The sequence below is a fragment of the Misgurnus anguillicaudatus genome, chromosome 8, assembly GCF_027580225.2.
Source record: "Misgurnus anguillicaudatus chromosome 8, ASM2758022v2, whole genome shotgun sequence".
Classification (NCBI taxonomy): Eukaryota; Metazoa; Chordata; class Actinopteri; order Cypriniformes; family Cobitidae; genus Misgurnus; species Misgurnus anguillicaudatus.
The window spans coordinates 40,813,156-40,957,334 of NC_073344.2; the positions used below are offsets into that span (position 1 = coordinate 40,813,156).

Genomic DNA, 144,179 nt, shown 5'->3' on the forward strand with positions numbered 1-144,179 from the left:
ACATGTTTGCTCGAGACAGCGCAAGCTAGCAGTAAGCTAAAGCTTATATTTTACATGATAGCGATGACACTGATGACGATTCTCTCAGACCAATCAGTGATCTACAGTGTTTTCGCGTCACGTTTGGTATCAGCTCGGGTCGCTTGGAACCCCAACCGAGGTGGTACGAAAAAAAGTATTGGGTACTACGCACTGCTCCCAAAAGTAAGCTGACCCGACCCAAACTAAACCAAACCGTGGGTTACTGTGCAATGGAAAAGCGATATGTGTGTTGTTTATCCTCGTACTTCCTAGCGAGTAAAAGTAGGCTACTTCACTTATCTCCCCACTTCACAGGGCTTGAGTTAGATGGGAGCCAGTGGGAGCTGAGCTCCCAAAAGGGGATCGCACACTGGCCGTGCCACCCAGCTGTGACTCAGGAAGTTGCTCAAATCCCTGTCGCGCCACACAGCGCCACTCACATAGTTTAACGTTAAATAACATCATATTTGTCCCAAATCATTAACGTTTAACATTGGCTGCTAACGTATATTTTGCATTTTGAAGTAGATGCTATCTGACGAAGCTCGCGCTATTTAATGTGCACTTCCGGTTTACAATACCTCCGAGGTGTCCAAGACGCGATGCGACACTGAGCTGCGCGGCCGGTGTGCGACCCCCTAAAGAGAGAGGTCTGACTCACATGAAAGCAGAAAAATCAAATACCTGTGGGGGTCTCTGAAAGTACAGCAGCATATAATAAAGCCTGATATAGCCTAACAAGCAGGTTGTGACCGAGGTTTAGGCAATGCATAGTCTACATTGATGGCAATAACTCTCATGTGACCCAAACTGTCAGCAGTCTCGGAATTCGCGCACGCACAGATAGCATAGGCCTACACCAGGGCTATTCAAATCTTAACATGGAGGGCCGAGCACTGCATAGTTTAGCTCCAACCCTAATCAAACACACCTGAGCAAGCTAATCAAGGTCTTCATGATCACTAGACAATCACAGGTAGTTAAGGTTGATTAGGGTTGCAGCTAAACTATGCGGTGCTCCGGGCCTCCAGGGTAAGATTTGAATAGCCCTGGCCAACACTGTAAAAATGTGCTGTAGTTATGCAGCTGTTTGCCAGTAACTTACTGTAGATTTAAATTTATGCTATTTACTGGCAACAGTTTGTTCAAAGTTAGATGAACATTAACCATTAACAAGTTTTTTTTCTTTACAGAATAAAACTATAAAATAACAACCTAATGCAAAGCATTCTGGGAACCAGAAACCAACAACCTGTTTTTTTCCTTCAGATTTTGGTTCCCAGAATGCTTTGCATGAGGCTGTTATTTTAGTTTTATTCTGTAAAAATAAAGACTTGTTAATGTTTAATGTTCATTTAACTTTGAATAAACTGTTGCCAGTAAATAACATCAATATAAATCTACAGTAAGTTACTGGCAAGCAGCTGCCAGTAATACTGTAATTTCTACATTTTTTTACAGTGTATATTATACAGGACATGGTTTGAATTGCGATAGTACCCAGTCTCCTTAGTTCTGGCCAGGGAACTGCTAGTTCACTCAAAATCAAAGTCTGCTTATGATGGTCAGTAAAATAAGCGCATTTATGCTGCCCTCTTAAAGGTATCTGGCCTTATTGTCAATATCATTAAGGGACTGTTCGTTATTTATTTAAGGGGCCACCGGAGGAGTTTTGGGATCGTTTGCCAAAAAAAGACATGACTTGACATGTGTCGTTGGTGCAGAGTGGTAATATAAAGTTTGAGTGAATGTGAGTTTCTCAATGAAGTGTTCTATACAACAGTATACGTGGTTGACTTTAAAGCGACACTATGTAGTTTTTTTACCTTTAAATAATGTCTCTAAAATTATTTCAGTGATAGAACAACTTTTAACTGGACAAATTGTACTGTTGCTGCAACCTGAGCAGCCTCCTAGCTGCTACAAGCACACTCTGAAAGTGGCGGTGGAGGGTAGAGCACACAGCCAAGCCCCTCCCCCTGCCTGCAGAAGAGTGTCTGATACCAGGCACTGTTGCGCTTTTCAACCACATGGGGGAGCTGTAAGTCATTTTTACATGGAAACTACATAGTGTTGCTTTAATTGCAGCTGGCTGGGCAATGAACTGGGCTTAATGGAATGTATGACCTTTATAACTGGTGGTGGTTAGTCATTGAACATGGGCTTCATAAATTGGCTTTAAGTTTTTTTCTTTTTGAGCACGTCTGAATCCCAGGACATAATGCACTGGATCTCATAATAGGCTCCATGGAGAGATTGTAGAGGGTATGCACATGACATCACCATCGGCGAGAGGGACTGCGGTTGCACCCACTGAGTGGCAAAAGACAGAGCGGCAGCATTTTAGTACAGCGTGACATCAGCGAAAACACGTTGAAAACGCATCGAAATGGGAAAAAGGTGTTGTGCGATAGACTGTACTAACAGATTAACAAGAATTCGGAGCTATCGTTTTACAGACTGCCAAAAAAACACAGAAAGGAGAAGTAAATAGATTGTTCATGCCAACGTCTACAGACCACAGGTGGGTTGATAAGTTGCTAGGGTCACTATCAAGCAGAGGTTTTACTTTCTACTTATTTACTTGGATTTTATCTGTGTTTTTCTTTGGAAAACCTACATTCCAAAGCATTATATCATAATTTTTATTCTATTACATTTCATAAATAATACATTTTGTTTTACATTTAATATTTAAGTACATTAACATACTTTTACTCAAGTATAAGTACACAATTTTAATGTAATTAGGTATTAAATACATTTTTATATGCAATATTAAATAATATACAGTATGATTTTATGCTTTAGTACTGAGCCCGTCTCATGACATGGTAAAACTTTTTTTTTTTAAATCGTGGCCACGAATTAGCAATTAAAATCATCGGAATAGTGACGCTTATCGCAGCTCAATGCATTAATACATTGCTATTAAGTATAAAATTCATACACCTTATGGCTCGTGTATATATACAGTTTTATTAACTCCTTCCCAGAATTTCATAAAAAACATTGGGACATAACGTGTTGATACAGTGCTATATAAGAATCAAATTCATACATATTGGGTCTTAATCCTGCCCGGAATAATAACAAAAAAAAAACGTCGGGACATTAACATGATGCTTTACAGTTTTATTAATTCCTGTGCAGAATAAAAAAAAACTTAACACAACCTTAGGGACATTAACATGACGCGTAATGCATGCTAATGCATTAAATACAGTGCTATTAAGATCAAAATCACTTTATTAATAAGTCACATATTCCGTTTTATTTATTCCTGCCCAGAACTAAAAACATATTGGGACATTAACGTGAGCTGGCTCATGATACAGTGCTATATAAGGATCTGCAAAAAAAAAAATTCATAATAATAATAAAATCATTAAATCATGAATAATTTTCCTAAATGAGTAACTATACAAAATTATACCTGTTTGAAAGACGGAGTTGCACACCTGTCAATCAGCTATTACATAACAGAGCGAGACCAGAGATGAACATGTTCATAAACGGGAGTAATATGGAATAATGTGTGCATCTTTGAATAACTGTAAGAATTTTTCCTTTAAATATAATTTTTGTCATATAAAGTTTGGATAGATAATAATGTTTTTTCCACTGTTATTGCTCATTTATTTTAACGTGTTTGGCACATATACCTCAGAGTTTATTTCAGTTATTTTGCTGTTTTTCCAGTAATAATAATACAATTTACATGCCAATCCTGCTTCCTTGTCTTTTTATTAATTTCATTATGCTGTTATTTTAAGTTATGTGGATATTTATAAGACGTTCATTGCCGTTATATACTGTTGACTAATATTCAAATCATATGCGGAATAATGTGTGCATCTTTGAATAACTGTAAGAATACAGTTCCTTTGAAAATAATTTTTGTCAATGTTTTGAGAAATAATAATGTTGTGAGGATATTTATTGCCATATTGCAGTTGAATACACTCGTTTATAATATGAAAATCACATAGTAGGAAATATATAATGTGATACTGCAAAGTTACCCTTTATTTATTATATAGCCATATGGAGACAAACCTTTGCAAATGTGCTGATTTTATTCATTCATGTACTGACCACCAAGCTAGAGATTTTAAACATCCTTAATCCACACTTACTATCAAATAGTCTATCTGCTTGATGGATCAATCCGACCGCATATGTACTGCAATAAACAAGCATTCAGCGGCGCAGCTTTTTACATCAAAGGCCGACAGGCTATGCCATTTGGGAGGGGCCGTTCAATGATCCCCCTATATTTTTAAAATCCTAAACATGGTTGGACTTGCCGAACAGGTTGAGCACTTTTATGTTAAGCAAAGAGGCTGCACAGTTTGACCAGCGGGAAGCGGCCGCACATCACGCTGCCAGACGGGGTTGCTATATAACTCACAATGTATAACTATTATCAGACCGGCCCACCGGGAAATGTCCCGACTCTCCCGATGGCCACTCCGACCGCCACTGAATACATTGCTATTTAAAGATCAAGTTTACTATATACCTTATTAATGAGTCATACTACAAATAGCCTAGTTTTATTCATTCTTGCCCAGAATTAAAAAAATATAGCTTAATGTATGCGAATACATAAAATACAGTGCTATTAAAAGATCAAGTTTACTATATACCTTATTAAAGCTCACGTAACACACGCTGTTTCTGCATTTCTGATATCAATCTGGAGTACCTATAGAGTAGTATGACATCCTTTATATCTCTGAAGAGTCTTTAGTTTAATCAGATTTATAAAAGAAATATTAGCTTTAACGAATCTTTCCGATAACGTACGAAAAAATGAAGAGGGAGGAGTTATAACACGGGAGGAGCGAGTACGAGTCATGCAACACTATACAACACGTATAACGTATGATTCACTACATGTTCGTGTCATTTATATAATATACACGCGCCTATTTCCAACATAAGACAGAAGTCTTACTTACCACGTGTAACTCGTCATGACCCGGTTCTGAAAATCCACCGCATCAAACACACGCGCAAAACTCCGCTGCTAATCCGGATAATAAACTATATCCATTGTTTCCATGAGGCTGGATGTCTTCTCCTTACATCCAAAAACACACTTCTTGTTGTGCCATTGTTGACTTTTGAAATTAAACAAAGCTGAGTGGCGTGATAAGCTGTTAGCAAGCTCTAGCGTCTCCCGCTGACTGACGGCTGGGCGGGGTTTTCCGGGGGAAGTTTTCCGGCGGAAGCCCATATAAAGAAGTGATACGTATCGAAAACCATTGAAACGTCAGTTAGAACCGTAATCGAAAAAAATTAGCCGAAACTTGTACGAACCCTGGCGAAGTGCATTCGGCACAGAAATACTCTGAAACACGCCCAACTGCATTTTTGACACTTTGCCTACGTTTAGCATGAGGAAACAACTCTATAACTGTGTTAATAAGTCAGAATGCTTGAAATACCATTAAACCCCCCCTTTAATGAGTCATACTACAAATAGCCTAGTTTTATTAATTCTTGCCCAGAATTTAAAAAATATAGCTTAATGTATGCGAATACATAAAAAAATACAGTGCTATTAAAAGATCAAGTTTACTATATACCTTATTAATGAGTCATACTTCATATACAGTTTTATTAATTCCTGTGCAGAATAAAAAAAACCTTAACACAACCTTAGGGACATTAACATGACGCTTAATGCATGCTAATGCATTAAATACAGTAAAAAAATCAAAATCACTATATACCTTATTAATAAGTCATATAGATATTCCGTTTTGTTTATTCCTGCCCAGAATTAAAAAAAAAACATATTGGGACATTAACGCGACGCAGTAATTAATTAAACTAAATAATTCAGTGGCTTTAATATCACTAAAATTAAATAACAAATCTCTTTATGTCACTTGGGTGATTTTTTTAGTTGGACAAACCAAAATAAATGACAAAATTAATTACTGCATCACGTAATGTCCCAATATGTTTTTTAATTCTGTGCAGGAATAAATAAAACGGAATATGTATATGACTTATTAATAAAGTGATCTTTATTAATGAAGATCTTAATAGCACTGTATTTAATGCATTAGCATGCATTGAGCGTCATGTTAATGTCCCTAAGGTTGTGTTAAGGTTTTTTTTATTCAGCACAGGAATTAATAAAACTGTATATGAAGTATGACTCATAAATAAGGTATATAGTAATCTTGATCTTTAAATATCACTGTATTTATGCGTTAAGCATCATGTTAATGTCCCGATGGTTTTCTTTATTATTCCGGGCAGGAATGAATAAAACGGTTTAAGACCCAAGATGTATGAATTTGATCCTTATATAGCACTGTATCAATGCGTTAGCTACGTTATGTCCCAATGTTTTTTATGAAATTCTGGGAAGGAGTTAATAAATCTGTATATATACACGAGCCATAAGGTGTATGAATTGTATACTTAATAGCAATGTATTAATGCATTGAGCTGCGATAAGCGTCACTATTCCGATGATTTTAATGAAATTCTTGGCAGGAATTTATAAAACTGCATTTAGTATGCGTCATTATTAATGTCAATAGTGAATTTAATCTTTTAATAGATGTGTTACTTAGCATTGTGTTAATGTCCCGATGGTTTAAATGAAATTCTGGGCACTAATTAATAAAACATGGCCACGATTTAACTTAATCGAGGGAACGAGTTAATAAAACGTGGGCACGATTTAGCTTAAACGAGTGAACGAATTACTAAAACGTGGGCACGATTTAGCTTAAACGAGGGAACGAATTACTAAAACGTGGGCACGATTTAGCTTAAACGAGGGAACGAATTACTAAAACGTGGCCACGATTTAGCTTAAACGAGGGAACGAATTACTAAAACGTGGCCACGATTTAATAATTCGTGGGAACGAATTGCTAATTCATGGCCACGATTTAAAAAAAAAGTTTTACCATGTCATGAGACCGGCTCCGTACTTTAGAATGTAGTGAAGTAATGTTTTTCCCAATACAAACATCCTAATAAAGCACAGATGCTTGGAAAATGTAAGTAATGTAACTAAGTATTGTCCATCTCTGCTATCAAGTCCAAATAAATTCAATTTAAGCTGATAATAGTCAGTTTTACTGGCATGTTTGCAGCAGCCGCTATGAAAACCAGCCATTTTTGTTGGACGTTTGCCACTCAACAGGGCGAGCTCTCACGTGGTCACATGGAAAAGTGACGTCAATGCATACCCTCTATAGTGGGCTCACCTTTCTATTGAAAAAGACGTTAGGCTACCTGCAAGCTATGATTTCATTGCTGAGTTTGCAGCAAAGTAAGCAATAAAATGTTTTTTTTTTTTAGTCAGGATATGGCAAGGGAATGTCTTTTTCAATTCATAGAAGGGCGAGTCCACTATAGTCTCTCCATGGAGGTGCGCAAATCGTTTTTAATAGCCTATTCAACTTCGAAAAGCTTCGTTCACCCGATGCGAGTCACTAATTGCAATTTCAATCTTTTTAAGTTTTAAGTGCTGTAGCCAAGCCTATCTGTCCCCTTTGGAATTATATCTCGAGCCTATTATGAGTGCGTTATGTCCTGGGATTCTGACGTGCTCTAAAAGAAAAGGACGTAAAGCCAATCCATGAAACGCAGTTCAATGATTAACCAGCACCAGTTAAAAAGGTCATACAGGTCATTTAAAAAAAAGTTTTGTCAATGCATTAAGCCCAGTTCGATGCCCAGCCATCTCCTATTAAAGTAATATACATATACTGTAATAGAACATCTCATTGAGAAACTCGCATTCACTCAAACTTTATACTACTGCTCTGCACCAGCGACACATGTCAAGTAAATGCATTCAAGTCACGTCAGTCATCATAACCAGCGACACATATCATGTCATTGCATACAAGTCACTTTAGTCATCATTATTCGGCAAGAAGCTCTTATGCTGCGTTTACACCAACCGCGGTAGAGGCAGGGTTTAAATTGGGCCGGGGCCGTCCGGGGCTAAGCTCCGGCACATAGGCTGAAGGTCTCGTTCTGCTCGTGCCAGTGTCCGCGCTGCGCTGGTGCGTGTGCACTGACGCGAAGGGAATAATGTGTTTCCATTCATTATGGGGCATACTCACCAACGCAAGTTCAACGATTTGCGCGAGTAGATTACATACAAAGTCAATGCAAAGACGCAATCAGACGCGTCCCCGCACGGGGCGATGCAAATGACGCGAATTGGGCGGCGCAATTGCCGCAGAAACACGCGCTTTTCTTTTTAAACGCGTCTTTGCGCAAGTTATGCAACTTGAGCGAAAAAACTCAGGAACTTCAAGAACGCGCTTTCACACAGGATCATTTGATATTGTAGAGACAAGAGAGAGAGAGAGAGAGCGTGAGAGAGAGCGAGAGAGCACGAGAGAGAGAGAGAGAGAGAGAGAGAGAGAGAGAGGCCCACGTCGAGGAAATTTAATAGAAGACTAGAAACGTGTTAAGGACTAAAGTATGTATGTCACTCATCTAATTACAGTATGTTAACTGGATAACACTGCATATAACTCACTGTATAGTTTAATACATTTATGTATTTTGATTACACAAATCAAACCTTTAGATTGTTTTAGCTGCTGACCAGCATACAGGGAATCTCTATTGCTAATTTATTAGACATGTTGATGATACAGTACTGTGTGTTGTACCTTTTCTTGTTAATTTAATCTTTTTGGGTAGCCTATCTTATGCATATAGAATTATTCAAGGAGGTTGATTCCTTTTACTTCATTTAAAGTTTGATAAATTGTGCATAATGACATGTGCAACAAATGGATATAGGGTGTCAAACTCATAGATTTGCGTAATTTAAAATTCAGACACTCTTTATAAAATATTTGTGGTCAATCTCTGGCACAGATTTAAAGTTGAAACTTATCAAATCCTATCAGAGGTCCAGAATGTCATTAAAACACACCAGTGGCTTTGCTGCCATCAGTATTAAACATGTTACCCCTTAAAGTACCCTCCCCGCAGAGCCTCATTCGCGCGTCTAGTTCACGGGAAAGGCGCGAATTGAGCGTTGTGCGCAGTACGCATGAATGGTGCTTTTTGTGCATTTTGCGGTTTACGCGAATTTGCGGCTGATGCCCGAGTTGAACAATTTGAACTTTGGCGGAATTTCACGCTGCGTTAACCAATCAGGAGCCTGCTTGCTGCTATGGTGGCAGCCCCGCCCGGAGTCACTCATTCAACCAACGCTTGATATTGTCGGTAAGCAGTCACCCGGAGCTATACAACACAAGTTCTTATTTCTATAGAGGAGACAGGAATAAAAAGGATCTCGCTCGGAAGAGTGTCAGTGAGGACATTGGGCAACCTGGTAAGTTGTAATACACATTTCACTTTTGAGTCACGTGACGTTTATCGACCCGCGCCTTTATTTTCCTCCTACAGTAAGGTTACCAAATACAAACTGGTAACTCTTGATAAATGCACAATCAACATCAGCCATTTTGCAAACAGACAACCGCATAGCACTTGCCCTTCCCACAAGAAGCGGAGTTTGCCTCTGATGCGCGTCAAATGCTTGCTTTTTCTGCGCGTCTACTTCGCTCTACAAGCGCGAATGCATTCAAACTGTTCAAGCGGGAAACTAGGCGAGGTAGACGCGATTTTGACGCCTGAAACATGGATGGTGTAAACGCAGCATTAATCGTCATGCCACGATCGTTAGAGTAGAACGGGTTCTGTATGATATTTAAAGCCGACCTAACCATGAGTCTCTACCCAACGGTGTGTTGCAATGCATTACAGATGAACCATAACGTTAGTTGACCGCTGTGAATCTTGTGTGAAACGCTGTTGCTGGAAGAAAGCGCTGAATGCAACAGGATACACCAGAGAATGTCTAGTAGACAGGCTCTTGTTATTTGAACAAATTTGAAGACTTCGTAAACGAACCCTTTCAGTTTGATGGATGTCCATATCTTTTCGAGCCGAAATATACAGATGATATATATATATATATATATATATATATATATATATATATATATATATATATATATATATATACAGTACAGGCCAAAAGTTTGGACACACTTTCTCATTCAATGCGTTTCCTGTATGTTCATGACTATTTGCATTGTAGATTCTCACTGGCTACTTTGAAGAAACTAGAATATAAGACATGTTTTCAGTTATTTCACTCTTTTTGTGTACATAATTCCATATGTGTTCATTAATAGCTTTGATGCCTTCAGTGAGAATCTACAATGTAAATAGTCATGAAAATAAAGAAAACGCATTGAATGAGATGTGTCCAAACTTTTGGCCTGTACTGTATATACTATATACCATGGATGCAATTAGTACAATAGTAATATCAGTATTTAATTCCTATATGCTTTGTTCTTTGGTTATTTAAGGAGATGTGTAAAAGGTGCATTTCTAGATATAGAAAGTCCCCCCTGAATCCCCATGATGCTGCATCTTTGATACAGTATCATGTATTTCAATTTACTTTGAGGAATCTGTAACCAGATCTTTCATCATTTGCCAGGTATGCAATATTCTCATTTGATTATATTTGTTTCTTCGTGTTTTAATTGGATTGTAAATTGGCTTCTGAATTATGTTTTTCTACCTGGTTAATAACTTGTTACGTTTGCATTCATTCTAATTTGCTCTGTATTATTGACTCTTCTAAGTTACTATAAAGTATTACGATATCCTTTGTTACCACATATCTTTGATCAGGGTCAGAGTATGTGAGCGGAGTGGAGTGGAAAGAATTTGCGCTCCGCGCTCAAAGCATTTCATAATTACTCCGCTCAAGCTCCGCTCAGGGTATACAATTTTCCGCTCCTCGCTCACTCCCCGCGCCGTCCTTACTTACGTATCGCTCCGTTTTCGCTCTATGGCAAATTTTTATTTAAAAAAAAAAACGAATATGCAGTACTAAGAGAAGAACATCATATACTTTATTGGAATTTACAAAAAAACAGTAGCTAATATTAGCCCAAATTAGGCTATCATTTAGCTCACATTTAAACAAAGCAAAACAAAAAATGTGTTGAAATTAAATAAATTATTAAATGAAAAACCTCATATAAAATAAATGATCAAACGAAAACCATTACATTAAATCAAAGAAAGAAACCACAAACTAAAATATTAATTTAAACAAATCCAAACGAAAAAATAAAGGGCAACTGCCTTCACTTTATGCCAACTTTTATAGGCTATTTATTATAGAACTATTCTGAACAAAACAAATGCTGGCTGGTTGAATATATTTTTTATTTTATACGCAGTTATTAAGTGAAGAACATCACATACTTAAATAGTAGCTAATATTAGCCCAAATAAGCTATCATTTAGCTAGGTAGGCATGTGACAAAATGACGTAATACGCACGAGCGCTTTGTTCCCACGGCTGTGTTCCCAGCAGGTATTCAGCGCCAGACGCGTTGGTGACTTAGGAAATCTGTCATATCTTTGCTTTGTGAATACCTGTAAAGCCCATATACTCGTGACATAAATTACTTCCCCACGTTGATTCTCACGTTCGAATTTCCAAGATCGCTGTCGTAACAAGAAAGTTATAAGCGAAGCAAAATTTCTCTCATGTTTGGCATTGAAATCCTCTATGAAGGCGAGTATTTTTTTGTTTCAAACCAAATACTTTTGATAGAATATACATTTAACTTGAATAAGGTGACGTTTGGGATTGATTGTAACATTCGCATGTGATTTTTTAAGATCCGCAAGTGACGTTGTTGTCAAAAGCAGAATCGCCCATTCAATCATATTGGCTTCCAAAACTTCTCCGTTTTCATCAATCCGTGCATTATTTTTCAAAGTAATCATACAGAACGAAGGATTAGAATCTCTAGATTACATTATTGGCATAATTTTGTCAAACATATAAATAAATACATGCATGAAACATGCATGCATTTATTGAATTATTAATGATAAATAACATAATCATCAATTAACGTATTAATAATATCTGACCATTTAAATTGCTCGCCAGCATTATTATTCAATTAAGAAATATTAAAGAAACAATTAAATCTTGTTGGGCTTTTAATTACATACACTGTGGTGTTTGAACTATGCAAATACACCAAGAAATGAGAAAGTTATGATATTTTAAAGTGTTTGGTCAAGCGGAAGAGGTCACAGTTTTTCATAGTTTTATCGTTTTAATTGGGTACAAAAATGCCCCCTAATTTTCGAGTTAAAAAATTCCATAACTTTCTTAATAATTATCCGATTTTAATAATTTAAAAACCATGTTAAAGTTCTTTTTATTGTCTATCATATGGTTATAATTATATATGAATTTTCTAGTATTTAAGCAAAACAAAAAATGTCTTGAAATATGAAAAACCTCATATAAAATAAATTATCAAACGAAAAACATTACATTAAATAAAAGAAATAAATCACAAACTAAAATATTAATTTAGACAAATAGCCAAACGAAAAAATATAGATACTGCCTGCACTTTAAGACAACTTTTATATTAATACTAGAAATATTCTGAATCTGAACAAAACAAATGCTGGCTGGTTGAACATATTTTTTCAGAGTGTCAGGTGCCAAGCACATGCGCTGAATTTCTCTCTACTCTTGCCCTGAGAGGGTGCACGCAATTTATATCTCTTCAATCACTTCCATGAAATTGTTCTATATTTCCCGAAGTGTGTATGCGCTCAGACTGGGTGCTCTTGTGCATTCGCAAATCCATCAGCTCTCGCGCGCTCTCTGGAAGGTGGCGCATTTGGTCCGCAACGCTCCGCTGATCGCGCGCGCGTCAAACGGTCTCTGTGCGTTGCGCTTGGTGCAGAGTGGTGGGGAGTTGTAGTTCCCCAGTGTCGCAGTATTGCGTATTGTTTATCATTTCGCATAACTTTTAAGAAAACTACAATTAAAAAATTATATTCAACCTGCCAAAGTGGCTAGTGGGATTGGCTGTCTTACCCGCCACAGCCGAAATCTACCCGCATATAAGCCCTGTATATAAATGTTTGTGAAAGTACTAGTAAGACAACAATACAAATGCAAACGAATGCTAAATAATTGAAAAGAAACATTTTAAGTCCCCCTCCGTTTTTTCACAGTGGTTTGGTCCGTCTTCTGACGAGTCGTGACTTGTAATTAAGCGATAGTGGAGCGTTTTCAGAGCGAGAGAAAATCACAACGCTCCGACATTTAAAAAAACGCTCCTCGCTCCTGGCAAAATTACGCCACTCCACTCCTCGCTCCGCTCCCACTCCGCACCGCTCACATACTCTGATCAGGGTTAATTCATGTTAATTAAGTTCTACCTCTAACTATATGGGGACTTTTAGCAAGAGATCGCGAGAGCGGCATTGTTAAATTGTGTTAGTCATAACTTCTAGTACGGTCAAATATGTGTTCGGAATCTGCATAGTGGCCGATGTGGACCGATACGACATGGGTAATCAAATGAATGAGTTAAATATTATTTTGAGTCAAACAGAATGATCAAACGTTTATACAAATTCTACAATTACATCAATTTGATTCATATTACAATATGTCTTTATCTTTTGGTGTCAGATGAAGCTACCCGAGTTGTGTTACGTTAAATCGTCATTGATAAGCGCCAGAAAAGACAGAACGCGCGACAATCCTTCTGCCATGATGTTTGGTTTCCGCCGTTGGGCCAAACGGATGGATATACATTTTATTTTTCCCCTTACACGCGTCTGAACTGGACACATTCAACCACATGTGCTCTGTGCGTACAGAAAGCTGCTCACTTTAGCGCCTTTTTGCGGTTAAATACATCCACACAGCAGACATGTTGCTTCAGACAAGCACATGCAGGTCGCGCACAGTTTCTTTTTGCGTCATCACAACACTTCAGCCGTATTGATTTGGTGATAAAAGTCTTTCGTCCGAAAACGCTCTTTTGGACCATTTTCGGCCCATCCCTACTATATATGCATTAGTTTAACAATCAGTTTTTACTGCTAAACTCTTTCCCAGGAGTAATCTGGGACTTTTGAGTGAATAAATACTAATTCACTAAGGGCATTTGAAGCAATAGCCTACTTACGGCTGAGGAGGGTCCGTGATGCCATCCTGTGGAAGGCCCTCTTCTTGTTCACACCCTTCCAATTAATTGTTCGGGAAAGGGGGCAAGAAAACAGGTATGACAGAATGTTCCATGTCACCCTCTTCAAATCTACACCCCCAACAGCAGACAGGGTATACACCTAGGGGCAAGAAGATGGTTGGATCACCGTTGCACAAGTTTTTAAATAGGTAAGCCACTTTTTTGACAGTTTTTTTCAGAATTAAGACATGTGGGCAACTGGATGATGCTTTTATCCATAACATTCAAGTTACATCATTATAAAGAGCTTAGTATAGCAATAAATATTAGTTTAGATTAATTAGATTACAGTTACATCTTCATAAAGAGCTTAGTCTACTGTAGCAATAAATATTAATTTAGATTAATTAGATTTAGTGTAAGATGAAACAAGTGTCTTAAATACAATGAGAACATATTGGGGGAATATGCTTACAAGGGCATGTTTCTGCCTATCATTGGCAGGGTCCACCAGCCAGGCCTCAAAGCGGTCCAGCTCTGCATCTGATTCCAGGGGGAATTGAAATTCTCCGGACCACTCGAAGGCTGCTGGTTGGAGGCCATTATTGACCTTGGCCATGAGCAGGTTCACGGTGGTGGCGAGTTGGGCAACTTGCTGCTTTAGGTTTTCCAAAAGCAATAGGCCATGTAGCTGAGCCGCTGAAACATTGTGAAAGTTGAAAAAAAAGTGTTAAACTGGAGGAAAGACTCAGGTTATTTTAAACAGTAAGGAAATAATACACACAATAATGGTCAATAAAATCAACCCACAGCTGCACACTACACTGTGTGTATACAGTATAGGCCAAAAGTTTGGACACAACTTTTCCTTCAATGCATTTCCTTTATTTTCATGACTATTTGCATTGTAGATTCTCACTGGCTACTTTGAAGAAACTAGAATATAAGAAATGTTTTCAGTTATTTCACTCTTTTTGTGTACATAATTCCACATGTGTTCATTAATAGCTTTGATGCCTTCAGTGAGAATCTACATAAATAGTCATGAAAATAAAGAAAATGCATTGAATGAGATGTGTCCAAACTTTTGGCCTGTACTATGTGTATATCCATATATATACACATATAAACATATACACACATATACACACACACACACACACACACACACACACACACACACACACACATATACGTACGTACCTACGTACACACACACACACACACACACACACATTTGTACATATATACACATATACATACACACATATAATATGTGTGTATGTAATATATGTGTAAACATTGTTAACACTTGTTTTATTTCTTACGTGTGCAAGGAATTGGTCCTGTTTCATGGCCAACTCTGAAGGTTGGCTTGAAGAGGAGGTGACCTCCAGGCTCTCCACCAACGCTAGCTAATTGAGGAAAGGTATGTAAATGTTAAAATCAGAAAACAAGAAAAAAATATAGTATATAAGTTAGTGATGCAACAATACACTTAGTTCATGGTTCAATACAATTTTCAGTTCTTGTCCACGGTTTTCGGTTTGGTTTCGGCTCTGATGCCTTGGCCTATTAAAGTGTTTTTTTAATTATTCTATGCTTAGGTAACAGGAACAGTGAGATGTTAAGAATCAAAAATACTGCTTTTAAGTGCAGTTCCCTTTCAGTCGGTCACTACGACGTCACGTCGTGACCGACGAATTGGGAACCGCTTCGCGGGTGACCTATCTGCTTCGAGAAACCTTTAAAACGCCAATGAACTTGGCATGCAGATAATTGCATCTGCCGGCGCCGCCCCGCCGCACAGCTATTTAATGAGCGGCAGGTGCAGTTATCAAATCAGCTTTTTAGCTTCGAAAGCTGGCAGACTGACTGCTCACGAGAAGCTACTCTCTGCTCTTTGGAGAACTCTGCGTGTTCGATTTGGTTGGGCAAAGGCATTTCAGCGGAGGCTCGCGGGTGTTCCACCTCTCTTTTTAATTTTTTGACTTTTTTCTCACTCTTAGTTGAGTGTGTGCGTAGCCGTTCCCCTGTGTGCTTCATCAACATCAGCACATTAAAAGAGTATTTCCTCTAAAAGAGTATTGCGGTGTTCTGCGTCTTTTTAAAGACAGCATTTCACTTGCACTGAGACGGGAGCGTCTTTTTAAAGATGTCTTTCCGTCCGTGTTTCTGGATGCGGCAAATGTATGGGTCCCCGGGTGGCCACGATCATTTTCTCTCGTGCGCAAGAGTGCATGCTGAGGCTGCGATCGTGGAGGGTTCATACTCCTAAGAGAGCATGAACCTCTTGGATGGCGGAGACGGGTTTCGTACCTCCGGGAACGTTACCCCTGTTTTTTCCGTTGCGGAGCCCCGTTCAAGGTGCGGTGGCAAAACTCCGGAAATCTTATCTCCGTATAAACGGTGCTGAATCGGTTAGCTGGTTCGTCCAGTGACTCTCAGCACCCCCATCCACAGCCAGAGGTGCCGTAAGAGACGGGTGGCGCGTGTTCTACGCGCTCTCGTCCTCTTTCAGTCCTCACGAGGATTCTATGTCTGTCACAGCATCGGAGAGGGGGTCGTCTATTCGGTCGCCGACTCGGACCCACTCCTGCCTTCGGGTTGGGTAGGGGCTTCCGTGCTCGACCCCGAGTGGCGGCCATGTACGCTCGGGAGCGCGGAGACGGTCTGCGTGGAGCGGAGAGCTCCTCCCCCACCGCACCGTCCCGCCTAGATGATTGGCACTTCGGGACTGCAAGAACAGCCCCGACCTTCTGTGCCTTTCTTCCCGGGGTGCATGTTGGTTGACACGGTCGTGGAAAACTCGTTTTTCTCCCGGAACCGATCGTTCAGCCATCACCTCTCACCTCTCCTGACGGCGGGGCCGCTAAGGTTGCTGCTCCAAGAGACCAGCCTCCCTCCCCTCACAGACCCACGGGCTTGTGAGAGGCGGCCTCTGCCGTGCGCGCCATGGCGTGATGCAGGTCCGCCAGGCTAAGGCACTGAAGGATCTGCACAGGTGAGGTCACGGTCCGGCAACTAAAAAAAAAAAAAAAAAAAAAAAATCCTGTGTGGCTCTGACCTTGCGCTACGTGCGACTGGGTTCACCCCACAGGCCGCCGGACGTGCTATGCCCACCCCCGGTGGTCCAGGTACGCCATCTCTGGTTGTGTCTTGCGGGCATTAAGTAGGTCGTTAATAATCGTCCTAAATGTTCAATTTTAGACCAGCCATTTCGGCGACGCGGCTGAGAGTGTCCAACAATGATCGGCCGCTTTAGAGCAGACTGAGGCATCATGCTACGTCGGAGCCTAGCTGCCCCCTCCGTTACGTCAGTATATTGGTCTGCTTTTCGCCGAGGGCGTCCTGCTACGGCTTTTTTTGTTCCTTCATCCCGGCAGCTCTGAGGAACCTGTCGTAAGCAGTACACCCGCCCACTCAGCCCGCTACAGAGGTGGAAAATGAAACTTAGCGGCTCTGAGTCGGGCGATCTGAAGATGGAGAGGATCGCTCTTCAGGAGATGGTGAAAGCATCATTCTCCCCCCCACCCCGGAGGAGGGCCGGGTGGGGAATCCTTGGTTTCGTTTTGTGTTCCGCCGACTTCAATCGGCACCCACTAACCTCAAAGAGCGAATTCCTCTTCTTTCTCCAGATCACCGGAAGCATATAGGAGTTTCGGACGGGCTCAAAACCCTGAGTTCTCCTCTTCCTCTTTCGCCAGCGGATGTATCGAGCGGGACATCTACAAAGGAGCCTTTGCTCAGCATCCATCAGCGGTTTCGGGTGAGTGTTTCATTACACACAACATCTCACAATGCGGCCAAAGAGCACGCGTCGTTGAGCTCCCCGTCTCCGCTCGCCACGGGTTCACACATCGTGCCGGTAATTTCCTCTCGCTCGGTATCTGGGGGCCTGGGAAGAGCTTCCCAGCCCGTCGCGTTGGCTTTTACGCACGATCCGTCTCGGTTACGCATTCAATTTGCCCGGCTACCTTACAAATATTCAGGCATTCGCTTCACCACGGTGAAGGCTGTCGATGCGCACGTACTGCGTGCGGAGATTGCTGTCCTATTGGCGAAAGGACGCGATCCAGCCGGTCCCTCCAGCCGAGATAAATTCGGGGCATTACAGCCCTTCATTGTACCCAAGAAGAGTGGCGGGTTGCGTCCGATCCTAGATCTGCGCGTACTGAATCGAGAATTCACAGAATTCACATTCACAGAATGCTGTTCAAAATGTTTACGCAGAGGAGCATATTTTAATGCATCCGCCCATAGGATTGGTTCGCAGCCTTCAACCTGAAGGACGCGTACTTTCATGTCTCCATACTCCCCCAACACAGGCCGTTTCTCCGCTTTGTGTTCGAGGGGAGGGCATATCAGTACAAAGTCTCACCGTTCGGGCTTTCTCTCTCTCTCTCCCTCTGTCTTCATGAAAGTTGCGGATGGCGCACTGCAGCCCCTGAGAGAGAGAGAGTGGTGTTTGCGTTTTGGCGTATTGGCTCATAATAGCTCAGTTTCGTCAGATGCTGTGCACACACATAGATCGTGTACTTAAACACCTCGCTCGTCTCGGTCTTCAGGCCAACTGGGGAAAGAGTAAACTTTGCCCCGTGCAGAGAATCTCTTTTCTCGGAAAGTAACGGGATTTGGTCGATTTAACAACACGTCTCATAGAAGCGCGTGTTCAGTCAATTCTGGCTTGCCTCAACATTTAAAGGCAGGGTTGCGGTTCCACTGAAATAAGTTTAGAAACTTCTGGGGCATATGACAGCAGCCGCGGCCGTGACACCGCTCGGGCTGCTCCATATGAGACCGCTTCACAATTGGCTTTATGACCGAGTCCCGAGGAGAGCGTGGCTCACCGGCTTTCACAGTATTATAATTACATCGAGATGCCGTCACACTTTCACCCCGTGGTCAGACCCAGCGTTTCTCAGGGTGCGGGTGCCACTGAGAGGTCTCCAGGCATGCTATTGTTGGCAAAGATGCCTCTACCACGGGGTGGGCAGCCACGTACGGCGGGCTCGTCGCTTCGGGGGTCTGTTCGACATTCCAGCGACATTAGCATAAATTGCCTCGAGCTGTGCACTGTATATCTTGCGCTCGTCCGTTTCGTCAACGTGATTTGATGCTTAAGATGTAGTGCGCACCGACAACACTGCGGCTGTAGCGTATATCTATCGCCAAGGCGGTCTGCGCTCTCGTCACCTGTCGCATCTCGCCCGTCTCTCCTCCTCTGGAGTCAGAAGTATCTGAGGTCTCTTCGTGCCATTCACATGTCGGGGTCGCTGAACACAGCGGCAGTCGCGCTCTCACGAGCAGCGCGCTCCGGCGAGTGGCGACTCCACCCCCGGTCGGTTCAGCTGATTTGGAAATGTTTCGGCAGAGCGCAGTTAGATCTGTTTGCTTCTTCAGAAACAACCCATTGTCGCCTGTTTTATTCATTATCCGAAGGAACACTCGGCGTGGATGCACTGGCACACAGCTGGCCGCGGGGTTTTCCCCAGTAAGCTTTATTGCGCAGACACTGTGCAAAGTCAGGGAGGACGAGGAGCGCATTCTATTAGTTGCGCTGTACCGGACAACTAGGAATTGGTTTTACAGAGTTCACTCTCCTCGCGACAGTCCCTCCCTGGCTGACTCCTTGGCACATTATGGCACCCTCGCCCCGATCTGTGGAACCCCCATGTGTGGTCTTTGGACGGGGCGCGGAGGTTTTAGGTGGTTTACCCCAGGCGGTATCTAACACCATCGCTGCAGCGCGAGCACCGTCTATGAGACAGGCGTATACGCTGAAATGGAACCTGGTTGTTGTTTGGTGTACCTCTCAGCGAGAGGACCCCCGAGAATGCTCGATCAGTATTGTGCTTTCATATCTCCAGCACCGCTTGGAGAAGAGGCTGTCACCATCTACTATTAAAGTAGATATCGCGGCAATATCCGCGCATCACGCACCTATAGACGGTAGATCTGTGGGTCAGCACGATCTGGTCATTAGGGTTTTTAACAGGGGCACGGAGGCTGAATCCTTCGCGCCTCCCTCTATTCCTCCTTGGGACTTGTCCATGGTGCTGAAAGTTCAGCACTGCCCTTTCGAGCCTCTGCTGACGGTGAGCGTCAAGTTTCTCACTATGAAAACTTTGACGCTCCTCGCATTGGCTTCTATTAAAAGGATAGGGGATTTTCATGCATTTTCGGTCAACGATTCGTGCCTTCAGTTCGGGCCGGCTGAATCCAGCGTTAAACTGAGACCCCGGCCGGGCTACGTGCCTAAAGTTCCCACCACTCCCCTTAGAGATCGGGTGGGGGACTTTTCAAGCGCTGCCTTCGAAGGCAGACCCAGCTATGGCTTTGTTATGTTCTGTATGTGCACTACGTGTGTATGTGGATCGCACTCAAAGCTTTCGGACCTCAGAACAGCTCTTTGTCTGTTATGGTGGTCAGCAGAAAGGGAAAGCTGTCACTAAACAGAGGATGTCTCATTGGATTGTTGACACAATCGCCCTGAAATATGAGAAACAGGGCATTCCTTGCCCTTTTGGTTTGAGAGCCCATTCAACCAGAAGCGTGGCTTCATCTTGGGCTTTGGCTCGTGGTTCCTCGCTTTCAGATATTTGTAGAGCTGCTGGCTGGGTGACGCCTAATACGTTCACTAGATTCTACAGTGTTCGTGTTGAGCCGGTATCCTCTCGAGTTCTCTCGTCAGATCAGTGAGAACATCGAGGAACGGCTCCTGTGTCGGCTTGGAGCCTTTCTTTTTGGCTGCGCAGAAACCGCACCATTATGGAAGGCCATTAAGGCAAAAACGTTACAAAAAATGTTTTTTGTTTTTTCCACCGCTTGGTGACCGATGTTGCGGAGCATCGGCTGCCAGCCTCTCACTAGATGTATTCTTGACTATCTGGGTGAGGCTAGCGCCCACATTGCGCCCCCTAGTGGTTTCTTTGTGAGTATTTCCGTGGAAAGTTTATGATTTACCACGTTTCCCTTAGCGGAGTTCATTCCGCGCCTCTCTAGTGTTGCTAAGAGTGTATTTTTATAGACCTCGTGTCTTTTTATCCATCACCTTAGTGGTAGACCCCTAGAGGGTTTTTCTTCCGCAGCGATCTTAGTCCCGCCTGACGAGTTCGCTTCCCAGTTCGCCTAGTCACTATCGTGGGTTAAGGAACAAGTAGTGACCGGCCTCTGCTTCAACCCCATTTCCGTTCCCTTAAAGAGGAGAGTCGGAGGGTTTATGCAGGCACTGGAAGGGTCAGCTTCAGTGGCGCTTTGGTAGGGATTCCCAATTCGTCGGTCACGACGTGACGTCGTAGTGACCGACTGAAAGGGAACGTCTCGGTTACATATGTAACCCTCGTTCCCTGAAGGAAGGGAACGGAGACGTCACGTCCCGTCGCCACAGTTTGCTGTTCCACTGCTGATATCGGCCGGACCCTTTCCTTCTGTCCAGCTTTCTCAGCAAAAAATAGCTGATTTGATAACTGCACCTGCCGCTCATTAAATAGCTGTGCGGCGGGGCGGCGCCGGCAGATGCAATTATCTGCATGCCAAGTTCATTGGCGTTTTAAAGGTTTCTCGAAGCAGATAGGTCACCCGCGAAGCGGTTCCCAATTCGTCGGTCACGACGTGACGTCTCCGTTCCCTTCCTTCAGGGAACGAGGGTTACATATGTAACCGAGACGTTCTCTTTATTTTATGTAAATGCAAAAATCATCTTACACATTTCTAGTGTATTGATACAATAACATAAGATAATTAAATAAAGATGATATCCTATTCATTACATTACATAAATTGGCCATTTAATATACCTGTACTTAGTAAATTAAACTTTATTGTAAATGAAGGCTATACCTTACTGCACTACTGTTAAATCCAACATCATGCTGTCTGGGTAGAAACCAAAAATGCGTTCCTCAATCAAGATTACTGGTGGGATTTATTTTAGCATCATGCGCACTCTCTTCTTGAGTTGAACTTTTTAAACTTGCGTGGAAGACGTGTTTGAGGCAAATAACGCGCATCTGCATCAATAACAAGCCCAATTTGCGTCATTCACACTGCCCCACGCAAATTTGCATCTTTACATTTATGCTGTATGTAATCTAAAATAATTAATCCACACCTCAGATTTAAAAGACAGTCGTGCTGCTACTTTTTGTTGTCGTACTTCTGTTGGGTGTGTGTGTGCGCGAATGAAATCTGACACCAGCATTGCAAGCAGAGTTCAAGCAGAGTTAACGCAGGTAGCGCACAGTGACTGGATATCAACTCGCTGTGGCATTTAAGCGTACAGATCACACGGGCGTGCACATTAACAAAAGTGCAGGGAATATAAAACTGACAGATTTGGATAGATAAACCGAGAAAAAAAAAAAAAAACGCAATTCACATGCGCATATTGGACCGTGGGGGTTGAACCGAACGGTTCATTATTATATTGAGAATTGTGGCATCCCTAATATAAGTATATATACAGGATATTTATTGTACACATGTACTTGTAAATTTGTATGGAAAAAGTCACCATGTAAATAGGCGAAGTCCATATTAATGTCAAACACTGGACTCAAGTGTTGAGGTGGTAGTGGTGTTGACTGGTGCGCTGAGCTATTGATTACTAGATGACCATTGAGGGAAAATAACAACAAGAGAGGCAGGTTGTCAGACAAATAGAAAAATGAACAGGACAGAACATCACCTTTGTACTTTCATTTGTATTGTAATTTTGCTACAGAGCGCGATTCCTACCATTTAAGTGGTCTGACTCCCTCCTCACATTCCAGCTTATGTCTGTATAGGTTCCCTGTCCTGTGTTGTCCAGAGACTTCTGACCCATGTCCACTGCGATGTCCACTTTTGGATAAAGGGATAACCGTGAATCAACATATTGCAGTGGTACAAATCACTGGACTGTACATTGTTGCAGTTGGCAATCAAATCAAAACTTACAGAGGGGGGCTGGAGGGAGACTAGGAAGGGTATTGCTAATAGGGAGAGGCTGAGGCCGAGACTCAGGTCTTCTTTTTGGAGTCTGCTCAGGTTCAGAGTCAGTACTTCCGTTTTCAAATCCTGGGTAACTAGTGAAGACAGAGGTCAAATTGTAATGACAAGGCAATAGCATCACTCAATGGGCAGGCATGAACAAAGGCTTTTTTGTACCCTAAACCCATCCTCAGCCATAGCTTTTGCAGTAATACAACAATTATCTATAATGTACTTACCGTGTCGCTTTTCTTCTCCTTTTTGTCATTGAGCCCTCATCCTCTGACTGGAGGACTGCCGTTCCATTTCTGTTGTAGTCCTTCAGCTTTTGCCTTGCCTTACTGAAGTCATCTACTATTATAAAAAAAAAAATAAAATAAAGAAAGACAGATATGGAGATAATTAAGGACAAAGGAAGTAAGGCATAACTGTTGTCATGAAAAGATATAGAATTAACCTGTTTGCTTGTTTATTTACCTTTTTCAAAGAGTGTTCTTATTCTGAAGATTTTCCAGCCAGGGCCTGGCATTTCATGTCTCTTTATGGCCTTTTGGGTTTTTTCCTCAGAAATGAATGTTGGCCAAAAACATTCATCACCTTTAACCCATGACCCCGGCACAACTTCTGTAGTGTCCTCGTCGAGGAAAATTACTCCACAAAATGTCTTTTAAAAATCATTGTGTAAAAAATAAGATGATTAAAAAAAATACATAACTGAACTGAACAATGATTTTCAAAAATAAAGTCTAGTCTTTCATATGAAACAACGGTATAACCACCATTGCCTCCTTGAAAGGGACAGCCATGCATTTTTGTGTGAAAGATGACAGTTCTGAGAATTTTATTTCATGGCCTAGGTCAGCTGCCCATATGAAAAATAACTATATGGTTCATATACAACAAACATATATCTTTCTCCCTTAAAACGGTCAGAGGAACCTTCATTGTTTCATGTAAGTACAATATGTGTCATATACAAAATCAGACCGATTATGGCCACCTTCATACTAAAAAGCACACATAAAACTTGTAAGGGACTTTTGGGTCATATATAAATATTGTAAGAAATCTTATATGAGTTCTATATGATAACAGTATGCAATGGTGTATGTTATAAGTAGAAAATATAGGAAATAACTGATATTCATATACAAATCATTTAAAGATCTTATATTGAATCACATGCTAGTCAAATTAAAGTCATACAGGATTCATTCACATTTTGTTTAATTTGTTTACATGTTTTTTATAAACATTTTATAGGTTTTGATTACGAAAATGTATGTGCCTGCTCTTCGAGCTTTATAAGTTTTCACCTAATTCCTCATATTACAGCACTAATATTACTATATATCTACATATAAGCATTACAGATGATTTCAGTCAGTTTTACAATATACTGATGATATATGATTTTAGTCAATGACTTGGAACAAATTTGCGATGGAAATACTTTTTTATTTTTAACACAAATAAAGTGACACAATCAAATTATACTCCACATAAGTAATTTTATATGACAACTTATGAACTGAACTCCTTGCTCAGGAAAAACAGAACAAACATTTAACAACAGAACACCCCAAACACACTGTCATGGCCATTAGTCATCATAGAGCATTACGGTTTCAGAATCTTTTTTAGTTTTCTTTTTCCCTCTAATTTCAGTAAGTTTGGCATTGATGGCTGCACCAATGCTGGAGGGCACCACATGAGGCCACTTTTGCAACGTTGCTCCTGTGAGACAAATAAATAAAAGGCAGAAAGCATTTAGAAAAATCAACAGAAACATGTAATTATACCTCATAGGTAAGCAACAAGGTACGAGAGGCTGTGCTGTATCGTGAATAAGTAACGGCTGAAGGGCGTTGTTAGGCACGACGCGAAGCAGAGTGCCTGCAACCCCTTCAGCCGTTACTTATTCACGATACAGCACTTGCCTCGAGTACCTTATTGCTTTTATAAAACGGTTACCACACATTATTAAAGTAAAAAAATATTAGTGCAACTTTCATGAAGTTAAATTAATAAAAGCATTCCTTCCGCTAGAAAAAATAGTCCCTGACTGCGAAAAACAACATGAAAGTTCAAATAAAAACAACAAACTGTTCTCAGACTTTGTCTCATTATATGTTTATGTGTTGCTAAGGGCGCAGTGATATTAATTAGAACCGTTGGGTGAAGCGGTCATAGCAGTGTTTTATTGCGAATAAAGCACACCTATTGACCAATCAGAATCAAGGATTGGAACTAACCGTTTTATAATGCAGCAATATAATTTGGATAAAGATACTTGCTCTACATAACTACAACACTGGCGGCCAGTGACTTATTTTTCAAGGGCACACAATGTGAAGCTCATGACAACATGTACTGTATGTACCCCATCAAGTGTGTGGCTCTTCATGTCAATTATGTGTTTGGTGTGTCATGTAAACTTATGTGAATCACACGTGATGTCAAAATAAACCCCTTCAAAGCATCTGCAGCAGGCATGTATGACAAAAGAGACGCTCACGTTTGCCAGATAGTCGCTAAATCTTGTGTATAATTAAAGTTTAGTGTTAATTTAATGTCTTGCAAGTATTTTTTTGTGAACATGTCTCTTTTATCATAAACCCTCTTGACGGCTGTGAAGCAGGCACGTATTTTGACAATAAGCATGATGCACATAGGTTCACATGACGCACCAAACACACATTTTATATTTGCGGCCCTCAGAAGGGAAGTCACCGGCCGCCACTGAACTACAATTCTCTTAACTGATTTGAAACTTACTGTAGATGGCATCCACTTTTATTTTGTCAAGAGCCTGGCGTTGTGGCCCAGAATCCCTAGATGTTCCTCAAAGATTGCTGACAAGGAGCACATCAATTGGAAACACAGCTGTCAGGAGTGTTCTTACAAAACTGGAGGCAGAGTTTGCATTCTGAGCCACAGCCCAAGCCAGTCTGTCAACAAATACATTCGATCCAGGAGAAATTTCCACCTATTTTAAGGAAGAGTACGAAAAAATGTATTATGTAATGTTGCCAAGAGCTGCAATAGTTTTATATACATTACAGGGACAAAAGTTTTGAGAAGCCCACTTCTTATCAACATGTTTGACCACTTCTGTCATTAGAAATATGAAAGGGGTAGTTCACCCAAAAATTAAAAATCTGATGAACACGAAGATAGATATTTTGACAAACCATTCATGAGAACCATTTACTTTCTTAAGCACTATTCGGACGGGATTAGTTTTCCAAACGACGTTTGAGTTTCAACGTGTCCCCCAGGACGTCTGTGATTTTATGTACCGATTCGGGCGGGATTAAAATGATGCAGGCTATTCCAGAGATGGGAGTTCAATTCAATTTAATTTTATTTATATAGCGCTTTTCACAAGTGTTAATTGTTGCAAAGCAGCTTTACATGAGAAGATGTAGAGGAGAACACAGAAAATCAATAGAAAATATAAGAAGTAGAGATAGCGGTTAAACCGTACAAGCGAGCATATTAATAATGTAACTTATACAGTAAAGTGCTAAGTTAAGCCAAAGTTGGCTGACTCTCCCTGGGACGAAAAAAACCCCTAAGAAAAAACCCAATGGGAAAAACTCCTAGAAGGACAAAAACCCTTGGGAGGAGTGTCTGTTTTATGCATTTGGGCGTTGCAGTACCACGTGCTCTGGATACGCGTGTATGTAATATTTAATATTTTGCTTTAAATGTAAAATTATGACAGAACATGTAATTGATTCATTTAATTTTAACAAATCAAAATAAAATATACAAATCCTACTAAAGTAACGTTAGCCTACGTGTTTTATATAACCGTCTGCTTATAATAAACACAAAGAAGTAATGATTAATCAAATTTAATATCTTTATTAATTAACATTACCATTCCGGAGCTGAACAACTTTGAACGGAGTTTCTTATAACGTTAATGATATTACAGTGGCCAGTCTTAACAGTGTTTGATATTCAGTATGTCTTGATTTAATTATTTTATTTTGCCGAATGGGAAAAAACATCCATATCTGAATGAATGGGACTCAGGAAATACAATATACGCACATTAGTAAGACCTTACGGCAGATCACGTTGGCCAAAACACGAAATGAACCGCGTTTTCTAAAGATATTGCGGGCAAACACAGACATTTGCATTCGGACGGGATTACATTTCTCAGAGGACCTCTGAGTTCGGCGAAAAACAGTAGGTAAATTGCTCTGGAATTGTTACGGAGGTCGTCAGAGAAAAACACAGACTGTTACCTACTGTTTTTCGCCTACTGTTTTCCACCTTCCAAGTCAGAGCTGGCTGACGACGTTGATGGACACTGAGACTTTAGGGCCATCTTCACTTCAGTGATCAGATTTGGAAGCTCTAGCAACAAACAAAAAAGACATGATAAAGCAATCTCTAATACCTTTTAACCTACTTCACTGCCTAAGTGTAATATGATCATGTAAGCTGATGAAGTCAATGTTGTGTTTCGCAAAGTCATGCCAAATGTTACAGAGGTTGAATAAGTTTTAGGTATCTTGTAATATATTTGATAGTAATCCAATTACCAATAATTATTGTTTTCAGAATTTGTCATACCACAGAAAATGTGTTATTAACCACCCAGCCAAATCTAAATGATGGGAAAAAGTAAATAAAACATCAAAATCCAGTGCATCAGCCACCATTTTAGTGACACCTAAAAAAACTGAACTCAGAAATGGTGAAAAACTGTTCTAACTCTCAATCTAACTCTGCAATTCAGTACATAGTTTACAGTTTGTGGCATGTTTCAGCAATACATTTCTAACAATTATAATGTGTTTAGAATTTGTTTTTTATTGAATTTACAGGGACTTTAAAAGTGTAAAGTGCAAATGCAATGAAACCACCACATGTTGTTAGCTGACTGCTGATTTAGCACACCAGTAAAATAATTGTAATACATGCCTCTGATGAGCATTGTTCTTAATCTTTCATTGTCATTTCTCAATTTTTGGTTTTCTTCCTCCATTTCTTTTAGCCTCTTCTGAGTTTCTGTCAAGGTTGGGGCTTGATACTCATCAATAACCATTTGGGAAACATTTCTCTGTGATTTGGGAATCACTGTCTTCTTCTTTTGTGTCTGTCAAAGAACAACAAAAAAGAGAGTGAGATTAAATGTATTTGTCGTCTTAGAAAGATATTTGTCTTTATCTCTATAAATATAAACAGATTGACTTAAAATGATTGTATATTATAGGATACTAGTGATAGAATCTGAAGTGGAAAAGAAGGAAGGCCAATCTCAAAAGGAGATCCTTATACAAATTATGAGCATAGGCAGGTGCAGAAACAATAAAGTTGATTTGTTGTACTGACTTGTATACTTACCTGGCATTTTGCTTTTTTGTTACGGCTTGTTCTTAATAACAATATGACTTGGGTTTGAAAATACAAATATTTTAAGGCCTGGTTTCACAGACAAGTCTTAAAGGGGCAGTTCAACCAAACATTAAAATTCTGTCATCATTTACTCACCCTCATGTTGTTCTAAACTAGGGATGTTAACAATTAATCGATCTTCGATTAATTGTCGATAAGAATTAAATCGATAAAAATTAACGATTGTCGACAAAGCAAGCAGGTGTGTCTGGCGCCTGCGCAAAGCACATACACAGCTGGTGAAAAAATTAAACAAGTGCGAAGAAGTTAAACTAGCCATGATCACAACGATGCTTGATGCCAAACACTCACTTGGGCTTTATAACCTCATTGGAGACGAGGCTGGCTGCTAACGCAACGAAATGGCATCCGCAGTGGATCTGAGAGGTTCCGATGCCGAAAATCTAAACACAGTTAGGATACTGAAAGCAAAGACCCTCTTCAGGGAAACCTGCAAGATTAGCATAGCAACGCTGCTTTACACAGGGAAGGAGACCAGAAGCCGTTTTTAATAAACAGATTAAAATGTAAAACTTACATTCTGGCAAGAAACTGTTAAATGTAAACTGTAACTGACTGTCGTTACACTCTGAACGCCCACAACATATATCATTGATCATCATCATTACTGGCTGAGGCGCTACACGCTAAACGGATTTTCTAATGGAAGGTTGAAGTCTTCATAATAAGCATCTTTGCTGAAAGTACGCCGCAGGTCTAAAGCTGAGGTGACGACGGGAAAAATGCCCTTTGTGTGCTTCTTGGATATAATTACAACAAGTGATGTACCAACGACTCAGAAAGCAAGGTGAACACTAGAAAAATAACACTTGATGATAATGAAAACTTATTTTGTCATGGACACACGGACTTTCATCCGACTGTGCGGAGTGCCCATTATGAGGCGGAGTTTACTGTGTCTATTAGTCATTATATTTCATTATGAGATTCAATTGATGATTTTTATCAAAACACCAACTACATTGACTCATTTTACAATCCCACTAGCATGTTATTTAGACAAAATAAAAACGTTTAATTCGCGTGAGGAAGCTGGCATTTTTACGCACACTTTTATGTCATAGGCTATATGTCACTGCTGTAATGGCTTATTGCACTATTACTGTTAACGATTATTCGATTGATTGATCGTTAATTTAAATGATCATCGAATGTGGGAAATTGCATATTTTGACATCCCTATTCTAAACCTATATAAATATCTTTGTTATGGTGAACAAAAAAGAATATAATTTGAAAAATGTTTGTAAATAAGCAGATCTGGGGCACCATTGACTTGACTAGTAGGAAAATGTAACCCTATGGAAGTCAGTGGTGCCCCAGATTGGTTACCAATATTTATTAAAATATCTTTATTTGTGTTCAGCATAACAAAGATATTTATACAGGTTTAGAACAACATAAGCGTAAGGACGGTTTCACATTTGGTGCGATTGCCTGGTCCGAACCCAAGTTCGATTGCTCCCCCCTCTCCATGCCCCCCATGGACTGTGTTCACACATTATTTTTGCATCCGAACCGCGGTACGCTTGCATCATCAAGCTGCAGCCGGCGCGTTCTCATGTTGCTTGGCAACCGCTGTAAACAAGAAGACGACAAGCGTGACTGACGAACTGCAAGCAGAGAGATGATTTCTGAATGCCTCCGCAAAAATTGACGTCGGCAGACAGACCGTTGTCATCGAAACGACTTTAGTATGTTTGCGGCAGACAGACGAAAGTGCGTTTCTGTATTCTTTCTTTGAATAATAAAGAAATAAGAAAAATAAGAAAAAAACTCAAGCAACCATTCTATGCATTTTGTTGTCAAGGTAAGTGCACGCACACAAACGTCTGTTTTGGTGGGACATTCCATATAATACGTAATTAACACTCTGGGGTCGGCTGCGGCGCGGGCGCCGCCAACTCTTTATTTTTCAATCACTCCGTAAAGAGACTTAAATAACTCTGCTGATTTTGGACATACAGATATGATTTATACATCATTTAAAATGTTAAAGTGTCTAGTTTTTTTTCTGTCCACTCCCAATAAAAACAGAATGTTGTGCTTTTCGCAAAATTAAGAAAATAAACATGATGCGCGTTTTGTTCTCTCTCCCTCAGTGAAGCCATTTCAGAAACGCGTCAGAAAATTAACTGTAACTTCAAGAATACATGTCTTATAAACAAAAGATAAATGTCTACATAATGCTTGGAATGTCAGCTTTTAAATGATGTAAGTGAGATCGAAAACATATATTGTCATTCGGTGTAAACTGTATGAGAAGTAGGAGAGGGACCGTCTTTCTAATGTTACCCGATTATCTGTAATGAGAAGAGATCGCCACGCCCCCGCGCCATTGAAGTGAATGAGCAGAGACATCCATATGCATAACTTGTGCCTCCTGCAGTCAATGGATACACAATCCAGTCCACAACCCAGTCTCTACATTCCTTGTTGTTTCATCCGATTGCACCAAAACATGACATATAAATCCAATCCTTATTTACTTGCGTATGTGTGTCAGTATCTCCAGACGCGAGTGTTTTCATTGTTCTACCGTCAAACATATCACCCGAGGGAAACACAAATAAACAAACACACCATTCAAGAAACTCGACGCGGTTTTTGGTATTCTTATAAAATACGCGATTGAAAACAGTACAATCCTCATTTACTTGCGTATGTGTGTCACTATCTCCAGACGCGAGTGTTTTCTTTGTCTTCCGTCAAACAGTTCACGCGATGGGAAACGCATGCACAAACACGCGAGTCAGGAAATCGACGCGGTTTTTGGTATTCTTATAAAATACGCGACTGCAAACAGTACAATCTTTATTTAGTTGCGTCTAAGCATATACCTCCGCACAGCACGTTTATTAAACACAGGATCACTCGCATGTGCACACATAAGTTAATAGGCTTGTTCGACTTAATGCGGCGCCACAAGAACCGGCAGCCGAATGACGTCAGAGTTTCGCGAGAGCGATTTAAAAGCAAACTCTTCCATATGATTTCGCGGATCACTCTCGCGGTAGTTTGACGTCACCCGGCTGTCGATCTTTGCAGCGCCGCATGAAGTCGAACAAGCCGACTGCTTTCATGAGCAACACGTGAGGTAATGGCGGCGGCTGTAAACAAACATTGAGCAAGTTTATCGTGCAAGTTTATCATGCTTGTCCCTTGTTGTGTTTCTACTATAATGATATAATGAATACAAAAACACAACTAAGTCCAAACAACGATAGGCAGTTGTTCTTTTGAGCTTTTTGCTGCACACAAACCCTGTGTTCACTTTGATTAGGCTACTATGGTTTTTTAAAGGTAACTTATAGCCTACATGTGAAATTATTAATGTAATATATATATATATATAGTGGGTGTATTTACATTTAAATTGAAAAGTAAACCATCATGGTTTTACTACAGAGAAAGTTACATTCCTGTTGAACATCCCCATAAGGCTCATGTGGCTCATTATGCAACCCTTTTGTCTCTCAGCTGTCAATCACTGATTATTCAGGAGCATTCCCGCCTCCACGCATACAGCCTTTCCCAAGCAAAAGTGTCTTAGAAATTGTAAATCAATATCTTGCTTTATGTGAACGAGTAGGCCGAATGATTTTCACATCATTTTGAAGAAAAAACTCTAGACTACTAGATCCTGTTTTGAAAAGTCTTGGGAAAACATGTTTAGAATTAGTTTTGTGGACTTATATCAGTGACTTAAAATTTTTGCTTTTTCAAAAACCACGCATAAACATTTTTCTCTCAAAAATACAAGCATGTACATACATGTTGATAATATGATATTGTAGCCCAGTTTGTTCTGAACGCAGTGTTATGAGACTTTTGCCATTATTATGTTTTAAAGCAACTGAAAAAAGCACAAATGTCAGTGCATGTCAAAACTTCCCCAGGGCCCTAAAAACCCCTTAGACCCCAGAGGGTTAACAGTGGTTCACTTCCGCGTTTTGGTACGATTGCGCTCACATTAGCAGCGAACCGATCTGGAGTTCACATGAAACGAACCCCAGACCACCCTTTTTAAGCAGACTCGAGTATGTTTCGCGGGTGCGCACCCGAGTTCCGAAGACAGCGTTCACATCATCCAAATGTACCGAACTCTGATGTCAATCGAACCCGGGTGCGCACCAAAAGTGCTAATGTGAAAACGCCCTTAGTCTAGTCCCAGACTAAAATGTATGTGTTCACCTAAAATATCTTGCACTGACATGTCAAATCTATCAGTGTAATTGTTTTGTTGCAAGTTGCAAACCAGTAAAGTTTTTGTATGGCACATTTCTAAAAAAAAAAAAAAACAATTTAGATAGTCAAATATAACTAAGGCCTAGTCCTGACTTAAAGGCGCTCTATGCATTTTCGGTGTTTTTGTCAAACAGCGACCGCTAGGGTCGCTGGAGAATACTTGCAACTGTTGTAATTTCCCACTCTAGTACACCTCCGAAGATAATGACCAGGTAATGTTTAACAATTTCATATAAATATTACGCTACTGCATAGTCTACTAAACTACAGATGATGGTAATAGGATAATAAGAAGTTTATTCCAAGTGTAGAGTGCATATAATAATAAAGTACCGCGTTTGCTAGCTTATAATGTTTTTACATGATTGCAGCTAAATGACAAGTAAACAGTCTATAGTCTATGTCTACTGTATCATTTCATTTGTGTTCTTGTAAACATTACAAAACGCCATGACAAAGTTAATTGTGCAGGTTGCATTATTTCATAACATTGGCCGTTATAATGTCACTATACATGATTATTGCTATTTATCATAACCGTTTGCAAATTGTGCATGTTTACACTATTTACAACCTCTAGGCTTATTTATGTCCTGATAATTATGTAAGATATTGACTGTTGTCATGATAATCGCATGACATACTACAAGCAAGCGCAACAACATACAACATAGACCGCAAACAAGTTTACAAATAAGAGATTTACTTACTAGTCCATCAACAAGATCGCCAGATCAGCATCCCTGTTGCATCCAGTGCTGTCTTTTAACTCATGCCAACGAGTAAAAACCTGACGGTTCCTAACGCGGTCAGATTCTCTTTTCCTACTCTCTTCCGAACGCGCTTTCTTAAAGGACCGGTGAATCAAATACTCAATTTTAACTTGATAATTTGTTATATAAGAGGTCATCATACTTAAATGAACATCCTGCAAGTTTCAGAACTAAAAACATCTGTGCTACTGAAATATAACAATTTTTGGCACCATGCTAGTATTACAAGGGAGTGTGGAATTTGGAAAAGTATGACGTCAAAGTAGAATTGAAGCACCTCCCATAGCCAAATACAACCACCACTTTTGTAGCCCCGCCCACAGCTTCGCGTGACACACGTGTGTCTCAACAAGTAAACATGTCTTTAAAGATTGACAAATGTAACCAAAATGACATTTAAATAAAAAAAATTCTGAGAGACTTTTATTTTGACGCGGTGATCTGTTATGATAGACAAACCATGGAAACGCATTTTCGGTTGTGGAAGAACCACGTGGGAACAACACAGAAGCTAAATACTTTAATTCGGAGGCTTGGAACATAACATTAGAAATGCATGGATACAGTTTGCTTTTGAAGAAGTTCCAGCTCGTGTTGGGAGTGTTTGTTAACTTTGTGTACACGGATTCATTTGTAAAGAAGTTGATGCTGGATTTGCAGAGAGACTGTGATTAAAAGCACCACTTATATTGGATCTGACAACAATGACACAGCTGCAGTATACACAGTAAGACATTTTACTTTATTTAAGTTACTGCATTTCACTATTGCTTTGTTAGAAGAGATTGCTTGATATGTCCTGTTGTAACATCCGTGTCTAAACACGTTTGTTTGACTGTTTTAATTTACTAAAAACATTAATCGATTAATAAAGGTGCAACACTTAACAATACGACTGTAATTTAAAAGGTAGAAATATACAAAGTTAGTTATAAGGAAGGATTTATCAGCCGCAGTTTAGATTCTGATGCCCGTTTACTGTGTTGTATACGGTAATTTAGGCGAGTTGCGTTTGAAAGGTCAAACACTCAACAAAGCTTTTTTTATATTAAATCTGTGGTATGTAACATTAAGTGAATGTAAAAGCAACATCACAAGCACAATAGAAATATAAAGTTATTGATAAGGATTTATTAGCCGCAGTTTAGATTCTGATGCGCGCTTACTGTGTTGTATACGGTAATTTAGTCACGTCGAGTTTTGTTTCTACTTTAATATACTTATTGTCATTTATGTGTATCATCTTTAGCACCCAGAATCTTTTGTGGCTCAAACATATTTGTGTTCGGCTGCTATTTTTATCACATTAATGTTTTTATGTTTTAAAACATTTCCCCACGTGTAATGAAGCTATCCAATCATAGCAGTGGGCGTTTACGTTCAGGTCTTCAGTGCAGCCCGCCCCTTCAAACGAACCATTTCTCCAGAGAGCCACTAATCCATGTTACAAAATAGCCTATTACTTATTGCTTTTGATGTTTTTGAATGTAAAAACCACGCGAACATCATAAGTAGACATCAGACAACAGTATAAAACAATAAAATCGACAAATTCACCGCCCCTTTAACTTTTAAATCTTTTAGCCTCACGTCTCAAATTCACACGTGCAGTTGTTGTTATAGGCTTGATCGACTTCATGCGGCGCTGCAAGAACCAACAACCGGATGACGTCAAAGTGCCGCCTTGAATCATTCTTGCGGTACTTTGACGTCAGCTGGCGGTCGGTTCTTGCAGTGCCACATGAAGTCGATCAAGCCTAACGTGTGTGACGTCGTTGCCGTAAAGCAAGTCGTGATTCTCGAAAGATTTTTCAGGGGCGGTTATCTCAAGCTTGCATTGCTGGTTTTGCTAGCGGTGTCCTCCCCGAGCTTCAACAGGAGGATGATTCGCCCTACTGTGACTTTGTTTACCACCGAAATAACTTTGAAGCTGTTATATTAAGGTAAAATAACTGCATAGTGTGTCTTTAATCTAAGTCCTGTTTGTGAAACCAGGCCCAGACGTACTATATCTTATTTTATCTTACCAGTGTGTTCTCAGCATCAGTTTCATCTGAATCTGTATATCTTGATGGTGGGACTGTGGTCCTTTTCTTAGGCAGTGGCCTGTCCATTTCATCAGAGTCCAACCGCAAGAATTCCTTAATCTTTGCATTAGTTTGAAATCGATTGTCTGAAAAATAGTTAAAAGTTGATGAGAGATCAGATTAAGGCACTTTACAGCCAAACCTATTTGAAACTGAGGTTACTTAGTTACTATTGTAAATATTATTTGTTAATGGTATATAGTTATACATCACAACAGCTTAACATTATTGTTATTTGACCTGACACTGTAAAAACAAAATCCATTAGAGGTTTACTTACTGCTCACAAACTTGATAGAGGCAGCGTACACTGGCCAGCCATGTTTTGGCTTTTTCCCCTTCTGCCATTCCACAGCAACTGAATAGTCAGTTTGTGGGTATCCATCCTCATCCATCTTGATGTCATCATATTTGCGTATGGCATCGGTTTTCACCTCGCTATACATCCCAGCATCCTCCCCACTGACCCACTGGACCACTGCAAACTTTCTCATCGCCTTGGTAATTGCAAAGATTGTGGTTTTCAGTCCATTTAGATTACAGCAATACGCTGTTTCATTAGATTCCACATGAAAATGTCACATTTGTTGTCTTGTGAGTCTGACTGCAACACGTGATTTTTGCTTTGTAATTAACAGTTAATATAGACACAACACGTTAATCTGATTAATTAGTTATGAAAAATAACGCGATTAAAATATTTTAACGGTTCACTAAGATACGTTACTTGACACCGCTCTACCCAGCTAACAAAAAAAGGTCCCCTGGACGTCCCCTAAATGTCCTCTGCGAACGTCCCCTGGACGTTATCGTGTAGGGTCCCCTGTTACGTCAAGCGGACGTCCGCGAGGACATCCTCCGGATTTTCACAAGGACGTTCGCAGGACGGTCAGCTGACTTTCGGGACTTTTAGGGGACATTCGCCTAAAGTCCTCAGCACGTCGTTTTATTTAATTACAACCAATGAAATCAGACATGTGAAACATTGTTTACCACAAAGTTCATTTATTTTAATTGAAGAGTTGTTATCCTGTGCTCCGTGTTTGTTTGAGCTCCCGTGCGCGTGCCTGATCTCCCGTACACGTCAGTCAAACGCGCTTCAGCTCCCGTGCGCGTGCCTGATCTCCCGTACACGTCAGTCAAACGCGCTTCAGCTCCGTGTGTGTGTGTCTCTGGCTGTCTGCTGGACTCCGATGTCAAATATTTCCGTTGTCTTCTAACCTAAAACAACGAAATGAACACATTTTCCCAGACAAGGATTAGCTTAAACCAGGACTATGCCTAAGTTTAATCATGAAATATAACTAGTTTTAACAAACATGCCTTACTAAAAACATTACTTGTGTGCATTATGATGTTAAACAAAGGGCACTGATGTATTTTAAGATTTCCCTGTCTGGGAAACCTACCCGATATGTTTAAAATGTCTTGCAAAATATCTGTTGCAAACATTTAAAAGATAAGGGAGAGAATTCTGTGCTAAAACTAGGAAGCATGCACAACTCACTTTTACCTAGTATTTCATGCGTATGGCATTATTGTTGCTGTTACAGTTCACTCAAAGTAAAGGTGGGTAAATGTGGACATACAGTACTGTGCAAAAGTCTTAGGCCAGCATGCTACCATTAGATTAGTTGTTTTTGCAATTGTGTAGTGATCATATATAATTATTTCTCAGTGTCTTTATTAGAATACATTTTATGTGTAAATGCAAATCGATATGAATATGAATACTCCCAGTATGATTTCGGCTGGTGTAGCAGGATTGTTTTAGAGGGGTTTTGGCCTTTTGTAGCTGGTCAGGCTGGAAGACCAGCTGACCCACCAGCATATACCAGCTTGGCTAAGTTGGTTGGCTGTCTTAGCTGGTTTAGGCTGGTCCTCCAACCTGGCAAAACTGGTACGTCAGCTGGTCTTCTACCCTGACCAGCTACAAAATGAACATACACATCTCAGAGAGAGCAAAGGTCACACAGAGTATAAAAATAGTTTACTATGACATAAAATAATGTAAGTTGTCTTATACATTGATTTTTGATATTATTGTAGGTGTTTGTGTTAAAGGCATCTTGAAGTATACTATGTAGAGTATATCATATTATATGTATCCAAAGCATCAAACATTATTTTTGTTTTAAAAAAAAGACTATTAATTGCTATTTATGTTTATGTGCTATTAACATTTACAATGTACATTCTTATTTACAACATTATAATTTACATACAATATATACACAAAAATAATTTTGAGATGTTTGGTATTCACAAAGACTCACTATAATTCATTGTTAGTTGCAAGTGTGAAACTGAGCTGCTGAAATTCGCCCTGTGTAACTGTAGCATCCTCCTATTTCCCATCTCCCAAACTGCCTCCCCTTCGAAGAAACAGATAACGAATCTACAAACAAAAATAATCCGTAATAAACATGGGTAAAACGTCAGCAGTGACTAGTAATGTTGCAGGTGATATGGCACATACCATCTTTTGAAAGTCAGCTTGGCTTGCTCATTGTCTGCTGCATTTTTCCAACCACTGCTGTGGTGTTGTCCTGGATTTGGTCTACTTTCAGAATGATTCTCCACTCCAGGATTTCTTTCAAGAATGAGTTTTGAAACATTAATAACATTACTAACTGCACCATTAAAATAAATGAACAATAAGTCTGTCTGGAAGAAAATGCCTATCAATATCAATAATTTAAGATAAAAAATAACAAAATACTGTACCTTGATTCATTATTGGAAGAAATTGACTGATGTGCTGCATTTGTGATAAAAAACAATTAATTAGATTTAAAAATTGATTATGTAAGTATTGTAGTAACTGTTGTAAAATGTTGAATGCTCTATCATTTGTAAGTCACTCAAGGCATATGCTAAATTAATAAATATAAATCAAGTAATCATCATTATACTACAAATACTGTACACTGAGATTAAGTATATTGTTTCTTAATTCCACACAAGTATAACAATTTAAATGGCTAATAGCATTAAAATGTACTCACAATAAGGTGCCTCAGGCAACATCAAAACATCTTTTTGCTTTTTCTTACTGGTTGCTCCTCATCTATAAAAGAAGGATAATATGAAAGTAAATCATAGTGCCCTAATAGTTTCACCTGGCTTCTCAGCTGAAAAACTACTAATTGCTGTTAATAATGATTCATTTTCTTCACTTTCAAACTGGAAATCTTATCCTCAGGTCTAGAAACAACAAGACAAAAAAGTAGTATTTGATATTATTAAGAAACTTACACAACGAATCCCACTGTTTAAAATCATGTAACAATGAATGCAGTGACAATGATATCACCTTCAATAATGATTTCACTTTCAGATAATTTACTGTCCTACTGAACTGTGAATAAATGTGCATTTAAAGAAAATAATAGACGACATGCATTTTTTTTATCATTACAACTCTTGGTCAATATACATTACTGTGCAAAAGTCTTGGGAAACCATCACCAGCTTTGTTGTTTTAGCAAAGTTTTAATGTCCATCCATATTTATTTTTCACTCTTTTTATTAAGATACAAACAGAAAATACAGGTAAAATGTACACAAAATTAAAAACAAAACCATTTTCAGAACTAAATGTCTTCTTCAGACATCAGTCAGTATTTAGTGTGAACTCTCTAGGCACTAAACACATCTTGAGCTTTTTTGAGGAGACTAAAGTCCTGAAGTCATTCGATTAGAATTAGAAATTAGGATTTAATTTAATTTAGGTTTAAGAGATCCTGCAGTTGCCTGCTATTGCTCAAGTGGAAGGAGTTTACCCTAAACACTTGACACTTCAGCTTATACGTTTATATTGTTTTTAATACTACATACACATTTCCTGTATTTTCTGGTTGTGTTCTAATAAGGAGACTGATAAGTGGTTGTATATGATCACTATACAGTTGCAGGGATAACGGGTCTAGTGATGGCATGGTGGCCTAGGACTTTTGCACAGTACCTCACATAAACATTGTATATTTGGCTTGCCAGTATTTGTTAAGGTTAAAAAGAAGTTTGGTATTACTTTGCATACTTTACCTGTGTGAGAAAATAGGCTACTCTGACTGCATATTGTCCACAGCTGTTTGTCCAGAATGGCACATTATTTATTTTGGTCTCAATACCCTTCAGATAGAAACAAGCATGTTTGATTATTTTTTATATGTAGCTGACCTTCATGTTATAATTTGTATAGTTTGTAAGAACAAAATCTTACCACATTCTTTCACTATAACCACAAGGATGGTGCTACCTCAGCACTTATTTTGTTCTGTAAAATGGAGCAAAACAGCACAGGAAACCTGTAAGTAAAGTCCATATAAATCTGTAAGTTCAGTTTTCAGTACACAAAGACAATGTACACAGTTAGCCATCTCAAACCTTAGGCTGAAATTGTTTTCCAATGTTTTTCCCCTTTTCCTGGAAACATGTACGTTGTTTAATCTTAGTTTTTCTCCAACCAGTATCAATATTACAGAATAAGATAAGCTGATCTGCTGAACTTACCTTTTTGGAGGACATGTTTAGATGTTTAAAGGCTGAGAAAACAAAATAAAGAAAGTTAATATATATACACATCAAAATATATTAAATGTTAAAATGTTACCCAGATGTACCCCCAACCCTTCCAGAGCTTTTATGTATTATTATCAGAGATTTGATTCAATTTAAGATTTTTATTCAATGGGCTTTGTTCCCGGCTGCACTGCTTCCTGGGCTTCGGCCAGCTGTTTGTTTCCTGTCTGCCATTGTTGGGCGGACGGATTGATCCAGGTGTGTCTGATTATTGTTGTTGTGACTACTGAGGTCAGGCACACCTGGATTAATCAGTTTGTCCAATAATGGCAGACAGGAAACAAGGAGCTGGCTGAAGTTCAGGAAGTGGTGCAGCTATGGGCATAAAGCCTATTGCTACCATTAAAAATGTTTAACCATATTCCACCAAATAAAGGTTTAAAAATAAAGTCTAAATGATATATTTATAGGCTACATACATTCTGGCTGGTCCATTATGCTGCACACTTATTAAAATAATTAAACCACATCTACAAACTTATTTTGGTGATTTAGCCCACAAGTTACTTAAACTGGCATGTCCATTGTTTTTACAATGAATTAAAAGGCTTTTTTTACTGCGTTTGCCACAGTATTCAATCCTACACGTTATTTTACTACAGTACAGTAGGCGGCGGTATACTGTAGTGTGCAGTTCGTGTCCGCATCGTCATACGCTGGAAGACTGCAGGAACAGAAACCCCTGGAAAGGTAAGTTAGGAGTTTTAATTTAAACCTTAAAATGTGGGAAGAATCAATTCGGACAGAATCTCGCGCACGCTCACACTTGTAGGCCGTTTCTCAAACGGAAGGCTGCATCCTCCGAAGGTCGAATATGCAGGCAGCATACGTCATCAAGCCTGGTTTATTTCAGTTAAATGAACATTAAATTCGCAAGTCATAAGCATATTACAACAATTTACGATTAACTGAGAATAATAGTTAACTTTATAATTGTGAATATTCTTAAATATGACAGTCTTGATGACGTAAAAGTTATACAGCCAAATGCTACCTCCAGTGGTTAGCCTTCGGATTGAGGCGCAGCAACTTATTAATACTGAATCAAAGTAAGCGAGTAACTTAAATATGGCTACAAACCTCGAATGAGTTATCAAACTGCGCTCTTGAACCAATAATACTGTAAGTTATATGGCAACGATGATAACGAAATCTTACCCTGTGACGAAAACTTGACGAAATTACTAACTTATCTAACAATTAACTACAAAATAAACGGGAGGTGTATAAAAAATGACGAGATTTAAAGGTCGTTTTTGCTTATTACCTCCACCGAGACCGTGGTGTCAGTTGAAGTTTGACGTGTGAGGGCTCGTGCCAGATAATTCAAATGTTCTCGCACGCAGTCAGGAGGCTTGTTTGACTTAATGCGGCGCCGCAAGAACCGACAGTCGGATGACGTCAAAGTACCGCGAGAATGATTCAAGAAATCATATTTCGTCTCGCTCTCGCGATACTTTGATTACTTTGACGTCATCCGGCTGTCGCAGGCCACCATATTGAGATGTGAGTCAAAATATATACTTTTATAACCATATATGACATTTCAATGTTGTGACATTTAAGTTCCCTTTCAGTCGGTCACTACGACGTCACGTCGTGACCGACGAATTGGGAACTCGCTTAGAGAGACCAATCTGCTTCGTATACTACTAAAACGCCAATGAACTTGGCATTGAGATATTTGCATAATGCTGGCGCCGCTCCGCCAGGTGCGTATATAAGGCGCACGTGCAAATAGGGAAATCAGCTTTTTCGCTTCGAAAGCCGGCTTTATCTGACTGAGAAGCTACTATCTGCTCTTCTGGGAACGGTTGCTGAAGTTGATTGACAAGCAGTACTAACACAGCGGACGCTCGCAGTATTCCACTGCTCTGCATATTTTTTGTTTTGAGTTTAGTGTGTGCGTTGCCTTTCCCTGTGCGCATCATCAGCTGAGCACCTAAAGAGTGATTTCCCTAAAAGAGTGATACGTGAGAGCTCTGTGTCTTTTTAAAGACAGCCACTCTCTCGTATATTCGGAGATCGGCGTCCTTTTCAGGATTGCTTTTCGTCCGTGCGATCTTGGATGTGAGAGGTATAAGGGTTCCAGTTACGGTCACGAGCGCTGTCTTCATGCTTGGGCATCAAGCACTCTGAGGCTGCGCTCGTGGAGAGTTTTTGTTCTCTCTGTGAGAGCATAACCCTCTTGGATTGCGGAGACGACTGACGTTTCTACGGGAATGCTGTCCGCGTCTTTGCAGTGCTGACACCGCCATGGTGCGACTGTCAAGCGCTCGCATGACGCTCTTCGCATCACTACGCTGAGGAGGACGGAGGATGCGTCCTCCACCTACCGACCTTTCATCCTCAGCCGGTTGAGGTTCCGGTGGAGACGGCAGAGTCGTGTTCTACGATGTCTGCCCAATCCATTGGACCTCCTTCTGGTCCCGTTCACTTCTGCAGCATCAGAGGGGTGCCCAATTTCCTCCGAAGTGGAGTCGTTCCGGAGATGGCGGCCGTGCCCGCTCGAGCGGCGGTAACGGTAGAGTTGGAGAGGTTAACCCCTCTCCGCCCGAACCGTACCGCCCACGTGATTGGTATTTCGGAGCTGCTCGGGCCTCTCGGTCCTCTGTTCCTGTGCCTTTCTTCCCGACGGCACGAAGAGCTGACGTGGTTTGCGGCCATCCGGCCGTTCAGCTTCAGCTTTCACCCCTCACCTCCCTCACCAATGGAGCCGCTAAGGGCAGGGACCCTTCAGTGGAGCGGGGGGTTGCGATGCAGCTGCGTTCCTGGAGGGACCACCCAACCCTTCCCTCCCGTGTTTGTAGACAGTCGTCCGGTTACGGGCGCTGTCCGTCAGGCATGCGGAGAGGCGGCTTCAGCCCTGCACGCAATAACGTTGCTACGGGTTCACCAAGGATTTACGAGGGAGGCCGCGACCTTCAGTCGTGCGATGTTCACGACAGTGGTTCAAGATCGCCACCTTTGGCTGTGTCTGGCTGACGGACGCAGGCGAGAACAACTTCTTGAATGCTCCTGTCTCACAGACCGGCCTCTTTGGCGAGGCCGTGGAGTCGTATAGCTCCGCTGCGCAGACTGAGGCGATCTCTGAGGTCATGCCCGGCGAAGGAGAGCTGCCCTTGGTAAAAACCACCACGCCGGCTCCTCAGTCTGCCTCTCGCCGTCGGCGTCCTGCGGCGACCACCTCCATTCCCCTCCTCGGACCCCATCTCGGCAGCGCGGGGGAACCGGTCGTCAGCAGCTCGCCCCGCCCGCTTAGCCGCTTCCCGTGAAATCGGGAGTTTAAGTGGCCAGTAAGCGGGCGACCTGGATTGGCAGAGGATCACTCTTCAGGAGACGGTAATTCGCTCCTTTCCCCGATAGAGGGTCGGGTGGAAAATTCTTGGTTTGCATATGTTCCACCGGCTGTTTAGCCGGTACCCACTAACCACACACAGAGTGCATTCCTCTTCCCTCTCCAGGTCTCCAGAGGATCGAGAGAGCCGTGAGCGGGCACACACCAGCTCACCCTACCTCTCCTCTATCGCCAGCGGGTGTTCTGAGGAGTCCGAGCCCTCCACTCAGGAGACCGGACCACCAGCAACCCCTTCGGAGTCTGCGTCCTCAGCTGAGGAGACCGGACGACCGTTTCCCTCAGCGGGCTCAGGTCAGTGTCACACACACACATACTGTAGATGCTTATGCTGTCACGGCAGACGCACCGGCAGTCCCGCCTGTCCCGCCTCGCTGCCCCGCCGCGGGTACACCGGTAGTGTCGTTAATTCTCCTCGTACGGTGCCTGGGTGCTTGGCTTCAGTTCCCAGCCCGTTTCGTTGGGTTTTACGCACGATCCGCCTCGGTTACGAAATACAATTACCGGCACAACCCCAAAATTCTCGGGCTTTCGTTTCACTATAGTGAAAGTGTCCGATGCACATGTACTGCGTGCATAAGTCAATGTCCTGCTGGCGAAGGATTATCGAGCCGGTCCCTCTTACCGAGATGATGATATGATGATAGGGTTTTCCAGCCTTTATCTCATAGTACCCAAAATACGCGGTGGGTTACGATCGATTTGATTTACGCCCGGCTCTACAGAGGTGGTCTTTTTTTGGATGATAACGCAGAGGCTCGTATTTCAATATTCAGATCGGTTGCAGCCTTAGACCTGTAAGACGTGTACTTTTGTGTCCATCTCCCCTCGCCTTAGACCGTTTTTTCGCTCTGCGTCGTGGGGTGGGCATATTAATATTAAGTACACCATTCGAGCTGTCTCTCTCTCTCCGTGTCTCCATGAAAGGGCTAGTCACGGCATTAAAATATCAGAGAGAGAGCGTTGTTCGCATTCTGCTTTTATTTACGTTGACTTATAATAGCCCGTTCTTGGCAGACGTGCGCGAACACAGAGAGTTAATGCTTCGGCATCTCGCTCGTTTAAGTCATCAGGTCGACTGGGAAAGGGCAACTTTGCCCCGTGCAGAGGATCCTTTTTCTCAGTATGGAATTAGACTCGATCAACTAATTGGCGTGTTTTACAAGAGCGCGCAACTAGTCAGTTCTGACTTGCCTCGGTTTAATTCGAGGGAAGTACGCGGTCCCTCTGATACAATTTCAGAAGCTCCTGGACATATGACAGCATGCTGCAGCCGTGACACTGCTCGAGCTGCGCCATATGAGACCGCTTCAGCGTTGGCTTTACGATCGAGTCTCGAGGAGAGCGTGGCGCACCGGCATACATTGTGTAAACACTACACCTGCGTGTCATTTAAATTTCCCCGTAGTAGACCCAGCATTTCTGATAGCAAGATATGCCTCTGAGGGGTCTCCTGGCATTCTGTAGCATGTGATGCCCTAAGCACGGGATGTTCAGCCACGTATGACGGGCCTGCAGTCTGGGGTGTGCATAGCACCCCAACTGCCGCGAGCGGTGCGCTGTATATCTGGGACTTGTACGCTCCGCTATGGAGATGCGAGGGAAGGATGTATTTGTCGACACCGATAACTTTGCGACTGTTGCGTTATTTACCGTTAAGGCGGTTTTGCGCTCTCGTCACCTGTCGCATCTCGCTCGTCATCTCCTCCTTTGGAGTCAGAAGCATCTGAGGTCCCTTCGTGCCATTTACATCCCGGGATCGCTCAATACAGCGGTACGCGCTTCCGAGCTGCGCCCCCGGCGAATGGCGACTCCACCCCCAGACGGTCCAGCTAATTTGGAAGAAGTTCGGTTGTGCGTAGATAGATCTGTTTGCGTCGCCGGACGATACCCACTGTCGCCTATTTTATTCACTAACCGAGGGCAGCCTCGGCGTGGATGCGTTGGCACACAGCTGGCCGCGGGGGGTGCGTAAATACGCATTCCTTCCAGTGAGCTTTATTGCGCAGACACTGTGCAAAGTCAGGCAGGACGAGGAGAGCCTTTTATTAATCGTCCGTACTGGACGACCAAGAATTGGTTTTCATAGTTAATGCTCCTCGCGACAGCCCTCCCTGGCGGATTCCCCTGAGGAAGGGCTTTCTTTCTTAAGAAGGGGCACATTTGGCACTCGCGCCCCGACCTGTCCATGTATGGTCGTTGAGCGCGCGCAAGGTTTAGGTGATTTATCGCAAGCGGTATCTAACACCATCGACGCGGTTCGAGCACCGTCCACAGGACGGGCTTACGCGCTTAATGAAACCTTTTCGTCACCCGGTGCTCTTTGCAACGCGAGGACCCAGAGAATGCCTTTAACATTATGCTTTTATATCTTTAACATGGGTTAGATGGTAGGCTGTCCCTCCGCCATTCTTGGCCTGAGCTGTCGACACGACAGATCTCGTCACAGTTATATTTGTTGGTGCGTCCTAGAATGTGAATAAAGGCCAATCCTTGACGCACATGACTGGCCACAGATGTCACACACAAACTGGGTAGATGTTGTTCTAGGTTTTCTAGATGTTAAGGCTTTGTCCTTTCTGCGTCTTCGTTTGTCTACTGCAGTATCAATGCGGCTGCGCTCAAAGAAGTGTATGGCAGTTTGGCACTGTGCTCGCCATGATGCCCTGTCTGCAGCGATCTCCTCAAAGTCATTTGGGTCCATGTTGCAGCGTTTCAAATTGGCTTTGAGGCCGTCCTTGTAGCGTTTTAATTGCCCTCCTTGAGTGCGAATGCCGCTCTGGAGTTGTCCATAGAATGCCTGTTTCGGCAGGCGTGAATCTGCCATGCGCACAACATGTCCAGACCAGCGAAACTGCGCAGCAAGCAGGAAGGCCTCAATACCAGTGATGCCACAGGTCTGGAGAACCTCAGTATTTGAGACCTTGTCTTGCCATTTAACATGTGCAATACGACGGAGACAACGCATATGGAACTGATCAAGTTTGGCGATCTGGTGGCGATAAATAGTCCAGGACTCAGATCCATACAACAGCACTGTGAGGATGGCTGCCCTGTAAACTGCCACCTTTGTGTCCAGCCGGATGCCGTGCTCATCCCATACTCTCTTGGACAGTCGACCGAAGGCGAAGCTAGCTCTTGCGATGCGGGCACTGATGTCGGAGTCCGCTGTCGTATCAGCTGCAAGAATACTCCCGAGGTAGCAGAATTTGTCAACGGCTGTCAGCACTGTTTCACCTGCGGTAATTACTGGTGGATTGGAATTTGACATGTTCACAGCTTGAAGCATGACTTCTGTCTTCTTTAGACTGATTGTCAGCCCAAACCTAGAGGCTGCAGTTCTAAAACAATCAAATAGGGACTGAGCTTCGGTAAGGGTGTGCGCCATCAGTGCGCAGTCATCTGCATATAGAAGGTCACGCAGAATTGCTGAATGTGTCTTTGTACGAGCCTGAAGCCTGCGTAGATTGAAGACGCTGCCATCTGTACGGAACTGAATTGGAATACCCATGTCACAATCCTTAAAAGCCACAGACAGCATCATGGAAAAAAAGATGCTGAATAACAGTGGAGCAAGCACACAGCCCTGTTTGGTGCCAGTGGAGATGCCAAAAGTGCAAGACAGTTTTCCATCATCCAGAACCTGACCAAGCATGCCATCATGGAATGAACGAACGATATTGATGAATTTCTCTGGGCATCCAATCTTATGCAGAATATGCCAGAGCCCGGTGCGGGGAACTGAGTCGAAGGCTTTCGTGAGGTCAATAAAGATCATGTAGAGATCACGGTGTTGTTCTCTGCACTTCTCCTGAATCTGCCTAGCAGTGAACACCATGTCCATAGTACTGCGGCCTGCACGAAATCCACACTGACCTTCCGGGATGATGTCGCTGTCATCAATGTGTTGTTGGAGGTGGTTCAGCAGAACTCTTGCCAAGACTTTGCCTGCAATAGAGAGCAATGAGATGCCACGATGATTGTCACAGCAGGCTCTGTCTCCCTTGCGCTTGTAGATGTGAACAATCAATGCGTCTTTGAAGTCTTGAGGCACAGCTTCCTCGCTCCATATTTTACAGAATAATGCATTGAGTGCGGTGAGAACAGAGAGTCCGCCTCCCTTCAGCACCTCACTTGGGATGACATCAGAACCTGGGGCTTTACCAGAGGGCATCTGCTTAATGGCACGTGCGATTTCTTCTTGAGATGGGATGTCGTCCAGCTCTGAGGCCAGTGGCCGCTGCACTATGTCACCAAGCACAGATTCATCAAAAACAGCAGGCTGGTTCAAAACCAATTGAAAATGGTCGACCCAGCGTCTGAGAATCTCAGCCTTGTCTGTAAGTAGGGTTCCGTCAATAGCACGCACAGGTGTAGAACCAGCTCTCAAGGGCCCATGGACAGCCTGAAGACCGTGATAGAATGTCTTCATGTCGTGTCGGTCTGCAGCAGACTGTAATTCCTCAGCTTTGGACTGCCACCATCTATTCTTCATTTCACGCAGGCAAGTTTGTGCTGTATTTCTTGCCCGAGTATATGCTGACTTCTTTACAGTGCTAGGTTTATCATTGACCCATGCCAAGTGAGCTGTGGGCTCAATAGGGCTTGCGCTTTGACATCCTGCTCGTCAAACCAGTCCTTATGTTGGTATGTGGTGAAGCCAAGGACTTCGGCAGCTGTGTTGTATGTGAAATCCCTGATTTTGGACCATGTCTCCTCAGCATTAATGGCAACTTCATTGTCCAAGGTGCTGAGCCTGTCTGAAAGAGTCTGGCAAAAGTGAATGTGGCAGGAGTCAACACGAAGCTTAGAGACATCCAGTCGCTTCCGCCTTTTGGCTTTATGTCGGCAAGATCGAGCTAGGTCCAGAGACATCACGCTGCGCAGCAGCCGGTGGTCAGACCAACAGCTTGTGCCTCGCATGGCTCGGGTTAAATGGACCTCCCTGAGATGTTTCTGCCGGGTGATGATGTAATCCAACACATGCCAGTGCTTTGACCGAGGATGTTGCCAAGTGGTCTTGTACTTGTTTGCCTGCTGGTAGAAGGAGTTTGTGATCGCCAGCTCATGTTGCGCACATATCTCCAGCAGCAGTGTGCCGTTTGTGTTCTCGTTTCCCACTGAATGTTGCCCCAAGACTTTTGGCCATGCAATGACATCACGTCCCACACGCACATTCCAAGAGGCTAAACGCAGTTTAGTCTTTATTTTTTGTACTTTTTGTCTACCGCAGGATTGGATACTCAGCTGGCCGCGGTGAACCAGCAGAGTGAGTGGAACGAGCGATGTTTAAGGAACCTTTTCTATCCCCTTCTTCCGTGGAAGAGAGCAGCGCTATCCCTGAAAAGGGCTGCTCTGTCACCTGGGCAGGATACGGATGGTGCTGTCGTTCCAGTCAGCATCAGGCGACCATCACACCCAGGCCACCTACATGCAGGTTCGTGACTAAGTGCTCCCAGTGGTATCCTCCACCTGCACCCGTCGCCACTTGCCCATCGCTGCAGGACTTGGCATCTGTGACATACCATCACGATGAGTGGATTATAGTGAGAAAAGCTTGTGTGACCGATCCCACTCTCTCTTCCAACAGTGACCATTGCCAACAGGCTCAGAACCTGAGACGTGAAGGCTGGTGGCTGCTGGCGCAGCAAGCTGGCCGGAGTGATCCCAAAACTGGAACCCATCCGCCCTCCAGAGTGGCTTGTGACTACTCAGCTGCGGTGCTGTCTTCGCCATTGTCGTGACGTGCCGAGTAATAGCCAGAAGACACCATCCCTCCGCCATTAAAGTTGATATCGCTGCTATTTCTGCTCATCACTCACTTATCTACGGCAGATCAGTTGGCCAGCATGATTTAATTATTACATTTTAAGAGGCGCTCGTAGGCTAAACCCCTCGCGCCCTCCCTCTTTACTCCTGAGACCTGTCCATGGTGCTGAAGCCTTCTGGTCTCATATTTTAGCCTTTACAGTCTGCGAGTCTGAAGTTTTTTATCAATGAAAACTCTGACCCTGCTAGCATTAACCTCCATGAAGAGAGTAGGGGATTTACATGCATTCTCTGTTGACGATTCATGCTTTTAGTTTGGTCCTGCTGTCTCACTGAAGACCCAGACCAGGCTACGTGCCCAAAGTTCCCACCACTCCCTTCAGAGATAAGGTGGTGAGCTTGCAAGCGTTGCCTTTGGAGCAGGCAAACCCAACCGAGGCTTTGTTGTGCCCCGTACGCGCACTGCGATTCTACGTGGTCCGCACGCAAAGCTTCAGGACCTCAGACCAGCTCTTTGTTTGTTATGGTGGCCAGCAGAAAGGGAAAGCTGTCACTAAGCAGAGGATGTCTCATTGGATAGTTGATACTATCGCCCTGGTTTATAATTTGCAGGGCATTTCTTGCCCTTAATTTGAGAGCGCACTCCACTCGGAGTGTTGCCTCATCTTGGGCTTTAGCTCGTGGTTCCTCGCTAACAGACATCTGTAGAGCTGCTGGTTGGGCGACACCTAATACGTTCATTGGATTTTACAATGTGCGTATCGAGCCTGTATCCTCTCGTGTTCTTTTCCTCACCAGGGAGGGCACGGAGAGCAGACTCGCAAGTCGGCTTGCAGCCTCCGACTGAGGCTCCAAATTGAGTTTTCAATATGGAAGGCTAACAGAGCAAAAATGCGTAATGGTTTGATTTGCTCTCTCCACTGCCTTGACAGCCTTTGTTGCGGAGCATTGGCTGTCAGCCTTTCACTAGCTGTATTCTTACGAACCTACGTGTTTGGCTTGGGCCCCACATTGCGTCCCAACGGGTTCCTTTGTAAGTATTATTCCGTGGGGTTAATCCTACTAGCCCACGTTTCCCTTAGCAGAGCACTGCTTTGCTTACACAGCCACGGCTGTCATTTTACCTCAACTACGGTTGACTTTCGCCCACCAATTGCCCTTAACGGGGCGGTGGCTTCCGCAGCGTCCCTATACCGCTCAGATAGGGCGCTTCCCAGTCGCTGGCACTACTGTGGGTTAAAGGAACATCTAGTGCCCGGCCTTCTGCCTTTAAACCTAATTCTCCTTATCCTTAAGTGGAACCGGAGGGCTTTACGCAGACACTGGAAGAGGTCAGCCCTCAGTGGCGTTTTGGTAGGGATTCCCAATTCGTCGGTCACGACGTGACGTCGTAGTGACCGACTGAAAGGGAACGTCTCGGTTACGGATGTAACCCTCGTTCCCTGAAGGAGGGAACGGAGACGTCACGTCTCGTCGCCACAGGTGCTGCCACCTGCTGTTTAGGCCGGTCACCTTCCGGCTTTCTCAGCGAACAGAAGCCGATTTCCCTATTTGCACGCGCGCCCCACATACGCACCTGGCGGGGCGGCGCCAGCATTATGCAAATATCTCAATGCCAAGTTCATTGGCGCTTTAGTAGTATACGAAGCAGATTGGTCTCTCTAAGCGAGTTCCCAATTCGTCGGTCACGACGTGACGTCTCCGTTCCCTCCTTCAGGGAACGAGGGTTACATCCGTAACCGAGACGTTTTCCTGGCTAAAATAATAGAATTTGGTCATATTTGTTAATAAGATTATTAATAAGTTATATTTGTATATTTAACTTGTATAGCAAATTATATTTGTTGGAACAAATAAGGATATTGTTAATAACAAGCTGAGATGGTGAGTTTTCTGGCTATGGTTTTAAAGGATGTTTAAGAAGGGGAAAGAAAGAATAGTTACTTTGGTTAATTTCGTTTACATACATAGTTCATGGGGAAATTGTTCAGAGAAAGCATTCAAACACAACCTAACATCTGATGCTTTTTACTGTCTCATGCTTTTCTGTGTTCCAGGGTCTGATGTCACGATATGGCGCTTTTCCAATGTAGGGTACAACTTGGCTCGGTACGATGCAGCTCAGCTCCCTTTCGTTGCTTTTCCAGTACAGTTTAGTATCGCTTCAGAGTGGGTGAGATTATAGGCAGGGGTGCACATAACTGGTGCGTATGTGCAAATAGAAACAATTCTAGCGTACCAGCGTTGCTGGAATTTTGTAACATAGTTAGCTAATTTACTTCGACAAAAGGGATTTCTTCGGGCATCAGTGGTAAGATATTTAGTGTGTTGTTAGCAGTGATCCGCATCTCAATGCTTCAGACAGCTTGCTAGTACAAGTCTACATTTATATGAGTTAGGCTAGTAGTTATTTATAAAGATTACATAAGTAAAAAGCTATAACTAAAAGGCTTATTTTATGTACATCATTGTCTACCATGTTTAAACAAAATAGATATGGCGAAGAGAGTAGTCAGGAGAAAAGTGATGATGTCAGCATGTAGGATGTCTGTGCTATGAATAGTGTGAGTACCAAGTAACATCTCCAGGTGCTACTTTGAGAACCAGGACAAAAAAAGTTATGTGCACCCCTGATTATAGGCTTATTGTTACAGTTGCGTCCCCTCTACTGCCGTAACATCATCGTAAATGCGATACACACACACACACACACACACAACAAGGAGCAACAGAGCATATTAATGGAATGCAGCCACAAAATCAAAATTGACACCCACAAGTAGATTTTCCACTACCTCTCTCACATGACAGGTTCTGTACAAACACCCGTGTCATCAGTATGTGCACTCCGCTGACAGAACATTTATGCCTATACTTTTGGTGCGTTTTGGATGCGGAGCCATGCGCAAAGTTACAAAAATGCCATGCAGACATGGGTGCAGTGGTGTGCTCTGCATTTTTGTAACTTTGCACATGGCTTCGCATCCGAAACCCATTACCCCTCCCTCAAAAGTCAGCTGTGCTGAACTGGGTCATACTATGCAATGGAAAAGCATCAAAAGTGTCCTACTTCCTGGCTTGAAGGATTTAGGTAAGCAAATTTATCTGACACACCAAAACCTAAAAGTTTTTTAAAAAACGTTTTAATTCTTTCTTGCAGTGTAAACACGGCATTTTGATCTTAACATTTATTCACATTTAATGAGATATGGAGATTTTTATCTTTTACAGATGAAGACATATATTTGAGTGAGACGTTTTTATGTCCATACACTGCGGGCCACCATACATGAAAGTCACCATCATGTTTCTACAGTAGCCCTAAATGGACAAACTGTTCTACAGAGCGTGTTTCGTCCATATGTTGTTATCAATCTATATCATTTAAAATATTTATATCATTATAGCAAACATACATGTAGACCGCCGGTAGGCAGTATCCACGCGTGTAACCACAGAAGCAGCTTGGCCAGTTTAACTCACAAACGAAGAAACCGCCGATTGTTGTGTATGTTTTGAGAAGACCAGCAGCAGTGGGGGCCGATGACACAACATGTATGTAGCCTGTCATGTGTGTGGTTCCTTTTTTCAAAATATGTGTTCAGCGCTTTGAGAGATCCTGTGTGCATCACATGTCTTGTCAAAATAAGTGCCTGTTGTAGATGCGTTTAAAGAGTTTAGGATAAAAGAGACGCTCGCGTTTGCCAGATACTCGCATAATCTCATGTGTAATCAAAGTTTACTGTTAAGGGAGTGTCTTGTGTGAACGTAAGCGTCTCTTTTATCATAAACGGTTTTGACGCATGTGCAGCAACCACTTATTTTGACAAAACACGTGATGCACACAGGATCTCTCGACACGCATGACACATATTTTGGAAGAGGGGACCACACACATGATATTCCGAACACTTATTTTGAATTAGCGCCCCTCGGATGAGGAGTCACGAGCGCCACTGACCAGCATTATTCGAAGTAAATCAACAGTGACCAATAACAGCGAGTTAAGTCATTCCTCAACTTGGCCTATTTTTGTTCTCACCGTCGCAAATAGAAATTGCTATGACGCAGTTTTTTTTACCTGATGGGAGGGGTTCTAGTGGACCAATAACAGTGCTTGTGGTCCGCGTAGAACTGACACGCTGTTAAAAATCAGGCTACGCTCAGGCTATGGATAACCTACGGTGTAGACCTTACGCACGACTATAACATGGGCTTCAGATGATGACATTTTTGTCCTGTGGCAGCTACCATAGAATTTCATTGTGTTTCAAAATTGAGGTTGATTTCTATTCACAATTTCACCGCTAGATGCCACAACAAAATATAATACACCTGTAACAGATATAACTTTTGAATTGAAATATGGTTTAGCAAATGCTGAAATTAACATGAACTAAGATTAATAAATATTGTAGAAGTATTGTTTATTGTTAGTTCATTGTGGCAAATGCTAACAAATACAAGCTTATTGTAAAGTGTTATCTTTGCAATTTAATACTAAACTTAAAAATTTGTAATTTCAGAGGGGTTGAAGGTTAAAATGTTTTGAGCTCATTTGTTAACAGTTTGTTAATAGAAAAAAAGGAAAATTATGAAATTACAAAGTACACCTTATTTTGCAGTTTAACCAACACTTTGACAGTTTAAATGATGGGTGTAGAATGTGAGATATTGTTCAAGTTTACATGAGGATGTATGTCTTACCTGTATCTTTTTTATTGTTCTTTTCCAGCAGTTTCAGCGTTGGACTTGTGTTCCGCGTGTTTGGCCTCTTTAGCACTTGCTGTTTGAAAGTCATTCCTTGCAACAGATTGAGTGACTGTCATTTCTGTTTGCATTGTTTTGCTTGCATTTGAATCCTTTGCAATAATAAAAGTTTTACATTTGAGCTGTAGTTGTAGATTCAAGTTTGTTTTTCCTATATAGCCTAATGTATTTGTATAGATTTTTGCTGTGTGACAATTATTTATCATGCAGTGCTTCATATATGAGAAAGACAACGCTTGAAGAACCACACAACACCGTATCATATTAATCAAAATAAACAAGTACTTGCACTTCATTTATATTTAATCGGGTGATATGTAACTTCACAATGGTGGATTCTTTAACTATTACATGAATATGTGCATTGTGATTTCGATTTATTGACGATAGTTATGTCTTAGGAATAGTATGGAAAATCATTTACTAAAAAAGACATGGTGCCAGATCTTTATTCACGTTAAATGTAAAATTATTGTACAATTGTAAGCGACTTTAATGGGATCTATGTAATAAAATCAGTAAATGGTCTATATAAAGGCCATGTTTTTACCATACTAAGTAGTTTAAACATAAAGAAAAAATATTATTAATATTAGATACTATAAACTTCGGTTTTCATTAGTAAAGCCATAGCAAAAACATCATTTTTACTTTGATGTCTGCATGAAAGGGTAACTCTTAAGTGTAACTCCCTGCCTTATGGTTAAATGTGTATAATGGGTTTATATTTAAAGCTTTGAATGGTTTACGTCCCCGGAAGGTCCGCCAGCGAACGTTATTTAGCGGACCATATGCGGACGTTCCCGGAAGGTCCGCCAGCGAACGTTATTTAGCGGACCATATGCGGACGTTCCCGCAAGGTCCGCCAGCGAACGTTATTAAGCGGACCATATGCGGACGTTCCCGCAAGGTCCGCCAGCAAAAGTTTTTTAGCGGACCATATGCGGACGTCCCCGGAAGGTCCGCCAGCGAACGTTACAATGCGGACCAATTGCGGACCTAAGAGGACGTTCGCAAAGTCCGGGGGACGTCCCCTGTTTGCTGGGTAGAGATACTACACAAAAAACTAGCCTAGTTAATGGTATAATCCAAACACAACACATTTGAACAATCCTAGCACAGTTTGCTATAAATGCACAAACCTTAATCAACTCCGCTGCCCGAGTAAGTTAATCTTTACAACAAATGAATTTTTATATTACCTTAGGCTTCTAGTGATGTGCTGAAGAAATGCGCGCAGCACTGATGAAAAAAAATCGTCCCGTTTTACCGCTCTCTGTGCTTGTCCATGTAATCTGGCTTTTCATTGGATCCCGCGATGCATTTCAAACATCAACCAATTGGCGCATTTAATAGTTTATTTTTCCGAACGTCATTCGCTTGCATACATAAGTGTTCACTGTTTTTTTTTAAGTAACACACTACGCAGTGCAGCAGCTAGAATGCCGAAACGAAAATTGTATTGCTTTCACAGTTGCCAAGGAGAAGAAAGAAAGATTCCTCATCGTACTCGGACCAGGTGGAAAAAAAGGTAAACTTTTTTTGTGTTCCACAATGGTTCTCACCAATGAGGGTCGGCAGATATTAAAAAATACGTATACTATTATTTTATATTCATTTCGTTTTTTCATTACTATTTCCCTGATAGCACACATACATCTTGAAGAAGTCTATTTGATGTCTGCGTTTACATCTGCAAGATGTATTATTTAGATTGTTTGCTCATCTGCAATACGTCTCTGAGACGTTTCCTAAAAGATGTCATATAGACATATTGAAGACGTCTGCAAGACATTTTTGATTTAGAATGTATGTAAAGCAGCTCTTTCTAAGACCTTTATAAGATGTTTTTACACACCAGATGTATTCCAGATCTCCAGATCTTTACCAGACATCTTGCAGACGTACCTGTGCTATCTGGGTTGTAACACACGTACTGTAAATACAGTGTGGTTCTTAAAGGCAGTTTACATTAGCTGTTTTGTAAAATATGCAAATAATTAATATGTGCAATATTTTATTTCATAATAAAATTGTGGCTGTGTTGTTGCATTGTTGTTTATGGTCAGGTAATATCAGGAATTGGATACATATGTGCCGAAAACGCCAGATATGCTCAATTCATTTTAATCAAGAGGGTTTTTTAAATTCGCGGAATGTTCGTGGATCTCGCGAGATGTAATATCTAAATGCTTTGATTAATAAGCATTTCCTGTTAAAACAAAATACGCGCAAAAAGGCGCCTTTTCAAAGCGTCTGGCGTTGCTACGCAACTTAAGCCTGGCGTGCGTGACATTGTGCAGAGGACACACATGAGTAAAAAATAAATCGGAGACTATTGATCATTTGATAGCTGGTAAAGTCAACGCCTGTGGAGATCGCATAAGCATAAAGTTTAAGAATCATGCTTATTATAAGAATCACTATTACTTTTAAAAAATAATGTTATATCCACTCCAGACACTAATGGAAATATAAGCACAGCAGCAATTGCAAATATATATATATATATATATATATATATATATATATATTAGTATTATATCTGTCAGAGACTAAAAAAAGGTTGAGAACCGATCTATTTTTAGACTAAGGAATATTATGGAGCTGTGAAGCTATCACTCTCATAATGTTTTGTCTGAAAATGCAGGAAAATTGAAAAATATCTACATGACTTAGAAGGGGAAACTTTCCAGAGTGCCAATAATAATGTAAGTCCTCCTAAGATAAGTCAGACATTTACAATACAAAGGAAAGTGGGGATTGGTGTATTGTAAATTGATGTGATGAAATGGAAGTTTTATTAGGCAACATTGAATGGTTTCTAATCTTTGGAAAATAAACTAGTCAACTTTATCTACCTTTAAATGGCATGTTCAGTTGTTTCTCTCCTTTGTGTATTTCCTTTTGGCCTGGCTTAGGATGATGTTTTGCACTCACCGATAAGCACTGAAGAATCCACCCCCACAGATACAGGCCTCCAGGTAGATATTATTAGTGTGAATGTTACTAATCTGTTGATATAGGCCTATTGTTTATTTTATAGAAAAAATATATATTGAATTGAATAATGCTAAGTCAGTACAAACAGGTGAAAGTTTTGTTTAAACGTCCTCCAGCTGTCACTAAGGCATTTGGATACTAAGGATTACAGTACCAAAGGGTATTCATTTTAACTTTATAACCTGAAGTATTACTTTTTTAGAATGTGACATACCTCCCCAAAAGAAAAGAACCATCACAAACATCCGACATTAATGTGAGATTTTTTTATTTGAAAAGAATAAACACATAATACTTGAATTTGTATTTCTTAAATAACATTATTTTTCATATTTATTAGTTCATTTTGTCCCCTCATCCAGGTCAGTCTACCAGTGGGGCCAGACCTGGCTACATCCAAACAAATACAGGTACACATGACCTTTTTGTATTTTAGTTATATTTCTATACATTTTTATTCCTATTGCCTATTGACAGTTTATATAATGTAGCTTAAAATCTTTTGTTCTTTTTAGGATGACAGCCCTATTCCACATACACCAGAAACTGTTGAAGAGGGGATCTCATCAGAAGTTGAGGTAAATAAGAAATTTCTCCCTAGACCACAGTACATGTCATTTAGGATTTAATTTTTGTTTACATTGTGTTATGTACATGTGTATAACAATTGTCCCTAAATCTGTGGGGACAAGATCAGGTGGCGTATTACAGAAACGTTCTATCTTAGGTCTACATGTTACAAAAGCAAATCTTAAGTTGATTTAGGATTCTCATCTTATCTCACCAAATCTTATCTTATCTCTAGTTAGGAAATCTTAATCTTAGGAAATCTTAAATTGCTCAATCATGTTCGGCTATCAACTCTTAGGTCTGTTACAAAGCAACCAGCAATGTGTGAGCTGCTGCTAAAGTAAACAAAAGAATTGTCCTTTTTATTTCAATGGGGCAGAAAAATAAATTTTATTACATCATTGTAATCATAGTCTGTGTTTTTTATTATTGTTTTAGCATAAATGCGCTGCACATCATCTGTGAGTTACCATTAAATGTAAACATTTAGCAAATGTTATTTACAAAAATTAGAAAACTATTATTCCTAAGTGTAAACTGTAACACACTTTTATGGTACACACTTATAATCACTCATTCTGATTCTTTCCCATTTGTTACAGAATTCCAACCAATCAAACCATGCCTCTTCTGGACCCTTAAATGACCCTGTCACAGAAACCAGTTGGCTGAACATCCTTGCTTTTTCCCTGAAGCACAATGTAACCGGGGCTTTAATGGAGGACCTGCTGAAGCTGTTAAGGTTGTGTAGTTGTGATGCTGCAAGTATACCACGTAGCAAGTACATGCTAGAGAAGGCATTTGAACATTTTGTAGACAAGTCAGAATACCATCATTATTGTGGTTTTTGCAGCTCTTATATTGGCAAATCAATGTCTAAAGACAGTGAATTAAAATGTCAGATTTGCTCATCAACCCAAACCGTTAGACAAAGTTTAGAGTTGGGTAATTTTTTCATTTATATACCTTTGAAGGATCAGCTTAAGGCTCTTTTGGAAAATGAACCTATCACAAATGATTACACTGAGCAAACCAGAGATGGAATAACAGATATATCTGATGGGAAGTTGTACAAATATCTGAAATCAGTTAGCAATTCTTTCTTTTCCCTGTCATTCAATTGTGACGGAGTACCTGTGTTCCAGTCATCTAAATTTAGCATCTGGCCCTTACTATGCTCTGTTAATGAAGTACCCCCAGAAGGAAGAGACAAAAATGTCATACTATGTGCCTTATGGTTTGGGTCATCTAAACCACTAATGGCTAGCTTCCTCAAACCTTTTGTGGAGGAATGCAAAAGTCTTGGACAAACAGGTCTTCAGTGGCAGGATCCGGTAGAACACACAGTCAAAACAGCAAAGGTCTATGCATTATGTTCCATATGTGATGCTGTTGCACGACCTTTACTGCAAAATTTTAAACAGTTTAATGGTGAGTATGGATGTGTGTACTGTCTTCATACAGGTGTTCAAGTGAGAAAGGGCAACGGGACTGTGCGAGTGTATCCTTGTTTAGAGGAGATGCCAGACCTTAGAGATCATGACACAACTGTGAAAATAGGTGAGATTGCCAAAAGTAATAAACGGACTGTTTTGGGCATTAAAGGGCAATCTCCGATTGTGGACTTGCCCAATTTTGACCTGATCAATGGCATGGTCCCTGATTACATGCATTGTGTGTTGCTGGGGGTTTGCCGGCAAATAGCCACTTTATGGTTTGATTCCAAAAGCTACAGTAAACCATGGTATATTGGTTTAAACACTGCAAGAGTGGATGGAAATCTATTAGCAATTAAGCCTCCAAGCAGTTTTTCCCGGATTCCACGGTCTATTGCTGGCTTTACTTGTGGAGGGTGTGAGCATTTTGCTAGGTTCAGACATTAGTCAACAGGATATTGACCATGCTCATGATGCTCTTGAGATCTATGTTCAATCAGTTCAGTCTTTGTATGGTGAAGATCAGATGACCTACAATATGCATGCACTCCTGCATTTGGCTAAGAGCGTTGAGAATTTGGGTGCTCTCTGGGCCCAGTCTGCTTTCATGTTTGAGAGCTATAATGGCTACTTGCTCAAGCAAGTCAAAAGCAGTAATGCAGTGTCTCAGCAACTCTGCAAAGAGTTGCATGGTCTCGGGCATTACCACACATCGCTAAGGCCTGCTTATCTAATGATGTCTCACCTGAAATGAAATCATTCTACACAGAAATGACCTCCAGTGAACATCATGTAAGGAACTATGCTAGATTTGATAGGGTGACTGCACTTGGAGTGCCAAAGATTGGACCAGTGTCTGAAAATGATATGAATGCATTGCATGCATTGCTAGATGTACCTAGCACAGCTATTGGCAAGTACTATAACAGAGTAGTTGTGAATGGAGAGGTCATTCACAGCCAAACATACACAAAAACAAAGAAAAGAAACAACTCTGTTGTGATATTGAAAGATGGCAGTGTTTTCAAGATTTCATACTTTCTCAGTGTCAGTGATGACCAACATCACCTTTATGCAGTTGGCAAATTTGGAAATTGTGCAGTGCAGAAGCTGGTTAGAGGATGTACTGTCAAAATATCACTGAACTTTATGAGGACTGTTCATTTTCCTACAGGATTTGAAAGAGCAGTTGACAGCAATGACATTATGAGACCATGTGTTTTCATTAATTGTGATCAGTCCGGGCCTGTTGTTTGTGAACAAATCAGAACATATTACTGCAAATAAACAAAGGTGAGTTAAAGGGACATTCCATGTTTTAAAAAAAATATTCTCATTTTCCAGCTCACCTCAAGTTAAACAGTTGATTTTTACAGATTTGGAATCCATTCATCTGATCTGCAGGTCTGGAGCTACCACTTTTAGCATAGCTTAGCACAATCCATTGAATATGATTAGACCATTAGCATCACAATAAAAAATAACCAAAGAGTTTCAATATTTTTCCTATTTAAAACTTGACACTTCTGTAGTTATATCATGTACTAAGACCGACAGAAAATTTAAAGTTGGGATTTTCTAGGCAGATATGTTGAGGACTACACTCTAATTCTGGCGTAATAATCAAGGACTTTGCAGCTGTAACATGGCTGCAGGAGGTGCAATGATATTACGCAGCAGCCGAAAATAGTCCCCTTAGTAACTTTCAATGGCAGGGGACTATTTTCGGGCAGTTCATAATATCAATATGCCAGCTGCAGCCATGTTACAGCTGCAAAGTCCTTGATTATTACGCCAGAATGAGATTATAGTTCCTAGTAGGGGTGGCACGGTTCATGAAAAAAATCCGAACCGTTCGGTTCGCTTGACTTGGTTCGGAGCGCGTGTGTGCCGTACGGTTCAACGGTTCATGGCATGCGCAATGTAACCTCATGCCCTGTATGTGACCCCAGATAGCGTGTTTCCCTTTCCCGAATAGCGCGAAAGAAGAGGTGACTGCTGTGGAGAGTGAGTGCTGCCGGTCATGTTACGTGTAGAAATGTCAAGAGGGAGAGAAATGGAAGTCTGCCCGGAGTTGGAGTATGCCCCAGCGTCGTATAAGTTTGGTGTGTGGAAAATTTTTTTATTTCATGTTACCTATGATGATATAGATATATAGAACTGCAGGCTATGGGTTGAATGTGTTCAAACAGCCACACGCGACGACAGCCTTCTCTCCGCCCATTTATCTAATCTGAGGTAATGAACACTGTTTTACGTCTTTTCGTATTCAGCGCTATTTTTAGCCTTTCATTGATTAAACGAAAGCGGCTGATTTCCGCGTAGTTTCATTTTGCTACTGCGTGAAAGTTGCGCGATCTTATTTCATAAACTGCCCCTTAAAGTAATCAGGACAGAAGTTGTCAAAAGTGGACAAAAGAGACGGATTTAAATATTACAGGTGTAAACGTTATGTTTCTCTCTCGTCCACATATACTCTCTGCAGTAAAAAAGCAGCCTCTCAGTGATAAATCTTAGAGCTACACTGAAGTTGGGATTTTGATTTTGATAAATGCAAGTTATCTTTGTGTGCTAAAAAGGCACATAAGTTCATGTAGATGGCAATACACATTCTCTTTTTTGCCAAATAAATGAAAAGCATGTTGAAATCATCAATGTCTTCCCTCTTGCTGTATCAAAATCTCACCTGGCTTTCCTCAGGGATGTTCCCAATAATGTGCTTAAAGTCAAATTCAGTTTGTGCATGATTACATGATATAACTTTTTTAATACTGTATCCTAAATTATGGATAATTAATACATTAATAAGATAATACATTTCTGGAGTGTTAAAAATTAAAAGAAAAAATAACAACAAGAACCGTACTGAACCGAGAACCGTGACCATAGAACTGTGATACGAACCGAACCAAGGGTTTTGTGAACCGTGCCACCCCTAGTTCCTAGTCATATCGCAACTTTTAATTTTCTGTCGGTCTTAGTACACATATGTAACTACAGACGAGTCAAGTTTTAAATTGGAAAAATATTGAAACTCTTCGGTTATTTTTTAGTGCAGTGCTAATGGACTAATCAGATTTAATGGATTATGCTAAGCTATGCTAAAAGTCATGGTGCCAGACCCAGAGATCAGCTGAATGCATTCAAAAATGGTAAAAATCAAATGTTTAACTCTAGGGGAGCTGGAAAATGAGCTGGAATATTTTTTGAAAAAGTGGAATGTCCCTTTAAATATGTTTTAAGACCACTGATACATTTTTTTCAACATTTTAAATCTAAGTCATAATTTATATGTGACATGTTGTCGGTGATAAACATAAGCATAACTTTTTTGTTTTTATATTTGTATGTTAAGAACAGAAATACTAAACAAAGTACTGTAATAAAGTAAAAAAAAAAGTAGCCTAATAGTGATATAGGGTTTGAAAGGAAAACAATGTTGATGTATGAAATATGCAACTGTATCTTGTAGAATACACTTTAATAAATAATTTGGTATTATTGTATAATTGTGCTTGTCAGTGTAGTTTAAATGATTTGTTTTATCTAAAGTTGAAACTCTACTTTGATTGATAGGCATAGGGCTCTATTTAGGACAATAACTTACAGCCTGTGATTGAAAACATAGTAACAACGATGGATGTTTTTAATAAGTAGTGCTTTAATTTGTGTCTTTCTTTTAAGCTGTTGTCTCAGATGTCAATAAGACTTTATTGTCATGAAACCTGATGTTCTCTGAATTAATGTTAAACTGTGTGGCAAATGTTTTTCTTCTTCTTTTTTATGTTTAACCAAAGCTTTTCACACCTCATGCAGGAGTTGCTAATGCCTATACATGCTGTGTGCTGTTACATACTTTTGTTATTTACATAACTATCTCTCTGTATGTCAGAAAACATTCTTGCAAGAATAAAAACTCAAAGAGAATTCTCTGTGTTGATTTCCACTTCAGCCTCACCTTAAATCTATGGATTTCCACAACAAGCCTTATACTAATTAACTGCACTGTTTTATACATGTCTTAAGAGATATGGTGGACATGCATAAATTAGCATTATTTCCTTATGTTCTTACAGCATGAAAATACATAAGGCTTAAGTTGTATATAGGACATATATGATTGAAAGTACATTAACATTATGCAATTTGTATATGTGATTTTGCAGCATATATGTTCCTTACAGTATTTTGTTGGAACAGATAAGAATCATGGATGTTTTTAGTAAAACTTTTCCATATGGGTGGTATCACAATGTTTAAAATGTCTGAATTAAAAGGATAGGTAAAAAATGTTTCAGCCATCCCATACTGTCTGTAGGCAATTTTGATATCACCGTGACAGTCAATTATATTAATTATTTGACACACATTTTTGCCCATCAGAAATGTGTTGTTTCGACATGTTGTGGTCATGGTGAACCTCTCTGATATCAGTTCGTCATACTGGTGACAGATCAAGTTTGGTACTGGTATAGGGCCTCGGGCATGTTCTTTGCGCAATTTTATGGGCTGGTCACTTGTAACACCACCATTTAATCCCTCGGACAGGCGTCTGATTATTTGGACCAGGGGATTTGAGGGTTTGCGTACAAAACCCTTGAGTTTTTGCAAATAATTTTCGTATGGAAAGGATGATATAACGTCCAGATTGCCAAAATGTTTTGCATCCTGTGCAAGATGGGTCAACCCATGCACATTGTACACTAGCTGATCATTTCCATACAGGCGGGCAAAATGTTCCATAAAAGCATGAAGGAGGCTGTTGGCATATTCGTTGTAATTTCTGGCAAAGAAAGGGGAGACCAACATTGCCATGGCTGTCGACAGCAGCAGGAAATTTGCATATAGATCAGGTCTTAACACCTCACGCAACACCACCGGCCCTGTGTATTCACCTTATTTTTCACGACAACAAGGGCGGCGCCATTTCGCTCATTTTGTCAACGTTCTTCCGGTGCTCAACATATATGAGCAGCTGAGGCAGTGACTGAAGGCGACGCGTTAAGCTTAAAAAGCTCACTCGAGCGCCTTTATGTTTCTTTCTTACCAATTTTAAGCCAACTGAGGAACACCCTTATCCCAAGTAATGGTTCGACTACGATGTTCCGGTAACTTTAAACCACGCCGGGTGTTGAAAAGGTGGCCAGTTTCAGGTAAGCTATCTTAGCTAACTATGTGCTTGTTCGCCTAACGTGAGGTTTGTGAAGTCCGTTCTACAAATACACTTAAGATCAGTAACGTTATTTTATAAAATGCAACTATTTGAATGGTTTTAATTGTCCACCTATATTTTTATATTTACGATAGTACAACGAGATATTATAGTACATTGCATTCTTACAGTAGCCCACGTGATTCCTACAAGTTACTGAGATTTCAGATGCTAGAATGTCAGTTCATTTCTCATTCAGATATTGATAATGACCTATTAAACAACGTATTATTTAACACTGAAGTTAAAGGCTGTGTGTATAATGTTACTGTCTCTTTTTAATGCATCTCTCTCTTACACACTGTTCTGTTTAAGTATGGGTGCCATTTATATATTAATTCTCATGATGCAAGTTTATTTTAAATACTAACATAAAAATGTTTATGGTTATATTGTTTTCACAGATGCATTGATGTGTAGTGATGCAGTGGACAACTGTGAGGATGATACAATCAACATGTTCCTAAACTGTGATGCAGAAACACAATGGGAGGATCCATCCGTCTCTGACCACAACTACACTTTAAAATCACAACTCAACCTGAAGCAACCTACATCTGATATGGGAAAACAATGGTGCGGTTTCCCGGACAGGGCTTATCCTGGTCCCAAGCTAAAATGCATATTTGAGCTACAATAATTTAAAAACACCTTTTACTGACATACCTCAACATATATGAGTGCCATTGTTTTGTCACAAGATGCGCACCAGTCTTGTTTTTTTGTAGGGTTTGTTTGTAAAAACTAAAATGTCCTAATATAATTAAATCCTAATCCTGTAAACCCTGTCCGAGAAACTGCTTCAATGTGTTGAGCTGGCACAAATGTACAAATCTCTACTGAGAAACAACCATCTTTGGTTCAGCTTTACACAGGGTTGATATTGCATCCATTACACAGTCGCCAAGCACTTTACCAGTACATACACCAACAGCTTCCAGATAAACACTTGGGATCAGCTCCTGATGACTCCGATAAAGCTGTGTCTTAATTTATTGCAGGGTGGTCTTGCTTTACCTGTTGTAAAGTTACATTAAACCTTCATATGTGATCAGATGTCATGCAGTGATATTAAACATTTACAGTGTGATCAGATGTTGTGCAATTATATTAAACCTTTACAATGTGATCAGATGTTGTGCATTTATATTAAATCTTTACAATGTGATCAGATGTTACATGTCATGCAGTTATATTAAACATTTACTATGTGATCAGATGTAACCTGCCATGCAGTTATATAAACCTTTACAGTGTGATCAGATATTTTCTGTAAGGAATTTCTTAAACCATATGTGAGCTTTGTAGATTCCACTTAAAAGGATTTAAGTCTCCTGATTTGAAGGAATAAGTGTTGGCAAGTTTGCAAATGAATTCTATCATGGTACCACATAAAAACGAAATAGTTATTGGACTGGCTAAGGTGCACATTTGCTATAAAAAAAGACGAAATCACTGTGTAAATATTGGTGGACATACTTTTAATAATTTTCAATGCTGCTCCATCAACTCCTGACAGGACGAGGTAATTAAATATGCCAGGTTACTTGCCGCGGCCGCTTCATATAGTATAACCACGAGACGATTGATGGGACAATATAAGACTATCCGAGCGTCGTATGAAGTTTTAACCGTGCTCCTTATTTAAAACATTTACAGCAGTAGCGATATTTGTCATTTCGCTAAAGTTATAGTGAACTACAAACAATCTTCTAACCATCAAACTAACCACCGAATGCACTGTGCCATATTAGCAGCGGAAGTCGGTTGACAAAATGCGGAAGAGCGAAGAATTAAAAAGGGGCGTGGCGGAATAAGGTGAATAAGAGAAACTGACGGAACTCCGTCGCCTTCCACCTATCCACTTCATTCAATGCTCTTGGCCTTCTAGCAAATTCCGAAGGAATGTGGGGTCTTAAGCTTAGAAGATTTCTGGATATTCTGTCCACGTCTTTCCCTGGTACACGGACAGTCAGAGGACCTTTCATCCACAGAAAGATAAGGCGCCTTACCACCCCCAAGCACACCAGGTGCATGTAGTCCAGTGGGACTTGGGACACCAAACCAAAATGTACATTTGTGAAGGCATGAGGACCTTGGTGGTGTTCCTCATCCTCCTGCCTTGCAAATGCCTCATCAGACCGTGTTTGGCTATTCATGAGGGGGTATGTCATGCGGTGGTTCAGGTACACCCCACTCTGAATACACTTGTCACAGCCATAGTAACCGTTAACTCATTCACCGCCAGCCTTTTTGAGAAAAGTTGCCCACCTGCATTTTTGTGATTTTAACAAAATTTTCACAAAATTCCTTGCAGGAAATTTTTTTTTCTATAAATATATAAACATACAAATTATATCAAATTAAAGAACACACCCTCTGCTTTCAAACAAGCAATAAACAAACAAACAAACAAACAAAATGGGGAAAAAACGTTTCATTATATATTTACTTTTTCTACTTAATTTAACCACTGAAATATGGATATTTCTCTTCAAAAATACAACATTTTGAGCAAAAAGCTTAAAAAAATTGCGTTTTTGTTAAGAAATTTATGTTAGAGATCAGACTCAGAATGACTATCAAACATAAAGAGAGTTAAAATAAAACGTTATATTTTTTTAACTTCCGTTTTTGATAAATTCGTTTTGGATACAAGCGGTATTACACTTTCACTTTGAAATTCGTCCAGAAAGGCATACTTATTAGTTAAATATGAACTCATAAATGACGAGATAACTCGTCAATGGCGGTGAATGAGTTAAAAGACTTGGTGACTTTCACAAAGGATTTTGCCGGTGCGTCACAGATCATCGAATGAACTTTTAAAGTGAGCCTTTTCCCCTCAAATGTAAACCCCTCCTGTAATTGTGAGAGTTCATTTGCCAAATCTGTGAGATACATTTTTGATGAGTCAGGTTTCTTTATACCCGAGTACATCCCGATGACTACAGGTTCTTTCATGGGTACTCCAACCAATCTACCTAAAATGGGCCACAACTGAAGACCTGAACTTTTAAAAAGTGGCAGGCCATCAACTGACATTTGAAGATATAAACAACATCAATCGACAAGCTTGTCTTTCCACTGGGAAAGGGTATGTTTTAACGCCTCAATAATGCCAATGTAGTGGTATAGGCCACCGCAGAGCTCCCTAACAGAATAATCTCTTCTTGTGTTAAGAAGAGTTCGTGCATCTTTTGGCAAGTCACAGTGGTGGATCGTTAATATTGCCAGGAGAGCCGAAAGTGCAATATGAGAAATACCATATGTTAATGCCCAGTTGGAAAGGCGATTTCTGAGATTTTCTGGTTCCTCCTGGTCAGATTTTTCTTCTACATCACTATCATCTTGATAATAAGATATATCCTCTGGGTCAGACACAACAGCTGCCATTGGATCTAATCCAAGATTTTCATCTATGATTTCATTTTCAGGTTCTGCAACATCATCTGTATCTGGGACATAACCAATATCTCTGGAAGGAAGTGTGGCTGCAGGTGTTTCCTGACCGATATCAATTAACCTTCTATTAAGGTCCACCCTGGCTCTCCTCCTCAAAGCTGAACTGGAAACAGGTGTCTTGCGTCTATTCATTTTTTTACATTTAGGTAACTCTCTCAACTGTAAAGTAAATAATGAAGTTTGGAATGGAATAGAATGAAAATCTGAGTATTATACCTTCGTCTCAACAGTTTGCATCATGTTTTCAGCATCTGGAAAAAGAAATGGAAAGTATGTTGTAAGTTGTTGTTGTCTTAATTTTATTTATTATGTGACTGAAAAAGTTGTCTGGTTTATCAAAAATAAAGATTTGTTAACAAGTATAAAATTATTTACTATCCCTCTATCCCTCAATCTATCCCTCTATCTATCCCTCTATCTATCTACAGTATCTATCTATCTATCTATCTATATATCTATCTATCTATCTATCTATCACTGACTCAGGAGACTCACTTTTGTTTACAAGAAAATGAAAGTAAAATACAAATTTTACCAACAAAATTGTAATTGTAAGGTTGAAATTGTAATTGGGTAGGTTACATGAGAAGAATAGTGGTTATGGTCTTTGTTCAGTGTAAGGTTGGAGGCATATACATTCAGATGTATTTCTAAATTATGTAGGCTAATGTCCCTGCCACTTTCTATCAGTTCTACCATATATTTTGTCTTCCTTTTCTTTAATGAATGTATATTAGGGCTGTTCCGAATAGCCTTTTTTCAGCTTCAATTTTTTTTTTCGTGCAATATGGACATGTGACACGTTTAGACTTAATAAACTTTTAATAAACTACAGAACAGTTTTTAACGCGTCCTGCGAGAACAGCTTTAGTGAAACAAAACACAAGAGCAATACTTTTAATAAGCTAGCCTAACATTTTTTCTAATAAACAAACACTACCGTATCAGAAATTAGCAGCACAGTAATTACTGACAACGTAAAGGACAGGCCATTTAAATAAAACGAAAATAAATGAACGCAGTTCAACAAACTGTAATAAAGAAAACGGTAGCATACTTTCAAAATCAAGTTTATTTACTAACACTTACCCAATCCAATATTTTTTCCATCAGTAGAACAATAAAGAAGATATTTTGCAGAAACCCCAAAGCTCCGTCATGCAATTAAGTCAACGGATCCACCACTTTGAGAGTTAAAGCATATCCAATACAAAAGTAATCCCCCATAACTCCATGTGACATATTGACGTCTTGTAAAGCAAATCAATCAGTTTTTGCAAGAAACTGAACGTTATTTACAACACTATTAGCGTTAATGCCGAAGTAGGAAGCGCGCTACGTTCGAGGCAATCGTCTTCTTCTACTGGTGGCGTTTGGTGGCTGTTGGCTATGGCTGTTGGCCTCTCTGCGCAACCTATAGAGTAGAGCAGGAGCGTGAAGCGCACTTCCTGCTTGTTAAAAGCTCCGCATTTATGTTGTAAAAAATAATATATATATGATTTAAGTAATGATACTTTGGCCATGAATTTAAAAAAATCATAATCACAATTAGTCCAGGCAAAGTAGGATTTTACAACAGACTAATTGTGAAATATGTTAATTTATAATCAATCCGAAATGTGTGCCAATAAGGCAATGCAACACACCCCAATGGGGCTATTTTTTCCTTTCCTCTTATCAAAATTAAACTTTACACAATGAAAGTTTTTTTGTATTACAAGTTTCTTTGAAAATTAATTGTAATATGCAAATATGGGTTTGTTGTTGCTGGCCTTATGGCACACACAGCTAAAGCTAAAATAAGGTGACCAGAGGTAAAAAAAAAAACGGAGACATTTTTAGTTGACTGTCAATCTGACTGAAATAAATACAAGTTTTATCTTAAAAAAACAGTGACATAGGTAGTTATTTCTGTATTTTCCCGGAGGCAACCAAAAACGGGGACTGTTCCCTGATACCAGGGACGTCTGGACATCCAAGCTAAGACTAACTTACCTTTTAAAATGCAGCACATTAGCGCAAATATACAAAATATAAAAAGTTGATTCGGTTATCCTATAATTTGGTCTATTCTGTGCTACACTCATAGGCTATTAGCGCTAACGTTAGCAGATGCGGCTTTAACATAACGTACTCGTGGTGCACAAATAACAGTCTGTAACTATCTACAAAACAAACACCATTTCAATTGTACGTTTAAGTAAGTAGATAGTAAATTAGAATAAACGCATATAAATAGATGTACATAATAAACACATGGAATAAACACATAAAAACTTACGTGTGGTAGCGTAGCTGGTCAGATCATTCTGCGTTGACAGTTGGTTTGATGATTATTTTTTTTTTTTGACGCTTCTGGCTGAAGTCCGTAGTACGGATGTGAACCGTATCTGCAAGACGACAGTCAAGCGAGACCCAACGTTCACTTGGCGCTGTCGTAAAACGAACCTAAAACTGAGCTCAAACGGACCTGTACTGTAATTAATTATCCACCTTATTCCTAGGGGCGCTGCTGTAGAAATTAATGTGGGTGAAACTTCCGGTTAGAAGTAAGATAGTTAAATTAATCCCAGTGGCTATGGTGCGTGGCTAACCGTTATAAGTAGTTATTTTCTTAAGTAAGTCTTTCTGGATTAAAAAAGAGCTGCAATTTCACAAATACTGTTTTATTATGTTTTTATTATTTTGTGTTTTATTATTGCATGATGACGTTGCGGAGCTCTGGTACCGGTTGCGTTTTTTTCAGGAGGACACATCTTTGTAGTGCTTGTCCGGGAAAGTTAAAGGCAACAGTTAGTTTGACTGCCTCTGTAAATCTTAAAATGTAAAGCAGCACAGATTGCAGGCAGTATGTTTACAGTACACAGTTTTTTGAGTGTAGAAAAAACGATGTTGAATTTTGATATAGAGAAAACAGTTTCATTGTTATTATTTTATTTATTAATCAACCTACTAATTTTTGTGTAAAAATAATATGATGCTGCCATCTTTCTAAAGTCATTTTTACACCCTTGTAAATTGGCTCCTAATCTCAGATTTAAAAACAATTGACCCCCTGTACAAAATAGTGGATTATTCAGAAAATCTATGACATTTAATGTTTTGACTTTAATCACTATTTATGTTTTTGTCTTTCTTCAGAAAAAAAATGTTAAAGGGATAGTTCACCCAAAAATGAAAATTCTGGCATTATTTACTCGCCCTCTTGTTGTTACAAACCTGCATAAATGTCTTTGCTCTAATGAACTCAAAGGAAGATATTTTGAGAAATATTTGTAACCAAACTGTCCGTGGACCCCATTGACTTCCATAGTGGGAAAAAATAATACTATGGAAGTCAATGGGGTCCACAAACAGTTTGGTTACAAACATTTCTCAAAATATCTTCCTTTGTGTTCATCAGAAAAAAATTTTTTTACAGGTTTGTAATAACATGAGGGTGAGTAGATGACAGAATTTTCATTTTTGGGTGAACTTTCCCTTTTACAAAATAAAAAAATTTGAGCCAGGGTAGTTTCTAAAATTTGGTTAATTTGATACAGAATGACCCTTCTCAGAAACTAAAGCTAAAATGCATATAAAAACTGAATGTTTTAGCACCACCATCCAATATTGATGAATTGATAATATCTGTAAGGTCCTTATAACTGTAAACTGTATTACCCTCAGATAAGCTTGATGGGTCAGAAGAGATGGATCGAGATGAGGAGCCATGCTCTACATGTAAGTCCTCCTGTGATGCCCAAACATAGTGGTCAGACCCAAAGATGGAGGACTACACCTATTCAAAAGGGCCAACCATCATCTGCAGAGCGAGCACTACACAATCCCCATAATTATCATGCCCTGTTGCAGTATTTTGAAGAGTTATGCAGACTCTCTCTTGTATACAGGGATTCCACTCATTGCATTTCACACCCTTGTAACCTGCCCACAAACATTTGATCCTACTTCTTTATCCATGCCTGCTGTGGACCAAATCCTAATGACCTTAATGAAACTAAGCCTTCCTTGTGCCTGCATTCCACTTCCTCTGCACATGATATCCCTGTCTGACTGCATTCTCAACCTACATTAGAAAATGTTTTGAAGTTCCTGTTGTTATTATTTTGTCTCTGTGAATATGAGTATGAATATGAACAGAAAATGAGTTCTCCAATGGTCTTCAGAGACTTTAACTATTGTTTTATTTTAAAGCTACATGTGTGTTTGTTTTACATGTAAATGTTTTGCAACGTGCTTGTGCATCTGACTTTAAAATAAACAAAGGAGGAGATGACGAGCGAGATGCGACAGGTGACGAGAGCGCAAAACCGCCTTAACGGTAAATAACGCAACAGTCGCAATGTTCTCGGTGTCAGCTAATACATCCTTCCCTCGCATCTCCATAGCGGAGCGTACAAGTCCCAGATATACAGCGCACTGCTCGCGGCAGTAGGGGTGCTATGCACACCCCTGAGACTGCAAGCCCGTCATACGTGGCTGATCATCCCGTGCTGAGGGCATCGCATGATACAGAATCCCAGGAGACCCCTCAGGGGCATATCTTGCTATCAGAAATGCTGGGTCTACTACGGGGTAAAATTGAAATGACACGCAGGTGTAATGTTTACACGGTGTATGCCGGTGCGCCACGCTCTCCTCGAGACTCGATCGTAAAGCCAACGCTGAAGCGGTCTCATATGAAGCAGCTCGAGCAGTGTCACAGCCGCAGCTGCTGCCATATGTCCAGGAGCTTCTGAAATTGTTTCAGAGGGACCGCGTACTTCCCTCGAATTAAACCGAGGCAAGTCAGAACTGACTGGTTGCGCGCTCTTGAAAAACACGCCAATAAGTCGATCGAGTCTATTTCCATACTGAGAAAAGGATCCTCTGCACGGGGCAAAGTACTCTTTCCCAATTGACCTGAAGACTTAAACGAGCGAGATGCCGAAGCATTAACTCTCTGTGTTCGCACACGTCTGCCAAGAACGGGCTATTATAAGTCGATGTAAATATAAGCAGAATGCGAACAATGCTCTCTCTCTGAGATTTTAATGCCGTGACTAGCACTTTCATGGAGACCCGGAGAGAGAGAGAGAGACTGCTCGAATGGTTGTACTTAATAATATGCCCACCCCACGACGCAGAGCGAAAAAATGGTCTTAGGCGAGGGGAGATGGACACATGAAGTACACGTCTTATAGGTCTAAGGCTGCAAACCGATCTGAATATTGAAATACGAGCCTCAGCGTTATCCTCCTAAAGGATCACCTTTGTAGAGTCGGTGCGTAAATCAAATCGATCGTAACCCGCCGCGTATTTTGGGTACTAAGAGATAAGGCTGGAAAAACCCTATCATCATCTCGGTAAGAGGGACCAGCTTGATACATCCTTCGCCAGCAGGATATCAACTTTTGCACGCAGTACAAGTGCATCGGACGCTTTCACTATAGTGAAACGAAAGCCCGAGAATTTTGGGGGTATGCCGGTAATTGTATTTCGTAACCGAGGCGGATCGTGCGTAAAACCCAACGAAACGGGCTGGGAACTGAAGCCAAGCACCCAGGCACGGTACGAGGAGAATTAACAACACTACCGAAGTACCCGCGGTGGGGCAGCAAAGCGAGACAGGTGGGACTGCCGGTGCGTCTGCTGTGACAGCATAAACATCTACAGTATGTGTGTGTGTGACACTGACCTGAGCCCGCTGAGGGCGTTGGTCGTCTGGTCTCCTCTGCGGAGAGCGCAGACTCCGATGAGGGTGCTGGTGGTCCGGTCTCCTCAGTGGAGAGCTCGGACTCCTCAGGACACCCGCTGGCGATAGAGGAGAGGTAGGGTGAGCTGGTGTGTGCCCGCTCACGGCTCTCTCGATCCTCCGTAGACCTGGAGAGGGAAGAGGAATACACTCTTATGTGTGGTTAAGTGGGTACCGGCTGAACAGCCGGTGGAACACATGCAAACCAAGAATTTTCCCCCCGACCCTCTACCGGGGGAAGGAGCGAATCACCATCTCCTGAAGAGTGATCCTCTGCCAATCTGGGTCGCCCGTCACTGGCCACTTACACTCTCGATTTTCACGGGAAGCGGCTAAGCGGGCAGGGCGAGCTGCTGACGACCGGTTCCCCTGCGCTGCCGAGATGGGGTCCGAGGAGGGGAACGGAGGTGGCCGCCGAAGGACGCCGACGGCGAGAGGCAGACTGAGGAGCCGGCGTGGTGGACCAAGGGCAGCTCTCTTTCGCCGGGGCATGACCTAGGAGATCGCCTCAGTCTGCGCAGCGGAGCTGTACGACTCCACAGGTTCGCCGAAGAGGCCGGTCTGTGAGGCAGGAGCATTCAAGAAGTTGTTCTCGTCTGCGTCCGTCATGTCAGCCAAACACAGCCAAAGGTGGCGATCTTGAACCACTGTGGTGGACATTGCACGACTGAAGGTCGCGGCCTCCCTCGTAAATCCTTGGACAACCTGTAGCAACATTATTGCGTGCAGGGCTGAAGCCGCCTCTCCGCATGCCTGACGGACGCACCCATAACCGGACGACTGTCTACAAACACGGGAGGGAAGGGTTGGGTGGTCCCTTCAGGAATGCAGCTGCATCCCAACCCCCCACTCCACTGAAGGGGTCCCCGCCCTTAGCGGCTCCGTTGGTTGGTGAGGGAGGTGAGGAGTGAAAGCTGAACGGCCGAGACGGCCGCAAATCACGTCAGCTCTTCGTGCCGTCAGGAAAGAAAGGCACAGGAGGAGAGGCCCGAGCAGCTCCGAAGTACCAATCATGTGGGCGCTACGGTTCGGGCGGAGAGGGGTTAACCTCTCCAACTCTACCGTTTCCGCCGCTCGAGCGGGCACGGCCGCCATCTCCGGGACGACTCCGCCTCGGAGGAAAAAATGGACACCCCTCTGATGCTGCAGAAGTGAAGGGACCAGAAGGAGGTCCAATGGATTCGGCAGAAATCGTAGAACACGACTCTGCAGTCTCCACCTGAGCCTCAACCGGCTGAGGATGAGAAGGCCGGTAGGTGGAGGACGCATCCTCCGTCCTCCTCAGCGTAGTGATGCGAAGAGCGTTCTGCGAGCGCTTGACAGCCGCACCATGGCGGCGTCAGCACTGCAAAGGCGCGGACAGCATTCCCGTAGAAACATCAGTCGTCTCCGCAATCCAAGAGGGTTATGCTCTCACAGAGAGAACAAAAGCTCTCCACGAACGCAGCCTCGGAGTGCTTGATGCCTAAGCACGAAGACAGCGCTCGTGACCGTCACTGGAACCCTTATACCTCTCGCATCCAAGATCGCACGGACGAAAAGCAATCCTGAAAAGGACGCTGATCTCCGAATATACAAGAGAGTGGCTGTCTTTAAAAAGACACAGAGCTCTCACGTATCACTCTATTAGGGAAATCACTCCTTAGGTGCTCAGCTGATGATGCGCACAGGGAGAGGCAACGCACACACTAAACTCAAAACAAAAAAGATGCCGAGCAGTGGAATACTGCGAGCGTCTGCTGTGTTAGTACTGCTTGTCAATCAACTTCAGCAACCATTCCCAGAAGAGCAAGTAGCTTCTCAGTAGCGGATAATGACGGCTTTCGAAGCGAAAAAGCTAATTTCCATATTTGCACCTGCTGCTTATAAAGGCACCTGGCGGGGCGGCGCCAGCATTATGCAAATATATCAATTCCAAGTTCATTGGCGTTTTAGTAGTATACGAAGCAGATTGGTCTCTCTAAGCGAGTTCCCAATTCGTCGGTCACGACGTGACGTCGTAGTGACCGACTGAAAGGGAACTAAAGGTACTTGGTGCCTAATTACATATGAACAGATTTGGTAATGGTACTTACTATGTTGATGCTTACAGTAAAACTCCTGTCATATTGACATACTACATCTTTACATTCATCAGCAATAACCTAAAAAATAATTAAATTAACAATAAACAAAAAATAATTAATCATTTTCATCTTTCACACAGTGTTTTGATTGGAACACACTGAAATAGGCTACATCGCTTCCGGTCAGCGTGTCACATGCAGTCTAGTCGCACAAGTCTATTTTCTTTAATGCATCCAAAGCTCGAATTGTATCAAATAATTACGCTCGCATAAATGGTTGGCACCTCACGCAGCCCCTTAATAACTGATTTTAAATTAGACAAAGATGAGAAGAAGAAGAAGAAGAAGTTTAATTTATATAGCGCCTTTCCAAAGCTCAAGGTCGCTTTACATAACAATACATCAAGAATTAACAACTACAGAAATATACATACATTTCATACAACACAAAAACACCAAAAGTTTACAATATTACAGAGTTTGTCCGAAATGTAGGCTAAAGAGGTATGTTTTCAGTTGTGTCTTAAAAGATGACAGAGATGACTGTTTACGTAATGTCAAAGGTAATGAAGTCCACAGTTTGGGGGCAGCTATGCTGAAAGACCGGCCGCCTACAGTAGACAACCGGTAACGGGGGACAGACAAAAGACCCTGTTCAGCTGATCTAAGGGATCTTGCAGGAGAGTAGTTGTGGAGTAATTCAGCAAGATAAGATGGTGCTAGACCATTCAGTGCCTTAAAAGTAAGTAGCAGTATCTTGAACTGTATACGAGAAGCGACTGGTAACCAATGAAGTTCACGTAGCAAAGGTGTTATGTGGTCTGTGCGCTTGGTGGACGTGAGAACCCTAGCTGCCGAGTTTTGAACGTATTGTAGCCTTGCAATACTTTTTTTGTGGAGACCAGTGAAAAGAGCGTTATAGTAATCCAGGCGTGATGTGATTAAGGCATGAATAAGGATTTCAGTATCAGTTTGAGTTAGAGAAGGTCGAAGACGTGCAATATTTCGAAGATGAAAAAAACAGGTTTTAACAACAGCAGAGATGTGAGGGGCAAAAGAGAGAGATGAGTCAAATAAGACACCAAGGTTACGTACAGAGTTGGATGGCTTTACATGAACATCATCAACTTTAAAGGACAAATCCGACCTATTTACCGCTTTGTCAGAGCTAATCAGCAATATTTCAGTCTTGTTGTCATTTAATTTGAGGAAGTTCAAAGACAGCCAGTGCTTGATGTCCCTAATACAGGATGTAAGTGAGTCAGGAAGGTGTGGGTGATAGGGATTGATAGTTAGATAGATTTGGATATCATCAGCATAGCAATGAAAATGAAATCCATGCCTGCGTAGTATTTCACCAAGTGGATAAATGTATATGATAAACAGCAGTGGTCCAAGGACCGAACCCTGGGGAACACCATGTGAAACCAGAGCTATATCAGATTTAAACCCCTGTATGGTGATATAGTACCTTCTGTCAGTAATGTAAGAGATAAACCAGGACAGAGCTAAACCAGAGATACCAAAGTCAGAGAGACGTGAAATAAGAAGCTTATGTGAGACTGTGTCAAAAGCAGAGCTTAAATCAAGAAGAATTAAGATGCATTTTGATCCTGAGTCCATACATTGCAGGATGTCATTCACCACACGAAGGAGTGCCGTTTCAGTGCTATGTAGAGGACGAAAGCCTGACTGAAAGGGTTCAAAGAGGTCATTTGCATTTAAAAACGATCTTAATTGTGCAGCAACAACCTTTTCGAGGATTTTACTTAGAAATGGTAAGTTAGAGATGGGTCTGAAGTTGTTTAGATCGTGATGGTCAAGGGCTGGTTTTTTAAGTATGGGGGTCACAGCAGCTGTTTTTAGGTCTTCTGGAACAGTGGCAGAGACCAAACTACAATTTATCATGTGCGTTATGACTGGTACGACTACCCGTAGACATGACTTTAACAAGACAGTAGGTATAGGGTCAATCTGGCAGGAAGTGGAGTTAGACTTCGTGATAAGGTCAGAAATAGCAGCAGATGTAGTGAGATTAAACGAAGAGAGAGGATTTTTGGCTGACTTCAGGATAACATTAGTTTCAACCATGTTTGCAGTATCTACAGAGAAAGAATTAGTGACTGACTTAAGTTTGTCCGAGAAGTGTTTAGAAAAATTTTTCACCAATAACTCAGAGCCTGATAAAAACAATTGTGATGGATTAGTGAGATTGTTAACCATGGTAAACAGAGATTTTGGCCTGGATGTGGCATTATTAATGGTGGTGGAAAGGTAAGAAGATCTAGCCGCAGTAAGAGCACAACGGTAATTCAGCAAATGTTCTTTCAGGGTTAAAAAGTGAACAGTGAGTCCAGTTTTCTTGTGTAGCCTTACCAGTCTGCGACCAATGGCCTTCATAGCTCGAAGTTCAGGAGTAAACCAAGGTGACACATGGTCAGACGGCACAAGTCTAGTTTTAACAGGAGCTAGAGTGTCAAGTATATTGGTGAGTGTGTTGTTATAGGTAGTGGTTATTTCAGATGGGCAGTTGGCTAATAAGCAGTCAGTCAAAGCTGAGTCTGTTATTGCAGCAGAGAGGGCAGCTATGTCAACAGAGCAGATTTTACGGTATGTGAGCTTTTTTCTCAACTGGTCTAGGTATTGGAAACCCAAAATTGAAAGATACAAGTTTGTGATCAGATAAAGCAAAATCAGATCCAGCAACACAAATATTATTCAAGCCCGATGTACATATTAGGTCAAGTGTATGACCCCTAGAGTGAGTAGCAAAGTTTACATGCTGAGTTAAACAAAAGCAGTCCAGAACAGACATCAGTTCATCAAATTGTACAGTATTTTCATGGATATTGAAATCACCAAGAAAGATTACAGATGAATAACTAGCACCTACAAGAGTGAGGAGCTCGCTAACCTCAGATAGAAAACCAGAGTGAGGTTTAGGAGGACAGTAAATTAGAATAATAGCCAATTTTTTTTTGCCAGACATTTTCAGTGTAAGATACTCAAAAGAAGCAATACTATGAAACTCAATCCTAGATATACTGATACTCTGCCGATAGACTACAGCCAGTCCTCCACCTCTACTATGGAGGCGAGGTTGGGAGATAAAACAATAGCCAGGTGGCGTTAGGAGATTTAAATGGAAATAGTCATCAGATATCTGCCAGGTTTCAGTCAGAAATAGCATGTCCAGATTTGCATCAGTGATAATGTCATTTAAGACCAATGCTTTATCTGTTAGGGAACGGACGTTCAGTAACGCACAGCGCATGACCGACATAGCGGGATCACAGTTACCATAGACGGGATCGAAGCGTAGTGGTTTCAATGTTCCAGAGATGATTACGCGCTTTTCCTGACATATTTTTCTAACAGCACGGGTATTTGGACAAATAACTGGGATACTAGTGGGAGACGAGCAGTAATAAGTCCGAGGTTTCTTCCGTGAGCGATGAATGTAACGGGGTTTGCGTAAGATTCCTAGTTGTGCACACCAGTTGTAGGTGTCCGGAGGCAGACGAAAAGATCCTTTTAAAGATCTTAGTTGAGGGGAAGATAGTTCCAAAGCCATTTCAGGTGACGCCGTTCTATTTGCAACCACCTAAAACAGCGCAAAAAGCCCAAGGAAAAAAACCCGAAGATATTTATACTTCAACATGACCGTAAACCTACGTAACCGACACTAATACATTTGAACTACGTTAGCCAGAACCATGACCGATCACTATCCAAACAATCCACAGGAAGGAGGGCTACCCGACCATACGGAGGATTGATTACCACAAATGACACAGAGAGTGAAAACTTACTGTACCAGATGTCGATAAGGAAGCGGCCAGCAATAGAGAGGGCTCGTAGTCAGATGGTGTGATAGGATTACAAGGAAAACAGGTGTGTTCTCGGGTATCGCTGCAAGTCCAGTAGAAGTAAATCCACAGCGTATCACTTTGGTTTATTGGTGAGGTACTCTGTATAATCCATTAAGAATGTATCCAGTAGCGTTTTCCAGGAAAAAAAAAAAAAGTAAACACAAACAAACAAACGAGGCGGTACCAGCGTGAAGCGGCAGCACAGACGCGCCAGCGTACTCACACCGGACGTGAGATCAAACAGCCAAACAGCAAATTTGGATGACCAGCGGGCCGGATAAAGATGATTGTAGGGCCGCACTTGGCCCGCAGGTCAGCGGTTGATTAGCCCTGGCCTAGGACCTCAGGCTTGGAGGTGGGCCTCCATAACTGCTAAATCCATGTGTGCTACTCCACCAATCACTACTGACAGCAATAGATGCTATAAGCTATAACGTGAATTTGACATTATCTGACACCGCAAGAACCGCAGGCTGATAACATTAACTCATTCACCGCCATTGACGAGTTATCTCGTCATTTATGAGTTCATATTTAACTAATAAATGTGCCTTTCTGGACGAATTTCAAAGTGAAAGTGTTTTATCCACCAGATGGCGCCAAAACGAATTTATCAAAAACGGAAGTTAAAAAGAGTTAATGGTTTATTTTAACTGCGTTTATGTTTGATAGTCATTCTGAGTCTGATCTCTAACATAAATTTCTTTACAAAAACGAAATTGTTTAAGCTTTTTGCTCAAAATGTTGTATTTTTGAAGAGAAATATCCATATTTCAGTGGTAAATTAAGTAGAAAAAGTAAATATATAATGAAACGTTTTTTCCCCATTTTGTTTGTTTGTTTGTTTGTTTATTGTTTGTTTGAAAGCAGAGGGTGTGTTCTTTAATTTGATATAATTTGTATGTTTATATATTTATAGAAAATAATTTTTCCTGCAAGGAATTTTGTGAAAATTTTGTTAAAATCACAAAAATGCAGGTGGGCAACTTTTCTCAAAAAGGCTGGCGGTGAATGAGTTAAAGTACCACGAGAAAGACTCGTCTGTGTAATTTCTCAAATCGCTCTCGCGGTACTTTGATGTTATCTGCCTATCAGTTCTTGCTGCACCGGATGAAGTAGAAGAAGCCTAACCTATATGGTGAACAACATTCAGAACCCTGCAGATGACTGACTTTAAGTGACGCTGAAAAAGCCTATCTCATCCTTTGTTTCCTGTTTAACGAAATAGGCATACAAAGACGCTTAATCCCTTATGGACCCTTATGCCTCGTTTGGGATTGTTTAACCCTCTGGGGTCCGACCATTTTGGGACACTGTCAGAGGTTCTGACATGCTCTTACATTTGGTCTTTTTTCAGTTGCTTTAAAACATAATAATGGCAAGTGTCTCATACCACTGTGTTCAGCACAAACTGGGCTAAAATATTATATGAGCTACATGTATGTACATGTTTGTATTTTTGAGAGAAAAAGGTTTATGCGTGGTTTTTAAAAAAGCTAAAATTTTAAGTCACTGATATAAGTCCACAAAACCCATACTAAACATGTTTTAACAAGACTTTCCTAAACAGAATCTAGTAGTCTAGAGTTTTTTCTTTAAAATGATGTGAAAATCATCCTGCCTACTCATTCACATAAACCAGTATATTGATTTAGAAATTGTAAGACACTTTTTGTTTAGAGGGGCCGTATGCGAGAAGGATTGATTGACAGCTTGCAAACAAAGGCTCGCATAATGAGCTGCATAATGATCTGCATAATGAGGGAGGAGGGAACTACAGTAAAGAATGTGATGACAAATAAACATGTTTGTTTGAGGTTTATTAAGAAGTTAACAATATAATCAAAATAGAAATGAAGGTCAGTAGTACCCTATTCAAAAGCTTAACTTTTATAAGAAACTGATAAACAACAGAGCTGTAAACTTCATGTGGCTCATGTTACCATACAACTTTATGTCCAAAGAGTGTGAATATGTTTTTCCACTTCATAGTTTACTGATGAGAGGGATGCAGACCTGTAAGAGAGTTATGAACAGCTGTTAGCATAAATTGTCCACAGAAATACCCTTACATACATAACTGATGGGTAAATGATAGCACTTGTAACGGTGGTCGCCTAAACTCAATATACTGTATAAAAAAAACTTGGCCTAGGCAGGTTTCGAACCCGGGTCTACCACGTGGCGGCCTAACGCACTACCACTGCGCCACCATTTGGTCACGTGATTGATGTCTTTCACACACCTATGTAGACTGGCCAAGGTAAATTTATAATAAAAAAAAAGGCGAGTCTCCGTGTAAACAACGCGGAGCTCATAATAAAACGGTGTCGCGTGTAAAGCGGAATGCGTTGCATGTAAACAATATCATATTACAGCAGATCCCCCAGTGCAGCATTACTCAAAGTTGCCATGAAGGATACGAAAGTGAATAACTGTGTCTAACACTGTACAGCAAACAATGAAATCCGCCATTACGTGATCACGCGTAAGTTACTCGTTTGTAAACAATGCGAACGTTTTTCAATCTGAAGCGTGCAGTCTGTTGAGGTTGCTTATGTAGGCTAAACTGCACAAGCCATAACATATTACATGATAGTAAATATAAATGAAGACAAATGACTTACAGTTTCTTCAGGAATATATCCGCCTCCATTGCGCCTTCCATTGTTCTTCTTCTTAGGTAACGTTAAAGATAAACGCTTCTCTTCCTCAATGTCCAGACATAAATTAAGATATTCCTCACGTGTGTGTATAACGTTTATAATCCAAACATGCGCTAAAGTCTTTAAATCTTATCAAACATTACGCTTTGCTGGTTTGAACAGCTCGTCTCTTCATTACCATGTCAACAGCGTGTGGGCGTGACCGCATTATAGATAATGAGCTCAGCCAGGAAAAACGGTACTCTCTTTACTTCAATGCAGATTATATAAACAGGAAATATTTGTTTTTGATAATAATTAGCTTGTTTAAAAGTAGACATTTCAGGCTTTCTTTGGATATGTGTATTATGTTTGTGTGACGAGTATTCGCGGAGTTTCAACTAATTTTTGTAACGTGATTTGAGAGACAGCTGGCGGAGACAGAAATGTCTGAATGAGCACCCTGTTTATTTTCTTTATTTGACAAAAACACAAAGATCTGTTGTTATTGTGAATGTACACTAATTAAAGAGGAACCTTCAGAGTTTCAAATGATGTCAAACACGTAAGTGTTTGATTATTAATGATGGAGTATTTTAAGTTGATTCTGCTATGATAAGGAGAAAACACGTCAAAACGCGTCCCCGCGTTTTTGGACCCCTGGGGGTTAAAGAACTTTGAATCTGGGTTGAACATACAATTTCAAACTGCATTGAAACTGTAAAGTGTTGGGGTATAATAAAGTCTGTTAAAATGCAAAAAATCTTGGAATGCTTTCCTCAAAAAATTTACTTTCTTTCTCAACCAAACAAAGAAAGACATAAACATTTTGGATGGGGGTAAGCATATTATCTGTTTTTTTTTTTCAAGAAAATCGAGTAATCCTTTAACTAAGAATGTTTCACGAAACACGTGTTACCTATGAAGTACAACTTAAGCTACAACTTAAGAATGATATAAAGCTAATAAGGTTATGGGAAACGCAGCCCAGATCACACCAAAAGCATTTACATGACTGGAAATGTAAAGCGTGCGCTGTCTTTTTTGGTCACTTTAAATAAAGTGCAATGCTGTGCGTTTTCTTATATTGCTATGCAACCACAGTGGCATCTTTCCTGCCAATCACAAACTGAAGTGTCACCTGTTGATTGTCATATTAACAGAAAAAAGGATGTTGCTCTGACCTTGATCGACTGTGAGATGTACAAAAACACACAGGAGATAGTAAGTGCACTCTCTAGTTGTTCCAAGCAACTGTTAAGTTCTGTCACCGCAATTGAAGGCCCGCCTCTTCTCTCATTCCATTGGAGGATTGAAAAAAACAAATGATGTCGGGCACTTCCATTCAGAACACTCCTATAAAACATGTAAAGCACAATACAGACACACCAATAATAACAATAAAAGCGTATATATATACAAAGCTGACACACCTGCAGAAGCACTGACATATGTTGCACAGTAGGTTGACTGCAAGATGTCAAAGGAGACCTTTATCAAAAGCAGTGATGATTTGAAGAAGCTGGAAGAAAGTTTCCCTTTCATCGCTGCAATCTGATGAACAAAGTACTTGCAAACTAAATTTGAATAAAAACTGCTTCCACAAATATACGTAAAAAAGCATTACAAAAAGCACAAATTATTTTCTAAATTATAGTAATACATTTGGAAATAACTGATCGTAACCACAAACAGCTTTCTTTTGCCTTAGCAACAATCTATAGACCTCCGGGCCACCATGCAGATTTCCTTAAAGAAATAGCAGATTTCCTGTCTGAGCTTGTAGTCACTGTAGATAAAGCTCTTATTGTTGGTGATTTTAATATCCATGTGGATAACCCAAAAGATGCATTAGGACGTGCGTTTATGGATGTTCTAAATTCTCTCAATATTAGACAAAACGTGACAGGGCCAACGCATACTCGTAAGCACACATTAGACTTAATTCTGTCACTCGGACTCAATATTAATGACGTCGAAATATCACCTCAGAGTGATGCAGTTTCTGACCATTACCTTGTGTCATACACTGTACTTCTAGATAGGATCACTCAATCCACAACATCCTACCGACTAGCCAGAACAATAATTTCCACCACTAAAGATAGCTTTATTAGCACTCTTCCAGACCTGTCCCAAATGAAACATGTAGCAGATAACTGTGACGATCTAGATATTGTAATAGAAAACCTAAACAATGTCTGTTCTAACGCATTGGATGCCGTTGCTCCCATTCGAAAAAAGAGATTCAAAGAAAAAACGCCAGCTCCATGGTATGACCATCACACCGCAGCCCTTAAAAAAGCAGCTAGAAAAATGGAAAGAAATTATAAAAGCACAAAGTTAGAAGTATGGCGTGCAGCATGGAAAGAGAGTGTTAAACACTACAGACAGGCTATTAAAACCGCCAGATCTACATATCTTAGCAAGCTTATAAATGAGAATCATAATAACCCTCGTTTCCTTTTTAGCACAGTTGCGAAACTGACTAGAAACAAAGAACAAACAGAAACCAATAGTAAACTTCAACACAATAGTAACGACTTCATGAACTTCTTTTCTAACAAAATTTCGGCTATTAGGGAAAACATTGTACCTACCCAGGCAGCCACCACTCTACCCATTAGTTCACTTAACACTAGATTACCATACGAACATCTTGATTCATTTAAACCTACTACAATAGATGAGCTCTCTAAACTAGTCACATCATCCAAATCATCGTCCTGTATATTAGCCCCTGTTCCAAAACTACTTAAAGAGGTATTCCCTGTAGTGTCAACCCCGGTTCTAAATATCTTTAACTCATCGCTAGAAATAGGATACGTTCCAACAGCTTTCAAACTAGCAGTTATTAAACCGCTGATTAAAAAACCACAGCTTGATCAAGGAGAGCTTAATAACTTTAGACCAATCTCAAATCTCCCTTTTCTTTCAAAAATATTAGAAAAAGTAGTGGCAAGCCAGTTACGCACATTCTTGACAAATAATAGTACATATGAAAAGTTCCAATCAGGATTCAGGCCCCACCATAGCACAGAGACAGCGTTGCTTAGAGTTACAAATGACCTCCTATTAACATCCGATCGTGGTGAAATCTCAATTCTTATATTACTAGACCTTAGTGCAGCCTTTGACACAATAGACCACACAATCTTACTCAATAGACTAGAAAACTATGTTGGTATCAGTGGTCAGGCGCTAGCCTGGTTTAGGTCATATCTAACCAATTGCTATCACTTTGTTTATGTAAATGAGGAAGAGTCATATCACTCCCTGGTTAAATACGGTGTACCGCAGGGATCAGTTTTAGGTCCTATCCTGTTCTCGTTATACATGTTACCCCTAGGAGACATTATCAGGAAACATAACATAAGTTTTCACTGCTATGCGGATGATACCCAGCTTTACATCTCCTCGCATCCCAGCGAAACACACATGTTTTCTAAGCTAAAAGACTGCATTAGTGATGTTAGTGACTGGATGGCACATAACTTTCTTAAGCTCAACTCCAATAAGACAGAGATACTTATTATTGAACCGAATCGCTACAAACATAATATGTCAGATTACAAATTGCACATAGATGGCTGTACTGTGGTGCCATCTTCCACGGTTAGGAACTTAGGTGTGATGTTCGACAGCAACTTATCCTTCAATAGTCATATCGCCAACGTCTGCCGCACAGCATTCTTCCATCTTAGAAATATCTCGAAAATACGCCATATACTGTCTACATCTGACGCAGAGAAGCTTATCCATGCTTTTATGACCTCTAGAATAGACTATTGTAACTCGCTACTCGGGGGATGCCATTCAAATCAGGTCAACAAGCTTCAGCTAGTTCAAAACGCTTCTGCAAGGGTACTTACTCGATCTAAGAAGTATGACCACATAAGCCCAATTCTGGCATCTTTACATTGGCTACCAGTTAAATATCGCATACAATTTAAAATATCACTAATCACCTACAAAGCTTTAAATGGCTTAGCACCCTCATATCTTAGAGAATTATTATCAGAATACAATCCATCATGCACACTACGGTCGCAAAATTCTGGTCTATTGATTATCCCTAGACTATCAAAAGTGTCTAAAAGTGGAAGATCCTTTTCCTACTTAGCCCCTAAGCTCTGGAATGATCTACCAACCGATGTCCGAGAATCAGACACAGTCGATAATTTTAAAACTTTTCTCTTCAACAAAGCATTCGCATAATTTGTCTAGTAAAGGTACTTAACTCGCAATAGTTATTTTTACGGAACAAAGCGCTCACGGTCATAACATAGACCAACCAAATAAATAAATAAAAACCTTTTCTGCATGAACACCTAAAAATGAATTGCATTAAATAGTTTGCCACCGTTTGCCACTGAACCTACATTAACGACGACAGTGGGGCTTCCGGCCTTAGTCAAACGGTTTGGCACGTATGGTCGGGTTGCGATTTTGGTGCTTTCGTTTGTCTTGTGAATAGTATGCCATACCGACCCGTTTGCCACTGAACCTGCATTAACGACGACAGTGGGGCTTCCGGCCTTAGTCAAACGGGTTGGCACGTATGGTCGGGTTGCGATTTTGGCGCTATCGTAAGTCTTGTGAATAGTATGCCATACAGACCCGTTTGCCACTGAACCTGCATTAACGACGACAGTGGGGCCTCCAGCCTTAGTCAAACGGGTTGGCATGTATGGTCGGGTTGCGTTTTTCGCGCTTTCGTTTGTCTTGTGAATAGTATGCCATACATACCCGTTTGCCACTGAACCTGCATTAACGACGACAGTGGGGCTTCCGGCCTTAGTCAAACGGGTTGGCACGTATGGTCGGGTTGCGATTTTGGCGCTTTCTTGTGTCTTGTGAATAGTATGCCAAACAGACCCGTTTGCCACTGAACCTGCATTAACGACGACAGTGGGGCCTCCAGCCTTAGTCAAACGGGTTGGCACGTATGGTCGGGTTGCGATGTTTGGCGTTTTCCCGTGGTCTTGTAAATGGTATGCAATATAGACCCGTTTGCCACTGAACCTGCATTAATGACGACAGTGGGGCTTTAGGCCTTAGACAAACAAGTCGTCAGGTTTCATTTTATCTTAAAGATCGGAAGGTGACCCTTATTTACCATATATACCTTCGCATTGGGCCCCCAATTTGCAAAATCCTCAACTGTGGTTAATATAATTATGCCACAATAGTTAGTCTGTCTGGAACTAAGCTGAGTTAAATCACATCACTGTGTGACACTTCAATACATATGAACGGCCGCTACGCTAATACGATTTTGTTTTTCTCTCCCTGTCTCGTCCTCGACCCCGAGGACACCGAGACAAACAGACCCAGTCCCGGTAGATGTGAAAGTCGGCACACCTCTGATCTACTGGCCGTCCTTCAACGTGATGCCCAGCTGATGCCTGACCAACGATCACCGGCAGAACCCGCTTAATCTCCTCTAAATCTCCTTATCCGTTCTCCCAAGGGTTTTTCCCTCCTAGGACTTTTTTTACTTCCTCGGATAAAAGCCCGGGGTTTTTTTCTCCTAGGGGGTTTTTCACCACGGGGAGGCAGCCTTTTTGGGCTATACTTAGCTTCCTCTTCTAAACGTTACTTTAGTAATACGTTCGCTTATAATATTAAGTCATAGCCGCAGCAAATGTAACTGCTTATGCTATCATGTATTTTGTTGTGCTATCTGTCGTTTTGCTGTGCTTTTCACTGCTTCTATTTATGTAAAGCTGCTTTGAAACAATTGACTTTTGTGAAAAGCGCTATATAAATAAAATTGAATTGAATTGAATTTATGACATATACCAACATCAGACAACAAATTCGGAACAGCTTGGTTTTTAGTAATTTGCAATGTTCAGGACGAGAGCTAAGCTGTTCAGGACAAAGTAATTATTTTTTTCTAAAGAGGAAAAACCCATGTAAAACAAAAGCAGAAACACGTTTTATTCTGCTGGAAAAATGCCACCTCTCCTTCCTTTCATAATAATTTAACAAATTAACAAGTAAAGTTTCACTTACTTTTACTTCTACATTAATAAACAACATATTATATACTTAAATTACTTATATATTATTAAATAAATGTTTAAAATACAGTATTTACATTTTGCATTTCTTGCATTTCAGTTTAGACGGCCCTTCAGATGGTAATTTTTTATTATAACATTGTTTGGTAAAAAACAGAAAGAACACTTCTTTGCATGTATCCTCGGTGATAAAAGTTTTACATTTAGATGAACAACAATTCACAATGACTATGTGCATTTTAACCATGCATTCAGACATCTAGTCCATTTCTGTCATTGCTGCAAATGTATGCGGTGTGCGTCAGCACATGTGCACAGGTAAAGAAGTGAATGAGGTTAAGAGAACATTGATTCTCGATAGACAAAACAACAAAAGAATATGGGGTTAGTATAAATATTTTGGGATTGTTTTCTGGTGTGTGCAAAGGTCCTGACTGGGTGGAGCCAGATCTATGCGGTGTAGGAATCTAGAAACTATACCAGTACAGTGCCAGGGAAAGTTTATAACTGAGCAGTATTAATTTATACCTGACACAAGCTTCAATCGGTAGTAACGGGGGAAAGATGAACACCAGTATTACATAAGCCTTTTAGGTGTCTTGGAAGATGAGCCAAGCTGCTATGTTCTGAACCATTTGGAGAGGTTTGGTTGACCCTAGAGTAAGGCCTGCAAGCACAGCAGAAGCATGAATGCAACTTTTTTACATTTACCACCAGTTTTCAGTTATATGTTTATAACATAAATGCTACAATGCCACATGCCTAAATCAATACAACGTTATCCACTCAGGGATGCGCCACTTTGGTCCAGGAGGGCAGGTGTCCTGCAGAGTTTAGCTTCAACTTGCCTTAGCACACCTGACTAAAAGTTTCTAGTATGCCTAGTAAGACCTCAATTGGCTGCTTCAGGTGTGTGTAATTATGGTTGTAGCTAAACTCTGCAGGACACCGGCCCTCCAGGACCGAAGTTGCCCATCACTGCTCCAGATGTATGTCCTATCAGAAAACGGTAATGATAAAAACTAAAACACAGAATCAATACATAACATTGCAACTGAAACAACATTCCATGTTTCAAATATTATATCAATACTACTTTTCCTGTAACAAGCAATATTGTCTTAAGATAAACAACACATCTTGGTTCAATATAACAAATGGCAATAATAATTGTACCCTTACAAAAATTAATCATGGTTTTACTACATTTAAATCGTAAAAACTGTAGTTTCTGTAGTAAAACCATGGTTATCACAAAATAACCATGTTATAACAAACATGTTTAACATGTAGTAAAACCAGGGCGCATGCGCACGCGGCGACGGGCAGAAAAAGTTTGTCTGTCACTGTTCTAATCGTGTTTTATTGTTTTTATTAGTTTTTTGTTTGGGAATAATATCCCAAGTGTTTTAACGGTGTGCGGTGCTTTTGACTGAAGTGTTATGGATGTTCTTCGTGTCGTGGCGCTATTTTTGTTACTTCTCCTATTCTGTTTGGATATCATCTCTGCCTGCATGGCCAGGAAGCAATACAGCAGAAGTGAGCTGCTGCAATTCAACCTTGTGAGACCGGCTGGCGTGACAGACATCACACTACAGATTCCGGGTCTTATCAGAAGATATCCTGACAACAACTACGGAGAAAAAGGGGTAAAGAAGAGAAGGAAAAGGGGAAAGCGAGGAGGCATTCGGCTACGTTTGAGGAAGATGCGGCTTAACCGGCTTCCGCTGCCTTCAATGATTCTGGGGAACGTCCAATCCCTAAGAAATAAAACTGACGAACTTCAGGGAAATGCCCAATTTCTTAAGGATTATAAGGATTGTTGTGTGATGGCGTTTACGGAGACATGGTTAACCGAACGGGACCAGGATTCAGATCTGATGATAAGTGGCTTTGGAGTACCGTACTGCCTAGATCGGAACAGTGATGTGACAAAAATAGGGGTATGTCTCTATATTAACCAGCGATACTGCACTTCGGTAACAGTGAGAGAACGCATTTGTACCCCTCATGTGGAACTGTTATCAGTGTCGTTATGGCCCTTCTACCTGCCGCGCGACTTTCCTCAGCTCTTCATTACAGTTGTGTATATTCACCCTAGAGCACACGCCCCATCTGCTTGTAAAACTGTATATGACGTAGTGCAAAAACTGCAGTCTATCTCCCCTGACGCCCCGGCTTTTGTACTGGGTGACTTTAATCATGTTTCCCTCAAGAAGTTGGTCCCAAATTTTTATCAATATGTAACCTGCCCCACCAGACGGGACAAAACCCTTGATCTTTGTTATGGGTCAGTAAAGGGGGCATATAAGTCACTCCCGCTACCTCCCTTGGGCCACGGAGACCACAATTGCGTGTACCTCATGCCCACATATAGAACTGTTCTGAAAAGGGGAAAGGTATCTACGAAGGACATAAAAAATTGGACAGAGGATTCTGTGCAGTGTTTACAGGCCTGTTTTGACTGTACAAACTGGGATATGTTTATAGAGGCATGTGAGGGAGATTTAGATCAGTTAGCCGATGTAACATGTTCCTATGCTGCATTCTGTAGGGACATGATTATACCATGCAAACAGGTAAAAATGTACCCTAACAATAAACCATGGGTTACAAAGTCTGTCAAATCCGGCATACAGGCTAAGAAATTTGCCTTTAAATATGGGACTGCCTCTGAATTGCATACAGCCACAAAAGACATGAAAATTGAAATATCAAAGGCTAAACAAAACTATAGAACAACTATGGATAATAGTTTGGCTGCAAATAACTTAGGCTCAGCCTGGTCAAGTATGAAAGCTATTGCAGGTATCAGTAATTCAAAAAATATAAGCACGGTCACTTTAGAAGGTTTTAATGCAGACCCTGATCTTGCAAATGCTTTTAATAATTACTTTTTACGATTTGATACTTATGATTTTAGTAGAAAAATACAGGAACTTAACTATACACCAGAGGTGGGACAAAGTCATTGTTATGCAAGTCACAAGTAAGTCTCAAGTCTTTGCTTTCGAGTCCCGAGTCAAGTCGAGTCAAAGACGAGGCAAGTCCCAAGTCGAGTCAGAAGTCAAAGCCAACAAGTCTCAAGTCGAGTCCAAAGTCCTACCATTTTACTTTCGAGTCATTTCAAGTCCTCTTACCACAGAAATAAAATGCGTGCTGTGGACAGGTGGAGGGAGGCCCCTATACTGCATTGCATTTGCAAAAGATCAAATTTGCCAAAAGTCTGTCAGTCATTTGTGCGCGATAGGGACGCAGAATGATGCCACCATGGCTGAAAACTCGCTCCACTGGAGAACTAGGAGGAGGCACTGCCAAAACTCGGATGGCTACTTAAAAGAGTGAAGGAATAGTGCCCAGAACAAAAGGGCATTCTGTCCTTCTGCCATGTCAATGTAATGACTTAGCTGCAGTGGTGTAGTCTAGATTTTTGTTTTCCCTTCGACCCTTATGCTCACTCGTCCCAGCCCGACACCCCATATGCACCACTACACTCACAGATGCACACAGTATAGATATTCATGTAACAGAGCATTCTGAAAGTTTACTCATAAACACATAAACTGAATGTGTATGAACATGTCAGTTTATTATAAGAGAAAAAAAAAGACTTTAATAGCCAATGGCATTTACAGCTGGGGAAACTGGACTGATTTTTTTACTAGTTTAGTGTTAATTAACATCTAACTCAGGGCCAAAAGCTACTCAACTGTTAATTAAAATTAAATAAACTGTTTACAATCTTCAAACCATGGCTAAAACATGCATTGAAGGAGAAAAAAACCCACTCTTTCAATAGCTATATCTGACAACGATTGATAATATTACCATGTGTAATTTAATGGTGTAAATGTTTTTATTTAATACACATTTAAGATGACAATGAATTAACTCTAATTTGCATAGTCTTTGATATAAAAAGCTTATTTGCATATAATACAAGCATTGTCTAAAAATGAAAAATATTGTTACAAGATTATCATATTGCCTAATATTAGACACCCAAATCAAACAGAAGTTTAAGATTGTATACATCTTGAACGTAGATATATAAATGAACACAGAGAAGGAAAGTTTAACACATGCTGAAGGCAGCTAAAAACCATCAGGACATAAACACGGGCTTATTTTATTGCATTTGGAGCCTTACCTCCAGATAAAGTAATGAACTGGACTGATGATTTAAATGTTGTTGTTTACTCACATGTGCGTTGTTAATTCCGGATTTTATGTTGCAGCACTCGTTCACTTCATATGGAGTGTTTGTTTACAGTGTCGCGTGAGCAGCTACACTGCAGGTTTGACTTCATTTGGCGCTAAGCAGACCTCTTGGTGATGTCAAAGTACCGCGAGAGCGATTCAAAGCAGAGTTCTCCATGTGATAACTGGAATCACTCTCGCGGTACTTTGCTGTCATTCGCCTGTGGCGCCACATCGGTCTGCTCCCCAGTCACTTTCGCGCCGCAATAGTAATTTCATATGCCGATCAGATTGCGCAGTCGGCAGGAAGTCAAACACACCAAATATATAGCCTAATATGTATATGCATTTCAACCCGCTAAAGTAGCAAATGTAGCATGCTGGTCACCATCCTGTTACACATCCTCGCGCTATTTTTAGTGGGTATACGAAATTCCTTGACAATTCCTAGTGGGTATAAGGCGTGTACCTGCGTATTACGTAGACTACACCACTGCTGAGCTGTACTGCTGGTACGGTCCCAACATCCAAACCAATGTGGGACTACAGTACAGTGATTGGCTGTCGTGCAGGCAGCGCGCGTGCTCTCTGCATGCAGGTTGTGCACATTTTTTTTTCACAGATGCAGATACACTGAGAGCCGCGCGCCCGTGTGAAAAAAAATTCCCCAGGTTTTCGTGTGAAGTAGCAAGTCTTCTCGAGTCATAAGGCGCAAGTCCAAGTGAAATCACGAGTCATTGATGTTCAAGGCCAAGTCGAGTTGCAAGTCTTTGTACATTTTGTCGAGTCGAGTGTGAAGTCATCAAATTCATGACTCGAAGTCTGACTCGAGTCCAAGTCACATGACTCGAGTCCACACCTCTGCTATACACTAGCTGACCAGAACCATTTTATAATTGCAGAGGGAAATGTGGAAAAAGCATTTTCTTCCATAAATCCAAACAAAAGTTATGGACCCGACAATATCTGTGGCAGACTGCTTAAGTTATGTTCTAAAGAACTCTGCCCAATTTTTAATTACTTTTTTAATATGTCCTTACAAAATCAGCATGTCCCAAAATGTTGGAAGGATGCAGTAGTTGTTCCAGTTCCTAAGACAAGCTGCCCCAAAGCACTGAATGACTTAAGGCCTATCGCACTGACATCTATTGTCATGAAAACTTTTTAAAAACTAGTGAGAAGCGAAATTTTAAAGACGGTAGAACCTGATCTTGACCAATATCAGTTTGCCTATAGGCCACACAGAGGTGTTGAGGATGCCACAGTCACTCTTATGAATATGCTTTTTAAACATTTGGAAGGGAAGGGAACTCATGCTCAGCTTTTATTTATAGATTTCTCATCTGCTTTTAACACAATTCAACCACACTTTTTAATAGAAAGAGTCTTAGAGCAATCTGATCTCAGTAAAAATCTTGTTGGCTGGGTTTTAGATTTTTTTAACTAATGAGTGTGAGTCAATGGAGCACTGTCTGATCAGATATACTCTTCTACTGGGTCCCCCCAGGGCTGTTTTCTGTCTCCTCTTCTGTTTATCCTTTATACTAACATGTGTCGTAGCAGCAGGGAAGACAGATTTATTTTAAAGTATGCAGACGATTCTGCAATCGTAAGTCTGCTACAGGGAAATGAAACAGGTCATGGTCCAGTTGTCCAGGAGTTTGTAGATTGGTGTGATGGGTCTTTTCTACAGATGAATATTTCTAAAACAAAAAATATGTGTATAGACTTTAGGAAACTACCCATGGCTAAGGAAACTACCAGCATAAAGGGTCAGACAGTGGAGTGTGTCAACAAATACAAATATCTTGGGACTATCATTGATGATAAACTAAGTTTTAAAGCAAATTGTGAGTCTGTGTACAAAAAGGGAAATCAGCGTCTATACTGTCTGAGAAAACTGTCCTCTTTCCATATTAATAGAAAGATGCTCACCATGTTCTACCGCTGTTTTATTGAATCTGTCATTTCTTTTAGTCTGTTGTCTTGGTCTAGTAACCTACCTCTAAAAGACAAGAACTCCTTGAACCAAATCGTGAGGTGGGCTAGTAGGCTGATTGGAGAGACACAGCTGAATTTAGAATCCATACACAGTAGGCAGCTACAGAAGCTAGTTGGGACGATCTTAGAGGATGGATCCCACCCACTATATGGTGATATAAAATGCCTGTTTGCAAAACTAAAAGATACAGAGGCAGTTTTGTTCCCTCAGCTATTAGAATGTTAACTAGCACTTAGTGTTAGGACGTCAGTTTGATTGGTTGCTTTGTTTCTGTGTTTTCATTGTCTGTGTTTATGTTTTACAGCTCTGCTCATGCGCGTCTGTCATTTGGGTTCTTCATCAGCGTGATTTCCTACACCTGCGTCACCACACCTGTTAATTATTTACCCCTCGTTTGGTTGTATATTAGTGCCCTTAGCCCTTTGTTCTCTGCGAGTTCGTCATTGTATGTGCCTTGCCATATCTCTAGTCTTGTCTAGTCGGTCTTGTTCCTAGTATTGTGAAATTCTGATTATCTGGTTATTTTGTTATTTTTTCACAGTCTATCATTTTTTCATAGTTGAGTCTATTTTTTATTACTTAGTTTTTCCGCTTTTTACCTGTGGTCTCTGCTGTCACCATCTGCCAGGTTGCCTCAGTACTGCTATCTCTGAGTGGTTGTCGTCTCACTCTCCGCTGCAGCTTCGTCTGCTTGGCTGCCAGAGGCGCTGTCCAGCGTACCATCGCAGGGTCTGTAGTTGCGGTCCGGCTCGTCCGGGTAATTTCTCCGTGGCTGTTCCATCATTCACCCAGCAGTGGATTTCTCAGTTGGCCTCCGTCCATTGGAACTCTCTCCCTGTCTACGCACAGCGGCACTCTCTCCCTGTCTACGCACAGCGGCAACTCTCTCCCTGTCTACGCACAGCGGCAACTCTCTCCCTGTCTACGCACAGCGGCAACTCTCTCCCTGTCTACGCACAACGGCAACTCTCTCCCTGTCTACGCTCAATAGCAACTCTCTCCCTGTCTACGCACAGCGGCTACTCTCACCCAGTCAAGCACTGCGGATCTCTCTCTCTATCTCTTTTGACCCAAGGCTCTTGAACATTGACTTTTAAAAATAAACGTTGGTTTTCTGCAATTGGATCCTGTTTCAGTCTCCCTCTCTTAGTCCTGACACTTAGGCTACTATTAAATTAAACCAAATTTAATGACAGCTTTCCTCATGTATTTTATGTACTTATTTATTGCTAATTTTGACTCTTATAGTTTCCTGTAATTTTTAAAATACATCCTTTTTGTATATCAGTTACTGAAACTGATATTAATAATATGATGTATATTTTTATCTATTTATCTGTATTCTTGTCTGAAGCACTCGTATTATTGTTATGTCACTGTTTTTGTCAATGTTGCCTAAGTGTGTGTATCTGTGTAAATAATCCATTTCTTTTACCTGCAGCCAAAATCTACCCTCGGGTACAAATAAAGTTACCTTACCTTACCATAGCTTTGATAAAACTAATCAATACACCACAAAAAACATGGATACTACACTTTTCCCACAATAAATCCATGGGACGTTTTCATAAGAATAAACAACTTTTTTTTTTATGTATGATGCACATACCCTCAAATTCTTCGATCTTATATGCAAGAACTAGCCAAGAACATAGATATTCAATCCATAGACTGTAAAAAAGATGGACGACGCCCGTTCGCTCTCTTCCACTGGTGAAAAGTTAAGCCGCCAGTGTCCCGATACGGCGCTGACATCTTGGGTCTTGAGTCTGCGCAGTAGCGATTTCGGGACCAGTCCTGCGCAGTAGTGAGCAGGAAGTAAAGCCGCGAAATCAAGACCCCGCCCATGCAGAATGCGCGTATCACACGATATCACAGCTGTCAATCATGACGTAACACCACTGTTTTTATATCATTAAATAACGAACTAAACACAAGCTTATTTTAAAAATAAACATTTGAATTTACATGAACGTGATAAAAACTACAGTAAATGACAGAAACCAGCTTCGAAAAAAAAGGTAATTGAAGTGTAATTAAATTTTTTAGTTGGTCTCAAGTCGGGGAGGCGGGCTTTATGACCTATACTGGGACCAGTCATTGGGGGGCGATCGAGACGTTTTGGCTTCACTTTTCAGGGCTTGTGCGGCACGCTTGATTCAATCACAAGACCACAACATTTATTCCAAAGGAAATGCGTATTTCTAAAACAATACCCTTACGAAAATTAACCATGGTTACATTAAAAAAAAAACTGTAGTAAAATCATAACAACAAAACATGGTTTTAACAACCATAGTTTTCAAAACCCATAGTTAAACCATGATTACTTAAGTAAAACTACAAAACAAAAACATAGTTACACTTTAACCACAGTAAAAACATAAATTTTTGCAAGAGAATTGTTTTGTTTCCTCAGAATAGCCTACTTCGATTTCACACAACTAGGCAGGAACGTACAAATGCATCAAATCATAAGACCACAACATTTATTCCAAAGGAAATGCGTATTTCTGAAATCTCTGTTGATGTAGTTTTATTTCAGGAGTCTATCAATAGTGGCCACGCATTCTTGACGTCACACAACACGTGACGTTGTTCGCTTTGGCCACCTACTACATGGGTCTGATGCACCGCCATATTAGTGATGGCAAAATTAGCCTACATATAAATCCAGGTTAATTGGGTAGTTGCAATTTTTCCAAATTGAAAACATTAATATCTCAATTTATTTTAATTGTTTTTATCTATTTCAAAATAAATGGTTAGTGTTTATTAGCTTTTAATTCTTTACACTTACAAAATATTAGGCTATTTGTATAATCAAATGCTTACATGTAGCCTATTACTTTAGCATCAGAATGCATCTAAAACGCAATAAAGCACATGAAATGTAATAAGATCTTCCAGTTGTCAATATCACTTTCAATTACTTACATAAAATCTCAAAACCAAAGATTATTAAATAAACTTATTTTAGTTTACATGATAATTACAATAAAGCATCTGCGACAATGATAATAGCTGCACTTTTCAAATAAATGTACAAGCCTAAACTTAGTTTTATTATATTACTTAAAAACATAACATTTCCACATAAAAGTCTTTCTGTTTTGAGGATAATATTACAATATTTATAATATGATTTAGAATTTCATTACGGGTTAATACCATTTACTTTCAACATTGTTTAAACAAAGTTTGTCACGACTGGTCTTACACAAAAGAGAGAACCCACACGTAGACACGACTTAAATAATAAACTGAGGGTTTATTATGAAAACACAAAGACCCACGTGGGGGTAAAACAGATGATAACAAAGCAATGGTGATAAAACACGGAACAGAGAAACAAACACGGGATACAAAATAACAAGAACTCTGAGAATGACTGATTTAGGTGATCCGGAAGACGGGAACAACACGAACGAGCACACGACAGAGAACGAGAGGGCATTATAAAGACACCACACCCATGGGGAACAGGTGAACATAATTAATTACGTAAGACACGAGTACATAAGGAAGTAGGGTAAAAGTGACAAGACACTGGGAACACGTGACACAAATACATAATGTGAAAGCACGTGTCCCCACATAAAACACAATGCTGCCATAATCTTGCCCTCTGAAATTAGACCTGAATCTTACACAAAGGTCTGGCAAGACCATGACAGCGACAAGACACTGGGAACACGTGGAAGCCACACACACAATATGACTCCACGTGTCCCCACACAGAACATAGTACTGTCATGGTCTTGCCAGATACACTCAGACCTGAGTCTGGTACAAAAGGTCTGGCAAGCCCATGACAAAGTTATATTTGAAAATAGCCTAATCAGTTAATGAAATTACTTTAATACTTATTATTTCCTTAGAAACGGAGTGACATTAAACTTTTATACTTTATGTACACAATTCTTATTTATCTTGTAGAAAATATTTGCAAGTGCTAAATTAGAATTGAAACTTAACACTATTTCCAAGTGTAAATTAGCTTACCGTGTTGTTTAGTTAAGTTATAAAACAATTCTGCAAACCATCAAAAGATCAACACTACCGTAAAACACACCACAAAACATGAATCCAGAACATAAGCGCTTTATTAAAACAACATTTTTAAAACACACGGAAACTTTTAAATAACAAAACTATATCTACAATGCTACCATAATATGAAACCAAAACACTGAAAAACATTTTTAATAAACAAAACTGCTAACAAAACAACAAGAATTGGTTACAACGATAAACAGCAATACAACAACAACTAAACAAAGCTTGTCACAGAGTAACCATTATTTTACATAATATAATCAATATAACAATTAACAATTTAACAAACTATTAACATTATAGTTGACATTGCACTTGAACAACTTTTACGGAATAAAGAAAAAAGAAACTTAGTTGTACTTACACCTAAGCTCGATCACTTAGGATACAGAGGAACCTTCTCCAGCTGAATTTTCCATAAAAAGTTGTTCCAAGTCGGACGTCGTTTCCTCAGCTGTATTCAAACAAACAACGTTCTCGTTTACAATTTGCAGGCTCATGCGCCCACATTCCAGCAAATGCTCTTCCATGTCCTGTCCGTCTGACAAAAGTTTGGTGAGCTGACGACTCTGCAAGTACTTTTGCAAGACGGAATTATTGATGGTCACGTTCAACTCGCCGAATTCGCCAAAAACGGCGACATTTGCAGTGGCCTTGTACATCCCACATTTTTGCAACATGTTACACTTCTCACAACGATGAAAATTTTTCTTCGGGTCAAAGACCACCTGCCAAAACTTGCAGTTTCCACAGCTCCGAGACACAGTCACCTCAGCACGGTTAATCTCTCCGTATACAGTTGTGACCTTTAATTTTTGGGCGAACAATCGGACCCAAACCTGACAGAGACTCGGTTTCTTCCATGCGGCTTTCTCTTGTTCCCGTTAAATAAAACTCTCCACCGAAATGTCGAGTACTGAAGTTTGTGAACCTATAAGTTTTCCCAAACGACAGCCGTCCAACTTGTGATCCCCAGACTTTCATCCCGATTTGTCCTGTAGCATCCTCTACGACAACGGCCTGCATTTCCACCATTCGTCCCTCAATCTCCACGTTCTCCATAGTCGAGTCCAGGTTTACAACCCGCGCATTTAACAGACCAACCTGGCAAAATAATAAAACAATATTAAATTTATTTTTCTCAAATTTATCAACATTTGCTGTCCGTCTAAAACAACCTAACATTACTTACACGCTGCCATTTTTTTTATATCCTCCACCATCCGTTGGCAGTTTACAGGAGGCTCCTTGTACCGAAAATCCAATTCACTGACAACTGTCAGCTGTCCTTGCTTGCTGCAGAATATATCCACACCTTGACCAGAGCGACCTAAGGAATGAAACAAAAATTAATTAGCAACATAAATAATAATAATAATAATAAGACACATTAAACTACCATTCGAATAAAATACTTACTAGGTTGCTTGCTGACTCCAGACAATCTCACTTCTGTCCTACACTTTTGCACTCGCAAAAATACACTGTGCTTCTCTCCGCAAAAAACTGCAACATTGTAAAAATCCTCCAGACTAACCTGTATCACGGCATTAAAATATTTCCTCTTCTTTGCCTGTGATAACTTTACTGCACTCACATTGTGACTGTACCCAATGACAGTACATTCATCGTCCAACTTTGCTTTTTTTGCCTCGGACGTCATTGTGTCTAGTGAATAGGCAAGTGTGACAGACTAAACTTTCTTTTCGCTTATATACCTACCCCACATTCATCAAAATTGATACAAAACCAGACAGGCCAATTTCGAATGAGACAGACAGCGCGACTAGTTCAAATAAAGGTCACGAATTAACACGAACAGAAAACACAATTGTCTCGGTTCTGTTATTTAAGATCATTCTTTAGTCATTATGATTTTCACTTGTTTGCAATTAGTTTATTTGTCTCACCTGTTTACCATCCTGTAATGTCCCATTGGTTCTTCTCTGTGTTCTTGCATTTTAAAATGTCTATTCCAGGGGTGGGCAACAGTTTTAGACTGAGGGCCACATTTACTTCGGCAAAGTTAGCGGAGGGCCACACTTGGGAAAACTGCAATTAGACATAGTTACATGACTAAATGGTAAAAATTAATTAATTAAGGCTACTCTACAGTTACTTTTACAGCCTATTTCAAGGCCTGAAATTTATTTTTGCTAGGCCTGTCTGACCTAGGCTACTCTAACATTACAATAACTGGATTAAATTTCAAGGATTCATTTCCTACCCTGCATATTGTCCTTACGAAAATGAACCATGATTTTACTACAGTTAAGACCAAAAAAACATGGTTACTGTAGTAAAACCATGGTTTTGCTCATAGTAATCAATTGACCAAAAAACCATGGTTACTACAGCAACAGACACACACACATATACACACACACACACACACACACACACACACACACACACACACACACACACACGATTTATTATTATTATTATTATTTCTTTTATATTTTATTTTATATTGACAACCACAGTGTTTCCCACAGGATTTTGAGAGACTGTGGCGGTGATGACGTCACACACCGATTAGCATATATGTGACATCATTGCGTTGTGTTTTACTCTTTGATTTGTCACATTATATTGCTAACACAACTGAATGCTATTTTTTTTTTACATATTATCTGTTCTGTTGTCTATAAAATAGTGACTAAACAGGACCCAGTAACTCTTTTTGTTTAATCAAACCAGCTCTTTCTTTAACTGCTGCTAAAAATGCGACATCGTCTGAAAAAATCATCATACATTTACATTGAGGCTGTACTAATGTTGCTCTTCTCATCAGTGTTGTTGTGTTATGAGATTTTTTATTTTAAATACGAGTGGTAGTTGTATATCGCAGACAATTTGTTGCAAATTCAAAAATATGAGAGAATACACGGTTGCTGTTACTACAGAACATGTGCACGGGGATACCGCATCATAGGTAAGTAAGGGAGAGAGCTCGGACACAGAAAGAACGGGTATATGTGGGAAACACTACTGCTAACCTTTTGTTAAGTCATGACTCATGATGAATATGATCAGCCGTCTTCTCTGTTATAACATCCGTGACTGTTGACGTTAAATAACGCGAAAAAGAAAGTACACGCAGGACGTGGAGTTAAAATACTTTTAACTGTTATGTGAGAAAGCTGCGCTGCATGCAACATGAGAGAGGGGAGGGGTGGGGGCGCGCGCTGTTGAGGCGCTCACTGCATGAAAAGAGCTGTATACGGACAAATACGGGATGGGAAATCCCTGCTAAACTTTAGGTTTGCCAGATTTTTGAGGCAGAGTGCTTGGAAAGGTAATACACCAAAGTAAACTTGTGAAACATCCAGAAACTTTACGTTTGTGGATGTATTTAGGAACTGGTGGAAGTTTCCAGGAATCCTTACAGCTGGTTGTGAGGAGAGGTGGGTGTGAGGTGTGAAGGGCTTTTTATATGTTAATGACCCACAGGTAGAGGTGTCTTCTTTGTTTTCAGAGCTGAGTGGGGTGGGGGGTTAACCATGTCTCTTTAAGACAGCACATACAGTATTGTGGTACATAAAAACTGTTTTCTAAATATGTTTATTATTAATATAATTTAATTAGTCTATTTAAGAAACTTAGCATCCTTCAAAATAACTAAAATTCAATGGACACAATTACAATTTTAATGTGTGACAATTATGTCTCTGACTCAAGAGAAATGCAACAAATGTTATTTCAGAATATTTATTTCCAACACTTTGAAAACATGTCTTGAACTGCCCTAGGTCAGAATATTGTGCACGTTTCTCTCAATGCTGCATACATCGTTTAAAAGAAGCCGTTCAAATGACATCATGTAACACATTTTTGCTAGCTAGGATGTTGATAAATTAGTCAGTGAAATGTAAAGCTGCTTGATTTTGCTGATGTCTCATGATTTGAAGTTCACTGTTTCTATTGTTATTATAATTCTACCCTAACATTTCATTAAATCTTTTAAAATAGAAACAAAAATATCAATAGACGGGTCCATAATCTAAAAGACAGTCTTTCACATGTGAATGCAAAACATGTTCGGTGATACTGACTGACAAACTTGGGTAAACATATCTGCAGATACCTGTCTGCTACTGTACTTCCAATCCAGAGGTGCCCAAAGTTGGCCCACAATAGATCTTTAATTTGGCCCATCATGCCACGTGAGATAAGGAAAAAGAAAACAAAAGTCTTGACGCAGATGTTCATATTTTTAATTAAACATTTTCTAAAATGTATCATTTTTTGTTGTATTTTTACATTACAAAAATGTAAATTAATATTAAATGCAAGGGATTAAAGTGAATTTTTTATGTTTCATGCATACTTGAAGGTGTATAAAATGCACCACAAAACTTAATGAACTCGGGTACTACAGGCTAAAAATGAAGAGGTTTTGGCAGTGGCACACAGAGAAAAGGATATTTAAAATTTATTGGCAAAATGATATCTTTTTTTTTTACAAAAAGCCTTGTAAAATAAAACTGCATTAGTTATGCATAAACAAAGTAATGTTTGCTTATTTATTTTTTAAATATTAGAAAATTATAAATTAGGGGTTATCAGAGCAACTTTAATTTTAATATAACACAACACCATTTACTTTTGGCCCACGGCCCTCAGTCAGGTTTGGCCCTTGTAAGGAAAATGTTCGGGCACCAATCAATGTATAGTCTATCTAAGGAGGTAACTGTTAGCATATGATAATGCATGCTTGTACAAAGTCAGACCACATATTATCATGTTTGTCTTCAATCAATCAATTAAAATAAAAGAGATGGGGACTTTATAATATAATAAGGGTCCATATATCACAGTGATAAAAGACATACATGTATTTTTACTTTAACATGAACTAATGCTGAGTTAAGGCATATACTATCATAAACTAATGAAGAGTCATCATTAACATGACATGTTTTTCATTGTTAGTTAATGCATTCATTTACAATAAATTAATTTGAGTTCATGTTGTAATTAAGTAAGTTCAGTAAGTTACATGTCTTAACTCAGCATTAGTTTATATTTACTTATATTTAAGTAAGAATTTATTTAGGTATACGTTCAATGTTTCCAATGATGAGCAGGTAATCCACTAAACCCACAGTAGAGATGCGCGGTTGGCGGTTACAGCCGCGGACTCCGCGGATAAACCGCGGATCGGGCGGATGACGTGACGAAAAATAATATTTTAATTAAATTCGGGCGGGTGGCGGATCGACTGCTTGTTATTAGCTTTGTTCTTCAAAGCATACGACCTTAAAGGTGAGCATTATGTCTATCAAGGTGGCAGGCTCAGAAGTTCACGAAGAGAACTGAAATGAGACGGTCTAGCCTTCAGAGGACCCATAATTTGGGTCACCTGTTGCACACGCCCCCAGTAGCGCCCATCGCGCCTGTCAGCAATAAACAGCGGAGACATTTCTGACTTATTAAAATAAATATGTAATCAGAAAAATATGAATTTATTTTAGAAAATATGACACATTGATGTAGATTAAACTATTCAACAACAGTATATCAAATAATCAACCTTAGAAATATACGCAACATAAACCGAATAATATTAACACAAAACATAACTTATAATACCAAAACAGTGACAAGAAAGAGTTTTCTAAATACACTTTTATTTAATAAAGGTTTTAATTGTTTGGGATAGCCTCGGCATGTTAAGGATCCATTCGTTCTATCATTAACAGCGCAGAGAAATGAGGACGCATTTTGACACAGCTCTTATCAACGCCGGCGAAGGAGGTACGTGGCAAACTCAAAAAAATGAGAATTAAAAACAAAGGAAATAAAAGGTCAGAAAAGGGTTGCCTGGAATAAGTTTTACAAAATGGTAAATCAGGAGGATGACACTAGTGCAGACTATGTAATTTGTGCGTTTAATTTAGGCTATTTATTTATTTTTGTCCCATGTCATGTGCGCCGATCGGAGACTGGTCTTTATGATTTAAAAAGAAAGCATTCAAGTGAACAATACTAAACGAACTTGAAGCAAAAATAAATTTCAGCAAATGCAAACTTCAATCAAACATAGTAAGAGGTGAAGTATAGCTTTAGCCTACAGAAATGCTTATTGCATTAATTTTTAAATGTGTGCGAGGTCCGTGCACGTCCTTCGCTAGCTAAACGTGCATTAAATATTAATGACGTTGAGTTTATTGTTTTTATTAATTTATATTCACAAAACTTATCAACAAAACATCGATTAAAATTAAGAGACAAATTATCTGAAACGAAATTCATTTTAAAGTAGAAAACAAAACTTAAATTAAACTCAAAAATAATGTCTGACCCATTACAATTCTCCCTTCATATTGGCCTTTACAACGCCCTATATGGCGTTTAAAATTACAGTCTATCTTTCGTAATAAGCTAACTAAAATTAAACAAAACATAAACACATTACAACAATATTCAAACCCAACAATACTCAAACATAAATATAAAATAGACATTATAATACATGTTAAAACAATCCAATATAGCATTTATAATAGCTGGTTGGTAGATGTTTACTATTTTTGTCAAAACCTCCGTTGCAAACCTCCATTTACCTGAATAAAATAATTTTTACTTTGAAAATGATGCGCTGTCACGTTAACACCAGCTGTTTGTTTACATAAGACTCCATCTACATTTACACTCAGCGCAACGTCTGATTTCTTAAACTAAAACAGGGTCTGCAGCGTTGACGAACGAATCCGTTTATGAGGGTCGAAAACGGTGATGTAGATGAAAGGCGTAAACGTAGCAAAAGTAACGCATTTTAAAGGATAAACGCATTAATGTAAACATAGCCCGAGTTCACTGCTTATATTCTAGGGCTTTCTAGTCTCGCGGCTGTCATCAGCAGCGCCTTGCATCGCCCAGTCAGCGGATGGCGGGCGGGTGCGGTTTTGAAAACTGGTCAGAAACGTTGGTGCGGATGGATGGCGGACGGATGATGAGTTTTGTGATGCGGTTGCGGATGAAATAAAAGCCCATCCGTGCATCTCTAACCCACAGATAATTCCTGAGGCATGTTTAAAGAGTTTTGTATTTCATCAAGAAAGTGCTGATTCACAAAGATTTTATATTTAAGAAAATCTGAGCATCATTCAAAATAACTGTTAACATGTTTGTCAACTAAACATGTTTGTCAACGTTATAAACTTTATAGAAATATTCTTTATTTTTTATTAATGACCAAGTATAAAGAACAATGCATAGTGTGAAAACGCGGATTATATAAAAGTATATAATAAAGTGCGAGCAGAGGATCAATCAAACTTGGGCTGGAATGATTGTAGTGCATCTTGGAAATCGTAGTTTACATCTACAGCAGCATATGCTACAGCAGTGACAACGCCAGAGAAAAGGACTACATTTCCCAGAATGCACCTGCACCCACTCATCTGCCCCCACCCTTCAGGTGCGACTGCTTGACCTATGGGCTTGACGGGAAAATTCAAAATCGCAAACCGTTACAGCCTGGATGGTGTCTTTGTTTGTTTGCTTATCAACAGTAAGGTAAGTTTGATTTAATTAGTTTGTCTGCATCGCGCTGATCGAATGCCTATTTGTTCATATTATGTTATTTACTATGATTCGTTTTTGTCTTTATACTAGAACTGTTTGAATTTAAAGCACAAACAGTAAAACATTAAGGGTATACATGGTACACAGCTGTAAACATGAGGTTAAAAATACGCGAAGTAACATTCAAACCGGGCTGTTAAAAGAATCAATTCGATGTTTAAGTTTTTAAAAACAATAAAAGAAGCCAAGATGAAACGTTCTTTGCTTAAAACAAACATGACAACAGTAACTTGTGTGTTGGAAATGTTAGCAGCTAGCAAGTGTCTCTCTGCTATTTTAAATGATACACAGACGATCTTTTGTTGTTTAAAAGCTCATTGCTTTAGTGCTGGTAGATGCTGCTTATTTTTCAAGACGGTTTTAATAGCTTTATATTGATTTGTAACAATACCAGCTTCACTTTGAGAGAACCTAGATGCTAATTATAAAGAAGCTTGGAGTCATAATATATTTTAACGTAATATGTTTGCTGTTCTTCATCTTTTTAAATATGAAGTCTATCCATGTTTGTTTTTACAGAGGTCATGTACACTGTGGTCAACTTTGTGGACGCTGAAGAGGTTTCTGGGTAAAGATGATGTAAGTTTATTCATTCAATTTTAAAAATCAAACAGGTTAAATAGTAAACACATGTGTTATGATGTATGTGATTTTGATTTTTAATTCTGTGTTTGACAGAAAAATATAATTAAGTAACAGTGGAAGCTAAAACATCAGACTGATCCAGACACTGAAGAAATTGATGTCACTGCAATCTGGCCAAAATGATGTAAGTTTAATAATGAAATTTTTATATCAAATAGGTTAAATAGTAAATAGAGGTGTTATGATGTATGTGACTCTATTTTTATTCTGTGTTTGATAGACAACTATGTTGAAGTAGCCTACTGTAATGAAGCTGCGGAACGTCACAGAGACTCTGAGGACATCAACACAGAAAATCTAGTAAGAAGATGTACATTATGAAGTTATTTGATCATATATTGTTGTATCTTTGTACAGTTTAATGTAAATTTTCTAAAATGTACAACTTTATGTCATTTGATTTGTCGTGTGTGTGTGTGTGTATCTGTATATGTATGTGTATTAGTATTATGCCAAATACTTATATGTACTTTCATATTTCCAAAGGGCTCCAAAGAGATGTCTGTCCAGATGAGGGTGCATCAACGTTACCTTTGCTGACAAGTATATGCTTTTAGCAGTTAACTTAACTCAAACCATTTAAGGAAATCGGTTGCCTTAAACCATTAAGTTTTTAAAAACATACATTTGAGTACTGTGAACTTAAGTCTTGTGCAATTATGCACTTATATTTAGGTAGTGTGAACTTAAATATAAGTGCTTAACTGCATGTGACTCAATTTGTTTAAGTTCACAGTACTCAAATCTATGTGTTTTAGAACTTGAATGGTTTGATGCAACCGGTTTTCTTAAATGTGAGAAATTACAGTGTTACAGTGAGAAATGTTTGAATAATTCCAAGACAGAGCTCTGTGATTAATTATACACTGCAAAACATCACTTTCTAACACTTCTTATCTTGTTTTCAGTAGAAAAACTAAAAATTCTTAAATCGGGATGTATTTTCTTGATGAGCAGAATTACCTTGGAAAGTGTGTCTAGTTTTTAGACAAAAATATACAATTTGAGATAATTTGTGCCTAAACAAGAAAAAATATCTAACAATGGGGTGAGAACATTGTGTTTTTAATTAAGTTTTTAAGAAAAAAGAAAACTTACAATTTTTTCTCACACTATTGGCAGATATTTTTGCTTTTTTTTAGGCACAAATTCACTTAATGTGTGTGTATTTTATTTATTTATTTTGTCTAAAACTAGGCTTGTTTTCTTGGGTCATTTTGTTCCTCAGGAAAAGGCATTTTAATTTAAACATTTCTACTGAAAACAGGACAAAAATACTATGTGAGAAGGTGATTTTTTGCAGTGTAGGACTGATTTCTTAAAAGCAAGATCAATATAGTTGTTGTTCATTTTATTTAGATATTTACTACATTACAGTGGCAGCTGGTGACTTCTTTTTTTGTTAGCACTCGATGCGAAGTTTGTCACAACATGTATATAGCCCGTCATTTGTGTGGTTCCCAATTTCAAAATATGTGTTTTGCGTGTCGAGTGCGTGTATGTGCATCACGTGTTTTGACTAAACACGTGATGCACGTGGTTTACATGAAGCAACAAACACATATTTTAAAAACACAAGCAACACACATGACACTCCGAACACTTATTTTGAATTTGCAACCCTCGGATGAGCAGTCACGAGCCGCCCCTGCTACATTACATTGTACTACTTTGAATGTAGTTTTCATTGTTGCTTTTATTTTGTTTTATTTTACTCTAATATAGCTTTCTCTGTCTGTATATTTATGAGTTTAAATTGTATTGTTTATGTATGCAACTTTTAATATTTGTGTATTATATTATTTTGTGATTGTGACAATTGTGGATTGTTCAGTTTTTTTATTAAATAAACGTTTCAAACTCAATTCAAGTTTTTATTTTTTTAAGGGTTTTGGGGATGTATAGTAGTATATAGTGGGGGGGGGGTGTAGTCTATCTGCATAGCAGGCAAATAACCAATCAAGTCACTAAGCTATGAGGGCTTGGGTTGGGCTTAAAACAAAGTGTAACCAATCAAATCATCTCAACTGGAAAGTTTCAAAGTTGTGTCCCAATAGTTGTCAGAGTTTTGGGAGGGGGTTTTAAAAGCAACCAATCAGTGTTGAGATTAAACACCAATGGGGACACTAGAATTGTGCAAAGGTGTGAAATTCCAGTACCTCTGTAGGTGTGAAAGTGGCCCCTGCCAAAATCTTCAATGGGATTACTTGCCATGGCAACAAATGGCTGCATATTCCACGGGGATATCCCCTCAGCAAGATACATCCGAATTGGTATCATTACGGGAGTTTCCTAACTTGGTGGAATTAGTAGTTTACCCTCAGTGGAACTAGTAGATACTTCCGAAAATCAGTGGTGTTTACAGGAGTTTCCTAGTACGGATACACCTCTCTTCATGCAGTGGCTGCACGTAACGAGAGAGAGAGAAAGAAAGAGAGAAGAGGCACGCTGGGCGCTGGCTGCAATTTAAGACGTTTTAAATGGTAAAAAAAAGTGTAAATGGGAATCATGAAAAATCTATGTGGCAGCCAGTGTTGATTCTGTCACTGATAAATCAATGTATGGAAACACTGCAACCATGACAGTTTCATCGAAATTTGCGAGTGCATCGCGAGGACCGGATTGAAGCCCTATGCGTGCCGGATCCGGCCCCCGGACCGTATATTGCCCATGTATGGTCTAGTCATTGTTACAAATGGAGCACCTGTGTTTGATATCCAGCTGTCCTCGTTGTCCTTTGCTGTAAGTTACATGACAACAATTTTCCTGATTGTATTTTACACTACATAAACACATTAGACTACGTTCCTTATAAATTTTCAATGAAGCCGGACGCAATAATTACTCGTCCGTTCTCATTTACACATTTATGATGTTTATTTACATTCATAATGTTATAACACGTCTAATACCTATTTTCAGATGACATCTTTAATGTACCTTGACTAATGCTTTAAACTATCTGGCTAGTGTTGGTTGCTATTTCAAATTTACTTTTTATTAAGCCTATTATACTTTCAAAATGTATAATTATTATTTATTTGCGGGACCATTAATATATATTTATATCCAATCTAATGTTCAAAGGCGTATAGCCTACTTCCTGAACCCTTAGTTCACCTATGTAGACTAAACAAACACCTGTAGACTTAACGCGCGTGTGTGTCGGCCCAAGTCTGTGTGGGGAGGGGGGCTGAAATACTGACCTCTGCGGTGTGTCTGCAACTTGACCTGAAACTGTGACCTTTTGTAAAGTAAAATTTTATCTTGTATGTGTGTTTTATATTCAAACGATATATAAAACGTAAAAACACTACAAAATTGCGCAGTAAAATGACAAATGATGACCGATACTTCATTATAAAATTTTCCTAATCAAAAAAAACAGTTCTGTAATTTTATGGGAATTTTTATTTTATGTCAACAATACAAACCATACAAATACAGGCTATGTCAATGCATCAAATTCATAAAAGTCAACCAATATTCTTAATCAACACTTTACAATTCATAATGTCAGCAATTCTTTTTTCTTAAATGCCTCCGCTTGTCACAATGAAATCCGTGTCATGTTTTGTGTCTGTTCCGATTGTCGTCACCTGGACTCTTGTTAATTAATTACCTGCCTCATCACACCTGTGTATCGTTAGTCTGTTTGTATATATACCCCTGCCTGTTGTATGTGCACTTGCCGGATGATTGTCTCTGATGTCATGTTTGTTTCCAGTGTTCCAGTTGTTGTACTTACCTGGCCATGTTGTTTCTCGTGTTTGTTTTCATGTTATTTATATTAAATGTTACCCTTTCGTGTGAACCCTGTGTTTGTGTCCTTGCTCTCGTTCCAGGTCGTGACAGAATCATCCGGCCAGTGAAGGATGCAGCGGGTTCGAGGAGGGAACACCCAGAACTCCAGACCGGGCTCGAGTTAGCCATCACCACGCCCGATTCATTCCCCGGGGTGGTTGCCGCGAAACATGAGCCGGGTTCTGGGGATCGTATTGGTTCCGGTGATTCCCCTGCTGGTCGAGTTGTCTGGGTCGGTTCCTGGGAGGTCCACCACCATGCTCGATTTGGGGCTCGAGAACGGACGCCACGCTCGATTTTTCCCCGGGGTGGTCGCCACCATGGAGGAGCCCCTTTCCCCGGGATGGTGGGAGTCGACTCCCAGGATGACCAGATCCCTGTCGGTTCCCAGGAGGGTGGAGTCTTCAGAGTCGGTACCTGGGATGGCCACTCCGGTTCTCCCGGCCGTGCCCCGACTTCCTGCCCTGCCTGTTTTGCCCCGGTTTCCGCCGGCTCCGTCGTGGCCTCCAAGCCCTCCATCCCTCCCCTGGATCCACCCTACCAGACTTCCAGTTTGTTTTGTTTTGAGTGTCTGGTAGCCACTCATTAAGGGGAGGGTAATGTCACGATGAAATCCGTGTCATGTTTTGTGTCTGTTCCAATTGTCGTCACCTGGACTCTTGTTAATTAATTACCTGCCTCATCACACCTGTGTATCGTTAGTCTGTTTGTATATATACCCCTGCCTGTTGTATGTGCACTTGCCGGATGATTGTCTCTGATGTCATGTTTGTTTCCAGTGTTCCAGTTGTTGTACTTACCTGCCCATGGGCCTATACCATGAAGCCGGTTTAGTTGTTTAGCCAGGTAAGTTTAGGATTAGTTTGTGCAAATCCTGGGTTTTGGGTACCATGAAAATAGCTTGCACCAACAAGGCCTGTTCACATTGGCTTGGTTTTGTCAACTTGAAACTAATCCTTTAACTCCGGGTTTGTTTTAACCATTTTCATGGTACAGGCCTCATGTTGTTTCTCGTGTTTGTTTTCATGTTATTTATATTAAATGTTACCCTTTCGTGTGAACCCTGCGTTTGTGTCCTTGCTCCCGTTCCCGGTCGTGACACCGCTAACACGGAGCTAACACCTGCAAAGTTCAAGAAAAGGTCGCAAACTCCCAGGGAGCACACATACACATTTGTTATTACTTTTACCGAGGCTTTACGATTAACAGTTACAACCTCTTTATTAATTCATAACTATAACAAGCTGTTATCTGTCTAGCTGTTTATTCAAATTACAAACCGAAACTTACACGCAAACATCACACACAGACACACGCACACAAACAAGTAGAAGCATCAGAACTACAAATTTATATTTATGCATGATTTAAATGATACACTTCACATAGCTTGATGTTTTTAAATTCTCTATACTGCCGTTTGAATTCACGACATTTCATACCTGTCTCTGATTGTCCTGCAAATTTATATTTATCCATTCGAAATGTCAAATATTGTGCATGACCTTCTGTATAATTAATGTTACGTCTGACTTCGCGACCTTTACTTGAACTATACAGCTGCTACTTTGTCTTTGATGTCTATTGGTCTACAAATTACTTACCCGTCTATGGTTGAAATGTTTCATAAGTTTACTTTGAATTAATGCTGTATGCAGCACCTACTGTCGTCTCTTATCGCTCCCTTTACTTTAACCATGCACATTTTGACACATTTCACATTTGTTTTTGATATCTAACAAAGTTCCGCCAGTCACGTAATTACGCCACCACAAATGCAGGCAAAGGGAAGATGAGACAAATGGCGCAATGTCATGTGTTGGACTTTTATTTCTATTCCGGCATGTTCTTGAATGAGGAGATCAGACACGTAACTCAAATCAAATTATTTTTAATAAGTATCTCAAATGAAGTATTACAGAGCTCTGGGTCAAAACTGTCCCTGTCCTTACACAACACCAATGCAGAAACAGGTCCCCCGAGGAGCGGTTGATCTGATCTGCCTTTCCCTCTGACCCCAAAAATATATATGTGTGCCGTTGGGTGGGGGCCTCATTCGATGGAAAGTTTTACTTCTATCTTAACAAAGATAGAAGATTCGCTTTTATCTTTTGATTCAACTACCAGCAGTTCAGCACAGTGCTTAAACTAAACAATTGGGCTCTCAAACTAAAACTACAAATTCCTGGAACTATATTGATATTTGGAATATTCAACAACTTGGGGTTTCTATCATAGCAGTCTACCAGTCTGCTATAACCGGCAGCTGACAATCCTAAAACAGGACAACACAGCTGCCCACACTCAAACAGAAGAAAAGAAGAAAAAATGCCTTCTTTTGGATCTCAATCCACCTGCTGCTCAAACTGCCACAGACTTTTACAAAAGATTGCGGTTCTCGAAACAAAGTTACTTGTGGCGCTGCCGACCCTGCCAGAACATACAGCGGAGCTTCATCGTGGTCCTTCTCAACATAAAGCTGGTGAGTCCTGTGAACCTAATGCTTTTAAACAGGTCATAGTGAGCTCAGAGAAACCTACAGTAATCGAGGACACAAACCGATGGCATAAACAGGGTGCGAGACCAAAAAGTGCTCAATACATTAGACTGTCACGAGTGTCACAAATTGCTGCATTAGCATCATCCACCCCAAATATGGGTACAACTCGAATAGCCAATATTGGTATTCTACCACCCCCTGTACGGCTTGAAAATAGATTTGAAGCAATAATGAGTTTGGGTGAAGAATCCCCAAATGTTAATAGACACAGATCACATCAACCAGTAACTTACAGAGCTAACAGACGCTCAATATCATACAGGCAGCGGCGCTCCGCTCAGACAGCAGCCGAGCCAAGCACGCTGATAGTGGGTGACAATATTATCAGAAACTTTGAAAGCAAGGCTACCCGTACATACTGTTTTCCTCGTGCAACGGTTTCTGATGTTAACAAGGAACTTTGCAACATTCTGATGCAACATAAGTCTGTCAGTCGATTTGTCATACATGTGGGAAAGAATGATATTCGGAAAGAGCAGTCTGAGCTCCTTAAGGTGGATTTCAATGAACTTTTTAAAAAACACTTGCAAGACTGAAAGTTCAATCTTTCATCAGTGGACCTCTCCCAGCCCGGGGAACAAATATGTTTTCTCGGCTACTAAGTTTAAATTCATGGCTGCAAAAAACCTGCACCATGAGAGGACTGAATTACATTGACAATTTCAATATCTTCTGGAGCCAAAGGCAACTTTTTAACACAGATGGTATCCACCCAAACAAACTAGGTGCTAGGTTGCTTAAAGACAATATCTTTTTCTCCATGCATCATCCATCAGCTGAGCGTGCCAGTCCACTACTGAACAGCGGAAATGACCACAGGATTTCACACCAGCACCTGGATGGACATTCAGATGACAAGGATAAAACTCTGCAGTCACAACTACTGTTCACAGACACAGCTCAGGCTGAGCCCTGCCCACAGATCTCGCTACAACTGGATTGTGAATCAACACCCAAGGACGTTTCTGTTGATAATGACCAGAGGAATGATAACACTCCCTCCCAGCCTTCAGGAACACCAGAATCACAGCTGATGTCGTCACACTCTCTCTCCCTCTCTCCAACATCACCACTTCTGGGCTTTTCAGAGAAAATGGAGAAACTGGTATCTTCTGGAACAAAGCTCTCCCACTCTATTGCTGCGAGTCCCCAAATATCAACCAAGAAACGCCGGGCTCCTCAACCACCAAAGCCTTCGGGCTCAGCCCGCCCTCCCCCTCCATCTGAGAGAGCACTCCGACCTCTGCCTCAACGTCAGGGATCACACCAGCCCTCATCTGCAAACAGCACTGGTAACTGATGTGTGTTGGGTTCCCGCTACGTCAGCAGTAACAATCATAAATATTTTAAGAACAAGCGGGTGCCCAATGTCCCTTTAGCTTTCCCTATCTCTGTCCTGACATGTGATAGAAAGATGAAGGCCGTCTCCAGCCGCACAGCAATTCTATCTAATCTACTGCCTATTATACGTCATTCTGAGATTGATACAGTGCCAAAACCAGTTACTGTTAAGTTAGCACTTCTGAACATCCGTTCACTAAAGAACAAATCCTTTTTAGTTAATGATCTTATCACCACTAACAACCTGGACTTTATGTTTCTAAATGAAACTTGGTTAGATGACAGCTGCAGTGCTACAGTCCTCAATGAATCAGCCCCATCCAACTTTACCTTTATAAATGTCTGTAGAGCTGTTAGAAGAGGTGGAGGAATAGCTGCTTTATTCAAAGATGCCTTTCAATGCAAGCAAGTGTTACTTGGTGATTACCAGTCTTTTTAATATTTGTGTATTGCCTTAAAAGGTACACCACGCATTCTGTTTACAATTATTTATAGACCTCCCAAATACACCTCAGCATTTGTTGATGAATTCACAGAACTTTTATCAACAATTTCCTCTGAATTTTATTATTTTGTTATTGCTGGAGATTTTAATATTCATATAGACAATGCAGAAAACAATGCTGCAATTGAACTGTTAAATGTTTTAAACACTTTTGATCTGACCCAGCACGTGCAAGGTCCTACACACAACCGGGGACACACTCTTGATCTGCTCATTAGCAAGGGTCTAAACATTTCATCCACTGTAATCAAGGATGAAGCCCTATCTGACCATTTCTGTGTTTACTTTGATTTATTGATCTGTCCTGCCACTGATGCTAGATCTGTCTATGTTAAAAAAAGGTTCATAAATGAGAACACCAGTGAGGTATTTATGAATGCTATATCAATGTTGCCAAACATATCGGCAGACTCTGTTGATGTTCTCCTTGAAAACTTTAACATAAAAGTTAAAGATGCCATTGATGGTATAGCTCCAGTAAAGGTCAGTGTGATCACTGGCAGACGTAAAGCACCCTGGAGAAACACAACAGCAGTACAGCGCATGAAAAGAACATGCAGAAAAGCTGAACGTATGTGGCGGAAAACAAAACTTGAAGTACATTATAGCATCTATAAAGACAGTCTTCGTGCTTTCAATGTAGAACTAGGCACAGCTAGACAGACCTTCTTTTCAAACATTATAAACAAAAACATAAACAACACTCGCACTCTTTTTGCTACTGTAGAGAGACTAACAAACCCCCCAAATCAAGTTCCTAGTGAAATGCTCTCTGACAACAAATGCAATGAGTTTGCAACCTTTTTCTCTGAGAAGATCAGTAATATCAGATGACGATCAATACGGCCTCATATTGTACCGTGGTCAGTCAGATATCATTGCAACAACCTCAGAAATTAGCCATTCTCTCAGAATTTGACATAATTGATATAAAAACCTTGGAAGAAACAGTACAACATCTTAAAGCATCAACTAGCAGCCTTGACACCCTCCCCACATCTTTTCTCAAAAAGGTACTTAACTGCTTAGAAACTGACCTCTTAAAAATAGTAAATACCTCTCTGATCACAGGGACCTTTCCAGAATCATTAAAAACAGCAGTTGTTAAGCCTCTCCTAAAAAAGAGTAACCTAGACAAAACCATACTTAGCAACTACAGACCAATCTCAAATCTTCCGTTTATAGGCAAGATCATTGAAAAGGTTGTTTTTAATCAGCTGAACAAATTCTTAAACTCAAATGGCCATCTGGACAATTTTCAATCTGGTTTCCGTCAGCATCACAGCACAGAGACAGTGCTCATAAAGATAATAAATGATATTCGCTTAAACTCTGATTCAGGTAAATATCAGTGCTGGTGCTACTAGATCTTAGTGCTGCCTTTGACACAGTAGATCACACCATACTCTTACATAGACTGGAAAACTGGGTAGGGCTCTCTGGGATGGTCCTCAAATGGTTTAAATCATACCTACAAGGAAGAGGTTACTATGTGAACATAGGTAACCATAAATCTGAGTGGACACCCATGACATGTGGAGTCCCACAGGGTTCAATTCTTGCACCGCTTCTGTTTAATTTGTATATGCTCCCACTTGGTCAAATAATGAAAAAGAACCAAATTGCTTACCACAGCTATGCAGATGACACCCAGATATACTTAGCCCTGTCACCTAATGACTACAGCCCCATTGACTCTCTATGTAAATGCATTGATGAAATTAACTGTTGGATGCGTCAAAGCTTCCTCCAGTTAAACAAAGACAAAACTGAAGTCATTGTATTTGGAAATAAAGATGAAACTCTCAAAGTTAACACATACCTTGATTCTAGGGGTCTAAAGACACAAAATAAAGTCAGAAATCTTGGTGTAATTTTAGAGTCTGACCTTAATTTCAGCAGTCACGTGAAAGCGATAAGCAAATCAGCTTACTACCATCTCAGAAATATTGCCAGAATTAGCTGTTTTGTCTCAAGACAGGACTTAGAGAAACTTGTTCATGCTTTCATCACCAGCAGGGTGGATTACTGCAACAGACTCCTTACGGGGATCCCCAAAAAGACCATTAGACAGCTGCAGCTCATACAAAACACTGCTGCCAGAATTCTGACCAGAACCAAAAAATCTGAGCACATTACTCCAGTCCTCAGGTCCTTACACTGGCTTCCTGTTACATTTAGAATAGACTTTAAAGTATTGTTTCTCGTTTATAAATCACTTCATGGCTTAGGACCCAAATACATGACAGATATGCTTACTGAATATAAACCTAACAGATTACTCAGATCATTAGGATCCGGTCAGTTAGAGATACCAAGAGTTAACTCAAAACAAGGTGCGTCAGCATTTAGTTATTATGCCACCTCTAGCTGGAATCAGTTTCCAGAAGAGATCAGATGTGCTTCAACAGTAAACACTTTTAAATCTAGATTAAAAACACATCTGTTTAACTCTGCATTTACTGAATGAGCACTGTGCTGCTTCACACTGACTGCACTTTTAACTCAAGTCACTTTTACTTCTGTTTTATTCTTTTTAACATTTTAAAGTGTTTTTATTAAAATCACATTTATTTTCTTTAGTTGTTATTCTAAATTCTCATGTATCTTTGTTTTTATTGTGATTTTATTGTGTATCTATTATTTTTACATTTTCTTTTTTCTCTTTTATATATTGTTTTCTCATTTCTATGTAAAGCACTTTGAATGACCTCTGTGTATGAAATGTGCTATACAAATAAACTTGCCTTGCCTTGCCTTAAAAGTTCACCATGCCCGTTCGATGGAAAGTTGTACTTCTGTTTTAGAAGTTCATCATGCTATAAACAACTATGACCGTTATTTCACCCTGTCGCCTTGACATCCTGTTTTTCGTTTCCCCAGGTGTCTCTGCAAGGTAAAAGTTAAAAACACACATACATACATACCACAAAAAACTGCAAGCCTCCAAAATCTGCAGACATGACCTTTTAGAGTCAAATGCAATGGAATCTTATCTCTAAGCCTGCTAGGCTATTCTAACTTTAATACTATATGCTAAAGGTTAATACTCAAAGCTATTCTTAAAATCCTTATGATTAAAGGCAATGCAATCATTAATATTGCATGATTATTCAAAGCAATGTTAATATTCATATTGCAAGGTTATGCGGATGTGGGGATGTTTTAATTTTCCTTCACATGGCAGCAGATAGTGGGAACTTTAATACAAATGATATATATCCACATTTGAAACTAGATTAAATTTAACAGATTCCTATAAAAATTTTTTTTACATAAAAACACGCATTTAGCCGAAACACGCACGACTCTCTGAATAACTATAAATATATACATTTGTAATACATTTACTTTAAACAAAATATTAATGTTCGACACAACATGCATTTTAAAAACTCCATACTTTTGACAATTGACAACAAACTACCACCAAATTATTGTCTGGGAACAAAACGGAAGTTCCAACATTTTATATACTGCGCATGCGCCTCATTAGGTCAATTCCGTGTAAACAACCAGCCTCGGCCGCGAAAGACAAGATAAGCAATACTATTTATTTATATAAACTCGTCACTTGATAATTCTTTGTTTACTTTGAATGTATGATTACGATTGTGACGTGTGATACTGCAAACTCTTCCTGACTTATTATCGTTGTTAAATGAGTTAGTTATCTGGTTTCTGAAATACACCCCTGTTGTTACTCAAATGACCTGAGGTGGATGAAACGTTCAGTTCTGCAATTTATCACTACAAAATGTATTGTGAGTACAAAAAACGCTTACTTAAAACATTTAAGTGTCCCATTCAAAAGAGTACGTGAGGTCAATTGTTTTCAAGATATATAACTGTATGAACATAAACTACGAAAAGTTAATACAATGTTTTAAATATCTCACAATGCACTCAAAGACAAATGTACTATATAAAGTGCAGTGTGGATTAGTATTTAGTAAAAGCTATGTGAGTCAGTGGGTTTTTGGTAGTTTTCTAACTAATAATTCTTTTTTTTACATTTACATTTGCTTACTACCAAATATGGGGGTAATATGATGCCAATATTATTGAAAATGGACAGACTAAAAGTCACAAATAGATATTACAACTTGTAAACACAAAACCCAATCTACAAATAAATTAAAAATCCACACACACGTTCCTCTTGATCCACAAATGTAAAACAAGATCTACGAATTGTCTTTGTGATCCACAAATATAAAGCATGATTTACAAAAAGAAATCAGTGACTTGTACTTGAAAACCAGAATTTGAATGAATGTAAAGTGACTTTTTTGCAGACGAGGGTCATTTTCTGTTTGTGGATTGTGTCGCGTTTGTTTTCGGAGTTCTGACACTGTTGTTTCGCTTTTGTGACAAGGTGGTGCCATGATCGTTGAGAATGAGGAGACTGCAATTTGTAAACACGAAACAAATCTGTAAATGGGTTCTAAATCTGCAAACAAACTCCTCATGATCCGCAAATGTAAAACGAGATCTACAAATATATAAAAATCCACGAACAGACTCTTCATGACATACAAATATAAAATGCGATTTACAGGTGGATTTGAAATCCGTGAACCAACTCTTTATGATTCACAAATATAAATCGTCGACTTGTACTTGACAACCAGAATTTAAATGAATGCAAAGTGATTTGTCTGCGCATGAGGGTCATTGTTTGTTTGTGGATTGTGTTGCATTTGTTTTCAGAGTTTTGGCACAACCGTTTCGCTGTTCTCCATCAAAAAAATCCACAAATGCCCTCCCCACAAACCCGCAAACAAACACAGTCCAAGCCGCACTCTCCAACCACTGCAAAAAGACATTCCCACACACTCTGTGCAAAGTCCAGAATGCAAGTGCTGAATCTGTGTTTGCAGATCACAGGGCATTCACGGATCCTTTTGGACACGTCTACAGATCTTTTTGGCACTATCTTTCCGCAGAGTTTGTCACCACGATCCACGCGTGCCGCCAGCCAATCAGGAGTATTGCTTCAAATTGATGCCACGCCCCCTCAATAAGCTCTTTTCAAAATAAAAGCTGGGCTCGCTGCCATTTACCGTTGCCGGTGTCACAGCGCTGAAAGGCGGCCAGACCGGGTTATCGATATTATATTATTGATATTAAAGCATTTAGTATAGCATGGCAAATATGTAGCAGTAACGTAAACTAGAACAAGCCCTCGTTTAAGTTATTATCAGTGCCTGACAATTCAGCTGGTTAACTGTATGCAAGTCTATTATATTTCCATGAAATTGCTTTTGTGAACAACAAATCCGTGTTGGAAATAACATAGCTAGCAAGCGGCGTGCAGCTAATGTAGTGTGTGTTTACAACTAAGCGTTACCTCCGGTTGGTGCTCAGTGTTTTTAGTTTAGGAGGTTTCTACCGGGAGACGAATTAACACCAAGGTCATGTCCAAAACATACGGACCTGGCTATTAAATCGTTAAAAACACTGCATGAAGCGGTTTTATTCTTAAAACATCTGTGTCTCTTCAACGAACATTTGCCGAGTGTCAGCAAGCCAGCTGGATGGAGTGGAGCTGCTAAGGTGACGCAGCTAAAATAAAGCAAACGGGTGCACCGATAATGTTGGATGTAACTTGCAGTAATTAACAAAAACATGAGCCTTATTTGACAGCTGCACTAATTGAACTATTTGACCATATGCATTTGATATACAGACCGTGGCCGGAATGCACTCACAAATCGCGCTGTTATTAGAAACATTTAACTGTTCCAGACTGAGCATGGACACAAACAAGCACAAGGCCGTTTATAAAAGCAGCTGCCTTAGCGTGTACGGAATGAAGTCAAAACGGTCTCGGTTTTTAGACCGGCGGTCTGCCTGTGCCATTCCACCCTAATCCTGACTGCAAATGACATGTTAATATTATATCCACCATTTACAATCCTTCCTTTCAGGTCTGTTCTGCTTTTAACAGCTCAAAGCTATTACTCTCTGTAGCTTTTGAGTCCGTAGGCTACAGGTAAATTTTGCAGTTGTTTTAGTTAACTTTGCAGCGCATTTTATTGTCGGAAATGGTCCTGGGCTGGGTTTTCCTATAACGATTAAACTTAGCTCTTAAGAGCGCTTTCTACGAGCTACTTAAAACGATCGCTCGCAGCTGGGTTTTAAGTGCTACTAACGAGTCGCTATCCGTTTGTCAAGTGCTGAAATGTCACCTAGAATGACTCGAATTTGTAGCAGAAGCTTGTTTAGGCTAATGATCTTCAGCTGATGTGCACTAATGTCTTTTTATAATATTTTTCATTATTGTTTAATGAATAAATATTATAAAATTTAGTCACTAAACAATTATTTGTTTAAAATTATTTAAATGTTTTAATAATTTGTGCATAATGAAATATTCTTTTCCGTATGTATAGGACTCGTCCCACTGCGAAATGCCTTCTGTATTTTATGTAATAGTTTAGATTAGTATTATTATTTGTTTTTTATTATCTATGTTTATTTATTATTAGGGATTATTGCATTGTACCGTACATATTTATTTGGTTTCCTTAATCAGATGCCATTTCACTTCAAAACAATTATTTTTTACTGTAGATTAATTATAGAAGCAATTTGTAGGAACCATTTATCAATTTGCTAGTACCAACTTTTACCAACATTTACCAAATATGTTATCCTTCTTTATTAATTTATGTTTAGTAATTTAAATTTCACATTTTAATTTTAAATATATTATATTAAAATAATTTAAACAAATAAACAAAGAAGAACCCAATAAATAAATAGACATTTAAAACATTACATTATCGTCATTGCAGGAGTGCAATTTGCTGGTTGTCCTGCTGGTGAAATTGTAACTCTGTTGTCTTACGATGCACTTATGAATGAACGATTACTCCAGAGCACTCGTAGATCTACCATGATTTTCAAGTGCTACTTAAGTTACGATGCTTTTGGGAAACCCGGCCCTGCCCTGTTCGTTTGAAATGTGCCTGGCACACAGCTCTAGTCAGGACTCATTAGCCATGTATCAAGTATTGATTAATTATTTTCAGTTAATCCCTTTTGCATTTTACAAAAAGTAGAATAGGCAGGCATATTCTGAATTTAACCAAAATTATGGCTGTGGCGTTGAAGGAACTTTCCTTTAGTGATAAATAAATAAGTTTTTTTGCTATTATTATCTAGCAAATATGTTTATTTATTGGCAAATGCAGAACAACAAGGAACGTGTAGAACATAGGCGACACGCCTCTCTACCTTGCGATGAGAAGATTAATCATGGGGAACATAAGCTAAATGTAATTTTTAAAAATCTTTAATTTAAAAACAATTTTAAACCGAAAGCTGATTGTTTATGCTTGTCAAATTTATGCTGGCTCGGTCACAAAATTTCGTCAGGCAGTATTTAGGGCCCGAGCACACCGGGGTGTGAGGACCCTATTGTTCTTCAAGGAGTTATTATTTTTTTTTTTTCTTTTTCTCCGACTTCAGCGGGACTTTAGAGGGCCTAAACATACTCGAAAACTTATGAAATTTTGCACAGATGTCAAGAGTGATGAAAATTTACATGTGGTGTATGCGTTAGAATTAGGCGTGAGAAAATGGCTCTATAGCGCCACCTACAAATTTTCAACGAAGCAGCCCTCGGACTGTGTTTGACGTACAATTACGAAATTCGGTACGCGTCTGTAGCATGACAAGACCTACAAAAAAGTCTCTTGGAGCGAAGCCGTAAACCAAACAGGAAGTCAGCTATTCAGAGTTATTTTGTGATTTGGGCGCAGCTTTTTTGTCATTTCCAGGCATCATACTTTAATCAACTCCTCCTACAGTTTTCGTCGGATCATCTTCATATTTGGTGAGTGTCATCTTAAGGCCTTTGTGATGCTAAAGTGCGAAGGATTTGACTCTACGTAAAAATTTGTGTCGGTTCTGGCCCGACAAAGTTTGATGTTTTCCAATGAAACAGGAAGTTGCTGGAACTCATGCATACAATGTCCGATCTGTCCCAAATTTCACATGATTGCTAAGAGTCCTGACCTGAACACATCTACATAACAATTTTCATTTATAGTCATAGCGCCACCAGCTGGCAACCTGAAGGAACATGTTTTAGCGCCACTTTCAAATATTGAATGAAGCAACCCTTGGACTGTGTTTAACTTACATGTACGAATTTCGGTATGCTCATGTATTATTACAAGCCCTACAAAAAAGTATCTTGGAGCAACGCCCTAAACCAAACAGGAAGTCAGCTATTTTGAATTATTTCTCAGATTTTGGCTCAGTTTTTCTAATTTCCAGCAGTCATACTTTAACTAACTCCTCCTACAGTTTTTGTCGGATCATCATCATATTTGGCGAGTGTCATCTTAAGGCCTTTGTGATGCTAAATTGCGAAGGATTTGATTCTATATTAAAATTTGTGTCTATTTCACATGATTAATAAGAGTCCTGGACTGAACACATATACATGTCAATAGTCACTTATGGTTATAGCGCCACCAGCTGGCAACAGGAAGTGACATGTTTACACTGATTATGCAATGTCCGATCTTTCCCTAACTTCACATGATTAATAAGAGTCCTGGACTGAACACATCTACATGTGAATAGTCACTTATGGTTATAGCGCCACCAGCTGGCAACAGGAAGTGACATGTTTACACTGATTATGCAATGTCCGATCTTTCCCTAACTTCACATGATTAATAAGAGTCCTGGACTGAACACATCTACATGTCAATAGTCACTTATGGTTATAGCGCCACCAGCTGGCAACAGGAAGTGACATGTTTACACTGATTATGCAATGTCCGATCTTTCCCTAACTTCACATGATTAATAAGAGTCCTGGACTGAACACATCTACATGTCAATAGTCACTTATGGTTATAGCGCCACCAGCTGACAACAGGAAGTGACATGTTTACACTGATTATGCAATGTCTGATCTGTCCCAAACTTCACATGATTAATAAGAGTCCTGGACTGAACACATCTACATGTCAATAGTCACTTATGGTTATAGCGCCCCCAGCTGACAACAGGAAGTGACATGTTTACACTGATTATGCAATGTCCGATCTTTCCCTTACTTCACATGATTAATAAGAGTCCTGGACTGAACACATCTACATGTCAATAGGCACTTATGGTTATAGCGCCACCAGCTGACAACAGGAAGTGACATGTTTACACTGATTATGCAATGACCGATCTTTCCCTAACTTCACATGATTAATAAGAGTCCTGGACTGAACACATCTACATGTCAATAGTCACCAGTGTTGGGCAAGTTACTAAAAAATTAGTAATTAGTTACAGTTACTAATTACTTCTTTTAAAAGTAACTGAATTACTCTACCGGTTACTGTATATCAAAAGTAATTAGTTACTTAGAAAAGTAACTTTTAAGTTACTTTTATGTCTGCTTTTTAAAGCTCACGTAACACACGCTGTTTCTGCATTTCTGATATCAATCTGGAGTACCTATAGAGTAGTATGACATCCTTTATATCTCTGAAGAGTCTTTAGTTTAATCAGATTTATAAAAGAAATATTAGCTTTAACAAATCTTTCCGATAACGTACGAAAAAATGAAGAAGGAGGAGTTATAACACGGGAGGAGCGAGTACGAGTCATGCAACACTATACAACACTTATAACGTATGATTCACTACATGTTCGTGTCATTTATATAATATACACGCGCCTATTTCCAACATAAGACAGAAGTCTTACTTACCACGTGTAACTCGTCATGACCCGGTTCTGAAAATCCACCGCATCAAACACACACGCAAAACTCCGCTGCTAATCCGGATAATAAACTATATCCATTGTTTCCATGAGGCTGGATGTCTTCTCCTTACATCCAAAAACACACTTCTTGTTGTGCCATTGTTGACTTTTGAAATTAAACAAAGCTGAATGGCGTGATAAGCTGTTAGCAAGCTCTAGCGTCTCCCGCTGACTGACGGCTGGGCGGGGTTTTCCGTGGGAAGTTTTCCGGCGGAAGCCCATATAAAGAAGTGATACGTATCGAAAACACCTGAAACGTCAGTTAGAACCGTAATCGAAAAAAATTAGCCGAAACTTGTACGAACCCTGGCGAAGTGCATTCGGCACAGAAATACTCTGAAACACGCCCAACTGCATTTTTGACACTTTGCCTACGTTTAGCATGAGGAAACAACTCTATAACTGTGATAATAAGTCACAATCCTTGAAATAACATTAAACCCCCCCTTTAAATGTAAATATGAACAGTACTGAACAGTCAAACAGTAAAATGATATGGATGGGCTATTTTACACGTAAGACTCTAATATATCACATACTGTAGGAGCCTATTTTGCTTTAGATTCAACCTTTGAATATTTTTGTTAGAAATTATCTTAATATTTAAACTTAGTTTATTTATGTATATCATTTAGACCATTTAGACAAATATTCTGCATGTTTACAAAAATATAAAATGTGTTAAAATTGTGTAGTGTCTCTTTAAAAATTTGGAGACAATTGTGTCAACATGTCAAATTTTCTAAAATAAATTATAATTTTTCTGATTTCATATTTATTTTAATAAGTTAGAAACGTCTCCGCTGTGTCCTGCTGACAGGCACGATGCGCGTGCAGCAGATGAGGCAAATTATGGGTCCTCCGAAGGTTAGACCGTCTCATTTCAGTTCTCTTCGCGAACTTCTGAGCGCCTTGAATGGATTTAAATGATACACAGGATTAAAGGAAGATATTTATTCAGAAAACAGAGTAGGCTACGTGGATTGTTTTGTCGGACAGACACAGAGCGAGTGGATTGTTTTGTCAGACGGACACAGAGCGAGTGGATTGTTTGTTCGGATACGTAGAGACTGAAACTAAAATTAAAAGCGAGCTCACACATACTATGGAGTTTTAACACGGGTGTACACCGCAGTGTGAATATTTTAGTGGAAACAACAATCGCGGATCGTTCTCTTCCATGAAGCCGATGTAAACATCTAAGAATATATGATAATTTCTTAGATTTATTACCTTTGTGGATTACAAATGCAAGTTGATGTCATACTGCGATTGCTTGGTGAAGATAATTTACAAACATGAGACCGGATGGATTATGACTTGCGCACAATTTTTGAACAAAGGTATGTTGTCCCGTTTCGATTTTTCATGTTCATTCTATATGCACTGTCAGCTATGATGAAGTGTAATGAATCATTGCGCCGCCAACTACAGTCCTGCGACGTCAGATATGTCTTGTCTATTTTTTACAAAATAGAGTAACGCGAGTAACGAACTCATTTAAATTTCAGTAATTGTAATTGCGTTACTTGATTTAAAAAAATAGTGGAGTTACAGTAACGCGTTACTCCCATCACTGATAGTCACTTATGATGCCAATAGTCAGTTACGGTCATAGCGCCACCAGCTGGTAACAGGAAGTAACATGTTTACAATGATAATACTCTCTCTCTCATGCTATCTTACACGATGCTACCCCGCTGTCATTTGTAATTAGCAACAGGAAATGTGGCACATTATACTACACTTTTAAATGGTTCACCTATGTTTACATGCTTAAATGCCTATTTACTACTGTTCCCTTTAATTCTTCTCATGCCACGGCGTGGCGGTGTCAGGTGTGCGAGGGCCCTTCCATCACTGCTTGCAGTTTTAATTGATATATGTATTTGTGTTCATGGAAAACAATATAGGCTATAAAAATTCGTGCTGAGTGACAGGAAAAAGACAATCGTGCTAATTGGCACAAGAAAAAAAAGGAAAAAAGTGTCAATTAATACGAACAAATAAATCAAATATTTCATGACATGACATTTCATGAAAATGCCTTAAAGGTGACATTCCAGAAGACGTTTTTAAGATATTAAATAAGTCTTTGATGTCCCTAGAGTACATATGTGAAGTTTTAGCTCAAAATACCATATAGGTAATTTATTGTGGCATGTTAAAATAGGCACTTTATGGGGCTGAGCAAAAATGCACCGTTTTTGTGTGTATCCCTTTAAATCCTAACGAGCTGCTCAGGTGGGCGGAGTCTTAAGCGCTGGCACTGCAGACAGTGTTACGTGTGACAAAATAAGACGCCAGAGAGTCGTTCATGCTTCTCAATCACCTGGTTCTGTTTTACTCATCAAAAAGTGCAACCGGAAATACTTTTGACCATCACCATGACATACGTTATTTACAAACACTTCCGGTGGTCACAATACATAATTAAATCACATATCACAACATCCTTCTTCTTTTTTTTTTTTTTAAATTAACACAACACAATTTCATCAATATTTAACACTAATAAAATCACAACATTTCAAATAATCCAGTATCATTAATCCATTACCAATATGCAAATAACAAAACTACATTTCAGCAATAAGTCTTTGTGGCTTTGCAACAATTCTACCACTTCGAGTTTTGAATTGACCACTACATGAACTTGCAGTCTCTTTATCATCCAACACAGCCCTTGACTCATGGCAGTCATTAATTAAACTCTGATCCACTTCCTCAGTCTTTGCTTTGTATTCTCCTGTCTTGGACATTAGATATTTCCTATTCCTTCTATACAATTGTCCATCAGGTGTCTCCACAACATAAGACCTTGGTTGCTCAGCCAGAGCAGTAACTTGTGCTGGATTCCACACACCATTTTGCCATACTCTGACATTTTCTCCTACTGTTAGTTTCTGCAGCTGTTTTGTTCCAAAGTCAAACTTTTCCTTCTGCTTTTTCTGACGATTTTCCAATGACTCTTTCACTGAAGCTGAAACTGTTTTAGGATTAAGTAATACAGTTGATGCTGGTAACCTTGTTCTCACTCTCCGACCCATTAGCAATTGTGCAGGGCAGACTCCTATGGTTTCCAAAGGTGTGTTTCTCAGATTTAACAATGAAATGTATGGATCTCTTTCATCCGCTTCAGTCTTTTTTGTAACATACGTTTCACAGTTTGTACAGCGCTTTCAACCATTCCATTTGATTGAGAATGGTAGAGGCTTGTTGTTTTATGATGAAATCCCATTCATTAGAGAACATGCGAAACTCTTGTGAAGCAAATTGTGGTCCGTTATCAGAAATTAATACCTCAGGAATCCCATACCTTGCAAACTGTGACTTCAGCAATTTGATGACAGTCAGACTTCTGGTATCATTCTTGAGCAAATCAACTTCAATAAACTTTGAGAAATAATCCACCATGATCAAATACTCTTTTTTATTATATGTGAATAAATCAACTCCAATCTTCTGCCAAGGCCTATCTGGCACACTATGAGGCTGTAGTGGCTCTTTAGTCTGAAATCTTCTATGCGCACTGCATACTTCACAATGACTTACCATGTCTTCAATACTCTTAGACATTCCAGGCCAAAAGAGTACCTCTCTTGCTCTTCTTCTACAACTTTCGATACCTAAATGACTTTCATGGATCCGATGTAACATGTCAGTTCTCATTGAAGCAGGAACAATAATTTGCTCTCCCTTGAAAAGAATACCATCAACAGCAGAAATTTCTTCTCTGTAATTCCAGTAATTTTGAATTTCTCTAGGGACTTTCTTCATTTTCCTTGGCCAACCATTCTGTACAACTTTCAACAACTTCATCAATGTGGCATCCTTTTCTGTTTCTCTCTGAAATTCTGTTAACTTCTTTTCAGACACAGGCACATTTGTGAGCAGCATATGTACCTGAGCTTCTGTGATGTCCTCTTTCTCTGAAGTTTCAGTTTCTGCCAAACATGCTCTTGACAGAGCATCAGCGACATGCATTTCCTTTCCCGGACGGAACTTAACATTCAACTGATACTTTTGCAGTCTCATGAGTAGTCTTTGGATTCTAGCTGGTGCTCTGTTGAGTGGCTTTTTCATTATTATCTCAAGTGGCTTGTGATCTGTCTGAACTTCAATCTCTCGGCCATAAACAAATTGATGAAAGCGTTCTACACCAAACACTATTGCAAGCATTTCTTTTTCAATTTGAGCATAGGGTTGTTCTGTCACAGTCAATGCACGAGAAGCATATGCTACAGGCTTATCCTCTTGAAGCAAGACTGCTCCTAGACCACTTTTAGAGGCATCTACAGAAACAATTACTGGTAGACTCACATCATAATAGCGGAGTACTGGAGTTTCTGTTAACATCAATTTTAACTTCTCAAATGCCTGTTGATGTTCATCTTTCCACTGCCACTCAACTTCATCTCTTAAAAGATCACGTAGAACAGTCGTATGCTGTGACAAATTTGGTACAAATTTAGCAAAAAATGTCACCATCCCAAGAAACCGAGACACATCTTTTCACACACTCTGGAACTGGCATTTTTCTTACTGCTTCTAGTTTAGCCATATCAGGTTTCAGTCCATCCTTTGTTATAATATGACCTAGATACTTTATTTCATCCAGACAAATCTTGCATTTGTCCTTGTTTAGTCTGAAATTCTTGACACGTGCTCTTTCTAACACTTGTCTTAGCCTGTCGTCATGCTGCTCTTTTGTTTCAGCCCATACAAGGCTGTCATCAATATACGTTTCAACTCCATCAATACCTTCAAAATAACTGCTGTACCTTTTTGTGGAACACTTCTGAAGCTGAATTAATTCCAAAAGGAAGACGAAGGAAACGATAACGTCCAAATGGTGTATTAAAAGTACAAAGACGAGAGCTAGCATCATCCAGTTTAATTTGCCAAAAGCCTGAGCTTGCGTCAAGCACTGAAAAATATTTAGCTTTGGGCAATCTACATGTGATCTCATCAACAGTTGACAATTGATAATGCTCTCTCATCACTGTTGCATTAAGGTCACGAGGGTCTAAACAGATCCGCAGACTGCCATTAGGCTTCTCCACTATCACAAAAGGATTCACCCATTTCGTGGGCTCTTCAACTTTCTTTATCACTTTCATTCTTTCCATTCTTTCAAGCTCAGCTTTAAGCCTTTCTCTCATGGCAACTGATATTTTTCTTGGTGGGTGTACCTTTGGAGTAACGTTTTCATCCACTCTGATAGAATGTTCTCCTTCTAAACACCCCATGCCTTCAAACACGTCTGCATACTCTGTGAATATGTCCATGTCATTAATCATCATTACTCTCTGTACAAGATTTAATTCTTCACATGTTTGAATCCCCAATAATGGCTTTACTTCTCTCTTTGTCACAACAAATCTGACAACCAGTGGCATAGTCTTATATTTCACTGCCAAGTCACACTGACCTTTCACTGAGATCTTCTCTCCTGTGTATGTAGACAGTTTAACATTTGAGTTCCTTAACATTCTTCTTTTGCCCATTTTTTCTAACAGGCTATAGGGAATGACATTTGCTTGTGCACCTGTATCAAGCTTAAAATTCACACAGGTTTTTCCTATTTCTAAATCAGTTGTCCATTCTTCTTTAAGTGATGCTTTTGTGTGCTTCAGTGACTGTGCTTGTACTATTCCCACAAATAAGTCATCACATAATTCTGTGACGTTTCCTGCAACAGCATGCACTTTCTTAGACCTGCACATCTTTGCAAAATGATTCATTTTGTCACAATTTCTACACTGTTTGCCAAACGCAGGACAACTACGTGGTAAATGTTCTATTCCACATCTTTTACATTTAAAACTTGCTCTCTCTGTTTTGGCCTTTGTTTTCCACTCATTCTTGCACGATTGTTTTTGCTTTACTGCATCAATGTGTCTGCTCTTAGTCATAGTGAGTTGCGCTTTTTTCTCCTCATGCATTTGTTGCATCTGTGCTTTCGTCGTTTCCGACGCGATACATATTTGCACACACTTTTCAAGAGTTGCTTCACTTTCTCTTAAAAGTCTCTCTCTTAAAGAGTCTAAGTTGATTCCACAGACAAGCCTGTCTCTTATAAGAGATTCCTCCAACTCTCCAAACTCACATGATTTAGCTTTTCTCCTCAGCTCTGTTACATATTGACTGATCGACATTTCTCCTTGTACACACGTAAAAAACTTGTATCTCTCATATGTAATGTTCTTTTTCGGATTACAGTATGTCTCAAACTGCTCCATTATTTTCACCAAGTTATATCTTTCATCATCATTTTCAAAAGTAAAAGTATTACAAACTTCAACTGCATCTTCACCCGCAACATGAAGAAAAAGGGATGATTGCACTTTTGCAGTTCTCGTTGCATAGCCACTTGCCACTGAATATAATTCAAACCTTTGTCGAAATCTTCTCCAGTTTTCTGATAGGTTCCCTTGACGCAAATCAAGTCCTGCAGGAGGTTTTAATCCATCCATAATGCGAATTTTAAATCCGTCTTTTACTCTTTCACTTCTGACACCATGTTATGTGTGACAAAATAAGACGCCAGAGAGTCGTTCATGCTTCTCAATCACCTGGTTCTGTTTTACTCATCAAAAGGTGCAACCGGAAATACTTTTGACCATCACCATGACATACGTTATTTACAAACACTTCCGGTGGTCACAATACATAATTAAATCACATATCACAACAGACAGAGCATCGAGGGAGATTCTCTCACGAAAGAAGTTAGTGAGCGATGTTAAGCATTATATATTTGAAGTTTAAAAAGTCAATCATCTGTTTTATGCATACTAAATACATGTTTATCAGCAGATGGGGAACATTGTGAAATAAAAATAAAGACTTTTAGGTTTCATGCTGCCTGTGTTTTAAACAGGCATAATGAGTTTCACCATGTTACAATAAAATACACGTCCACAAACACTCAGAAGTTTACTTTTTGACCAAACCACATGCACATTTAAATGATCTGTAATAAAACAACGCATTTAATGCTTAAACTTTAGAGAAAAAGATCAAATGACATGTTTAAGTTTATTGTGTACACATATTGAACACATTCGCGTTTCTGTCAGTCTCTCATCTATTTTGTAACTTCTCATTCATTTGAAACTTCAAAGAAACATTAAACAACATATTTACTTATTGTGTATGACAGTGAATACGCGTTGTTCACTCACTCTGTCTCGTGCAGTGCATTAATCCTCGTGTTCATTTATATAAACTTCAGAGAAACATATTAAACAACATAACTTACTTGAAAGCGAACCATTGCGTTGCTCTCTCTCTCTCGTTCGTTCGCTCACTCGCTCTCTCTCTCTGTTGCACTAAGGTAACGTTAATCCTTTAGAACGTTAATTCAATTTTTAGAAAGATTATTAAAACTACAAGTTATAAGGCTCCTGTTTGTGTTTGATGGAATACAAACGCGTCGTGCTGTCAGTCATTCTTTCTCTCGTTCACTCGCACTCGAGGTAGCATCATGGTTGGATAGCGCAGTTGAAGGGGTGGTATCATTATAATAAGATCCCTTAGCTACGTCATGCGGGGAGCGAAATCCGCATGACCTATTTATTCACATGCTTTCACAGAGAGCCTTACCAAAACAAAGTTACAGGGTTGCTATATTTCATGTTTTCTGGGTTGGTAGAAGCACTGGGGACCCGATTATAGCCCTTAAACATGGAAAAAGTCTGATTTTCATGGAATGTCCCCTTTAAGATATTGTTGATTCTGCATTTATCCAGCCAGCATAAATTTGACAAGCATGTGCTTTCGTTTTAAAAATGACATTTAAGCCTTTAATCATATAAGGGAGAAAGGCATTTTTTTCAAATATATCATTTCCAATTTAGTGCAAATACAGTAGCCTAAACAATTATGATTTTGCCATAATCGTGCAGCCCTATATTTAAATATTATTTAAGTAAACTTGTTAAAAAAACTACTAAAAGACAACAAATGTGTTTTCCCCACTGATCTATATAAATAGCATGATGTCACAACTGTGAAGCCACCGCGCCGCCATGTTGGTATACCCAAACATTCCATCAAATCAATGGACGTTATCAGATTTTAATGATAAAACATCACTTTACTAGTCTTCGTTTTTATATCTGAAGTTACCCTGTACATTATTACAACACAAACGTCCTAAGCATGTACATATTATTTACTTAAAGTTGTACATTTTAGTTTTTAATCAGTTATTATACATTCATCTTCATTACAGTATCAGATCAGCAGACAGACCGCAGCATATTTAGTATTAATGACAAACGTGCTCATTCTGAAATCTAAATAAATAATCATACTTTGTACCGTATGTGCATGCAATAATTTGCTGGTTTATGTTATCTAAGCTTACAAGTTACCTAAACTTATTTAGAGAAATAACGCTGACCGTGTAGCTGAATGTCAAAAAAAACTTTATTTATACCCGTGTCATTAACAGAACGCAGCAGACACACTCACCTTAACGGTTTTTTATAAATCCATTTCCTCCTCGATTAAAATATAAACATTGCAAATAACACCAGAATTAACAGTTAATTTACGTACACATATCCTAAAAATAATCTTGCGTGACTGATACGCTGTAAAGCGGGTGAATTTAATACATGATTTTGAATGGTCAATGACGCCGTCTGCCGGTTGGGTATACCAAGATGGCGGCTCGAACTCTGCGCTGGCTTCACCTCACGCTGTTACGTTAAGCGTTCTATGCGCAATCCAGTCATTTATATAGATCAGTGGTTTTCCCCTATATTTCTATAAAAAAAATGTAGGTCTTGTAAATACATATTGGGTTGCAATAGTTTGGAACCTCCTGATATACAAAACTGGCTAATATGTCCTGACTGGAGCAGTGCACGTCTGCAAAAAAAAAACAAAATACGCGACAGCTCATTTAATGTCATTGTGCTTTCAGTAAACCTGTTTAGAACTAGAAGTGTGCGCCCTGCCACCTCGACTTTAGGTGGTGCGTTCAAGTTCATATACAGCGTGCGTGCAGACAACGTGCTCGAGCGCGAGGGGGGACAGTCCGCGAGAGAAACTCTACAGCTTTAATGTACAAAAAACGTACGACAAACGAGAAACGGTCTAACAGAAGCCTTCAGTTACGCAGGATTAAAAACAGGATGAGAAACGTGCAAAATATACAATGTACAGTATATGCAGTTATGTCATTAATAACTACTGCTTTTAAAAGAACTTTTAAGTTATTGTATTTGTTTCATTTTCAAAGTTTGATACATTGTGCAGAATGACATACTTGGAAAAAGGGATAATTCAACAATAATTCATAATTGTATATCTTTTATTAATTTATTTAAATAATATTAGGCTAATCTACGAGTGCTCTGAAGCAATCGCTAATTCACAAGTGCATTGCAAGACAACAGAGCCACAAGGTCACCCGCAGGACAACCAGCAACCCGCACTCCTGCAATGACGACAATGCAACGTTTCAAATGTATATTTATTTATTGGGTTCTTCTTTGTTTAAATTACTTTCATATAATATATTTAAAATTCAAACGAGAAATCAAATATAAATGACTAAACATAAATTAACAAAGAAGGAACATGCTTTGGGTACAATTTTGGCAAAAGTTGGTACTAGCAAATTGACAAATGGTTCCTAACTGCTGCTATTATTCATATACATATATCATTTCATGATGCACAAATTATTAAAACATTCATTGAAAAATGATTAATAATATTATAAAAAGACATTAGTGCACATCAGCTGAAGATCATTAGCCTAAACAAGCTTCTGCTACAAATTCGAGTCATTCTAGATGACATTTCAGCACTTGACAAACGGATAGCGACTCGTTAGTAGCACTTAAAACCCAGCTGCGAGCGATCGTTTTAAGAAGCTCGTAGAAAGCGCTCTTAAGAGCTAAGTTCAATCGTTATCGGAAAACCCAGCCCAGGGCTGGGTTTCCCGATAACGATTGAACTTAGCACTTAAGAGCGCTTTCTACAAGCTACTTAACGAACATTCGTTGTTCATTTACGTGCGTTTCCCAAAGATGCACGTGAAACGATCGCTCGCAGCTGGGTTTAAAGTGCTACTTACGAGTCGCTATCCATTTGTCAAGTGCTGAAATGTTACCAATAGAATGACTCGAATTTGTAGCAGAAGCTTGTTTAGGCTAATGATCTTCAGCCGATGTGCACTAATATTTTCAATAATATATTTTCATTATTGTTCAATGACTTTTTAAATGTTTTAATAATTTATTAAATATTCTTTTCCGTATTTAGTTAGGACTCGTCCCACTGCGAAATGCCTTCTGCGTTTCTATTATAATATAGATTATTATTATTATCTGTTGTTTATTATCTATGTTTATTTATTATTATGGATTATTGCATTGTACCGTAAATATGTATTTGGTTTCTTTAATTAGATGCCATTTCCCTTCAAAACAATGTTTAGATGAATTATAGCAGCAATCGGTATGAACCATTTATCAATTTGCTATACCAACTTTTACCAAAAATACAAAAAACTTTTACCAACTTGTACAAAATACGTTTTCCTTCTTTATTAATTTATGTTTAGTCATTTAAATTTGATTTTTCATTTGAATTTTAAATATATTATATTATATATTTAATATAAAATAAACAAAGAAGAACCCAATAAATAAATAAACATTTAAAACATTACATTATCGTCATTGCAGGAGTGCAATTTGCTGGTTGTCCTGCAGGTGACCTTGTAACTCTGTTGTCTTACGATGCACTTATGAATGAACGATTACTCCAGAGCACTTGTAGATCTACGATGATTTTCAAGTGCAACTTAAAGTGTATGTTGCAGGTTAACCACCACTGCCGATTAATGGGTACATAAATCACTCAAGATATGTGTATAATTTTTAAAATGTCTCAAAAATGGTGTTAAAGACCACTTTTTTTACGTTTTTGGTATTAACGGTTTTTTTAACGCAATTCTGCGATGACGTCACGTTGGGGAGAAGTGGAGAAAGACTCAGCCAGAGCCATAGAGATAGATGAGACATTTATTGCTGTTTAATACTTACGTATATAATTTGGAAATCATATATACATCGTAGGAAATATATAATGTGTTATACTGCAAAGTTACCTTGCTAATTATTATTTATGATATATGTGGAGATAAATAAAACTTCGCAAATCTGCTGATTTGATCCATTCATGTCCTGACCACCAGGCTAGAGATTTTTAAACATCCTTAATCCACACTTACTAGTCTATAAAATAATATCTCAAATATATTGTTTTGTGAAATAAAAGGATGCTTTGTTATATTGTTTATGCGATTATAACGAATCACACAATCATTTTATACGCAGCAGCAGTCAGCAGCTGCAGCACACTCGGATCCGACCGCATACATACTGTAATAAACAGGCGTTCGGCGGCTTTTTACATCACGACAGACTATGCCATTTGAGGAGGAACCGCTCATTGATCACCGTATTTTTATAAATCCTGTACATGTTTGGACCTGCCGAACAGGTTGAGCACTTTTATATTGAGCAGAGAGGCTGCATGCACAGTTTGACCAGCGGGCTGCGGGAACCGGCGCACATCACGCCGCCAGACGGTGTTGCTAATATAACTCGAAATGTATAACTATTATCAGATCGGCCCGGGAAAGTCCCGACTCTCTCGATTGCCATTCCGCTACTGGCTGTAAGAAAGTGAGTGCGTTTGGGTCGCTGGTCCCCGCGAACAGACGTGACGTGCTTCACTTACCTTCCAGGATTAGAGACATGCTGCCAAAACCGTTTGTGCTGAAGATCGCATAAAGTTACACCCATTTCAGGCAGGATCATGGACCCCCTCAAGCCAGCATGCACGAGTATGTTAATTGTTTGTTTACTTTCTACACGAAGATATGCTAACCTTATGCTATCTGGCTGTCTGCCTATCTCTCTATACTAGCCTATCCATCTGTCTGTCTGTCTATCTATCTGTCTATCTATCTATGTATCTATCTATCTATGTATCTATCTATCTATCTATGTATCTATCTATCTATCTATGTATGTATGTATGTATGTATTTATCTATAATCTGCGCTATCAGAACTGTACTTTACTCGTCTTTCTATAGTCATTCTAATGCTCTCAAGGCGGCTTTGGTCAATTCTCTCCCCAGCGTGACGTCATACAGTGCGTTGTGAGGGAAAGGAGAATCATTGCAAATTGCTGTACTTTTTCATACTTTTTCGGGTTTTGTGATACCCAACAACATAAAATACAATGGATAACAGTTTAAATGTTTATTATCAACAAGCAAATTGCACAAATTCGTTGAAAAATTTTACCTGCAAAACGCCCTTTAAGTTACGAAGCTTTTGGGAAACGGCCCGTAATTCTAAGATGATTCTTACGATCGTTTTCACGATCTACTTAGCCTTACGATGCTTTTGGGAAACCCGGCCCAGGACCATTTCCGACAATAAAATGCACTGCAAAGTTAACTAAAACAACTGCAAAATTTACCTGTAGCCTACGGACTCGAAAGCTACAGAGAGTAGGCTAATAGCTTTGAACTGTTAAAAGCAGAACAGACCTGAAAGGAAGGATTGTAAATGGTGGATATAATATCAGGAAGTGGAATTAAATTCATGGCAATTCATTCCAATTCAACGCCCTGTAGGGCAAGTCATTTCAATTCAAATTCCAATTCATGAATTGAATGAAGGCTAATTCTAACATTCTGAATTGTGCACAAGCCTGCCTTGCAATACCATACACCTGTACATTGTTTGAGTTGCAAATGTTCCTCTTGTGTGTTTACCTTTGCATGCATGTGAAGACTAGTTCAAACTGCACACAGAATATTCGGTATTGGAAGCCACGCACAACCAAATTTACTACATCCTACAGAAACAGGCATGCATTGAAAAACAGCAAGCAGCACTAGAAACATTTCAGCCTGCAGTAACTTGAATGAATTATGCTATTACCCCTGACACCTTTACAACATCTATTTGTTTATATAGCCACAGACATGATGACAACGCAAGGATAAGAAAAATCCCCAGGACTTCATTCACCACAACAACCAAACTTTGGAAACTGCACTACATATCGCTTCTCCCCTTCACAACACCAGACAGGATGCTAAAAGCATCAGAGGCTCAATCGTTCAACATAAACACTCTATATCGACCACAGGTAGGGCACGCATTAACTACTCCTCCATTGCTTATATTCTCAATGTTTCTCCACAGGTCCCAGCACTTTTGTGCAACAGCACTTTGTCTTTTATACTAAAACTTCTGAATGCAACAGAGACTGTTGTGGCAAAAAGTCTTTGCTTGAATCAGCATAAGAAAAAATACTCAGGAGACAAAGGTTCCAGGTGCCAAACAAAAATTACTTTATTCGCTCGAGCCAACAAAGTGAGACAATCAATACCCCTCATAGAGGCGCTCAAAGATCTTCTGCCCTCCCAACATCTCACTCCATTTTTATACAGTAAGATCAAACACTTCTTATCTGAGATGACGTATATTCTTCTCATTGGTCTCGGTCTGCCACAATTTTTTTTATTTTTTTGATGCAGCAGAAGTGCAGCTGCATCCTGCCTAATATCTAAAAAGATATATTCTGCTTATTGGTTTCCATGACCTTGGCCTAGCTTGCACAGATACCTTATTGTTAATGTAGCGAAGTACAGCTGGACGAATTCTCTAATCTAAAATGACGTACTCATGTTTATCAGTTGTTTCGACCTTGCTTCTCAAGATAATCGTGGCGAGAACAATCGGGGTATAGTCGCAGGATCGCACCTGGACTCTTTTAATTAGGAAACGAAAGTTAACTGAGAAAACGAAAGTTTAACTGGGTGTCTTATAGCCTTGTGTAGAAACAACAGGCCTTAGGCCTAATATAATATTAATACAGCATATGATCAGTAATTTACCCAATAAAAACTACTATATATTCCCCCCTCATGGACTCCTGAGCCCATCAAACATGAGGGGGTACTTTTAAGAAAACCATCACATAATGAGAGTGCTGCAGCAGAACGTTGTCGCACATGATGTTATACTAGCTAAGAGCTTTCATGGATCAAAAGTTCCATGCAGACAACACAGACACAGTTAAGATGCAGCACTCACTCCCTTAAGGGAACAAGAACCAAAAACCTTCCCAAAATGGCACCATTCTTGTTTGTTTTAGTGAGTATATTAGCTTAAAAGAAGGAAAAAAGATTCTTGGACCCTGTACATACTAAAGGAACCCAAAAATGAAAATGTTCAAAAACAATTAATATCTCATTATTTGTAATTAAGAAAAAGAAAGACACATGTAAAATCAAATTCAGTAATTTTAAAATGTGTAAGACTTATCATTACTAAAGAATGCAGAAAGAAAATATATCAATCAAAATAAGCCAGTAATCATGATCAGTAGTAAATATATTGATTAATTAAAGATTAAGATTCAGTGCAGGTAGAGAGATACAACTGTAGTGTAATACAGCAGTAAAAATTCAGTAGTGTAGTATATCAGTAGTCAAAATATCTAGACAGTCTACGTTTAATAAAATAATGGTGATGTGTGTAACTTTAGTGCAAAGATTATAATTCCAGTGGCTGCGCAATAATGAATCTTCGTTCTCAGAGAAACCCCTAGCTTTTCCGGTCACCAGGGGCGCTATCCGAGACACTCTTTAGCGTAGTCGTTGAGGTGAAGTTGTGCTCTCATATCTGTGTTTTGTAATATGTGTCTATGTGTGTTATATAGGGTATATTTCACATCTTTACATTGTCCCCAGTTGTGCGGCCGAGCTAGACAATTTGTCCCCATGGATTTTATATCTAAAAAGACACCAAGACCTACAGTCACCACACAAGACGGGAAATTAAAGATGAAAACAAACATAAAAACAAAATTTCTCTAACTTCCTGCCTACTCAGAACTAATGATTTGTAACTAATACTGAAAAACAATAAAAGAAATACAATTACAATCTAGCTCCCTCACTTACCAAAAACATCACAAAAAGGTTGTAAAGTAAAAACAAAGTGTTGTGACTTTTTTAATTCATAGTTTCATAAGCATAGTCGGGTGGTGGTGTAGTGTCAGCTAATGGTGCAGTTTGTATGTTTTAGCATTAGGCCGTCAATACTTTGGCACAGACTTAGTTCTGTTTGCACCTTCATCTTTGGAGCAGCTTTGTCCACCACAGACCTGGATAGGTAGAACACAACAGAAGAGCAAAAGAAAAAACAACAAGTGCAAGACAACATGAAATATCGGTTTTGGTTAGCCAAGCTCCCCAGGAACAAAAGCAAACCAGTTATCAATTTTCACATTAGTACCATCATTGAGTCTTACTTGTTCCATCAGCTTCATTTTATCATCACTATAGTTAATAAATTGATTCTAATTGTAATAGAGATGATTAATCCTTTCAGATCCAAACCAGTGTGAATTTAAATCCAAATTTGGATTTCAGATATCATTTGGTATTTCTCTTGGCTGATCAATACAATCTATCCAATCATTAAATAATTGGCAATTTGATATGCTCTTTTTACTCTACGATAAAGAGGTCAGGGCTCAACATGCTCAATATATTTGTTACCACCCAATTGAGGTACCAACATATTAATCTAATCAAAAACAGAAAAAAATCACTATGGCGAAGCAAAAGATAATCAATCAATCACTTTTTTTTCAAAATAAAAATGTAACCGAAACAAACTAATGGAAAATATAATGTTACTAAAGTCAAAGCTAAATACTTAGATAAGCCAGGGCAGTGAGCTAACTAATCTGAACTACAAGATCTCCTGAGTTAAAACTTTCCTAACTTCCGAGAAAGAAAATAACAAACACAGGAAAAAGTCTTCCGGTTCAGCTCACTTACCCACACTTTCTCTGAGCTAGTTTAACTAGACAAATTCAAACTCACTGTTTAATACCAAATGAAATGCAAACATACGAAAGGTTTTCAAACAAATAGGTAGCTCTCCTTTGTAAAGGGCCACAACAGCTCTTAAATAGTCATACCTCAGGTGTCATAGATAATAGGTTTCCGCCCCCTTCCGAATGGACAACTACTACCAAGACAGAGAAAAACCCAAACTACACAAAAATAAAGAGCAGGGGTTTGTAACAAGGTTATATAATTTTCACATTTAAATACTAATGGCTTGGGCTAAGTTAACTAGCACACAAGCATTTTCAGTATCTGGGGAGTGTGTATCGTAAGGCATTTCTCCCACGTATCCAAAAACATTCAGCTACAACAGCATTTTTTGTTTGTAACAGGAAAGAGTTATAGTCTGGTTTTTACAGGTCTTCCTAGTTACCTGTACTATTGTGAAATTGTCTGTGAATGTCGTTGTAGCTCACAGATTAAACCTAGTTCTGACATATAAATTTTGCCAAAACGTTTATTTATCCAAATGTCAAATTGTGATGCAATTATTATGGATTTTTCCCCATATTTATTCCCCTGTTCCATTAGTTCTGTTAAGACATTATCATCTAGTGAGTAATCTTCATCATACACAATTGGGGCTACAGTTATGTCTCATATGTTTTAATATGAATGCTTTAAAGTAAAAGTAAGGCACTTAAATTTTGTTGCTTAACCAAATTATTAATGATTTTAGGGATATGCAATCTTTGTTAAATGATCTTCTATCCTATTAAAGCTAAACTCTGTCATGTTTTTTCCTTTGTGGCAGAAGAATCTTATTCATGCCTTCTAATTTGCTGGGTCATAATTTCAGTCTTATATGCAATTAATCTTATCAAATATTTAACCTATGTTTAACAATGTAGTAATTTAGTTCTATAGGCTTTGTGCCTCCCCCTCAGATAATTTATTTAATACTTTTATAATCTCTACAGCATGGGTCAAGTGTGGGATAGTAAATTAATAGGTCATCCACATATTGGAATAGCGCATTGTTCAGCACTAGATCTTTTCAAATCTGTTTTTAATAATTAAAAAGGAAATCTTGTAGTAATCTAGAATAAGTGAGTTGTTTACCTTTGTAGATAAATGCAAAGTTTCTGCATTTCTCGTCCAGTTAAATACTAAAGAAAGCAGAGCATAAGTCAATTTCATTGAAATATTTTACTTCAGGAGGGATACTAGTTAACAGTGTGTGTGGATCTGAAACTTACTGTGTGCTGGCCAATCTTCAAATTCATCATTTATATTTCTCCAATCATGTATAAAAATAAAGCTTTAGCTACAGAAAATATTGGTGTTTTACAATCACTGTAAAAAGAATCCTGCGAAAAATACAGTAACTTGCTGGCAGCAATTAGCTAGTAAGTTGCTGTATTTCATTTCACAGTATTCTTACTGTAAATGTAATTGCAGTAAAATTAAAATTACTGTAAACTCTTTTAAAGTAATAATCACAGTACTGTATTTCATAACTACTACTGTAATAGGGATTACTGCATTTATTTTGTGTACTGTAAAATGAAGACACTGTTTGTCACAAAAATGCCATTTATTTTCTCACTTTAAATTACAAAAATTCATAAATTCAAAATAGCATAGTATACATTTTTTTCAACGTGTTACATTTTTTCTGTGAACATCTCAAAACTTTTCTGAACATATACATTTTTTTAAATATGTTAACATTTTTCTGTGAATGTTTCATTTAATTTCAACACTTTTCTGAACATACAAAAACACTTTTTTTCTGAACACACAAAACAATCAATATTTATTAAAAAGTTTCTGGTAAATTACAAATGCATAAAAGTTAAATGATTCACATTTACAGCAGGATTTCAAACCTGAATATTGTTTTTCTCCAAGACCTTTTTTTCAGAAATATTATTCTTTTAAATCTGGACATGAACTAGTTGACTTCATGGGCTGGACTCTACCCTGTAATGAAAGAAATTGACTATTAATGTAAAAGCAAGACAGATGGGTTGATGACATATACATAAAAGTTTACTTCGCAGTGTTTTACTTTTAAATAAACAATTTTAATTTTTTTATATGCTCTGTTGGTGGTTTGTGGAGTAAAATCTAATATTAAATATTTAATAACTGTCTACATTATTACTATTATAAAATTATACATGAATATCCCAAATTTCTGCCACAATACCATGTTTACAGTTAGTGATACAACAGTGAAATTTATGGTAAATATTTGTTAATTTGTGAATGGAAAAGTATTGTTTCACTCGACGCACCAAACACATATTTTGAAATGACGAACCACACACATGATGGGCTACATACATGTTGTGACAAACGCCCTCGAAAAAAGAAGTCACCGGCTGCCACTGTATTAGACTAGCTGTGCTGCTTTTCTACCTTTTGCATGGTGAGTTAAATTAAACGTTTGATATTTAACAATAGGACAACAGTTCATTTAAAAAAAAAAAAAAACACTTTAAGAAGTATTTTACTAATCGGGTAGTTGGTTAAAGAATGAGTACTCAAATATTTGTTCCCATTCTTAGTCAAAACTATATAAAAAAACAAATAAGTGCTTACCTCTGGATAAATCCCAATGTAGTGGCTGCCTCATACATAGTATGACGCAAAAAGGCTAGAGCAGAAGCGAAATCACAACGGTCACTCAATTGGAGGAGAACTCTGCACTCGATGGAAAGCATCCATTTTTTGCCCTCAGATTGGACTCTCCTAAAAAATATTAAATAAAAGTTGACATTGCACAGTATTCAATCTGATATGGTTTACTATTTTACATAAGCAAAATTAATTGAAAACACTAGCCCTACATAACTACCTCTTTCTTTCCTATTAGATCAATAACCACTAGAGAATTTTGGAATATACGCACAAGATGACATAAAACTTTGTTCACACACAGTGACTTGATACAAATACGCTTTATAGATGAAGTAACCCCTTAACCCTCTGGGGTCCGACCATTTTGGGACACTCTCAGAGGTTCTGACATGCTCTTACATTTGGTCTTTTTTCAGTTGCTTTAAAACATAATAATGGGAAGTGTCTGATACCACTGCGTTCAGCACAAACTGGGCTAAAATATTATATGAGCTACATGTATGTACATGTTTGTATTTTTGAGAGAAAAATGTTTATGCGTGGTTTTTAAAAAAGCAAAATTTTTAAGTCACTGATATAAGTCCACAAAACCCATACTAAACATGTTTTAACAAGACTTTCCTAAACAGAATCTAGTAGTCTAGAGTTTTTTTTTTAAATGATGTGACAATCACCATGCCTACTTCACATAAAACAATGAATTTATTTAGAAATTGTAAGACACTTTTTGTTTAGACGGGCTGTATGCGAGAAGGATTGATTGACAGCAAGCAAACAAAGGCTTGCATAATGAGCTGCATAATAATGAGGCAGGAATGTGAGAATGAACTACAGTGAAGAATGTGAGGACAAATGTATACATGTTTGTTTGAGGTTTATTAAGTTAACAATATAATTAAAATAGAAATGATGGTTAGTAGGACATTTTAAGTTTATTTGGAAACATACCCTATTCCTACAACTTTGTATAAACTAA

General features: G+C 39.5%; 2 protein-coding genes and 5 long non-coding RNA genes across 21 annotated transcripts in view; 4 read left to right on the forward strand and 3 right to left on the reverse strand.

Moving 5' to 3' along the window:
- The first annotated feature begins 14,158 nt into the window (after positions 1 to 14,158).
- Positions 14,159 to 72,499, forward strand: LOC129414396 (uncharacterized). Its single transcript, XR_008634368.2, has 6 exons — positions 14,159 to 14,299; positions 14,595 to 14,855; positions 15,428 to 15,519; positions 67,750 to 67,890; positions 68,008 to 68,054; positions 71,447 to 72,499. It is a non-coding gene; the product is annotated as an uncharacterized lncRNA (long non-coding RNA).
- Positions 22,229 to 36,515, reverse strand: LOC129437542 (uncharacterized). Of its 6 annotated transcripts, XM_073870920.1 has the most exons (9): positions 35,894 to 36,515; positions 35,554 to 35,699; positions 28,011 to 28,185; positions 27,333 to 27,440; positions 25,842 to 26,052; positions 23,541 to 24,800; positions 23,031 to 23,417; positions 22,830 to 22,934; positions 22,229 to 22,698 (listed from the first exon to the last, which is right to left on the reverse strand). In XM_073870920.1, exons 1-4 carry the CDS (start codon positions 36,105 to 36,107, stop codon positions 27,343 to 27,345), a joined length of 633 nt encoding a protein of 210 aa, XP_073727021.1. In that variant the 5' UTR covers positions 36,108 to 36,515; the 3' UTR covers positions 22,229 to 22,698; positions 22,830 to 22,934; positions 23,031 to 23,417; positions 23,541 to 24,800; positions 25,842 to 26,052; positions 27,333 to 27,342. The 6 variants fall into 6 exon arrangements, with proteins under 6 accessions (XP_073727021.1, XP_073727018.1, XP_073727019.1 ...); XM_073870917.1 differs by having other exon boundaries at positions 22,229 to 23,158; positions 23,303 to 23,417; XM_073870918.1 differs by having other exon boundaries at positions 22,229 to 22,934.
- LOC129445911 (uncharacterized) lies at positions 36,667 to 54,155 on the reverse strand. 10 transcript variants are annotated; one of them, XR_012370862.1, is made up of 10 exons: positions 54,029 to 54,155; positions 40,129 to 40,160; positions 40,003 to 40,041; positions 39,839 to 39,892; positions 39,661 to 39,747; positions 38,622 to 38,683; positions 38,341 to 38,374; positions 38,093 to 38,206; positions 37,890 to 38,011; positions 36,667 to 36,834 (listed from the first exon to the last, which is right to left on the reverse strand). It is a non-coding gene; the product is annotated as an uncharacterized lncRNA (long non-coding RNA). The 10 variants fall into 10 exon arrangements; XR_012370859.1 differs by having other exon boundaries at positions 39,839 to 39,923; XR_012370864.1 differs by lacking the exon at positions 40,003 to 40,041.
- On the forward strand, positions 56,739 to 59,854 carry LOC129437543 (uncharacterized). The gene is made up of 7 exons (XM_073870953.1): positions 56,739 to 56,802; positions 57,013 to 57,075; positions 57,297 to 57,350; positions 57,457 to 57,504; positions 57,610 to 57,672; positions 58,267 to 59,338; positions 59,601 to 59,854. The coding sequence occupies exons 6-7, from the start codon at positions 58,381 to 58,383 to the stop codon at positions 59,852 to 59,854; spliced, it is 1,212 nt and encodes a 403-aa protein (XP_073727054.1). The 5' UTR covers positions 56,739 to 56,802; positions 57,013 to 57,075; positions 57,297 to 57,350; positions 57,457 to 57,504; positions 57,610 to 57,672; positions 58,267 to 58,380.
- On the forward strand, positions 64,072 to 65,441 carry LOC141365912 (uncharacterized). Its single transcript, XR_012370865.1, has 2 exons — positions 64,072 to 64,253; positions 64,717 to 65,441. It is a non-coding gene; the product is annotated as an uncharacterized lncRNA (long non-coding RNA).
- Positions 72,500 to 104,922: 32,423 nt separating the features above from the next.
- LOC129416474 (uncharacterized) lies at positions 104,923 to 107,682 on the forward strand. The gene is made up of 5 exons (XR_012370866.1): positions 104,923 to 105,914; positions 106,503 to 106,562; positions 106,662 to 106,752; positions 106,849 to 106,928; positions 107,115 to 107,682. It is a non-coding gene; the product is annotated as an uncharacterized lncRNA (long non-coding RNA).
- Positions 107,683 to 142,132: 34,450 nt separating this feature from the next.
- The window catches only part of LOC129419790 (uncharacterized), a 9,532-nt gene continuing 7,485 nt past the window's right edge, over positions 142,133 to 144,179 (reverse strand). Inside the window, exons 4-5 of the long non-coding RNA XR_012370867.1 lie at positions 143,165 to 143,314; positions 142,133 to 142,540 (exon numbers count right to left, since the gene is read on the reverse strand). This is a non-coding gene — a long non-coding RNA (uncharacterized lncRNA). The remainder of the gene's footprint in view (positions 142,541 to 143,164; positions 143,315 to 144,179) is intronic.

Excerpts from the sequence above, each read along its gene's own strand:
- LOC129437543 (XM_073870953.1), top strand. The coding sequence starts at position 58,381 with ATGGAGGACCTGCTGAAGCTGTTAAGGTTGTGTAGTTGTGATGCTGCA. Across the intron at positions 59,339-59,600 it reads GGTCCCTGATTACATGCATT|TTCAGTCTTTGTATGGTGAA; the intron begins GTGTGTTGCTGG and ends ATGTTCAATCAG.
- LOC129437542 (XM_073870917.1), bottom strand. The coding sequence starts at position 36,107 with ATGAGAAAGTTTGCAGTGGTCCAGTGGGTCAGTGGGGAGGATGCTGGG. Across the intron at positions 35,700-35,893 it reads CTCTATCAAGTTTGTGAGCA|ACAATCGATTTCAAACTAAT; the intron begins GTAAGTAAACCT and ends ACTATTTTTCAG. Across the intron at positions 28,186-35,553 it reads CTGATGCTGAGAACACACTG|ACACAAAAGAAGAAGACAGT; the intron begins GTAAGATAAAAT and ends GTTCTTTGACAG.